Raw genomic sequence first — 121,896 nt, 5'->3', positions numbered from 1 at the left:
TCTCCTTGGCGCTGGAACCTGCTGCTTGCAGCTGCAAACGAAGATGACAGTGTGGAAGGGCTTTTCCAACACTGCTTCCTCACCTCGGTTTTTTTTTTGTACTCTCTCCTTCCTTTCTTCACTCTGCCTCCCCATTTTTCTTTCTGCCTCTCTGTTTCTCCTCCTTATCCTCTTCCCCCCTCTGTCTCGTCTTGGTTCGTCTTTTTCTCCTGCTTTTATAGGCCAGAGACGACCTTGTGCTGGTAACGGCCAGCTTGATTTCAATGCCTTTAATGATAAAACGTCTCCAATATTTCTATTGCTTGAAACGGTTGACGAGGGAGAAGGTAATGAACAGTTGTCCATGAAACAGGTCTGTTTCAAATGGCTGTTTTGAGATGTGAAATGACCATTTTCAGTTTGGTCACTTACGTTCTGACATTTTGTAATCAAGTCCTTAGATAAATTGTAATTGGATCCCTTTCTTTTAGCTCCTATTCCGGTTTGGTCCTTGGTTTTGGATTGTTTCAATCAAGTCCTAATTGGCCATCAAACTTCAATAATTATGCAATTAAACCCCTGATTTGACCAAATCAACTCTTTAATATTATAATTGGACCCCAGAACTTTAATTTCTTCCAATAAAAACTTAAATTGACTTAAAAATCAATTTTTCTTGCAATGAAACTCTTCATAAATTCAATTAAACCTTAGATAAAATTTAATTGAGTCCATAAATATCTGATTTTGGTCTTTTTTTCCTCAAATTGAATTTTCTTTGTCAATAGGACTCTCACTAGTTAAAAATATATTGTCAAATTTTAATTTTTATATTTTTGAACCTCCTCAACCAATTCCTAGTCATTTTATGAGCGTTTCAACATCATTTTCTCACTGTTATTTTTTTAGATTCCTTCCTAATATTTTTTTTATATGTATTTTTTTTGTTGTGAGAACCCAGTACCAACAAAAAAAAAATATTCATAATATCCATCTTCACAAATCGGGAGTAATAATCACTGGCCAGGAAGAGTGCCTGGGGCTCTGAATTCTCACAACCACGGAGATAGCTTTCATAGACCGTTTACATGTATAGAATTATAAATCCATAACCATAGCATGATGGATGGTAAGCAACAAAACGTTGTCTAAATCTTGATCATTAACTGTATCATCATTAATTATATGATTACAAACGAAGCTCCAAGCACGTCTTTGGCTTTATTCAAATTAAAGACGAGGTTTCACCCTGCATAGGAAGTCAATCACGCATCTAAAAGCTATAGCATAATAAAATTGTGATAATACGAAAAATTCATTAGATGACAAACCTTGTATACGGATCCCAAACCACCCTCTCCAATCTTGTTTTCTGAATTGAAATTGTCAGGGGTCGCTTTTAGCTGCCTCAAGGTGAAGGAACCAGTTTTCAAATCTAGCCCTTTAAGCTCTGCACCTAGCAGTTGGTATGGGAGAATGACAGTCAGGAGACATATCGTGAAATAATAGAAATGCTTGAACATCATACATCGATGCACTACGCGCATTCTTTAGTGTGATTCGCCATTATCTAGAAAATTAAGAGAAGACTCAGTTTGCGGAAATGACTGATTTTACAATACCTCGTTCTCTTGTGTATTTGTCTCCATAGCAGAACTTCCAATAAATGACACCCATTACCAAGAGAATAAGGAACGCTGCTGAAGTGACAACTCCGATCACAATAGGTTTCTTACTTGCTTCCTCAGGTTCTGATATTAAATAAAATTGCAAACGCAAAGAAGGCTAAACATCCCATCAAATGGATAATGAACATTAACGCTGTAAAGACACCCGACCACTATAGCAGAATTCAATTCTCACCTTCACAATAAGTTCTGTAACCTGAAAACCACAGATCATGGAAAGATTCTTAGATGGGATAATGAAGTGAGTGGAAGAAGCTTACAGTTACAGTGACAGCAAAAATCAGGCTAATCACTTATGCAGATTGGTTTATGAGACACATTAAATGTGTTTAATCTCATCAGTTAGGGGACGGAAAAAAAACCCAGAAAGCTCATAAAATTGAAATAGAAATGAATTCAATGGTTTCCTTCTACTGTATAAATTAGACTCCTTGAAGTCTGTAAGTTTCAAATGAGAGGCAGAAAAAGAACATGTAACATACCTGAACATACGGATATAGCAGAAATTATAGGACCATAATTTCCTCTTCTTGGAATGCTAGTAGTGCCTTTTCCAGCCCAGTATAATCGGATCTCCAGGGTACGGTCTGTCACAGCGGTGTTGAATGCTATTGTGAAATTTCTGTTAGATCCTTTGGCTTCCTCTGTAAAGTTAAAATCCTTTTGCACTTGTATTCCCTGGAACAAAGTTTCCTACTCAAAAGGGTTGCTTTGAAAAAGAAACAAAAAAGGACATCCACAATCTCTTCGGAAGGAAAAGATAATTAATTACCTGAATGTAAATATCAAAAACTCGCCTTGCAACTTTGTTGTACAGTTTTTCATCTGTGAATTGTATCTCAGCAAAGTGGAGTCTGACAGTGTAATTCCCATTTTCTAGACAATATCCATAATACGTGATAGACAGGGGAGTTTTACGTGCGGTTGCATACAATCCAAAGTCAACCAGAGAAATATTAGAATTTGATTGAAGCGTATATTTGTTATCATTGAAGTTGTTATCATCCATGAAATCTCCTGTGCTGCTGAATCCCCAGTTTGATCCTAATCTATAATAACTCCTTGCAGCAGCATTACTTTCACTATCTTGATCACCTTCATACAAGATTCTCCCATTCTTTACATCTTGTCCACCACAGTTTATATAGAATGAACGATAATCTGCAGCACATAAAACTACTATACCATTAGACATATTTCAATTTTCCTTTTTGTCATACTTATAGAAGCATATCAAGGGGGAATGCGTTTACTTTACTACAAAGTTTCAAAACTATGATTAGTCACTGGTCAACACTTCATCAAGTGGCTTGCCACTGTCAGCACGTTTTGATGTATAAATTTTCCAACGCAATGAATGACCTTCTATCAGCACGTTTTGATGTATAAATTTTCCAACAAAGTGACCATGAATTGACCTTATTAGTTTTTCGAGATAGAATCTAATTAAAAAGCTAACAATCATCAATGTCATTCAAACATTGAAGTACACGCACACAAATAAATTTAATGGCACACTCGGATTTTATGAAGTGCACAAGTACTTATTATGATAAAAAAAACATACATTTTGGGCACCGAGATATCTCTGAGCATGGAAGAAGATCGCTTCTGTATATCATGGAAATTATAGTATGTTAGAATAATAAATGGTTTTGTAGATTGAATTCTAAGAATCTGGTATCAGAAAAAACCCTCGGAATCAGAATCAAAACATGCTTAAAAAAATTGTCTCTCAAGGAAAATATTCAAGATGTGTTTGCTCTTTGAAAAAATGATAAGCATTATACTTTGAGCATAAATTAATTCTGGATATCTATCTATTCTGCTTAGGTAGGATTTAAAGATGTAGTATAGTTTATTACTTAGTTACAGAGTATAAAAGAAGAGCCTTACAAGTTATTATAGCTGGACGAGCTTCGAAACCAGTTTATATTATTCCTGATTTATGAGCTCAAATCATTCAGTTTCAAAATCACCAAGAATATCCCATTTCAAAAATTTATGAACATCCTTACCCGTTACTGCTGCTGCATCTTGGTGACCGTGAAAAGTTATTGTACGAAACATCACTGGAAGAGATCAAGAAAATCATAAATCTAAATACAAACTTCCACGAGGTTAACAAATAAAGAGAATATATAAACTTCACGATGCAAGCGCTAGAAATGCACTAGCTTTCATATAATGTTTTTTCTTTTATTGATGGTGATGGCTTCGATGACTAAGATTTAATTGTTTTTAAGGGAAATGGTTTATTAACTTTATTTAGAATTGATATGCTAGTATTTAAAAAGCTGCTAGTACTATATATATATATATATATATATTTCTCTTTTTTTTTTTGGATTGTTTAGCCACCAACTGCTTTTGGTTGTGTTAGCTATCTTTTTTTTTTTTCCTTTTTCCTCCATGCATGTTGATGTTAAAGCTAAAAATCGAATTTTGGTTATTATTGTCAAACGATTGAAATTTCTTAGTTTATAATTATTGACGGAATATTTTTTGTTGGTAATGTCCGATGAAAAAAGTAATGAAAACTATCCATCAGACATCAACTTAATTAGCAACAAAATATATTTTACTAATAATTACCGATGGAACTTTTAATAGAATAAAATAATTAAAAAATCAAGAAATATGTTGTTAGTGACTCCCCTGATAATATGACACGTCATTATTTGCTAATGGATTTAGCGATGGAAATATTCCATTGCTAGTGTTTGTTAGTGATTTCATCGGAAAATTTAAAAGTGTTATAATTGACAGCAACCTCACATCTCTCTTTCCTCTCTTCTTCTTCTTCTTCCTCTTCCTCCTTTTTCTTTAACTGCATATCAAAACAATAGCCCCTTCCCTCCCCTATTTTTATTTTTACCCTAAACGTAGTAGTGTAAACATCACTATCTTGGTTTAATTGTTTTTCTAAATATTCCCTACATCAAATAAGAAAACGTACCCATTCATACTTTAGCTTAATTTATTTTTATTTTTATGTAGTATTTCTAGTTTGCTTGTATATTTAAGTATTTTACAACCTTTTTATTGAGAATTTTGTTATATTGAAGTATGATTTGTTTGAGATTTGAGAAAAATTGAATTTGTTTATAATTTGATGAAATTGAGTTTGATTTTGTAATTTAGACTATTATATTGGAAGAATTGATGGATTATTTAATGAATATCAATCATAGTTTGTCAATTTTATTGTTAAGTTGAAAATTTTGAGAAAATTAATTTTTTATGGAATTGATGATTATTAAATTTTATTAATTTGATTGAATAAGCTGGAGCAATTAGTGTACCGAATAAGAATCAGGTTTAGGGTATCCCTATGACTACAACCCAAGATATGAGGGCGTGTTGTAATGTCTTTATCATAGACATCCTACTATCTAGCTCGAGCCAACCATCAACAAATCAATTAGGAGTTGGTTTCAGAACAAATTATTGTTGTGACGGCAAATCTGAAGGCCCAACTAAAGGCGCAATATGAAGAATTAAGTAGGAAGCAATAGGAAAAGATGATGACATACATGTCGATTCATTGTCCTTCCCTTATGAGAGCATCTCCAAGGAAAGAAATTATTTAAAAGAGCCAAATTGATAATATGACGTTTTGAATAATGTAAATATGATATTTTTAATATATGCATTCCAATGAAAAAAAACCCATTTAGAAAAGTTAATTATATTTTAATATATTTAATATTGATTCAACTATTTATTAATTGTAACTAACTAATACAACTCCAAACAAAACCCCTCTTTTGCATAAAAATATATTAAATAAACTTTTGGCTCTTTTGATCAATACGTAAGAATAGCTCTCTAATATAAAAATGTTATTTTGTCTCTCAAAAATAGCTATCTCATTGGAGCTATAAAAATGAGGGATGAAAACCAATTTTTTTTTTTATTTTCCTTTTTGGCTTTCTTTTTTCTCTTCCTTTGGAGATGCCTTGAACCTTTAAGAGATTCCCCTCCCCTTCCCCTCCCCTCCTCCACTTGTAGCTTCAACTTATTTCTAATATATAAAGACATTTGTAATTGATTTTATAGTTAAATTAATAATATAAAGTGTGTTCTTCAATTAATTTTTTTTTTTAATGTTATTCAATGTCAAATTATTTGATCCAAATAAGCATGTATTAAAAAAACAAATTACTGAATCACCGACGGACATAAAATTTTGTTAGTGATTCTAATGGTAATGTAAATCATTTTCCTAAGAGAATTACATAGAATTGTGAATTGTATTGATATACACTGATGAATTCACCTATAGAATTTTAATGTTGGTGATACACAATCCATTACTGATAGTATTCCATTGTTGATCCATCAGTAATACTTACCAATGGATTCATTGATATAAAAATGGTTGCCAAATATTTTGTTTTGCCTAAATATTCTATTAGTGTTTTGTCGGTAAGTAACTTCACCAGCAAAATTATCGATGGACCTGATATCACTAACGAGAAGCTCATCAATGATAGGTTTTCATCAGTGAATCTATTAGTAATTTATATATCAACAAAAATATAGCTTAATTGCCAACAAAAAATTATGTTAGTAAAAATCAATTTTATGGTTATGATCAAAACCAAGATAAGTTGGGGTTGCAAAGGATGCTAAACCAACCCAATCAAAAGGTATTAATGATTTCCTCATTGACAAGCTAAAAGTAGAGTATAAAAGGAACATGGAAGTTTGTAAAAAAAACAAAATTATAAATTTATATGACAGTAATCCTTTTGATTACTAGTTTTCTAGTATCACAAAGATAAATTTATTCAAGGACTATATAGATACAACACGTATTGATAAAGCAAGCTTGAGGTTGAAATTCATTACTTTAGAAGTCAAATAAAGAGAAATAATTTAATAATTAATGTTTCTTATACAAAACATTAACATGAAGAGATTGAAAATGATATTTAGAATTGTTTCTTATACAATTGAAATGATTAAAGAAAAGAAGAGAGTCTTGATTGGACATCTACAAGATCAAGGTAATAATTGTTTTAGCTTAATACATATTTCTTCCAATACGAAGAGAATGATACAAGAACTAGAACTATAGTATCTCTCATATAATTAGTGTTTTTCTTTTAATGGTTTATTAGGTAATATTTATGATGGTATTTCAAAAGGGAAAATATTTATTTTAATTAGAATTTTTCTAGTATTTATAGAGTTGCGGCTACTATAAAAAGAAACTTTGAAATTTTTGATAATTTTATAAACAATTTGTTTACTTTTCTAGCTATTCAACCTAGACATCCAGTCATTAATTGTGTTAGCTATCTCTTTTTTTTTTCTCTCCATCTATGACTTCAACATAAACATTGCAATTTTATATGATTACCAATGATTGAAAATATCAAAATATCCACAGGAAGACAAACAATCCATGGAAAAAAATTAGAGAGTAAATAATTTTTTTATATAGATGCTACCCGGGATTAATAAAAAACCTATATGCATGAGTAAGTATTTGTTTATTAGTAACTTAGATTGTCAACATCCATAGAGAAGTATTCATATTGCTTGATGAGAATATCAAAATAGGTGACAAAAGGTGAGATTCAACTCAGATCAACTCACAATTAGTTCACTCAAAAAGCTCATAGGTGAGCATATACTACTAGAAAATTGACAAATACAAAAGGAAAAACTAATGAAAAAATTTTGTCAGTATATTACGATGACCTTTACCGACAGAGTTTCTCATCCCTGTATCTATTGGCAAACATCGATAGAAAAATTCTATCAATATATACCGAGGGAATTACAATGGGAAATAAGGAATGAAAAAAAAAGTCAAACTATATGATGATATGTAACTTTTATAAACAACATTACCAATGGAATTAACCCGACGGTACAGTACATCTATGAATATGTCGACGGGTAAATCTCCTCAGTATATGCTGAGAAAATGATGGAGGGTATTATAATGGGATTCAAAAAGGCAAATAATACGGTGATATGATAATTTTATCAACAGAATAACCAACAAAGTTACTAACAGAATAATTATGTTGATAATATCATCAATGATATTTAATTTATGACCTGACAATCGACCCTCCTCTCCTCCTCTCTCATTTCTCCTTCTTTCTTATGTATTTTTTACTAGACCAAACAACCACCCCTTCCCCCCAATCTTAACACAATTCAACCTCCCACAACAAATTCAGCCACCACAACACTCAGTTTGTCAACATCCGTCTTATGATTCAAATTTTACTGAGATTTCTTCATTTTAAGTAAGCAAATCCACTCTTTTTTATTTGAACTAAATTTTAAAATGTTGATATTTTTCCATTTTTGTTTTATAGTATATGTATTTTGTTTGAGTGTTTACTCGTATTATAGTTTTTTCTCATACAAATTTGTTGTATAGATTTTGTACGTGTTAGGGTTTGTTTTAGATTTTATAAAATTATATTTGTTTGTAAAATGATGAAACTTATACCAAATTTTTGACTTATGTGTTTTGTGATGAAATAAATAATGGCTTATTTAACGGATTTATTTTATATTTTATCAATTTTATTGCCGAGTTGAATTTTTTGGTAAATGTGTAGAAATTTGAATTTGTATAGATAATTGATAATGAATTAAGAATGCTATTAAAATAGATTGAATAAGCTTGCGCTAAATCAATATTTTTACAAATTATTTAGTTAACATAGTTCATTAATATCTATTGTCATCATTATTTTATATAGTTTTAATATAGGTAATGGATGATCGTTCATCAATGTATAGAGATTCACCCCAATAGCTATGGAGGATGAATTATTGTACTGGAGTTTAGGGTTTTATTAATCACGCACTGTTTAATCTGAGAAATATTAGTGGAAGGGGTATTAAATGTCCATGTAAAAAGTGTAAAAATAAAAAGTTTATTAATTAAGATATTGTAATAATGTATCTTCTACAAATGGGTTCATTGAGAAATACTTGTAATGATATGCACACGAGGAACCATATGTTCCTCACGATATCATGGTAGAAAGGATGGTTGAATCAACTTCTAGTTCTAGCAATTTGTACAGAGTTGTAGATGATAATAGTAATCCTTATAGGACTATGATTATGGATGCGATTGGAATGATTAAGGTTATGCCGATCAATGTCCAATCATAGATGAAGAACCTAATACAAACACAGCTAGCTTTTTTTAATCTTTTGAAAGATTCTGATGAACCATTATGAGATGGTTGCATAAATCATAGTAAATTATCTGTTGTTACGCAGGTGTTCAACATCAAGTCAAATCATGAGATGAGTGAGGTTGATTATGACAGAATTATCAAATGAGTGAGAAACATTTTACCTGAAAGGAATAGGCTGAAAGAGAATTTTTATACTTCTTAGTCTAGGATACTAGAAAATTGACATATGTCTAAACTTCTATATGTTGTATTACCTTGAAAATACAAAGTTAACCGAGTGTAGAACATGCGAGCATTCTCGTTATAAACTCATGTCTCACAAAAAAAAAATACTTTCCAATCATACCTAGACTGCAGATGTTATTCATGTCACCAAAAATTACCGAGCACATGACATGACACCAATCACATGATACGGTAGATGAAGTGATGATACACCCTTCCAATGGTGAAACCTGGAAATGCTTTAATAATGTGCATCCTTAATTTTTAATGGAGACAAAGAACGTGTATCTTGGGTTATGTATAAACATATTCAATCTATTCAGGTCATTTATTGCTCCTTATTCTTGTAAGCCGGTGATACTTATGGTTTACAAGTTGCCACCAGAGATGTATATGAGATCGTAATTCATATTTTTATCTATGATCATACCTGGTCCTAATAGTTTAGGTTGGAATATAGATGTTTTTCTTCAACTATTGATTGGTAAGTTGAAGCAATAGTGTTCATCTGGAGCTTTGACTTATTATGTATCAAGGAAACAAAATTTTCTAATGAAGGTAGCTTTAATGTCGATTATCAATGATTTTCCAGCTTATGAAATGGTTTCTGATTAGAGCATGCATGGAAAACTAGTATGTCCATACTATATGGAAAATAACAAACCATTCACGCTAACAAACCACGGTAAAACATCCTCTCCTTTTTTACTGTCATAACCGGTTCTTGCCAACAAATCACAAGTTCAGAAAGAACAAAAAGGACTTCTTGTTGGCATAATTGAAATGGATGTTGCACCGTCGCTTCTTTCAGATGAAGAATTGTATAATGCAGTGTCGGAGTACGATGGCATTGAGTTTGATTTTCAATCGAGTAAGCAGAAGTTTCTTGGTTTTGGTATAACCCATAATTGGATAAAGTGAAGTATTTTCTGGGAGCTTTCTTATTGAAGACCAATCTTTTTTGTCATAACCTTGATGTCATGCATATAAAAAATAACGTGTTTGAGAATATTTTCAACACAGTTATGGACATGAAGGGGAAGAAAAAAGACAACATCAAGGCTAAAAGAAATATAGCTTTGTTTTGTCACCATAAAAATTTGGAGTTGACTTATGTTGGGTCATAGGTCGCAAAACCCAAAGTCAGTTTCGCCTTAGATAAGAATGCATAGTTAGTTGTCTACCAATGGCTTAAAGTCTACGTTTTCCTAATGGATATACCTCTACATATCAAGCATGATGAATTTGAAGGATTGTAGATTTTATGAAATGAAGAGCCATAACTGTCACGTGTTTATACAAACACTCATTTCATTAGCTTACATGGATTTATTGTCAAATAAGCACATACAAAGACAAATCACTTCTTTAGAGATATATGCTCAAATAAGTTGCAGACATAACACATAGAGCAACTTGAAATGATTATCATCCAGATAATATGCAAACTTTAAATGATATTCCCTTCATTGTTTTTCGACTCAATGAAGCATTTACCTTTACATTTACGGTTTAAGTCAAAAGTTAAAGGCCTAGTCCAATATAGATGGATGTATCTATTTGAGAGGTATTGTTTTTCGACTCAATGAAGCATTTACCTTTACATTTACGGTTTAAGTCAAAAGTTAAAGGCCTAGTCCAATATAGATGGATGTATCTATTTGAGAGGTTAGCGTCTACACATACATCATAATTAAAATTTTATTGTCTTTCTTTGCATATTTCAAAAAATTCATTTAATATTATGCATGTACTTGTTCATCCTTAAGAGAAAATTAAAAAAACAAGACACATGTTGAGGCTTCGATATGTGAGGCTTATATTCTTGAAGAGATCTTAACATTTATCTCATACTATTTTTAGCCTCAATTAAGAACAAAAATCAATCTTATTCCAAGGAATGACGATGGTGAGTAAGTGCCTTCAAGTGAGAACTTGTTAATATATTCTTTTATCCTAGACAACCCATACCAAAAAAAATGTTGCGAGGGAAAAATATTCGTCAGAAATAGAATTTAGACAAGTACATAATTATGTGTTATTTAACTGCGATGAACTGAGACATTTTATTTAGTAAGCATACTACTTAACATGTCATTATTTTCAAACAATTTATCTCTTATAATATTATAAACTAATACATTATTGAATTCCTTACAGGTAACAACATCAATATTTACTATCGTAAAACTCATAGCTAACTAAATCCTAAATCTTTTGATTATGAGATGAACAATTTTTCACGTGGTTTAGAACACATGTAAGTACTGTTTAATTATTTTTATCTCTTGTGACGCTTAATTTCATTATATATTTCTTGTTAATTGTTCATAGTTGTACTTCATGTACTACGTTTACCAATTAAAAGGAAATGCTTGTATTACTTGGTCTTTACTAACTCTAGGTCTTGAAAAAAAGGTGAAGTGCTATAACGGGTATTCTATCAATGAACATGTGTTTAATACTGAAGAATATGGGTAGGGTAGAAAAATATATAACAATGGGGTTTGTGTTAAGGGATTGACTTTTAATGAGTTTGAAGTTGACTATTATGAGAAGTTAGAAAAAGTTATTGAATTATAATATCATAGCGAGCATAATAGAGTATTTTTATTCAAATATTATTACTATGACACCACTGACAGAGAAATCAAAGTAGATCTCCATCATGGTTTGGTCAAAATTAATTCAAATGCTAGACTTTAGAATGTTGACAATGCCTTTGTTTTTGCCAAGTAATTCCAACAAGTTTATCCGTAGTGAAAACTAAACATAGAGGTCATGTTAAGGTTATTCAAGATGGAAACGATGAATTAATTATGAGAGATGATGTCTTTCAACTTGGTGAATTAGTTGATCCATATCGAGTTACTTCGTCTAATGACTTAGAAGAAAATTCAAATTTTTGCTTTGCCGAGAATATTTTTATTGATGTTGACATTAAAGAGTTGAATGATATTTTGAACTCTAGCTGACATACAGAAGTTGATGAAGATGATAGTGATGAAATCAATATATAAGATTATGATGGAAATGAGGACGGGTAAATTGACGAAGAAGAAAATTATGATTAATTTGCACAACATGAATGTGTAATGCCATAAAATATAATGTAATATTTTTTGATGAAATTCACTTCACTTTAATGACAATGATGATAATTTATTATTAAATGAAAAAAAATATTTATTTTATTATTGTAATGTGAACTGATGTTATTGTGTTGCGTGTATAGTTGTGAATTTAACTATTTGGAGGATGTATGAATACAGAATATAGATATAATTTGGCATCAAACACTATTTTATACCGATAAAAGTACAAATAGACTGTACATTATATACAGATATACCGATAAAAAGTATTTGTCGATATATTCTAGAGACTATGGGAACTATTCTCATTCACCTTGACACTATTCACGATATTCATTACATATGAGTATACCAAAAAACTGTGTTTATCAGTATATTTCAAAGACCATGAGAACTGTACCACTTTACCCTGTCATTGTTCAGTGTTCATTACATACGAGTTTACCGATGAAATGTGTCCGTCGGTATATTCAGAGACTATGAGAAATGTTTACTTCTCAATGCAATGATAATTAATGTTCTTTTGACTATTCATTTTTTTTAATAGAATCACCCGTGGAATGAAAAGTTGTTGATAATATATGGAGGGCTTTTTGAAACTTTTCGTGAAAATTTCCATTTGACTTTACAAACAGAATCACTAACGAAAATATTAAAAATATTAATATTTAATTGCTTATCGGTAATCCCATCAATAAAAACTAAAATAAAAGACCGGAATCTTGACAACGAGACTTCATCTTTTTCTTTCTTCTTCTCTTTTCTTCTCTCACACACCTGTTTCTCTCTCTTTATCTTCTCTTCTCTCTCTCCTTCTCACATGAAATCAAGCATTATCTTCTCTTCTCATTCTAGGGTATGTTGTCTCTCTTCATTTTTCTTCTTATTTGGGGTTTATTAACAATGTCTTTTCTTTCTTTCTTTTTTAATTAAGAGCTAAAATAAAGCATGCTATTAAGGTAAGAATTTTTCATTCTTTTTTATCCTTTTTTTGTTTTGTTTTTTTTTTTTTGCATTATTTTTGTTTTTTTGTCATTATTTTTGTTCAATTTTGTGTTCTTAATAATTTTATGAATCAATAAATGACATGAATTTTAGTTGTTATTGAAATAATTTTTCCTTTATTTTGTTGAATTTTAGTTTTTTTTTTCAATTTTGTTGTTCAATTTCGATTAAATGTGTAAGATTAATTTTAATTATTATATTGAATTTTTGTAAATTTAGAATAATTTGTTTCTTAACGATAAATATGAATAACTCACTGTTGGTTATGAAAAACTCCATCTATTGGTAATGGAGATGAGATCACAAATGGGTGGTTCATGTGCACCCCCTAATTAGTCCTACGACCGGCTTCCTCCTCCTCCTTCAATGTTGTCTCTATTTTAAATTTATTGTATTTGAACATACAAATATTTAAATTTGTAATACATATTTGATTTTTATACTAATTTATTTTATTTTATTTTATTCTACTTCTGTTCAATATATATTTTAAAATATTACTAATGGCAGAACTCTATCGGTATATTCTAGATAGTTGAAAAGGAATTATTGTAAATGTCACTGTTATATTATTCTACTTCTGTTCAATATATTTTTTTTAAATATTACCGACAGGGTCACTGACGGAACAACTCCATCGTTATATTCGAGAGAGTTGGAAAAGAATTACTGCAAATGCCACGATGACTGATGGGGTAACCGACAGAACTAACCGTTAGTATATTCTAGAGAATTGGAAAAGAATTACTACAAATGCCACTAATATTGTTACCGCACTAATGAAATTACAGATGATATTCTGTTGGTGGTATATTATAATTATAGACGGAATAAAGCGGGTAATTGTTTTTTGCATGTTTTGTCTATTTATTAATCCATCTGTATATTTAGTATCAACGAACTCACCAACAGTCCATAAATTACCGACGAAAGTTTTTTCAACGGACCGTTTCCGTTTGTGAGTCAGTTGGTAACATATGTACTGATGGACTGCTAGTGTAAATATTGACAAAAATTTCCGTCGATAAAACTGTTAAATCTGGTAGTATTTTATGTTAAAAAATAATAATTTATATACCAGTTGTGGTTCTTAGTGTATCTACTCATTAACCTCCCGTGAGTATGAAATATTAGCATAAAATGAAGTATGGGGTGTTTAGGAGTATGATAGAGGTTGCATTTCAAAGTGATTTTCGCTTGTAAAATGTATTAAAATAATATTTTTTTTATTTTTTAAAAAATTATTTTTGATATTAGCACATCAAAACAATCTCAAAATATAAAAAAAAACAAAATTTTTTTAATTTTTCAGTAAACGTGATTTTAACTTCATTTCCAAACACTCTTAGAACCTGTTTGTCTACGTGGTGGCGTCCACGTTTCTTGCGGCTAAATGTTACAAGCTGTTTGGTTAATTAACAAACGCTTATTACTGTACATGGGTCCCATGTCAAGCTGCGTTTGAAACGCAAGGAAAAAGGAAGCAGCTAGGAGCTGCTTCCTGCGTGTTCCAAGAAAGGAACCGTGCTTCACTGTTCAGTGAACAGTGGATGCATGCCTCCACCGTTCACTGAATAGTTTTTTTTTTTTTAAAATCAGTGCATTTAATTGATTTCACTCGCACTAAACGTGAACAATAATTTTTTTTAAAAAAAAAATTAGTTTAAAGTGAATTAAATTTACTTGTACTATAATCTCAATTTTATTCCTGATAATATTTTACCTAATTTTGTAGTTCTTGTCGGATGAATTTTGTACGTAATGGAATTGTAGATAGTTTAATGGAACAATAATTTTTTTATATATATAAAATATGATTTATTTCATAATGTAATAGCAATAGTTAAATCCACAATATTTAAATTAAAACCATCAATATTAATATATATTTTTTAAAATTATTTTATAACCTCAATTTCAAAAGCACTTTTAACCAAACACATTAAACTACTTTTTCTACAACCTCAATTTCAACCACAGTTTTAACCAAACACCTATTTTTTCAAACCAAACTCAACTAAAAGTACTTTTTATAAAAACAACTTTTTTTAAACCACAACCACAACAGCTACCGCAATACCGAACACACTCTTAGTGTGAAGGCAATGGAAACACACAGGTCAAGGATAATAGGAAAGGGGGAAACTGGGAATGAACATGTTCATGATGCATAAGAGATAAGCATGACAAAATTGAATGCAGTGCTGTCAGCGGTGAGACTGCAGTGCAGAGAAGACGATAAAAGTAAGCGGTTTTTTTTAAAATCAAAATTAATTACTTGCAGCTTCACTCTCAGGTTATATTATTGTGTTTCAGCGCAGAGAGGTCAAATCTCATATTTGTATATTCAGTTAAGGTCATGCAGTTCATAAACTTACAGGCAATATTAGTCATGGATCTTCAAGGAAAAAAGGCAAAGCATATCAATATTCAAATAAGTACTGAATCCAATGATGGGTGTAATTTAGGAACCTACAGATTTTGGCTGTTTTGGAGGAATGAGTCTTGCACTGTTCCAGTCAGCTTGTTGCCACTCAAAAACCTGGTAAGAACCACACTCATACTTTCAGCATAATTTATTGCGCCATCCTCGATAAGATTTCAATAACCAAATTTCAAATTATCAGACTTTAACATTGCTCACGTAAACTGTCGTCGTATTGTAGTAGGAGGAATCTCCCCAACCAACTTGTTAAAAGTTAAGTCGCTGCAAGAAATTTCAGCAAACAAAATTTTAGGCTTCAGTATCTCTGAAGAAAAGTTTACATCTTAGTAAATATAATTGCAATAAACAGAAATTCTATGTTGCTTTGCGGCAGATGTACATGGAGATCATAATGAAAAATGTGGCAGAATTGAAATGTATAAAAAGAAATTCTATGTTGCTTAGCAGCAGATGTAAGGCGATGAGTGAAGTTCACACTTAACAGTGTTTTTTCCACTTTCCATGCGTCTTCTGGGATTGTTCCAGCTAAATTGATATTCCTCAGAACCCTGACAACAAGTTACAGGTTGGTTAAACAGTTCTGAACAGAACATATCCTCAACTTTACTGTGAAAAGTGATGAAGCAGTTCACATACAAGTATTTCCTTTCAATCGGCTTTTTAGGTAACTGAAACTCTGGTCCAGGCATATCAGCAATCCTCCTGCAGAACAGTAAGAGACCTTAAATACAAGTTAAATGTTCAATTCCCTTCATTTATCTCTCTCTCTCTCTCTCTCTCACACACACACACAGAGAGAATTCTTCAATAATTAATACAGCAGGAGGTATGCAGCACAAGAAAGTGGTTTTACTCACAAATCAGACAACTTTTCCAAATGAAAAATCGCAAGAGGTATAGGTCCTTGCAATCCAGTCGCGTACAATTCACTACATTAGTCACGAAAAGAACAAAAAATCTCAATAAAGTGTATCATGTTGCATTAGAATGAATTAAGATCTTGTGAAGATAAACATCTCACAGCTTTTGAAGTTGAGTCCAGTTCCCAATGAACTCGGGTACGGTGCCATTAAGATTATTATCACTTACGCGACTGCACATTGAATATGTTAAATTATCAACAAAAAAAAAGGTGTTCAAGGAAAATAAGTGAGGGCTTACAAATCCTTCAAGTCTTTTATCTGCGCAAGTGCCTCTGGCAAGGTCCCCACTAACTTATTGCCGGAGAGTATCCTGCGATTGTTAATTTACGGCATCAAAGCAAAGATTTCAACTAATGAAAACGAAATCTGTATCAGGTCTTCAAATGAAGAATTTAGTTAAATGTCTTACAGATTTTTTAAGTTGACAAGCTTGCCAAGCTCAGGTGGGACAACACCAGAAAACTGATTTGATTCAAGGCTCCTATATTTTATAATTGCATTTGATAAAGTGAAATAAACATTGGAGAACAAAGTAAACTAGCATTGCTTGCAATATTCGAATAACTCAAACTAGAGGTAGAGCAATATAACAGATTCAAGCCATACAAGTAGGCGAGAGCAGTAAAACTTCCCAAATGGGCAGGAATATTTCCTGACAAGCGATTTGCAGTAAGCGAGCTGCATAAGAGGTTAGTTAGTTGTGTTAAGTGTTGGGTTGTTGCCATTGCATGTGCAGCAAATGGACAGCACCAACCATTGACTATTGGCAGCCACCTTTGTTGAAGAAGAGCTGGAGTTGGCAGCCACCTTTGTTGACAAAAGAACAAGTGGAGCAGCACCATTGTTGCCTATAAAAGGGCACCGTGAGAGAGCAAAATGTAAGAGAGGTGTGAGAATGTGAAGAGTATAGAGAGAAAGTGGAGAGCTGCAATGGCAGCAGCCTTGCTGCCATTGCAGCAGCTGCAAATGCAGCAATGAGAGTTGGGAGTAGAGTTTGAGTGAAGTGATCCTCCTCCTCCATGTATATCCTTTCTCTAATCTCTAATAAAATGGACTCTCTCCCGTGGATGTAGGCGGTTTTGCCGAACCACGTAAAATATTGTGTCAGTGTGCTTTACCCTCCTATGAGCAAATATCAGTACACCCCCGGTCGGATTTTCCCAACATTAAGCTCACTCTTACATAGAAAATAAGATAAACCAAGAAGAGGGGTGAATTTATTAATGAGCTTACATGAAAGACAGATATTTCATCGAAGCCCATTCCACCGGAATTGTGCCGTATAGATAGTTGCGAGTGAAATCTCTGTCATAGACAATGTTTTTGTATAAAATTATTTTCCATCTTGAAAATTGCTCCAAAAATTAATATAAACGCTTGAAATTTTAATATAAACTGTGACAGACAATGGCAAACTCATAATCACATAACATCTGATGAGTATTAATTATCATCGAGGCATCTCAAGATTCATAATCATTTAATGGATTCAGAATTGAGGCCTCGAAGCAGAAACATGAGCCAAATATATATGTCCTTAATTAAGGGTTCTTACATTTTTTGGACATAAGTAAGGTTGGCCAATTCCGGAGGAAGCCTGCCTGGAAGACTGTAATCTTTGAGCTGGCTTTATTGCAAGCAGGAGAGAGAGACATCATTGGTCACAGTTTAGGAAAGCTAAGATATATATATAAGAAAGAAAAACATAAAAATGTGAAGTAATTAAGAGGCTTACAATGAAGTAATGTGACAGTAATTATCATCAGTGATGCTGCAGTTACATTCGATGGTGCTGTTCCCTTCTAAGTTTGGTGGAGCAGAAGTCAGTACTGTCTCAACGACTCCACTCTGTTGACAACGATCGACGAACTTCAAGGATAGTTGGCCATCCTCGTTTACTGTCTTACCGATTTGTCTTAACGCTTCAACTGGTGGGTTTTTTTTTTTAAAAAAAAAAAAAAATTAATTCATGAGGAATGTGCACTATTCAAAACATTCTCAAATAGGTAATGGCCATACACATTACACACAGTCCTTCGACCATTTGAATCAAGTTAACTGGAGGCATGTTTATCGTATCCGGTTTGTCTGGAGCTTATTCCGTCAAATACCTTGAGACACGCAGTCATATATCAATCTATCGTCATAGTTATCACTCCGTTCAGGATAATTTGGTTTAATATTTGGATGAAAGTTTCGCAGGTAAAGATAAAATAATATTATTTTAAATAAAAAATAAAAAAGAAAATATTATTTGTTGGCTCAATTAAGTTAACTAGATTTAACTATGTTAACTTTTAAATTAGTTTAAAATAAAACGTAATCTAAATTAAACTCTAGATTGATTGCTAGGTTAACTCCTAAATAAGATGGAGTTTAAAAACTATACTGAGGGGATTGGTGGATTATTACTATAAGTATTTATTATGATAAAAACTATACTAGGGGGATTGGTGAATGATGATAAAAATTTATTATGTATAAATATTATTTTATTGTTATTTGAACCGGTAGATGTATCAAACGGAAAAAACAAATCATGGACTATGTCATTTCTTGAGAAAGAATTAGATACAAAACAAAATCACAACTTTTTAGGTGCTAGAAAATTCAGATGCTTGTAAATGAAATTATGTAAAACAAAACACCACATAGAAGTTATTTTATCTTATCCATAATAAAAATATATTTTATTGATTTTTAAGTCTGTACAAAGTTAAAAACACTCTTGGATAGTGGATTTAAATTTTATTAACTTTAGAGATAGAAGAATATTTAGGCTTTACAAAATAATCTGCAAAGATAATATATAATATCCATGTTTAATCTTTTAATGACCAATAGATCAGCATACAAAGACCAAAATACTCATATTTTCTAACCTTTCAACTTTTCCATTGAAGGGTATAAAAATAAATTCATTATAACAATTCATAATAAACAAAATCTATAATTACAATAAATTCACCATACAATCTAGAGTTTTGGTTAATTGTTTAATTTTGCAACAGACTAATCTCTTCAAGTTTAATGCAAGAAATACACAATTAGTAAACTTTATTTGTAAAAGTTATATATTCATTTATTTTATATAATAATAATTAACGAGAACTAAAAAAAAAAAAGGGTACTTCACTAACCCCTCCTCACAAATCATTGTTAATTGGAATAATGATTTGTTTTTTTATTTAATCTTAATTTTATCTTTCAACATTAGAGTTATTAGAGATTGAATTTTTTATTTATATTTTTTATTTTTTATTTTTTATTTTTTATGAGATTATTATATTCTCATGACCTTAATCATGAGTTTTGTAAATTAATTTGATTAACTTAATTGTTATGTTATTTTTATATTTGACTTGTAATGAAACTATTGAGTCAAGGTGTATATATATTGCCTGAACTAAATTGAGTTGAATCTCATTCAATTTAGCTTGACAATTTAAATTATTGTCCTTACCTATTAAAAATATTAGAAGATTCATACAAATAAACAATCACCTCAAAAGACAAAAAGAAAACATAATCTTTTTTTAAAATAAATAATAACAAATAGAAGAAACACATAATTTTTTTAAAAAAATAAATAATAAATAAATAATTTGAGCTTCTCTAACAATAAAAAGTAGTTAGAAAAGGGTCACAAAAATTAGGTATGACTAAGCCCAACGAGGGCCCAAATATTATTAACCTAGTTATCCAAATTCAAACAAAGATGATACTAGGAAGTCAAGTTCACCCTTTTGTTTATGTTATTCTCGTTCCATTTACTAAAGACTAAAATATAATAATTAAATATATGTCTTTATTACTCTTTAATTTTAACTTTTAAGAAATTCGTTCTAATAATACTCTTAAAATAATAATAAGAAGAAAAAAAATTACAAAATAGAAGAAGTAACAAAGAAAACCTATATTTTAAGGATTGTATTTTATCTTTAATATTTGTATGTTTTTTAATTTACTATATATATTTTCTTAAATATTACATTTTGAATAATCTAAATTATCAAACTAATATTAATATCTATACAGTACTCTTTAGTTCCTAACACATGTCTATAATAGTAAAGTCATTGCATCATAAAACAATAATAAATATCATTTAAAAAAATAAAATTGTTGATGATATTTGATACTAAAATTTAATCAATTGAGTTATTTGTTCATAAAATTCACAATATTTACCAACTCAATGTTGAGTTTGTAAGGATAAAAAATTTACGTTGACTTTTGTTTTGTATTTTTTAAAAATAAAGTCATGAATATTAAGGAATAATTTAATATATTATTTTTTTAATAATAAAATCAAGTTCATTTGAAAATTAATTACTTTTAAGATTTAAAAAAAAATAAAAAACACAATATAATAGGCTATTTTGTTTTTCTACAATAAATAGAATAACAAAAATGGAAGTGGAATAAAACCACCTTTTTTTTTGTCGTTTTTGTTTTAATTCTTTCATAATATTCAAATTCAATATCCTTCTTTGATTCCAAAACACAAGATAATTTATATCCATATAATATCTAAGATTTAATGGTTGCGATAAAAAGATATTTAGCCTTTAAAGGTTACAAGTGATGATGTTTATGGACAAAAAAAGAAGAAGAAAAAAAGAAAAAACGAAAACTTTATGAGTTGAAAAGTTTGAAAGACTTGCTGTATACTTATAAGACCTCACTGATCTGATCTGAAGATATATTACTGTGAAATCAAAGAACAGTGCTTGGGCAATTAATTAATTAAGTAGCTAGGTAGGTTGTTCTTACCTTCCCCTGGATGCAGCTGATCAGAAGCAAGCAAAGTAATAGAGCTCCAGAAACTGATCATCACCATAACCTGGCAAAGCTGAAAAATCGTTAACATCTTGTGCCCAAAATTGGCTGCAAAAGCTCGAATAAGTTTTGTATTTGTCGTCAGGAGACAGGCAGGGAAGGAGAGGTTAATTTGATTTATAGTTGCCAAATCTTAAAACGTCACATCCAGGTGCCAGAGTACTTGTATCAATTTTAACTTCTTACAATCATTATAAAAATAATTAAATATTTTTTTTAATTTCTCATTCAATTATATAATTTTTTTTAAATCATATTGATAATCCATGTTAAAGAATTTATATTAAAAATTAAATTTCAATAAACATTTTACTCCAAAAATAATTAAACTTCATTTTTAATCTAGTTTAAAATATACCTATATTATAAATAAAATTCCAACAATCCCCTACATTAATATAAATTGTCTGAAAAAATTAAAAACTACTCTAAAATTTGTAGAGAGATATTGATTTGATAAAGTTTTTTAGTTTGAATTTTTTAAGTGAAATACAATGAGATTTCCTGGGTTAATTGATAAACATAATATTTTAAAATATTTAATATTTTTTTGTATGTAAATTAAAATGATGATAATAATAGTGGTATGAATCTTAACCTCGTATTTTATATGGTTCTCCTAGTCGCAGGTTGCAAGATGTTGAAATTTAAAAGATAAGGAGGTATAGAGGTATTTGAGCCACAAATTTATTGACGACAAGCTATTAGGCTGCTAAAAAGCATTTTCATGGAAAAACTCTCAGATATTTAAAACCAACTTGTCAGTTTATTGACTTGAAACTTGCTACGAACATACTGAAAACGAGAGAGATTCCAATCAGAAAAGAGAGAAAGAAAAAGGATTTATATCTTTTTAAATTATTTTATAATTTTAATTTTTAAAATATTCTTAACCAAATACATTAAACTACTTTTTATTCGATCTCAATTTCAATCACAGTTTTAACCAAACATATATAAATATCAAATCAACCTTAATTAAAAATTAATTTCCTCTAAAAAATAAAAAATATTTTGTTTGCATGCATACGGCCGAATCCTAAGTTTTCCAAGCATATTTTCATAAAAAATAAGGATTTAGTTGTAGACTTTAATATTTGGAGGTATAAAACTACATTGTAAAGTATATACCCTCAGGTATTAAAGATACAAAGTGCAAAATAAATGTGATACTAAAATTTAAACTTTAGAACGATTAGGATTTAACTCGATAAGATAGAGACTTCCTTACAAAGAAAAATCTACTGTGAACCTTAGACAAGACCAATAAATAGAAACACAAAATAGAAAAACAATCAATTATTACAATTATAAGTTTATATACAAATATTCCTAATTTATTAAATTTATAAGTTTAATAAAAGGAAACCAAAAGCATATTAAAAGGAAGATAACAGTTTGAATACATAATATGATGTCTTTGATTTCCCTTCCTAGAATATTCTTAAAGGTATCTGATATGTAGATCTTCACTCGAATGACCAACTCATAAACACCCGACCCATAACCCCTACTCATGTGATCGGCTTATCAATTAATTTTAAATTTCTTAGATATTTCTCTTTTTTTTTAGATGCAAACACAATAACAAGAAATTTAAAAGTAATATTGTTTTAAATAAAAGTAAGGTGGAGAACATCTACTTGCTCCTTTCGATGATCTAGTTTCTTATGTCGAGAATACAACTACTAGTGCCTCTCTTTATAAAAAGGAAGATGCAAACATCACTTTACAAATTTTGAAATTCATGAATTCACATTCATGTTATCATTGTTCAATTCATACCAAGACATTTCATTATACCTTAATTTATACGCCTTTTAAATACACTACAACATTTAACAGTTTTATTGACGGACCTAATCCACATTATGTCGGTAAAAAAAAATACCGATGGTTTTACAGACAAAAAATACGCGCCAAAAAAAATTCCCGCTGGAAATATTCCGTTGGTGATCGTGGCATATGAAGTAAATATTTTTCAACTCTCGGTGAAATTCTAACGGACGGTATTTGTCTGTATAGGTGTCAGTAATTATGGTGTATGCAGTAAATATTTTTCAACTCTCGATAAAATACCAACGGAATGTTTCCGTTTGTAGAGACGTCGATGATTGTGGCATTTTCAGTAAATATTTTTCAATTCTCTGTAAAATACCGACGGAGAAGGTATGTTTGTAAATCCATCGGTGGTGTTTTAAAAACAAAATTTTTAAGAAATTATTTAGAATAAATAATATAAAATTATATAAATTAATAGTAAAAAAACCAATTATGAAAATAAAATTGTATTAAACATCAAAAATATAAAAATAAAGTTAAATAATATTTATCTAAATATTCATTACAAAAAAAATTAAACTAGAACAATGGCGGAGCTGGAGGAGGAGGAGGAGGTTGGTCGTTCCCGGGACTAAACGATCAAAAAGGAGGTGCACATGTATCACTCATATGTGATCTAATGTCCATGACCATTTGGCGGAATTGTTCATAATTCGCCGAGAGTCACTAGTATTTTTCGGTGAGATGAGCCGTGTGTTGCTGCAAGGCCACAAACTCCTTAGATTGGGTGCTCGATACTGATTGGAAGCTCCCAACAATTTAGACACTACAGGCCGCCCGCAAGTTCTCGGTCGTAGTGTTGGAGAGACCGTACACCCAATTTGTATTAGGTTCACTAGACAATCCTACCTCCATCCATAAATCAGGAATGAAATCCGGATGGGTCGAAGGATTGTCCCCATATCTCTCCCTCAACCAGTTATTATTGGTCTCCTGAAAATAAAATAAAAAATCATCATATTCAATTCAAGAAAAATAATAACTTACGAAAAATTCAACAAACATAATTCAAATTCAAGATAAATTAATTATAAATTATGCAATACAAATACAATGTCAAACAAATATAATTTTAAAATTTAAAATATTCCAAAATAGTCAAGATTAAATAGAATTTTAACTTAAAATAATTCAAATTAAACAAAATACCAAAATATTATGAAAGTAAAATATTTTAACAAAAAAAAAAATCAAACCTGAACTTTTCACTTCTAAAAGATAAAGGAAAGCCACACAAGCCATTCACGTCAAAACGCTACGATAATTAATTATTGAACGAAGGTAGAGGGAGTTGGAATCTGAGTGTCACATTTAGGTTAATACACGAACACCATCCAATTAATATTTTTTAACCCTTAATTAAACTATAAGTTTTGTTTGTCACCCCTTTAAATTCCCTTGAGTTTACTCATTCAATATAATGAGGAGGTCATGCTTTTCTTAAGGATAATAAGAAATATTCCAGTGCTTTTTATATTATAATCGTATTGCACAATATATTTTTATTGTGATATTAATGGAGAATGATTTTTTGATCTCTTAACATTTTATAAAAAAAATGTGCAACTCATGTTTTATTCAACCAAAGAAATGGAACGAATGTAATAGACATTGGTGTCAATGAAGGTTTGTTAGGAGATGGGAGTTCAATGAAGATGAATTTGCCCTTTTATACCATGCCAAAAAAATAGATTAGGGTCCATAAATTTATTATTATTATTGTTTTTTTTGTTTTTTTATTTTTAGATTGATTAAAGATTGTTTTGTAGTTGAAAATGGAGTTATTAATATTTATATGATATTTTGACAATTTGTTTTGGTTAAAATAAGTTGAAGTTTGAGTTTGATTCAATGGCTTTTCAAGCCCGAAACAAAATAGTGAAATAAAATTACAACATTCCGGCCAAAATTTATCTGGAAAATCCGGAACAGACCGAGATTTAAAATGAGATGAAAATTGTTTTGTTTTGCTCCGTTTTTTGAATTGGTACGAAATGTTTCGGTTATTCCAGACGAAACGGAACGGAATTGACAACTTTCGGTTGAACGAACATACCATGAAGTGTTGAGCGCGGTTGTCAACGAACTGTTGCACCTTGTTTTGGCGGTCTTCACTCCGCACGTGCATCTCTACAAACGGCTCCATTGGACTCGGCTTACATCCAAGAGACATAGCCCGTAAGAAAAAAAAATTAATTAGGTAACAACAATTTAAAAAACAATATATTTCATTTAAATTAATCTTACCATCCGTTTCGCATGTGCAACAAACATAACGGAGTCGCCAGTTTGCGTGGTCACCAAACCATGAATTTGCCACTATATAGTCCATTTCTTATTCCCATTACCTTATATATTAATTTCCTTGTTTTACAATAATACACAATACCATATTAGATTTCTTTACATCAAAGTTTACCGTCAACTTGACTCATAACCCTTACATTGACATTATTACACAACAACATTTACTAGCATCATTTTTCTTTTAGTTAAAATATTATTTATTTTATTTGACTCATTCCCAATCTTATAACTTAGTCAAATCTTTAATTTTATTTAATATGCTAATATTTTCCACATTGCATTGCATATACAACTTTTCATAATTCATAACTTGCCACTTGTTTTTCATAACTACCTTGAAATTTCTAAACACACAAAGTCAACACAATATATTATAATGAGTATTCATGCACTCAATAATTTTTATCAATATCAATTTTAATTCTTGTTATTTTAATTTTGTTTTTACAATAATTAGAAATTAAATTATACAAAATTGTTCTACCATTTAGTATGCGAACAACATCCAGTACTATGAACAGTAATAATATAAAAAATGAAAAGTATAAAAAATTTAAGGGCAATGAAATTATAACTTTTAAGCTCTAAATTATAACATCCAAGCTGTGTAAAATCTCAAAAATCAAATAAAGAAAAATTATAACACAACATAAACAAGGGATAATTGCATTAACAGTACACCAATTTTACACCTTTTTATCAATCAAATGCATGAATTTTATTTTATTTTTGTTTAAATACACCAACTCAATTAAGAATTCTAATCAAGCACTTTCATCCAAACTCTGTTAGTTACTCCTTTTTTTGTTTACCAACTTTCAGTTTTCATCAGTCAAGTAAATAAACCTTTTTTTTTTCAAAAATCTCATTAAAAAACAAGCTGATTCCTTCTTTAAATCTAAATTTTATTAAAAATATTCAAATATCCATCCCCATAAATCGGGAGTAATAACCACTGGCCAGGAAAGGTGCCTTGGGCTCTGAATTCTCACAACCACGGAGATAGCTTTCAGACACCGTTTACATATATAGAATTATAAATCCATAATCATACCAAGATGGATGGTAAGCAGTAAAACGTTGTGTAGACGTCTAAATCTTGATTACAAATGAAGCTCCAAGCATTTCTTTGGCTTTATTCAAATTAAAGACGAGGTTTCACTGAGGTTTAAACTTATGGACTCGGGATTGATGGGGTAGAGATCATGGGCAGATGTAGAGGAATTTCCAATCCACGATTTATCAGATCGAGGAAAGAGGTCTTGTGTGCTGTTTAAACTCTGGTCCATGACCTGCTGATAGTGGCCTTTGAGATGTTTGGAGTGTAAATCATCACCATAAATGCTAGGATCTGAGATCATCTCCTGGATGCTGGTCTGTCCTTCAAGCATGCTCACCACTTCTGACATTGCAGGCCTTAGAGATGGAGATGCATTGGTGCATAAGAGAGCCAACTTGATCATCCTCTCAGCCTCTTCCTTGTTGAATTCAGACTGCAGCTTTGGGTCCACTATCTCCATTAAATTTTCCTTTTTTTGCAATACATGAGCCTGTGACGACAATTTCAAAGACAAATAAGAAGGAAGCTATGATATTTTACCAAATGTACCATGTTTGAATTGAGAACTGATGCCTCACGCGTCATTAATTCAGGATAGCAACAGAAACAGACTGACGATGATTTACCCAGTCAAGAAGACAAACATTTTCGTTCTCTGGCCTGTAACTTGAGTTGCTCTTTCCACTGACAATTTCTAAGGCGACAACCCCAAAACTATAAACATCTGCTTTATCTGTTAGATAGCCCCACAGTGCATATTCTGGAGCCATATATCCTCTGATATATATATATTTAAATGCAGAATTAGTGCCCTTCAGAGACATGAGGAGTATTACTATCAATAAACTTCAGGAATGAAATTAGTCTCAATACAACTTACATAGTTCCAGCAACTCGAGTGCTAATATGAGTGTTCTCCTCTTCATTGAGCTTAGCTAGACCGAAGTCTGATATCTTGGCATTTAGATCTTTGTCCAGTAATACATTTGTACCTTTGATGTCCCTGTGAACGATCCTGATTGCAGATCCTTCATGGAGAAATGCTAAACCTCTGGCTATTCCAACACATATCTTATACCTTGTAGGCCAATCCAACGTCAGAAAACTTGTTTCGGAACCTGCTCCTAATAGGATTGTTAATAAGATCATTTCATGTTTGCTAGTTGATGCAGTGTTATAAACAAATATTTTACTGGAAATTTATCAACAAATGCTACTATGGTTACCGAAAAGTGCACGAGAGAGGGAGTTGTTTTCCATGTACTCGTACACCAGAAGCAACTGGTCTCCTTCAATACAGCATCCATAAAGCCTTACAAGATTGGGATGCTGTAAACAAGATATCATGCCTATTTCGTTCACAAATTCACGGTTTCCTTGCCTGGATTTTGGAGATAGCTGCTTAACAGCAATAATAGTACCGTCTGCCAATTCACCCTGCATTGGAAGTCAATCACGCATCTAAATGCTATAGTGTTTTTGGGGAGGATTCACCCATGCATGATTCCAATAATAAAATTGTGATAATATAAAAAATTCATTAGATGACAAACCTTGTATACGGATCCAAAACCACCCTCTCCAATCTTGTTTGCTGAATTGAAATTGTCAGAGGCCGCTTTTAGCTGCTTCAAGGTGAAGGAACCAGTTTTCAAATCTAGCCCTTTAAGCTCTGCACGCAGCAGTTGGTATGGGAGGATGACAGTCAGGAGACATATCGTGAAATAATAGAAATGCTTGAACATCATATATCCATGCACTACGCGCATTCTCTAGTGTGATTCGCCATTATTTAGAAAATTAAGAGAAGACTCAGTTTGCGGTACAATACCTCGTTCTCTTGTGTTTTTGTCTCCATAGCAGAGCTTCCAATAAATTGTAGCAAATTGTCAACATTTGCAATTGTCAACATTTTTCTCAACCACTCTCAACCACCCTCTCCACCATCAACCACCCTATCCTTTGCAGCCATTATATTTATGTTTTCCTTTCTCCTGTAAACATGTGTAAAAGACAGAAGAGAAAAACGAGAGAGAAGAGAGAGTGCAGTGTGTGTGTGTTGGTGGGAGAAACCACTTGTGGTGGCTTTGAAACACTCGGAGGGGATAAAACACACTGTTTTATTTCAATAACAAAAGCTTACAATTAATTAACACAAAAGCTTAACACAATACACGCCCTCTCTCTTTCTCTCTAGTGTTTCTCTCTACTCTCTCCACACATAATAGCATAAGCTCAGCTTGCTATTTATACACAAATTCAAAACAAGATAATTCAACCTTCAAGTGTGAAGGCGGCTGGCGGCCAATGGTGTGAAGGCGGCTGGCGGCTGCGGCTGGTGGCTGGCGGCTGGGCGGTTGGTGGCTGGGCGGTGACAGCTGGTGGCTGCCTTCCTTGACCTTCTGGATGGATTGAGTTTAATACAACAAATCTCCCCTTTAAACTCAATCGAGGGATGTCATGCCAAGCATGAACTTCATTCTGATAAATGTTTCCCTCTTCAATGGCTTTGTATTTTTGCACTTTTTCTTTTGCATTCTTCTTTGTCTTATAGACCCATTTGACACCTATTGCTTTCTTGCTTTCTGGTGGATAAGTCAGCTTCCAGGTATCATTCTTCTCAATGGCATGCATTTCTTCATCCATTGCTTCTATCTTCTCTTCTGTGATAGCTTTGTTGAAGCTAAATGGGTCACTATCTGCAAAGAAACAAAACAAATTTGTATCTTCCATTACTTGAGTGGCATCGTACAGCTCTTCAAGATTTCTCATCCTTCTTGGTTCTTCTGATGAGGATGCTGATGGTGGTGTTGATGATGATGCTCCTGGTGTGTTCCTCCTGTTGAATACAGGGAATCTGTGTACCGGACTTTGTGGTTCAGCTGCTGGTACAATCGGTTCTTCGACAAGTACTGTTGGTACTTCTTCACCTTCAAGGATCAAATCCATATTGATCCATTTGACTGCTTCTTGATCATCATTCCATTCCCAAGATTTATCTTCTTCAAAGATAACATCTCTACTCATAATCACCTTCTTCGTGATGGGATTATACAGCTTGTATCCCATCCTTCTCTCACCATATCCCACAAAGATGCATCTCTCGCTTTTATCATCGAGCTTTCTCCTTCTTGCATCTGGGATCTTTGCATATGCCACACAACCAAAGACTCGTAGATGAGTAACACTTGGTTTGTGACCACTCCATGCTTCTTCTGGAATGACTCCTTGCAAACTTCTGGTTGGGCAGCGATTCAGTAGATACACTGCACATGATACAGCTTCAGCCCAGTATTGCTTGGGCAACTTCTTTGCTTTGAGCAGACTTCTTGCCATGTCAAGAATCGTGCGATTCTTTCTTTCAGCTACACCATTCAGCTGTGGTGTATAAGCTGGTGTTGTCTGATGTCTGATGCCTTGTTGTGTACAATAGGCTTCAAAGTCGTTTGCTGTATATTCTCCACCTTGATCAGATCTCACTGTTCTGATCATGTAGCCACTTTGCTTCTCCACAATTGCTTTAAAATCTTTAAAACAATTGAATACTTCTGACTTCCTCTTCAGAAAGTATATCCACGTCTTTCTACTAAAATCATCAATAAAAGTGAGGAAGTACCTATTCTGTCCAGTCGACATAGGCGTAATTGGGCCACACACATCTGTGTGTACTAACTCCAGTGGCCTCTTTGCTTTCCAGTTGACTTCTTTGGCAAAACTGGATCTGTGATGTTTGCTGAGGACACAACTTTCACAGACTTCATCTGGATGGTCAATGTGAGGCAAACCTCTGACCATCTTCTTGCTTGCTAGCATCTTCAAGCTCGTGAAATTCAGATGTCCAAGCCTCAGGTGCCAGAGCCATTCTTCACTGTTGGTGATGGCACTCAAACACCTTGCTGCATCATACTGGATGTTCAAAGGAAACATCCTATTCTTGGACATTTTCACATAGGCCATTAATCTCCAATTGTTGTCTCTAATTGTCAGATGACAATTCTTCGAGTAAAAAGTATATCCTCTCTCCAAAAGTTGACCTAAGCTGATCAGGTTCTGCTTTATGGCTGGGACATAATAAACATTGGCGATGTAGCTGGCATCGCCGTTCTTCAACTTGATTGGGATGCTGCCTTTACCTTTGAACGGAACCTTTGTGGTATCTCCAAAAGTAACTAGACCTTGCTTGGTCTCATCTAGATCACTAAATAACTCTCGGTAGCCACACATGTGATTGCTGGCTCCAGTATCTAGATACCATATATTTTCCTGTTTCTCGCCAAGTTCTTGTTGGACAAGAAATGCAGCTTCTATGTCATCCTTCTCTGCATAGTTGGCTTGCTCACGTATCTCCAACGGAGCTTTCCTTCTGCATTCAGTGCTATAGTGCCCAAATTGATTGCAACTATAACATTGGATATTCCTCTTGTCACGGTTATTGTAACCGCCTCCTCTTCCTCTAGGAGTGAATGCTTGCTGTCCTCTACCTCCTCTGGTGGTGTTTCTACCACCTCTTCCTCTAAAGCTTGTATTCCAAGAACCTCTTCCTTGGAATTTCTGAAATCCTCCTCTGGATTGTTGACTTCCTGCTTGAGTGGTATATCCACTTGTTGAAGTCTCCCCTTGCTCATATCTCTCTTTGAGCGACAACTTTGCTTGTAAGGCATGCTCAATTGCCTTATCTCCATTTCGCTTTACAATCTTCTGCTCATGAGCTTGCAAAGAACTCATAAGCTCATCAACTGTCAACTTGTCCACTTCCTTGGACTCTTCAATAGCGACAACAACAAAATCAAATTTTGGATCTAGGGATCTCAAAATTTTCTCAGTAATTCGAGAATCGACGATGGCTTCTCCATTTCTCCTCATCTGATTGACTATCACCATAATCCTTGTGTGATAATCAGAAATAGATTCTGAGGACTTCATTTGCAATAACTCAAATTCACCTCGCAAAGATTGAAGACGAATCTTCTTGATTCTGTCAGCACCTTTGTATTTTTGTTGGAGAGCCTCCCATATATCATGTGATGTTTCAGCGGAAGCTATGATCTCGAATGTATCTTCATCAAGACCTTGGTAGATGATGGTCTTTGCTTTGTTGTCCTTCTTTCTGTTGACTTTCAGGGCTTGCTTCTGTGCCTCTTGTAAAGTATCTTCTTCTTCTTTGGACTCTGGTTCATCATAACCATAGTGTACAATCTCCAAACACTCTTGTGAACCAAGAAATGCCTTTAATCTGATGCACCAACTATCATAGTTGTCTTTGGTCAGCTTCGGGATGAGTGTTTGTGTACTTTCTGTAGTCATTTTGCTCTTGGAATGACTATATCTCCTTCTGGGAGTTTAATTTGGCACAACGGACACTGTAGATCGATCCGGAATGGTCGAAATAGTCGGGAACCGGTCTGACTTTGTAGAAATCAGGTCAGAAACTGGGTGAACCGGTCACAAAACCAATTCTGGGCGTCGGGCGGTTCGCTGGGTTGAACCGGGAATATTCTGTGGAATATTCTATCGGCTCGGCTTAGGCTAATAGCGGCTCGGCTTAGCGGCTAGGCTTGAAAAGGGAATATTCTCGGGAATATGCTTCGGCTCGGCTGGAGGCTCGGCTTGAGGCTCGGCGCGGCGCGGCTTTACCGGCTCAAATATGGCGCGCGTGTGGCTCAGTCGTCGTCTACCTCTGGGCGCGTGGCTGCGCGTGGTCAAACAGTGCAGAATCTTCAGGCGGCGCGTGTGGGCTACCTCCGTCTCCGATCAAGCTGATTTTTGCGGCAGTGAGTTCGTCTGGATGAGCTCTACACTTTGGAATGATCAAAACGTGTTTATGACAACTTTGAAAATTCGGATATCTCCCAAAAACACTTCTGTTTTCTGACGAACGGGGCTCTGATACCAATTGTTGGTGGGAGAAACCACTTGTGGTGGCTTTGAAACACTCGGAGGGGATAAAACACACTGTTTTATTACACGAACAGAAGCTTACAATTAATTAACACAAAAGCTTAACACAATACACGCCCTCTCTCTTTCTCTCTAGTGTTTCTCTCTACTCTCTCCACACATAATAGCATAAGCTCAGCTTGCTATTTATACACAAATTCAAAACAAGATAATTCAACCTTCAAGTGTGAAGGCGGCTGGCGGCCAATGGTGTGAAGGCGGCTGGCGGCTGCGGCTGGTGGCTGGCGGCTGGGCGGTTGGTGGCTGGGCGGTGACAGCCGGTGGCTGCCTTCCTTGACCTTCTGGATGGATTGAGTTTAATACAACAGTGTGCAGAGGAAGAAGAGAGAGTGCAACTGTGAGAGTGAGAAAGTGCAGATTTGAGAGAAACACCGAGTGTAAGAGTGAAACACTGGGTTTTGTGGGATTGTACTGGGTTGAGTTGAGTGTTTGTATCATTCCTCCATTAATATACAATCTGCTGCCTCCGTGGACGTACCCGGTTTTGGGGAACCACGTAAATCTGTTTGTTTGTGTTTTATTTGTGTTTGCTTTCGGTCCAGTATGCACAACAAATTGGTATCAGAGCATTAGGGAAGCTAGAACACTGAAAAAACACGTTTTTCAGCTCTCTGTTCAAAGTTGCAGAATTTTCAAAGTTCTCAGATCTTGCTTTTGACCAGCTGCGGAGATTCCTCTCGTCCATACGAGTCCGGCGATATAAAGATCGTCGAAATCGGAGTTGAAACGAGCCCTGTAGAGCTCGCCGAAGTTTCGCCGGAAATCTGCCGGAAAAACCAGTCATTGCCGGAATTCTCGCCTGAGAAGACAGCCACGTCATCCGACACGAAGGCGCTGAGTCATCATCCACGTCATCACAGAGGGTCCACATCGCCCTGTCATCAGACACGTCATCAGCCACGTCATCTAACAGTGACAGAATATTCTCTTGACAGAATAAGAATATTCCGTTACCAGTAAGAGAATATTCCCGTGACAGAATATTCTTTATCAGAGACAGAATATTCCTTCCCTGAGTCAACTCGGTCATATTGGTTTTTTGGCCAACTCAGTGATTTTTTGACCCGTTTTTGGCCGAGTCAAGTTGGTTCCTAGCATTTTCAACCATTCCGGACGCAACCGTGGTGTCCGTTTTGTTAAACAGCATACCGAAGTTACTGTTTTGGCACTTTTGAGCATAAAAGTGTGTGTTTTAACAATTTTGGGATTCCATTTGTAATCCAAAGACGTCCTAATGGCTGATATTCCAGAAGAAAAATCAGCGGGGAATGCTAGTATACCTCCACAATACATCCCGGTATCGAATACCAAATTTGAGGTGGAGAAGTTTGATGGGAAAGGTAATTTTGGCATGTGGAAATGTGAAGTCATGGATATGCTTGTCCAAATGAATTTAGATTTCACTCTAGAAGATAAACCAGAGGATCTGGATGATAAAAGCTGGGAAAGGATAAATCGGTTGGCTTGCAGTTCTATCCGACTTTGTCTTGTAAAGGATCAGAAGTACGCCTTTTCAGAACAAAACTCTGCAAAGGAATTATGGCAAGCACTGGAGGACAAGTTTATGAAGAAGAGTATAGAGAATCGTCTCTACTTGAAGAAAAGGATCTTCCGGTTTCAGCACAAGAAAGGTACTTCTATGAATGAGCATCTGAATGATTTCAATAAAATGATAGCTGATTTGAAGAATTTAGATGTGGAAATTGATGATGAAGATAAAGCTCTACTGTTATTAAATTCACTGCCTGACACATATGAACATCTTGTCACCACTTTACTGTATGGTAAAGAAAAGATTAAATTCATTGATGTGTCCAATGCTTTGGTGAACAATGAGTATCGGAAGAAGGACCAAATTGTTCACAAGGAGTCAACGTCAGAAGCATTGACTGTTAGAGGCAGAACAAACCCTAGAAGATTTCGAGGGCGAGGGAGATCTCGCTCAAAATCCAGAGGAGAATCATCAAACAGACGATATCTTGCAAAAGATGAGTGTGCCTTTTGTCACAAAAAAGGGCACTGGAAGAAAGATTGTCCAATCAAGGGCAACAAGGAAAAAGATGAACCAACTGTGAACGTTGCACGAGATGAGGATGAACAAGACTCTGCATTCATGGTCTCATCACCAGAAAACCATTCTGGTGAATGGGTTCTTGATTCTGCATGTTCCTATCACATGTGCCCTAACAAGCACTTATTCTCGAGACTCGAGGAGTTCGATGGAGGAGGTGTGTTGATGGGTAATGATGATGTGAGTGAGATCAAAGGGATTGGGACTATCCATCTGAAGATGCATAATGGGGTAGTCAAGACACTAACAGATGTACGGTATGTACCTGACTTGAAGAAAAATCTCTTCTCACTTGGAGTCCTAGAATCCAGTGGTTATAAGATTATCATGCATGGTGGAGTCCTGAAAGCAATCCGTGGTGCATTAGTTGTCTTAAGAGGCACGAGGATAGGAAACTTATATTTCCTGGATGGATCTACAGTTACTGGTACAGCAGCTGTTTCCAAAAGTATAGAAGATGATGAAGCAGATAATTCCAGACTTTGGCACATGCGCTTAGGGCATGCTGGTGAAAAGGCTTTGCAAGGATTAGTCAAGCAAGGTCTATTAAAAGGCGCCAAGACTGGGAAGCATGGGTTCTGTGAGCATTGTATTCTTGGAAAACAGACAAGGGTCAAGTTTGGCACTGCAGTACACAACACAAAAGGGATCCTAGATTATGTTCACACAGACGTATGGGGACCTTCAAAGAATGAATCTCTTGGAGGTAATCGTTGGTTTGTTACTTTTATTGATGATTTCTCAAGACGAGTATGGGTTTACATGATGAAACACAAGGATGAGGTCCTTGATATCTTTCTGAAATGGAAGAAAATGGTGGAGACTCAAACTGGAAGGAGGGTTAAGACTCTTCGGTCAGATAATGGTGGTGAGTACACTTCAGATCCTTTCTTTGAAGTTTGTCAGGATGAAGGGATCAAGCGACATTTTACTGTTCGCAAAACACCACAACAGAATGGAGTAGCGGAACGCATGAACCGCACATTGGTGGAGAAAGTCCGATGTATGCTATCACATTCGGGACTAAGCAAAGTGTTTTGGGGCGAGGCATTAAGCTATGCTCGTCATATTGTTAATCGGTTACCTTCAGCAGCATTAGATGGTAGAACCCCCTTGGAGGTATGGTCAGGCTCTCCTGCAAATGATTATGACTCTATGCGTATATTTGGTTGCTCAGCATATTATCATGTTACTGAGTCCAAGCTAGATCCTAGAGCCAAGAAAGCTATATTTTTGGGCTTTAGTGGAGGAGTAAAAGGCTACAGACTCTGGTGTTCTGAATCAAAGAAAGTGATCTTGAGTAGAGATGTCACTTTTGATGAGTCTGGCATGTTACAGCAAGAGAAATCACAGGAGAAGGAAAAACAGTCTGGTGATGCACAACAGGTGGAGTTGGAGACTTCAGTCATCCCTATAAAGACTGTTCAGACAATCTCTACTGAAGGAGATTCAGATGAAAGTTCAGATGAAGAGGATGCAACAACTCCAGCAACCACACAACAAGAATCCATTGCAACGAGTAAACCGAAAAGAGTTATCAAGAAACCTGCTCGGTATTGTAACATGGTGGCTTATGCACTTCCGGTGATTGATGATGGAATCCCCTACACCTACAAAGAAGCAGTACAGAGTGTAGAAAGTGCAAAATGGAACGAGGCAATGGATGAAGAGATGAAATCTCTCCACAAGAATCAGACTTGGGATTTGGTACAACTCCCTAAAGGAAAGAAGACAATTGGTTGCAAGTGGGTATATGCCAAGAAGGAAGGTAATCCTGGAAAAGACAACATCCGATTCAAAGCGAGATTGGTAGCAAAAGGCTATGCTCAGAAGGAGGGGATAGATTATAATGAGGTATTCTCTCCAGTTGTTAAGCATTCATCAATCCGTATTCTGTTAGCCTTGGTTGCACAGTTTGATTTGGAGTTAGCCCAACTTGATGTGAAAACTGCCTTCCTACATGGAGATTTGGAAGAGGAAATTTACATGTCTCAGCCAGATGGTTTCAAAGTCACTGGGAAAGAGAATTGGGCTTGTAAACTGAAGAAGTCATTATACGGATTGAAACAATCTCCTCGCCAGTGGTATAAGCGATTTGATAAGTTCATGGCAGAACATGGATACACACGGAGTCAGTTTGATCACTGTGTATATTTTCGCAAACTTCTTGATGGTTCTTTCATCTATTTGCTCTTATATGTGGATGATATGTTGATCGCATCAAAGAGCAAGGTGGAGATTGATAGACTGAAAGCTCAACTGAGAACTGAGTTTGAAATGAAGGACCTTACTGAGTTTGAAATGAAGGACCTTGGAGAAGCTAAGAAGATTCTTGGCATGGAGATTCAGAGAGACAGAAGAAAAGGCACAGTCTGTTTGACACAGACCCAATACTTGAAGAAAATTCTACAGAGATTTGGGGTAGATGGTAAGACCAAGCCTGTAAGCACACCTTTAGCTCCTCATTTTAAGCTAAGTGCTTCAATGTCTCCACGCACAGAGGAAGAGCGCAAGCATATGGCTCAAATTCCTTATGCAAATGCAGTTGGTGCATTAATGTATGCAATGGTTTGTACAAGACCAGATATTTCACATGCTGTCAGTATGGTGAGCAGGTATATGCATGATCCGGGAAAGGGTCACTGGCAGGCAGTTAAGTGGATTCTACGGTACATTCATGGCACAACTGATATTGGTTTGAAGTTTGAGAGGGATGATAGACTCGGACAAAATTTAGTTGGTTATGTCGACTCGGACTATGCTGGTGACTTAGACAAGCGTCGTTCCACAACAGGCTACGTGTTTACACTTGCTAAAGGGCCTGTAAGTTGGAGGTCAACGTTACAATCAACAGTAGCTTTGTCAACAACTGAGGCAGAGTACATGGCAGTAACGGAAGCTTTCAAGGAAGCTATTTGGTTACATGGGTTGATTGAAGATTTGGGAATTGTTCAAGAGCACGTGGATGTCCATTGTGATAGTCAAAGTGCTATTTGTCTTGCAAAGAATCAGGTTCATCATTCCCGCACCAAGCACATCGATGTTCGATTTCATTTTGTTCGAGAAATTGTGGATGAAGGGGATATTCTGCTACAGAAGATTGGTACCGCAGATAATCCAGCTGACATGCTCACAAAATGTGTCTCAGGGATCAAGTTCCAACATTGTTTGGACTTGGTCAACATCTCTCGGTGTTGAGCACCTTCAGGGTGCAGCGCCATATGGTGCATCAGAGGTGTTGCTACCCAATTTTTGACCCATGTTTTGATAAATTTTCAGAAAAAATCTAAAAATAGCGAAAAACATTGAAAATCCAAAAAAAATACATTTTTAATACATTTGCATCGTTTTTAGCATTTTTAGCATCGTCTCAAAAGAATTTAAATTTTCAAAGACATTTGGAACGCGTTCAACCTTTAACGCGTTAATTTTAAAATCATTGATTTTCCTCATTGAGTCGACGTTGATATTGCTCGTTTTCAAAAATACAAAAAAATTAAAAAAAATCAAATTTACAAAAAAAGAAAGTTGAGGAATCAATTTTGAGGCCCAAACAATATTTTGCCTATGCATAAGGAATTTTGAATGTTGGAGGGAGAGACAACACAAAAAAAGAGGAAACCTAAAAAACTTTTTTCCTTCACCCGAAACCAGCCGCTCCCCCTGGCCCAAGACCATTTGATTCCTCTCTTTCGGCTGAAAATCAGGAACTCAGCCCCCCACTTTCTTTTCTTTTCTTTTCTTTCTTCTCCAGCCGATAATGGAGGCTAGGGGGGAACCCCTATTTCTTCTCATCCCCAGCTACACCAGGAAGAGGGGGGTTTTTTTTCATTTTGGCTTCTTCCCCACAGCAGTGGGCAGAGACCCACGAGCTCCTGTCTCTCATCCTTCCCCTGGCACACAAGCTTCACTTTTCCCCCTGCAGCCACCCAAAAGGTAAGAAACCCAAGCTTTCATCTTCTCTGCAGGGCCACCCTTTGAAACCAAGAGGCCGCCCCCTTTCTCCCCTTGGTCTTGGGAAAGAAAACGGGAGAAACCCTCCCTTTGAAAAAACGAGAGCAGCTGGCCACCCTTCCTCTCTCGGGGAACCAAAACTAGAGAGACCCCTGGCTGAAGGGGGTTTTGATTTTCGGTTTCTTCTCCCTTCAGCCGGGCAAGTCTTGCTCTCCCTCACAAAAAAAAAAAAAGCCATAACCCCTCCCTTCCCTTGGCCAAAAGAGAACCAGAGAACAAAAGTCCCCCTCTTCCTCTGTTTTTTTTTCTCCCCTGAGGCCGGCCATTTCAGAGCCTCTCCCCGTCATCCCCCTCTCGGCCATTTCCACCTCCACCAAACAGACTCAGCCAGAGAACCCCCTGGCCATCGGCCATTTTCCTCTCTCCAGGTCACTCCTCTTCCTCAGCCGCTCACCACAGACCCACGGTCTTCACCGTCAGCCGCAGCAGCGCCATCCCTCTCTCGGCTGCAGCCCCTTCGCCAGACCTACCCTCACTCCAGTCGCCCACCATTTGGGGAAACCAGCGGTGTCTCTACATCAGCGCCGCCCGAAGAAACAGATCCACCAGCCACCTGAAACAGGTCCAGCAGCGACGTCTCCTTCCCATCACAGCAACGCCGCCCGCTCACTCTCCTCTCGCCGGCCAGCATTCTACCGCAGTTGGGACACGGCAGCACCGCCCTATCTGCCAACCGAAGCAGAGGAGAAGCAGACGCCCTGACCTCAGAGCCGACCGCCACCTTAAGAAGGGAGAAAACAGAAGTGAAGCAGATTTGAAAAAGGAGAAGACCAAAACAAATCCGAAAAAGAAAGAAAAATTAAAATCAACAGCCTGTGGTGTGTTCGGTTGCTTTGCAGGTCACCGCCGGCGTAGGGAGACTGAGAAGAAGGAGACGATCCCGATCTACCAGCTTGCTGGTCTTCACCGGCGGTGGCGCGTGAGGCCCACGCGCCGCCACTGTTCCGGCGCCCAGAAGCCTCCGACATTGTTCACCCGTGGCTACACTGTTCCTGATTCTGTTTTAGGGGTTGTTTTGTAATTTTAAATTGTTTGATGTAATTTTAATTTTTAGTATTGAATTTTTATAATTTGTAATGTTGATGTAACAAAAAAAAGAAAGAGAAAAGAAAGAGAAAAGAAAAAATACAGTAAAGAAAAAGAAAAGAAAAAAATACAGTGAAGGTGTATGTGTTGTTTGTATTTTTTTTTTGTTATGGATGTTTTGTTATATTTTATTTAGGATAAAATTGCAAAGATTAAAGAAGAATTTAATATTTTGATTTGCTCAAGGATAAAGAATTATGAACTTACATGTAAGTCGTATTTCTAAATTCGATGAAAGAACAGAATTTTTAAAACTTCTTTAGCACATCAAGTCCACGAAGCAGCTTACCTCAGGTAGGGTGTGTTAGGGGTGCTAATACCTTCCCTAAACACAACCAGTCCCTTACCCGTGAATCTCTGATAAGACCAGTACCCGGGTTTCCTAGTAGCCTTCAATTAAATACTAGGTGGCGACTCCAACGAATCAAATCAAAGCAAAACGATAATGAAAAATCGCCAGCCGACGCCGCGCGGATTTTTGACGTGCGACAGAATGGCGACTCCACTGGGGAAGGTATTGTTTTCAACTTTATTGGACTAAGCTTTGTGTTTTTGATGTGTTTAATTTTTTTTTTGCTTTTTGTCTTTTTTTTTTTATTCATGCATTGTATAAAATTGTCTCATGCATCACATGTTTTATTTTTTGAAAGCACACACAAGCTTCAGGTTAGGTGGGGGACTAGCAGCTTGCCTTATGACTTGAGTCAAGGTTTAAGTTTGTGTAAACCCCAACTCTTTGCTGAGTGTTTAGACTGATAGTGATTGGTACATGTGCCATCCCACTATCTGCTGAACCCCCATATTGCCTTTACAAGGGCGATCACTGGGACAGCGAGAGACCCTTTTTAGAGACCAAGTAGTAAACCTACCTCTTGTCTCACTTAAAAAGATTAGAACCTGCCGTTAGGATGTATGCTTCGTAAATAGTTGTTTTGCATCTGAGCAAGCCCTTTTTGAAGCATCTTGAATTCAGGACTTGTGGGTGACCCAATGGCCGTCACTCAGAAAATTTTCATTGTAGAGTTTGAGCAAGAATAGAAATTCTTGTTTCATCATGCAAGAGTTACGACCATATGTCACCCCTCGAAGGGCGAGTTCTTCATATAGATTACATGTTCATACATTTATCATGCAAGTACCATGAGGAAAAATAGGTTCCCCTGTCCGAGGTTTGCTACACGTGATTGAAAAAGATTGGAAATGAAGAAAGTTGTCGGAGAGAGGCTCATTATCACAAAGAAAGTTGAGAGCATTAAAGGTGAAGTAGCTAGGCTCAGATCTGCCTGAACAAGTGTTGAGCATCAAAAGGAAAGGAAATGTCTGCACAGTTTTCTGTGGGAACACTGCTCGTCCACGTCCCATTGAAGCTGCACCTCTCCTTTTCAGTCATGAACCACGACAACAATGCCTTCAGTCATAACTAATGACAACTTTTGTTCTCGGTCAATTGCCCTGTTAATTGTTCATCGCCTCCACATCTTTCAATGGCACCAAATAATTGCTAGCCTTATGTGCATGGTGCATTAGCCTTCTTTGAGGTTACCCTCACTGTGAGCTTAATTCCAGTTCAGCAAAAAAAAAAAAAAAAAAAAAAAAAAAAAAAAAAACCATGATTAGACACTGAACTTCAATGTGGCAGAGCTCTCTCTACAAAAATCTGTTTGTGGCTCTGCAAGTTGGGAATGCAAGAGGGGATTTATAAGTTGCATATGCTATAAAAATCTCTCATTAGTTTCAGCACAAAGACACCGTGGTAGGTTGAAGAGTCAGACCTGGTCTGAAAAACATGAACAGACATCAAACTTCTACGTTGCAGAGCTCTCTCTGTAGAGATTTGTTTGGGGATCTGCCAGTGGGGCATGCAAGAGGGGATGCACTATTTTCATATGCTATAAAACTTTGTCTCATCAGTTTCGGCACCGAAACACTGGAGTAGGCCGAAGAGTCAGACCTAGTCCGAAAACATGAGTAGTCGTCGAACTTTGACGTGGCAGAGCTCTCTCTACAAAAACCCGTTTATGGCTCTGCAAGTGGGGAATTCAAGAGGGGATGTAGTAGTTCTAGACAATGTGAAAAGTTACCCCACCAGTTTCAGCATCGAAACACTGTAGTAGGCAGAAAAGCCAGACTTGAGCTAGAAAACAAGAGCAAATATAGAACTTCACCGTGGCAGAGCTCTCTCTGCAGAAATCTGTTTGTAGGTCTGCAAGTGGAGAATCCAAGAAGGGATGCAGTAGTTTCTGATCATCTATAATTTTCTCTCATCGGTGTTAGCTTGAAAATGCAAAAGAAGGGAAAAGAGACAGACCTCGGCTGAAAAATAGAAAGAAGATTGAAACTTCAACAGAGCAGAGCTCCCTCTACAGGTGTCTGTTTGTTGCACCGTCAGTGAGGAATCAAAGAGGAGACAAAGGAGTTTTAGATTCATCAGGTTCTCTTCCAGTTTTGACAATGTGTGATTCCACACGTCGGTAATGGCGATGCCACATGTTTCTGGGCACTGCCAAGATTACCAAGCTATTGAAAGGTTCCCGACAACCCTCAACCAACCACAACAACATTGAAATATTGACATGAAGTTGTGTGTATTTCCAAAAGAATTGAGCTAGCTATCAAGAGAGGAAAGATTGAATGATCTACCATGGATTCCATAACAGTGATGAGAGTTGAATCAGAAGATAACTCTCAATTGAGAAACCTCAGTCATTTTGCCTAGTCAGGTCTTGCCATAACATCAACTGCTCAAATGTCTTTGCCAATATTGACATCCCTCTGCCACTCAAGTTTGTCTACCAGTATCTGCCAGATTCTAGACTTGTCGCCTCGACTCCGTTAAATCACATGCAACCACTATTTCCTAAGGGGTATAAGCCAGGCGAGATGTGAAAATCATTACGGGTTCCTCGGCCATTTCAATTGAACAGTTGCAAGAATTTCAAGAATCGAGACCGGATGATAGTTTCAAGAATCGAGCTGAGTTTGTGAAAGATGATGTCATCGATCATTTTGTCACCAGAACATCATCAGAATAACAAGTGATCGAAGTTGCTCGGCAAAACACAGATATGGCCAGAAAAGCTGATCCAAGAATGGTGCTGAACTGTCAATCATTTTTGTTATGGATTTTGCCATCTTGCATTTTGTTTTGAGGTCACATCTCATCCTTGAACGAAACATATATTTTCTTTGTCTTTTTGTTGTTTTGAAATCAAGAGATGCTTCTTTCAAAGGGTATTTTGACAAAAATAATTTTGTTGATCAAACTCCAACATACAAAATTAAAGCTAGTCAATCCTGAAGATTAAAAGTGTTTTGATTGCGGAAATGACTTGATGCTTGAAAATGACATGAGGTGACCAAACAATTTTGAACTCATACCTCCTGAAACTGAACCACACATCATATAGCTAGTTTTAGCAATATGCATAATGACACGTAGGGGATTCAGTAGTTATGGACTCGTGAATCATGACTCTTACAAGTTCTAATCATTACACTAGATGATGTCAAAATTTATCGGTTCTAACCGACCTTGCTTGAAACGAGAAAAGGCCATCTTTGTTATCCTTTCACATTTCTTGAAATATTATCCCTTGCAGTCCCATTTTGAGCCTGGTAAAATATTTTCTTTCAAGAAGAAACCCTGACTAGGATCACACCCTACACCTGGGGCAATGAGAGATATGTTATTAGGAAGGATGAAGACACTAATAGAATCAATGATAAAAGAAAGGCTTAGAATAAAAGCCCAATGATTGAGAAAGAGAGAACAAGAAAAGCCATAGATTGAGGGCCATCCAAGAAATCTTTGAGGAAGGTTATGTAAAAGCAAAAAAAAGTGGAAATGAAGGAGAATGCCTATCAATTCTAAGAGGGGCAAAAGAGGTTTCAATGGAAGAAAGACACAACAAATGTCAAAAGTCAACACCAAAAATCAAGTTTCATGTCTTTTGGTGTGTCTAGGATAAAGCCTTTAGTGTTTTCAAAAAAATTTAGATTCATCATTCATCAGAGATAAAGTTGGATTAGCATTATGACCTATGTTAAGAGAATTCTGATATTTGAGATTAACAAGGTTATATATCACTTTCTCTACTATGACAACAAGAGAAAGAGAGTTGATGAATAGTTGATGTTGATCCTAGGTCTTTGAAACCCTCAAACACCTTTTGAGCTTGCGAAATCCTTTTCTTTCATAGCCATGAACCATAGCCTGCATTACGTGCTCTTAAAAGCCCTTTTTGATCAAGTAAGCAATCTGAACCGAGAAATGGCGCTCTCAAAACCTGAAGAGCCTTTACATAAGAGTCGTGGCTTCATGGATTAAGCTACTTGTTATTATGCATGCTAATAAAATTGGTGTTAAAAAAGAAAACAATCTTTCTTGATGAATCCTCAAGTTTTGACTTGAGCCTTTTTGTTTCTTGAAATTCACAGAAGGTCACCTCATCATAGACCATCAAAAGATATACCCAAGATCAAAGATTAAAACTGACACAAAGAACCATGAAAAAGTCATTTTAATCTCACAACGGGTCATTTCTGTGTTCAAAATACAAGGCAATCAAAGGACTACATTGAATAACGTGTGTTGGATCTTTGACCAAACAAGCTTGATTTCCAAAAATACTTTTCAAAATTGACATCTCTCTGATTTCATTTCAACAATTAGATTTGAATAGACATGAGCGTTGAAATATGAGATTTGATTCCAGAACAAGAAAGATTGTCGAACAATGAAGAACATCGAGTGAGTCTGCGAAATATTTGACATGAAATGACATCAACTCTTCTCAATACTCCTTGAAAAATTGAGACACCTGGAGGCAATACAGTGGATCATGGGTAAGAAAACAAACAGTATTCAGATCAATTGGGGGCAATGAAAGATGATCAAATGATGAATCAATGCACTGAGGACAACGGTGTTTAAAGAAATGCTAATCAGCAGAACAAGCATTCAGATCATTATTGGGGGCAATGTTGTTCAAAAACATTCCCTGATCTAGTGAACTCTAGCAGCAATTGAAAACAACACTGCAATTAAGGGACAACCTCGTATCTTCATCTTGGGGTTACCCTTTGAAACATGGCTATGACAAATGTTATCGCATCGTTGCATTGGAATGAATGTCAGAAAGATGCACACCACCAAGATTGACTGTGGGACCATCTATTCTGAAGCTCAAATGCGCACTTCACCGCATGAATATGGGTGATGAACATCATTGATGATGCCAACGCATTTCCTTTCATGATCTGATTTGACAAGCTAAGAGGAATCCATAAAGAAAGAACATTGAGCATACAACGATGAGTCTTTCACTGCAAGCTATGAGATGCATGTCTGGACGATTGGATAATTTCCATGAAGACTGGTGATAACATTACTTGAAGAGTATTGTTTCAGCTTGAGGCAAGTTTATGACTGATGGACAATCATGATGGGTGTTGGCATGATGCACACAACCAATCAGAGGATAATTCTTAGAAGAATCCAGGAGAGAAAATCCTTCACGATGAATCAAGCAACACCACACTTGGGGGCAGAGTCAAGCTTGATAAACAGCAAGAGCAGTAACCGTCGAAGACAGCCCAGGATGTGCACTGCACTTACAACTGAGGGGATGGCTAGCACATGAATGAGCCAATACATCGAAAGAACCAATAAAGCTTTGGAATGCAAACAAAGGCACCCTATGACGATGGATCATCAAAGGGGGGGGCCTATATTTCACATCAGGTAAGGATGCATGCATGTCATCTAACCTCAAAGCATTGCACATACTTATGATTTGTTACAGAAAGATCCTCAATGAAGTCCAGCAAGGTTGTGGACAAAGAAAGAATCATTGAGTTGATGATGAAAGAATCGGTTAAGATCCTGGAACGAGAAGAGAATGAGATGAACCCTGCCAGTAGGAGAATCTCAAAGAAACAAGGAGATTAACCTCGTCATCAAGGAGTCTTCAAGTCAACCTGCAACCAGAAGGTGCCAAGTTTCTCAGCCTTGTCCTGTTAGGACTGCTCCAACCAGGTCTTTTTGCCAGGTAAGTCACATTCTATCTTTGGGTAGGTCACCCGTAACAATGAGACCATTTTTTTGAAAAAAAAAAAAACATCATTTTTCTGGGTAGGTCACCCATCACAATGAGACCACCATCTTCCATTTGGGTAGGTCACCCATTATAACGCGACCACTTCACATTCTTTCCACCTGGGTAGGTCACCCATTATAACACGACCACTTCACATTTTTTCTATTTCCCACCTGGGTAGGTCACCCATTATAATGCGACCACTTCACATTTTTTCTATCTTCCATCTGGGTAGGTCACCCATTATAATGAGACCGCACTTCACATTTTTTCTATCTTCCACCTGGGTAGGTCACCCATTATAACGCGATCACTTCATATTTTTTCTATCTTCCACCTGGGTAGGTCACCCATTATAATGAGACCGCACTTCATATTTTTTCTATCCTCCACCTGGGTAGGTCACCCATTATAACACGACCACTTCACATTTTTTCTATCTTCCACCTGGGTAGGTCACCCATAACAATGAGACCACTTCATATTTTTTCCATCTTCCATCTGGGTAGGTCACCCATTATAATGAGACCGCACTTCACATTCTTTCCATTTGGGTAGGTCACCCATCATAATGAGACCGCACTTCACATTCTTTCCATTTGGGTAGGTCACCCATCATAATGAGACCGTTTTTCACATTCTTTCCACTTGGGTAGGTCACCCATCATAATGAGACCATCATTTTTTTTCTGGGTAGGTCACCCATTAGAATGAGACCATTCTCCATTTTTTTTTTACTTGGGTAGGTCACCCATGATAATGAGGCCATTCTTCCCCCTGGGTAGGTCACCCATAAGAATGAGACCACTCTTTCCTTTTCCACTTGGGTAGGTCACCCATCATAATGAGACCGTCATTTTTTTCTTGGGTAGGTCACCCATTAGAATGAGACCATTCTCCATCTTTTTTTACTTGGGTAGGTCACCCATTATAATGAGGCCATTCTTCCCCCTGGGTAGGTCACCCATAAGAATGAGACCACTCTTCCCCTTTTCCACTTGGGTAGGTCACCCATCACAATGAGACCATTTTTTCTGGGTAGGTCACCCATTAGAATGAGACCATTCTCCATTTTTTTTGTTACTTGGGTAGGTCACCCATTATAATGAGGCCATTCTTCCCCTGGGTAGGTCACCCATAAGAATGAGACCACTCTTCCCTTCTTTCCATTTGGGTAGGTCACCCATCATAATGAGACTGTTTTTCACATTCTTTCCACCTGGGTAGGTCACCCATTACAATGAGACCACTTTTTACACATTTTTTAGTCTTGATTTAATGAGGTCGCCAGATGGGATCTCATGTAGCTTTGGTTAAAGGGAATCGCCAGATGGGATTTCAGGTTGACCGAGCTACACACATTCTTTGGTTTTGAAAAAGGAGATCGCCAGATGGGATCTCAAGTTAACGGAAAAAAAAAACATTTAGAGTTTTTCTTTACAAAGCTTACTATGCGAAACATTGAGGAGTTTTGCTTCGTAAGCATTGTAAAGAGGGGGCATCTGTTGCTACCCAATTTTTGACCCATGTTTTGATAAATTTTCAGAAAAAATCTAAAAATAGCGAAAAACATTGAAAATCCAAAAAAAATACATTTTTAATACATTTGCATCGTTTTTAGCATTTTTAGCATCGTCTCAAAAGAATTTAAATTTTCAAAGACATTTGGAACGCGTTCAACCTTTAACGCGTTAATTTTAAAATCATTGATTTTCCTCATTGAGTCGACGTTGATATTGCTCGTTTTCAAAAATACAAAAAAATTAAAAAAAATCAAATTTACAAAAAAAGAAAGTTGAGGAATCAATTTTGAGGCCCAAACAATATTTTGCCTATGCATAAGGAATTTTGAATGTTGGAGGGAGAGACAACACAAAAAAAGAGGAAACCTAAAAAACTTTTTTCCTTCACCCGAAACCAGCCGCTCCCCCTGGCCCAAGACCATTTGATTCCTCTCTTTCGGCTGAAAATCAGGAACTCAGCCCCCCACTTTCTTTTCTTTTCTTTTCTTTCTTCTCCAGCCGATAATGGAGGCTAGGGGGGAACCCCTATTTCTTCTCATCCCCAGCTACACCAGGAAGAGGGGGGTTTTTTTTTCATTTTGGCTTCTTCCCCACAGCAGTGGGCAGAGACCCACGAGCTCCTGTCTCTCATCCTTCCCCTGGCACACAAGCTTCACTTTTCCCCCTGCAGCCACCCAAAAGGTAAGAAACCCAAGCTTTCATCTTCTCTGCAGGGCCACCCTTTGAAACCAAGAGGCCGCCCCCTTTCTCCCCTTGGTCTTGGGAAAGAAAACGGGAGAAACCCTCCCTTTGAAAAAACGAGAGCAGCTGGCCACCCTTCCTCTCTCGGGGAACCAAAACTAGAGAGACCCCTGGCTGAAGGGGGTTTTGATTTTCGGTTTCTTCTCCCTTCAGCCGGGCAAGTCTTGCTCTCCCTCACAAAAAAAAAAAGCCATAACCCCTCCCTTCCCTTGGCCAAAAGAGAACCAGAGAACAAAAGTCCCCCTCTTCCTCTGTTTTTTTTTTCTCCCCTGAGGCCGGCCATTTCAGAGCCTCTCCCCGTCATCCCCCTCTCGGCCATTTCCACCTCCACCAAACAGACTCAGCCAGAGAACCCCCTGGCCATCGGCCATTTTCCTCTCTCCAGGTCACTCCTCTTCCTCAGCCGCTCACCACAGACCCACGGTCTTCACCGTCAGCCGCAGCAGCGCCATCCCTCTCTCGGCTGCAGCCCCTTCGCCAGACCTACCCTCACTCCAGTCGCCCACCATTTGGGGAAACCAGCGGTGTCTCTACATCAGCGCCGCCCGAAGAAACAGATCCACCAGCCACCTGAAACAGGTCCAGCAGCGACGTCTCCTTCCCATCACAGCAACGCCGCCCGCTCACTCTCCTCTCGCCGGCCAGCATTCTACCGCAGTTGGGACACGGCAGCACCGCCCTATCTGCCAACCGAAGCAGAGGAGAAGCAGACGCCCTGACCTCAGAGCCGACCGCCACCTGAAGAAGGGAGAAAACAGAAGTGAAGCAGATTTGAAAAAGGAGAAGACCAAAACAAATCCGAAAAAGAAAGAAAAATTAAAATCAACAGCCTGTGGTGTGTTCGGTTGCTTTGCAGGTCACCGCCGGCGTAGGGAGACTGAGAAGAAGGAGACGATCCCGATCTACCAGCTTGCTGGTCTTCACCGGCGGTGGCGCGTGAGGCCCACGCGCCGCCACTGTTCCGGCGCCCAGAAGCCTCCGACATTGTTCACCCGTGGCTACACTGTTCCTGATTCTGTTTTAGGGGTTGTTTTGTAATTTTAAATTGTTTGATGTAATTTTAATTTTTAGTATTGAATTTTTATAATTTGTAATGTTGATGTAACAAAAAAAAGAAAGAGAAAAGAAAGAGAAAAGAAAAAATACAGTAAAGAAAAAGAAAAGAAAAAAATACAGTGAAGGTGTATGTGTTGTTTGTATTTTTTTTTTGTTATGGATGTTTTGTTATATTTTATTTAGGATAAAATTGCAAAGATTAAAGAAGAATTTAATATTTTGATTTGCTCAAGGATAAAGAATTATGAACTTACATGTAAGTCGTATTTCTAAATTCGATGAAAGAACAGAATTTTTAAAACTTCTTTAGCACATCAAGTCCACGAAGCAGCTTACCTCAGGTAGGGTGTGTTAGGGGTGCTAATACCTTCCCTAAACACAACCAGTCCCTTACCCGTGAATCTCTGATAAGACCAGTACCCGGGTTTCCTAGTAGCCTTCAATTAAATACTAGGTGGCGACTCCAACGAATCAAATCAAAGCAAAACGATAATGAAAAATCGCCAGCCGACGCCGCGCGGATTTTTGACGTGCGACAAGAGGCAGCATTGATTGATCACGAGGATTGAATGGAAAAATCTTGCCAAGGTGGAGATTTGTAGCAAATTGTCAACATTTGCAATTGTCAACATTTTTCTCAACCACTCTCAACCACCCTCTCCACCATCAACCACCCTATCCTTTGCAGCCATTATATTTATGTTTTCCTTTCTCCTGTAAACATGTGTAAAAGACAGAAGAGAAAAACGAGAGAGAAGAGAGAGTGCAGTGTGTGTGCAGAGGAAGAAGAGAGAGTGCAACTGTGAGAGTGAGAAAGTGCAGATTTGAGAGAAACACCGAGTGTAAGAGTGAAACACTGGGTTTTGTGGGATTGTACTGGGTTGAGTTGAGTGTTTGTATCATTCCTCCATTAATATACAATCTGCTGCCTCCGTGGACGTACCCGGTTTTGGGGAACCACGTAAATCTGTTTGTTTGTGTTTTATTTGTGTTTGCTTTCGGTCCAGTATGCACAACATAAATGACACCCATTACCAAGAGAATAAGGAATGCTGTTGCAGTGAGAACTCCGATCACAATAGGTTTCTTACTTGCTTCCTCAGGTTCTGATATTAAATAAAATTGCAAACGCAAAGAAGGCTAAACATCCCATCAAATGGATAATAAACATTAACGCTGTAAAGACACACGACGACTATAGCACAGTTCAATTCTCACCTTCACAATAAGTTCTGTAACCTGAAAAACCACAGATCACGGAAAGATTCTTAGATGGGATAATGAAGTGAGTGGAAGAAGCTTACAGTTACAGTGACAACAAAAATCAGGCTAATCACTTATGCAGATTGGTTTATGAGAAACATTAAATGTGTTTAATCTTATCAGTTAGGGGAGGGGGAAAAAAACCCAGAAAGCTCAGAAAATTGAAATAGAAATGAATTCAATGGTGTCCTTCTATTGTATAAATTAAACTCCTTGAAGTCTGTAAGTTTCAAATGAGAGGCAGAAAAAGAACATGTAACATACTGATATAGCAGAAATTATAGGACCATAATTTCCTCTTATTGGAATGACAGTAGTGCCTTTTCCAGCCCAGTATAATCGGATCTCCAGGGTACGGTCTGTCACGGTGGTGTTGAATGGTATTGTGAAATTTCTGTTAGATCCTTTGGCTTCCTCTGTAAAGTTAAAAACCTTTTGCACTTGTATTCCCTGGAACATAGTTTCCTACTCAAAAGGTTTCTTTTGAAAAAAAAAACAAGAAGACATCCACATTCTCTGCGGAAGGAAAAGATAATTAATTACCTGAATGTAAATATCAAAAACGCGCCTTGCAACTTTGTTGTACAGTTTTTCATATGTGAATTCTATCTCAGCAAAGTGGAGTCTGACAGTGTAATTCCCATTTTCTAGACAATATCCATAATAAGTGATAGACAGGGGAGTTTTACGTGCTGTTGCATACAATCCAGAGTCAATCAGATTAGAATTTGATTGAAGCGTATATTTGTCATTATAGAAATTGTCATCATCCATGAAATCTCCTGTGCTGCTGAATCCCCTATTTGATCTTAATCTATAATAACTCCTTGCAGCAGCATTACTTTCACTACCTTTATCACCTTCATACCAGATTCTCCTATTCTTTACATCTTGTCCACCACAGTTTATATGGAATGAACGATAATCTGCAGCACATAAAACTAGTATACCATTAGACATGTTTCAATTTTCCTTTTTGTCATACTTATAGAAGCATATCAATGGGGAATGACTTTACTGTTGGGGATTCCGACTCCCCCATGTGCGGACCAGTGGTGTACTGATAGTTGTCCATTGGAGACTAAGCACACTAAGACACAATATTTAACGTGGTTCGGCAAAACCGCCTACATCTACGGGAGAGTCCATATTATTAGAGACATATAGAGAAAGGATTACAATACACATGGAGGAGGAGGATCACTTCACTCAAACTCTACTCCCATTGCTCTCACACTGCAGCAGGGCTGCTGCCCTTGGCAGCCCCTCACTTTCTCTCTTGTTCTCTCACGTTCTCTTCTCTACTTTGCTCTCTTAAATCTTGCCTCTTTTATAGGCATCCATGGTGCTGCTCCACTTGTTCTTTTGTCAACAATGGTGGCCACCAACTGCAGCTCACCTTCAACAATGGTGGCTGCCAATAGTCAATGGTTGGTGCCGTCCATTTGCTATACATGCAATGGCAACAAACCCAACAATCACCCCCTTTTGCCATTCATGTGGGGCAACTGTCCTCTTGCTTCTTTAGCATAGGCTTGCATCCTACAGCTCTTCCAAGCTTACCATTCCGAGAGCATCTTCGGTTAAGTTTACATGGTACTTGCCACACCTTTCAATCACCAGAGTCACCAAAGCACACCTTTTCTCACATAAAAGGATCACTACAACCAGATGGTCTGCCACATCACATCTGAAGAGTGTTATCGCTTGTCTCTGGGACAACATTCCCCTTCGAGCGTATCAACCATGCTCGATCCGGAATGATTCATCAGGCCTCACACCAAGGCTTACAACACCCCCTCAAACGGAAATTTCTATTCCCAAGTGCGACAGTCATTATCTGAGTATCTCAATATGATCACGAGCTCACCACTCTTCTAAGAGTCTACTCATCCCGGAGTTGCGTCTGCCCTCTGTTTCACTCTAGGAATCACGCCTTACTTCTCCGTGAGTCTCTCGCTCTTAGTCTCAAGAGTCCAAGTAGCTCTCCACCTTTACCTATGGGGGCAACCCATTAAAGGTTGATCCATATATGTCTTCATACTAAGTATTACAATACCTTCACTGAGCTCACCACCTTGACAAGAGTCAACTTGTTCCCGGAACCTGCGCATGCCCTCTACTCCTTCATAGCAGCCGCGTCTTAATGCTCCACAAGTCACCCATTTATTGTCCAAGACAAATGTCTTCTAGCTCATTGATCTTTAGCATGGGGGCAATATCCATGAAAGTCAATCCTGCATTTGTCTCCATACTCATTCTAACCACTTCATTGGCTATACACCTGTCCACTTATGTCTAGTCATCACATTGGCTCTGGGGCGTTCTGAAATTGGGCTCCTATCGTGGCCCATACACCTTCTCTAAGGTGTCTTCGCCTGTTGTCATGAGGCGGTCTGATCTGGGGCTCTTCTTATGGCCCTCACACCTTCTCTAAGGTGTCTTCGCCCGTTGACATAGGGCGGTCTGAATTGGGGCTCCTATCACGGCCCTCACACCTTCTCTAAGGTGTCTTCGTCTTTCATAGGCGGTCGCATCCTCCTTCAGCTGAGATGCTTCAAAGTGGCTCCAAAAATTCTCTACCACCATGTGCACTATGGGAGAGATTGCTGCCACTGATTACATAGAAAGAGAAAGTTGCGGTATACTCCTCGCAATCCTCCACCTCGATTTCTATGTTTGGAGCTTCTATGCCTTTCTGCTTGATAGCTCCACCTACACCAGCTCTCTTTGGTGTCTTCGCCTTTCATCATAGGCGGTCGCCATTTATCATAGGCGTTTGCACCCCTTCAATTAGGTGCCTCTGCAACAGCTCTCTTTCCATCCTTGCATGCATAGGAAAGGTCTTCGCCTGTTGTCTTCATCAAGAGCACAAGAGACTTCATGTTGTACATCTTCTACATAGTCTCTGCTCTGAGCTTCATCTGGGAACTCTTCTTCTCTTTGCACCTGTTGTCTCATTACAGTACCTCATTGGATCCTACGGGTACTCCTGCACAATCTATGTGTGCCATCGTGCAATTTATGTTCTCCAGATTCTCCCTATTCCTTGCTTATGTTTGACAGCAGCTCATCTTGTGACAACACCTATCCAAGTCAAAATAGGGTGCCGATCTTTATCCCCTTGCTGTATTTCTCTTCCATTATCAGGGTCTTCATCAATTCTCCCCTCAAGAAATCACAGTCACCGAATCTAACTTCTTTGGAGAAATCACCACTCCATCAGATCCTTGAACATACGGAACCCAACTGTTCCTTTGTGCCGTCGAATTGCTAGTCTTCAAGCGTTTCATTACAAACTGCTATATATACGAAAATAGTACTGTATGGATAATCCTTCCACTAAGCAAGTTCCCAGGAAAGATTGGAGGGGTCACACTGGTCCCGCTTAAAACCCAATCTCCTAGCCAGAACTTCTTAGGCCATCTCTATCCATCGTACTGTCTTTCCATATATACAACCATTTGCTAGCTTCGTTGCGGCTTTCCTTTACAAGTGATCTGGAATATACTGGTTTAATACATGATTTCTCAACATCTGGCGAGACTTCCAGTGCTTAGATTCGTCAAGATTGGTCTTTGTCAATTTTCACTCTACACCTCTAATTGTCCATATAACCGGGTGTCCAGAGTGTCCCAATTTTGCCTTCCCTCAAGGCAACTGAAAAAATTCTCACTAATCAATTCAGCACATGTAATTGGGTAAACATGTGCACCTTCTTCTTCTTCATCTCCATCGACCACCACGATGACCTTCAGATGCCTCTTGATCGGGCAATCTCTCTTTAATAATTCATCACCACCACTTTTGGTCTCAAATCTCAATGATCGGACCATACCATTGCATCCGGAACGATCAAATTAGCTGGAAACAAGTCTGAAATCGTCCAAATCGCATTTCAGACGGCTAAGATTTGATCAAAACAATTCTGGCCTGATGAGCGGCCCAGATTCAATCTAAAATCCGGTTGCACGTAGGATCAGCTACACTGGATCCTGTCCCTCGGCTCGGCTCCAACTCGGCTCGGCTCAACTCAGCTCATCTCACTCGACTCGCGGTCGATGACATGGCACGCTGACTGTGCATGATGATGTCACACTTACATCATGTTGACGTCATCCTGGGCGTGCCTACTGTGCATGCTGATGCCACTATTACGTCATGCTGACGTCATCACTATCCGGGTCAGTCACATGGGTCGGGTCAACTGGTATTCGGGTCGGGTCAGTCCATCCGGGCGAAGAAGACGCGTGTGACGAGTGGCGCGCGTTTGTGCGCTTGGCCAGCAACCTCGCCGGCGCGTGACGGCGCGTGAGGACGTTTCCGACGTCCGATTTCGACGCCGTTTTCACCAGTGGCTTCGTCTCTTCCTCCTCTACATAGTGGTATGGTCAAAACACAATTTTGACAACTTTTATTTTTGAGCAAAAAATCAAACACCACTTTAAACCATATGCTCTAATACCAATTGTTGGTGATTCCGGGTCCCCCATGCACGGACCGGTGGTGTACTGATAGTTGCCCATTGGAGGCTAAGCACACTGAGACACAATATTTAACGTGGTTCGGCAAAACCGCCTACATCCACGAGAGAGTCCATATTATTAGAGACATATAGAGAAAGGATTACAACACACATGGAGAAGGAGGATCACTTCACTCAAACTCTACTATCATTGCTCTCACACTGCTGCACAAGGCAGCAGGGCTGTTGCCCTTGGCAGCCCCTCACTTTCTCTCTTGTTCTCTCACGTTCTCTTCTCTACTTTGCTCTCTAAAATCTTGCCTCTTTTATAGGCATCCATGGTGCTGCTCCACTTGTTTTTTGTCAACAATGGTGGCCACCAACTGCAACTCACCTTCAACAATGGTGGCTGCCAATAGTCAATGGTTGGTGTCGTCCATTTGCTGCACATGCAATGGCAACAAACCCAACATTTACTTTACTATAAAGCTTCAAAACTATGATTAGTCACTGGTCAACACTTCATCAAGTGCCTTGCCACTGTCAGATGAGTTCAACTCAATGAATGACCTTCTGTCAACTTTTGGTTTCTGATGGTGAAACCAGTGGTAAAGTTCTACTTCAGACCACGTTTTGATGTATAAATTTTCCAATAAAGTGACCATGAATTGACCTTATTAGTTTTTCGAGATAGAATCTAATTAAAAAGCTAACAATCATCAATGTCATTCAAACATTGAAGTACACAAATAAATATGGTACATCGATAAACTTTAATGGCACACTCGGATTTTATGAAGTGCGCAAGTTCTTATTATGAAAAAAATAAAATAAAAAACCATACATTTTGGGCACCGAGATATCTCTGAGCATGGAAGAAGATCGCTTCTGTATATCAAGAAAATTATAGTATGTTAGAATAATAAATGGTTTTGTAGATTGAATTCTAAGAATCTGGTATCAGAAAAAAGCCTCGGAATCAGAATCAAAACATGCTTAAAAAAATTGTATCTCTCAAGGAAAATATTCAAGATTATTGTATCTATTCTGCTTAGGTAGAAGATATCAAACAGCAGCTTTGTAGGCTTCCATATGTTGTTGTTGTTGAATCAAATATATAGGAATGCAAATAAGGCAGTTGATTGGATCATTTAATAGCTAAAGCTGTCAGAATAGCTTAGTGTCCTGTTGATTGGCCCTATAGGATTCCATCTGAATTGTATGCCCTTCCTGTGCTTGATTCCTCTAAGAATGTAAGTTAACATGTATGTTGTGTAGTTGTAAATCTTACTCGATCTAACCTGATCTAAAAATCTGAATTATTGTATTATTAGATTAATCTACGGATCTTTAAATTAATTCAGATGAATATTTTTTTACTAAAAATTGTTTTGCTCTTTAAAAAAATTCATGAAAAAACTCTCTTAATGTTGAACCAGCTGAATTTGGCTGGATCACATGATAACCTATCAGATCAATTACACCAGGTGAATTTAACTAGATTATATATCAACCTATCAAATTAACTAGGTTTAACTAGCTTAATATTCTTTTTAATTTAAATTTAAATCTAGCTCGAGTTAGACTTTATAATCGTTGAATTTGCAGAGTTGATTCCTAACAACATCACCTTTTTTTGTGTTTGCTCTTTGAAAAAATGATAAGCATTATACTTTGAGCAAAAATTAATTCTGGATATCTATCTATTCTGCTTAGGTAGGATTTAAAGATGTAGTATAGTTTATTATTTAGTTACAATATCAAAATATGTTTTGTCTGAATTCCACGTTCATCTGAAGTAATTGTATCTGTCTCTGCAACTCTGTACTCATGATAGCGTACGTTGTTATCGCAAATAGGTACAAGATCTTGCTAGTAATTCTTTTGACCCTGTGGGATTTTTTGAAATCACATACAGCAGAATCTCTATTGCTAAATTTCATCTACAGAAATATAAATACGAAAAACATTGCAGTCCACAGAGTATAAAAGAAGAGCCTTACAATTTATTATTGCTGGACGAGCTTCGAAACCAGTTTATATTATTCCTGGTTTATAAACTCAAATCATTCAGTTTCAAAATCACCAAGAATATCCCATTTCAAATATTTATGAACATCCTTACTCGTTACTGCTGTTGCATCTTGGTGCCCGTGAAAAGTTATTGTACGAAACATCGCTGGAAAAGATCAAGAAAACCATAAATCTAAATAAATAAAGAGAATAAATAAACTTCACGATGCAAGCGCTAGAAATGCACTAGGTTTCATATAATGGTTTTTCTTTTATTGATGGTGATGGCTTGGATGACTAAGATTTAATTGTTTTCAAGGGAAATTGTTTATTAATTTTTTTTAGAATTGATCTGCTAGAATTGATGGATTATTTAAGGGGTATCAATCATAGTTTTTCAATTTTATTGTTAGGTTGAAAAATTTAACAAAAATTGATTTTTTTATAGAATTGATGACAATTAAATTGTATTAATTGAATAAGTTGGAGCAACTGGTGTACCTGGTAGAATTAGGTATAGGGTATGAGATATGAGAGCAAACTATAGTGTCTCTATCATAAGCATACTACGATATAGCTCGAGCCAGCGAATCAACAGTCAATCAAGAGTTGGTTCGAGAAGAAATTATTGTTGTGACGGCCAATCTAAGGGCCCAAATAGAGGCGCAGTATGAAGAATGAAATAGGAAGCAATCACTACCAGAAAATCAGCGAAAACCAATGGAATTACTGACGGAATGTTTTTGTCGATAATTTTTACCGACGGAAATAATTCCGTCTCCAATTCTGTCGGTATATACCGACAGACAATACCCGTCAGTGATACGGTCGGTATATAATGACGGAATAATTCCATATCACTGACGGATTATATAGTTTTTTTGGAAAGCTGCAACGGTGTGATGACGTGGATTTTTTTTCAGATGATTTTACCGACTGAATGACCGAGGGATTCAAACCGAGATCTCCGTACAGTGACGTGGCACAGTCACCGGTGGACTCACCGACGGAACGTGTCCATCGGTGATTCCATCAGTAAAAGTCAATATATACCCGCTCTGCCAACACTCTATTTCTCCTTCTTCTTCCCCTTCTTCTTCCCCATCCCACCTCTCCCCTCCCAAACTACAGCCAACCACCCATCCCAACTCTCCCCCTCTTCTCAACACAAGCACTCAAGTTTCTTATACTTTTGTACGTGGTCACAATATCCGTTCTTGTAGATTTTATCATTTTTTATAAGTAAATCTAACCTTTTTAGTTTTAACATTTAAATGTGAATTTTGTTTTTTAGTATATGTTTTTTTGTTAACGTATGTACTTGTTTGATTGTTATTTGTCAAAGAAACTTGTAGTATGAATGTATAATTTTGTAGTTGTTATAGTTTGTTTTAGATTTTATCAAATTATATTTGTTTGTAAATTGTTGAAACTTTGTTTGAATTACACCGAATTAGATGTGTTGTGATGAAATAAATAATAGCTTGTTCAACGGGTCCGTTTTAATTTTTATCAATTCTATTGCGAAGTAGTGATTTCCGTAAATTTATATATGTATAAATTTATATGGACGTTGATAGTTAATAATTGATAATGAATATTTAACATGAGTGTTTTTTTAGCTTGCTGGATAATGTCAGGGCAAACCAATATTTTTGTTATGTTTATTTATGTAACATACTTATTAAATAAACATACTTAATTAATACATGTTGTCGTCATAATTTTATAGAGGTTCAATAGAAGTCATGGATGATCGTTCATGGATGTATTAGGACTCACCTCAAGGATTGTGAAAGATGGATTATTGTAACGGGGTTAAGGGTTTTATTAATTTCGCAACATCTATTACGAGAAATTTTACTGATGGCGGTATTAGGTGTCCATGCAAGAAGTGTAAAAATAAAAAGTTTCTGCATCAAGATGTTGTAACGATGCACTTCTAACCAAAGGGTTCATGGAGGATTACCTGTGTTGGTATGCACACAGAGAGACTCGAAAGCTAGACACCGCAACGTAAACGATGTCTTTCTTTTCGCAAAGCAATGCCAACAAGTTTATTACACATACACCCCTTCCTTTAGAAAGGACCGATCAAGAGTTGATTGGTTATCCGTTTTAAAAACCAAACCCAGGGGTCGTGTCGAGGTTGTTCAGGATGAGAAAAAAGACACAAGTGTGATAGATGAAGTCTTTCAAGCAAGTGAGTTGGTCGAACCATACCGAGCTGCTCCTTCGATTGACTTAGAAGAAAATTTGAATTTTCATGTTTTCGACGATAATCTTGTTGATGTTGACGCAGAGGAGTTGAATGCTGTTTTGAAGCTCTAGTGGACTACAGAATGTTGATGAAGAAGATGATAACCACATTGAAGAGTACGATGAAGCTGATAACAATTCAATTGAGGACGAAGATGAAAATTCTGACTAAATATGCTGTAAAGCCTTATTTTTATAATGTAATATTAAGGATGATATTTTGGAACATGAAATATTTATTTTATAATTGTCAGCTCTTGTTATTGTGTTGTGTGTGTTGTAAGTTTGCAATTCAAGCTTTTGTGCAGGAGGATAGACAGGCATACAAAATAGAACTTGCAAAAAGATTGACAGTTTTACCGATGGATAGACCGACTACTTGGAACCCGTCGGTATTTTACCGAGAGTTGCAAAAAAATTACAGAATTTTGCCACACTCACCGACGGCTATACTGACAGACTGGTACCCATCGGTATTTTACCGAGAGTTGCAAAAAAATTACAGAATTTTTCCACACTCACCGACGGTTATACCGATGGACTGGTACCCGTCGGTATTTTACCGAGAGTTGCAAAAAAATTACAGAATTTTTCCACACTCACTGACGGCTATACCGACGGACTGTTACCCGTTGGTTTTTTACCGAGAGTTGCAAAAACATTACAACCCCTGCCACAATCACCGATGGATATATCGATGCATTCACTGACAGATGACGCGCATTCCAAAGCGCACGACTGTCAGACTGCCTAGTCGGTCGGCATAGTTACCGACAGATTTTCCGATGGATGCGTCAAATCCAATGCGCCCGTGCTTTGACAAAGAATTACCGACGGATTTGCCAACAAATGTCGAAAAATCTGGAGGGATTTTTGAAATTTTGGTGCGAAAATCAATTAAATACCGACTAAAATTACCGATGGAATTTAATGCCACTGCCCAAAAAAATATTATTCTATTTTTATTGTTTTGTTTTTAGTTTTCAACATATTAAAAGGTATGTATTCTCCTTTCTTTATCTTTGTATTTTTTTTACTTTTTTATTTTAATTATGATTATTTTTGTGGTGTTCTTTGGTTTGTGTATTGTTTGTAGATAAAATCTTGAAATCAACACACTATAAAGGTAAACACACTATTCTTTATCTTTGTTTTACATTTTTCATTCCTAAATTTATTTTGAATTTATGTAGTGTTCTTGAGTTTTGTGTATTGTTTGTTTTGTGTAGTGTTCTTTAGTTTTTTCTTTTTATTTGTTAAATTTATTTTATTGTTTGTATTGCCATAATACCTTGAAAATTTTGTTAAATTTGAATTGTTATTGTTGAATTTACCTTTAAAATGTTAATTGAAATATAAAATTAAATTTAATTAGTTTATCTTAATTTTATTACATTATTGTTTGTTATGTTTTTTTATTATTTTGATTAATTTTAATTGTTATTTATGAATTTGTATTGATGTTAGTTGAAAATATATAGATGTTGAATTTCTATAGATGTTAGGTTGTATAGAGTTGATTTTGCAATATTTGTGTAATTATCAATATTTGTAGGTATGAAAATTGTGGGTAGTCTCTAATATAGGGGAGGTGCTGACGAATGTTTTTAAATAATTGAATTTAATTATTTAATTATTCGTATAAATTTATGTAGATGTGTTGAATGAAAATTTAATTATTTTATTGTTTGTATTGTAATAATTATTTGATAATTTAGTCTCTTTTAATTGTTATTGTTGAATTTTCCATTGAAATGGTAATTGGAAATGAAGAATTAAATTACATTGTTTTATCTCAATTTTATTCTATTATTGATTGTTATGTTTTTTATTATTTCCATTAATTTTAATTGTCATTTATGCATTTCTATAGATATTAGTTGAAAATATATAGATTTTGAATTTCCATAGATGAGGTTGTATATAAGATATTCCAATGGAGTCAATTGGGTTATGGTTATTATAAAGATTTGCAGGTTTGAAAACTGTGTAGTCTCCAGTATAGAGGAGGTGCTGCTGAATTTTTTTAAAATAATCAAAGTTAATTATGTAATTATTCGTATAAATTTGTGTAGATGCGTAGAATGAAATCTACAGCACATCGTCAGCAGACGGTTGCAGCTAGTTCTTCTAGCAGCGAGGAGGACCTATCCTTAGGTGCTGATCACGGCATCTGCGCTAACTTGTGATGCTGCCTCTTCTAGCACGGTTTCACAGCGCAAAGGTGGTGTGCCTTCACAGCGGGGTCCCTTCACCCGCAAGTACCAGGCACAATGGAAGGATGACCTCTCAATGTAAGTTTGTTTAGGTTTTAGTTTTTTTCTATATACTTATAACATAATTTATGAAAAACTAATTAATATTTTATTAATTTTATTTAATTTCAGGTTCGCAAACATTGAGGCTGTCAGGACAATAACATCGGCGTTTAAATCGTCGATGGAGATTCCATTGTTTTCATGGAGTCAGGTTTCCAGACATCCTGAGTGGAGACTTAATATCGATGCATGGTTTCGGCAATTTCAGGTAGGTGTTAACTTTTAATTTCTAGCTTATTTTTAATAAATTATTTTTATAATTTTATATCTTGTACTATTTTTATTTTAAATGAATTATTTATATACACAGAATAAATTTGAGTGGGATAGTGCGAACAACAATGTTGTGAGGAGGGTATGGGAGAATCACGCGGAACTAGGTAACATCAAAAATAATATTTATTTTTGTTTTATAATTTTATGTTCTAAATTCTAATTTGTTACTATGGAAGTAGGTTGCGTGATTTTTGGTATGACACCCAAAAAAAGCAAAAAGATATACGAGGGATAACGGTCTTGAAGGATGTAATGAGGTGACGGTTTGGCGGGAATTCAAACCGCCATTCATCTCGGGAGATATATGGACGACATATATTGAGCACGTGACGTCTGAGCAGTTCTCACAGCGCTCACAGTCCGGCGCCGATAACCTTAACCGGCAAATTCATGGTTCGGTGACCACGCACACCGGCGGCTCCGTCCCATTCAGAGCACATGCGAAGCGGATGGTAAGATTAATTTAAATGAAATATATCGTTAATTAATTTGTTGTTGCTTATAAATATATTTAACTTGCAACCCTTTTTTTCCTTACAGGCTACGTCTCTTGGACATGAGCCGAGTCCAATGGAGCTATTTGTAGAGACGCACATGCGGAGTCAAGACCGCCAAAAGGGGGTGCAGTAGTTCGTGGACAACCGTGCTCAGCACTTCATGGTATGTTCGTTCAATCATTTTATTTCATAAGTTGTTATTTTCTTGAATTGAATATGATGATTTAAAAAAAAAATCAAGAGATCTATAATAGCCGGTTGAGGGAGAGATATGGGGATGATCCTTCGACCCATCTGGATTTTGATCTGGATTTGTAGATGGAGGTAGGATCGTCTGGTGGACCCGATAATAATCGGGTCTACGGGCTCTCTAACACTACGGCCGAAAACTTGCGGTCAGCCCGTAGTGTCTCAACCGTTTGGAGCTTTCCATCAGTATCGAGCACCCAGTCTGAGGAGTTCATGGCCTTGAAACAACAATATGAACGACTCTCAATGGATTATGATCAGCTCCGTCAAATGGTCATGGAGATTAGATCAAGGATGGGTGATGATACATGTGCAGCCTCTTTTTGGTCGTACGGTCCCGAGAACAACCAGCCTCCTCCTCCTCCTCCAGCTCCGCCGCCATTCTAGATTAATTTTGATTTTTAAACACATTAAATTTGTAATGAATATTTGGATGAATATTATTTAACATTATTTTTATATTTTTAATGTTCAATACAATTTTATTTGATTATTAAGTTTTTTTAACTATTAATAAATAATTTTTTAAAAACATATTTTAAATAAATACCGACGGCTTTCCAAACAGAACCTTGTCGTCGGTATTGTACCGAGAGTTGCAAAAAATTACCACCCATGCCACAATTACCGACGGATATATTCGGTCGGTGTTTACAATTATTATTACCGACAGAATATATTTCTTCGGTATTTGACAGAGAGTTCTGAAATATTTGCTGTCCATGCCACAATCACCGACGGATATTCCTTCGGTGATTACTATTGAAAATATAGATGAAATGATTCCGTTGGTAAAGTTCTCGCGAGAATTTTTTTTTGGCGCGCTTCGCCGTCTGTAATACCGTCGGTGTTTGGTTTTTTTAATTCCCGACAGAATTAGCGACGGAATGGGAAATTACCGACGATCAATATTCCGACAGACGAATTCCATTGGTAAAAATGTTACCGACAGTTTACGTGCCTCACACCGACGGAATGAATCCGTCGGTAAAACTGTGTAATGGTGTAGTGAATAGGAGAAAATAATGACATACATGTCAACTCATTATCCTCCTTCCTAGAAGAGCATCTCAAAGGAAACTGTTTAGAAGAGCCAAATTGATAATGTAAATATGATATTTTTTTATATATGCACTCCAATGAAAAAAAAAGTCATTTAGAAAAGCTAATTGTATTTTAATATATTTGAAATTGATACAACTATTTATTAATTATAATTAACTAATACAACTCCAATCAAAACCTCTCTTTTTGCATAAAAATATATTAAATAAACTTTTGACTCTTTTGATCAATATGTAGGAATAGCTCCCCCAATATACAAATGCTATTTTATATCTCAAATATTGCTGTCCCCTTGGAGCTATAAACATGAGGGATGAAAACAATTATTTTTTTTTCCTTTTGGCTTTCTTTTTTTCTCTTCCCTTGGAGATGTCTTGAACCTTTAGGAGATTTTCCTCCCCCTCCCCTCTCCATCTCCACTTGGAACTCCAACTTCTTTCTAATATATAATGAGAGTAGCTGTTGCTGAGATTGTTTACTTTCTAGAGAACAATTGTATTGCAAACTCTACATAATACACTTACCAGTGTTCTATATATATACATAGACAATAACATCAGCCTTCAAATCATTTATGGAAATTCTATTATTTCAATGAAGTCAGGTTTCCAAATATCTTAAATGGAAACCGTAGGTCGATGCATGATTTTCAAGGTTTAAGGATAGTATTAACTAAAATATTTTTTAATGTTAATTTGGACCATTTATTGAAATTATTGAAAATTTTCTTTTATAAAGTTTTACTTCAAGGAAAATTTTGAATGGGAGAGAGCTTATAATAATTTTACGAGGAAGATTTAAGAGAATCACGCTCCAATTATGAAAGATCCAATCCAAAATTATTATTTTATTTCAAATATTAAAATTTTATTTTTCATTTACTAATAAATAATTAATTTGTACCATATAAGTTGCATGATTTTTTGTATGAAGCACAAAAAAAAAAACCAAAAATATATGAAAGAAAGAGAGCTTCTAGGCTAGAATGACGTGATAGTTTGGAAAGATTTTTTATCATCATACATCTCAGAGGTTGTATTCACAGAATACATTTAGTATGTGACGTCCACACATTTCACTTGATGATAGGATTTTTTTTACTACATCCATTTTTTTATTAGTTATTTTTTATAAATGTATTGAATTGACAACATTTTTTATTACATGCTATAGTTTTTGTATGCGAGCCAAGCTTGATGAAACTTTTTGTTGAAATGCATGTGCGGAGTGATGACCGTCAAAAAAGGGTGTAGTAGTTCGTTGATAGCCGAGCTCAATATTTTGTGGTATATTGGCGTTTAATTATTTTTTTTTCTTAAGTTATTATGTCCTTGAATTTGACGAATTTATTTTTTCTTTACAAGATACATATAATAGCCGGTTGAAGGAGAGATACGGGGATGAGCCTTCGACCCATTTGGATATCGGTCCAGATTTGTGGTTGGAGGGAGAATCATTTGGTGGACCTGATAGAAATCGAGTATATGGACTCTCTAACACTATGACTAAGAATTTATGAACGAATCGTAGTACTTCAACTATTGGATGCTCACAATCAATTCTAAGCAATCAAACTTTGGAGTTCACAGTGATGTTAGACCAACAAGTACAAGATCGGACAACCTATCTTAATGATATATATGATGACTCACTACTGATTATGGAGAATTTTGTCAATTGGTAATGGAGATGAGATCAGATATGGGTGGTTCATGTTAGGGGTGAGCAAACAAACCAACAAACCAATTAAACCAAGAAAACCAGAAAACAAACAACAAAAAAACCGAACCTTGAAAAAAAACTGATTACACCGATTAGAATATTTTTAAAAAAATTCGGTTCAGTTTCAGTTTCATAAGCTTGAAATTAAAAAACTGAATCGAACTAGTTTAGTTAATAAATAAACCAAATCAAACCAAATTGAACCGAAAAAACTCATTAGAAAGTCCAAAAAAACCCAAAAAACAATATAATGAACTGAAACCGGTTAGTTGAGTTTCAGTTTTTAACTTAAAATAACCAAAATGAACCGAAACCGGTTTCGGTTTGATTTTTGTTTTTTTTTCTTTTACAAAATTTCAGTTTGATTGTTTTTATAGGTAGAAACCGAACAAAACTGAAAATGATCACCCCTAGTTCATGTACACCCCTTAATTGCCCCTACGTTCCCGGTTACAATCTATCTCCTCCTCCTCATCCATTGCCGTCTTTATTTTAGATTTATTGTATTCGATCGTAAAAAAAAAAAAAAATTGATATGCTTTTTTCGTATGTAAATTCATCGATATATTTATTACCGATAGACTCACCGATAATCTATAAATTACCGATAATAGTTTTTTCGATAGACCATTTATATCCGTGAGTCTTTTGATAACATACGTATCGATGGATTGCTAGTGTAAACACCGACAAAATTTATCGGTAAAACTATTAAATCCGGTAGTGTTTCATGTTAAAAAATATAATTTATCTACAAGTCTTGGTTCGGGGTCTCTCTACTCATTAACCTCCTGTGAGTATGAAATATAAGCATAACATGAAGAATTATAAGGGATGTTTGAGAGTATGGTAACGGTTGCAATTCAAAGTGATTTTTGCTTGGAAATACATCAAAATAATATTATTTTTTATTTTTAAAAAATTATTTTTTTATATAAATACATAAAAACAATTTAAAAATAAATAAATAAATAAATAAAATTTTAAAAAACACGGTTTCTACTGCATTACTAAACACTAGCTTACTTTGAAGGGAGTGGAAACACACAGGTCAAAGATAACAGGAAAGGGGGAAACTGGGAATGAACTTGTTCATGATGCATACGAGATAAGCATGACGAAATTGAATGCAGTGCTGTCAGCGGTGAGACTGCAGTGCAGAGAAGACGATAAAAGTAAGCGGTTTTTTAAAAAATCAAAATTAATTACTTGCAGCTTCACTCTCAGGTTATATTATTGTGTTTCAGCGCAGAGAGGTCAAATCTCATATTTGTATATTCAGTTAAGGTCATGCAGTTCATAAACTTACAGGCATTAGTCATGGATCTTCAAGGAAAAAAGGCAAAGCATATCAATATTCAAATAAGTACTGAATCTAATGATGGGTGTAATTTAGGAACCTACAGATTTGGGCTATTTTGGAGGAATGAGTCTTGCACTGTTCCAGTCAGCTTGTTGCCACTCAAAAACCTGGTAAGAACCACACTCATACTTTCAGCATAATATATTGCGCCATCCTTGATAAGATTTCAATAACCAAATTTCAAATTATCAGACTTTAACATTGCTCACGTAAACTGTCGTCGTATTGTATTAGGAGGAATCTCCCCAACCAACTTGTTAAAAGTTAAGTCGCTGCAAGAAATTACAGCAAACAAAATTTTAGGCTTCAGTCTCTGAAGAAGATTTTACATCTTTGTAAATATAATGGCAATAAACAGGTGAATATATATATATATATATATATATATATATATATATATATATATGTCTCATAATTAAAGGTTATTAAATTCTTTGAAGTAATCCTCTATTTATATTCTTCCTTGGAGAGTTGCAGTTGCTTGAAATCACTACCTTCTCATAGGAGCTCATCGGTTGTGAAAATAAGTCAATGTTATGTTAGAAGCTAGTTGTGATTCTTCTACTCACTCTAGTAGACTTTAGTTATTATATACCCAGGATTATATATTAATGTAGGATCCTTAACTTATACTAACAACCTGATGATTCAGGCAGATCCCACGCACCAGCTGTACATGGAGATCATAATGGAAAAATGTGGCAGAATTGAAATGTATAAAAAGAAATTCCATGTTGCTTAGCAGCAGATGTAAGGCGATTAGTGAAGTTCACACTTACAGTGTTTTTTCCACTTTCCATGCGTTTTCTGGGATTGTTCCAGTTAAATTGATGTTCCTCAGAACCCTGACAACAAGTTACAGGTTGGTTAAACAGTTCTGAACAGAACATATCCTCAACTTTACTGTGAAAAGTTAGGAAGCAATTTACATACAAGTATTTCCTTTCAATCGGCTTTTTAGGTAACTGAAACTCTGGTCCAGGCATATCAGCAATCCTCCTGCATAACAGTAAGAGACCTTCATTTATCTCTCCCTATCTCTCACACACAAAAAGAATTCTTCAATAATTAATACAGCAGGAGCCAGGAGCTATGCAGCACAAGAAAGTGGTTTTACTCACAAATCAGACAACTTTTCCAAATGAAAAATTGCAGGAGGTATGGGTCCTTGCAATCCAGTCGCGTACAATTCACTTCATTAGTCACGAAAAGAACAAAAAATCTCAATAAAGTGTATCATGTTGCATTAGAATGAATTAAGATCTTGTGAAGATAAACATCTCACAGCTTTCGAAGTTGATTCCACTTCCCAATGAACTCGGGTACGGTGCCATTAAGATTATTATCACTTACGCGACTGCACATTGAATATGTTAAATTATCGAGAGAGAAAAAATGTGTTGAAGGAAAATAAGTGAGGGCTTACAAATCCGTCAAGTTTTTTATCTGCGCAAGTTCCTCTGGCAAGGTCCCCACTAACTTATTGCCGGAGAGTATCCTGCAATTGTTGATTCACGGCATCAAAGCAAAGATTTCAACTAATGAAAACGAAATCTCTGGCAAGTCTTCACAATGAAGAATTTAGTTAAATGTCTTACAGAGTTTCTAAGCTGACAAGCTCGCCAAGCTCAGGTGGGACAACACCAGAAAACTGATTTGATTCAAGGCTCCTATATTTTATAATTGTATTTGATAAAGTGAAATAACCATTAGAGAACAAAGTAAACTAGCATTGCTTGCAATATTCGAATAACTCAAACGAGAGGTAGAGCACTATAGATTCAAGCCATACAAGTAGGTGAGGGCAGTAAAACTTCCCAAATGTCCAGGAATATTTCCTGACAAGCGATTTGCAGTAAGCGAGCTGCATAAGAGGTTAGTTAGTTGTGTTAAGCTCACTCTTACATAGTAAATAAGATAAACCAAGATGAGGTTGAAATGAGCTTACATGGAAGACAGATTTTTCATCGAAGCCCATTCCACCGGAATTGTGCCGTATATATAGTTGCGAGTAAAATCGCTGTCATACACTATATTGTTGTATAAAAATTATTTTCCATCTTGAAAATTGCTCCAAAAATTAATATAAACGCTTGAAATTTTAATATAAATTTTAATATAAACTGTGACAGACAATGGCAAACTCATAATCACATAACATCTGATGAGTATTAATTATCATCGAGGCATCTCAAGATTCAGAATTGAGGCCTCGAAGCAGAAACATATATATGTCTTTAATTAAGGGTTCTTACATTTTTTTGACATAAGTAAGGTTGGCCAATTCCGGAGGAAGCCTGCCTGGAAGACTGTAATCTTTGAGCAGGCTTTATTGCAAGCAGGAGAGAGAGACATCATTGGTCACTGTTTAGGAAAGCTAAGATATATATATATATAACAAAGAAAAACATCAAAATGTAAAGTAATTAGGAGGCTTACAATGAAGTAATGTGACAGTAATTATCATCAGTGATGCTGCAGTTACATCCGATGGTGCTGTTCCCTTCTAAGTTTGGTGGAGCAGAATTCAGTTCTGTCTCAACAACTCCTTTCTGTTGACAACTATCGACGAACTTCAAGGATATTTGGCCATCCTCGTTTACTGTCTTACCGATTTGTCTTAACGCTTCATCTGGTGGGGTTTTTTTTTTCAAAAAAATAATAATGATTCATGAGGAATGTGCACTATTCAAAACATTCTCAAATAGTTGTTAGATTAATAATAATAATAATAAATAGATTACGATGGTGTTTTTGTTTGGGTAGTCATGGGTGTTTCATATAGGTAAAGACCATTCACATCAAGTACCTCGAGACACGCAGTCATATATTAACCTATCATCATAGATATTACTCAGTTCAGAATTTAATTTGGATTAAAATTTGATTGCATGGTTGGAGGTTAACCTTAAGATTATATTCTTTTCAGGTTTATTTTTAATGAAATTATTTGCAAATAAAAAAAAATCTAAAATGATATTATTTTAAATAAAAATTAAAAATAAAATATTATTTGTTAACTCAATTGGGTTAACTAGATTTAACTATATTAATTTTTAAATTAATTTAAAATATAATCTAAATCAAACTCTAGATTAATTGCAAGTTAACTCTAAAAAGATATTATTTTAAATAAAAATTAAAAACAAAATATTATTTGTTAACTCAATTGGTCGTTAACTAGATTTAACTATAAATTGATTGTTAAGGTTAAATACTAAATTGTGGGATTGGTGGATTATTACTATATGATGATAAGAATTTGTTATGTATAAATATTATTTTATTGTTATTTGTACCTGTAGATGTATCTTAATTGGTATGATCAAACGAAAGAAAAAAATCATGAGTTCAAATTATGTCATTTCTTGAAAAAGAATTAGATACAAAACAAAATCACAACTTTTTATATAATAATAAATTCTAGTAAACTTTATTTGTAAAAGTTAATATAAATTCATATTATTTTATATAATAATAATTTTTTTAATTGGAATAATGAACTAAAAAACAAAACGTGGGTACTTCACTAACCCCTCCTCACAAATCAATTTTAATTGGAATAATGATTTTTTTTATATATAATTTTAATTTTATCTTTCAACATTAGATTTATTAGAGATTGAGTTTTATAAAGTTTTTAAATTTTTTTTGGTGAAGTTATTTTATTCTCATGACCTAAACCATGAATTTTGCAGATTAATTTGATTAACTTGATTTTTTTTTTATTTTTTTAATTGAATATTTTTTTTTCAGTTTCTCCATCAATATTGAGTTAATTGAAATTAGATTTCATAATTTGTTTTATTTTTTATGAAGTTATCCTAACCTCGTGACACAAGTTTGAAAAGTTAACTTGAGTTGACTCAAGTTATTTGTTTCTTTTTTTTTTAATTTTATCCTCCAACATTGAATTTATTAGGTATTGAAATTCATAATTATTTTTCTATTTTTTTTTATACGGTTATCATAGCCTTATGACATGTGTCTTGGATTTTACTTTTCTTTTTTTAATTGAATTTCTTTTTTTAATTACATCCTTCAATATTGAGAATTGATCTTTATATTTTTTTTTCAAATTTCTTTCTATGAAGTTATCTGGTCTCATAATCTAAGTTTAACAAGTTAATCCAGGTTGACTCAAGTTGTTTTGTTTTTGTTATTAAATTTTATTTTCAATTTTATCTTTCAACATTTGGCTGATTAAGAATTGAGTTTTATTTTTTTTTCTTATTTGTTTTCTATGAAGTTATCACGGTCTCATGACCTAGAACATGAATTTGACAAGTTAACTCGAGTTGATCTAAGTCAATCCAATATGTTTTCTTATTAATATTTACAAAAAAAAAATAACATCTTGAGTTTTTTGAGTTAAACTATATTTATATTAGACCGGATCATATTGAGTCAATCCTTATACGATTAATTATTTTTCCTTAAAAAACATGTTAGTAATGTGTGGGTATTACATTCAAAAGCATCGCAGTATAACAAGACATGATAATCCAGTAATAAACTATAGGGTCAAGGTGCATATTGCCTGAACTAAATTGGGTTGGATCTCATTCAATCTAGCTTGACAATGACAGCCAGATACTAGCTACATTACTGTCCTTACCTATTAAAAAGTTTAGAAGAGGCGTGCAAATAAACAATCACTTCTACAGACAAAAATAAAACATAATCTTTTTTAAAAAAAGTTAATAATAAATAAATAAAATAAAACATAATTTTTTTAAAAAAATAAATAATAAATAAATAATTTGAGCTTTTCTAACAATAAAAAGCCTATATATTGTATAGTTAGAAAGGGTCACAAAAATTAGATATGACTAAGCCTAACGAGGGCCCAAATATTGTTAACATAGTTATCCAAATTCAAATAAAGATGATACTAGGAAGTGAAGGGGAACTTTCATCTGGCCCAAATGCCTCGTTTGAAAATTAATAACTTTTAAGATTTATAAAAAATAAAAAACACAATATAATAGGCTATTTTATTTTCTACAATAAATAGAATAACAAAAATGGAAGTGGAATAAAACCACCCTTTTCTTGTTGTTTTTGTTCTAAATCTTTTATAATATTCAAATTCAATATCGATGAAATTAGAATAATAAATCAGCTTTTTTATTTTTATATTTCTTTGAACTTTTTAAAAAAATCTTTTTCGATATTTCTGATTCAATCTTTTTGTTCCTAATTTTCTAGTTATTCTATATATATATATATATGTGTGTGTGTGAATGAGTTACCATTTCCTTCCTCCATTCCACTTAAAAGTTTATTCAAAGTCACATATTAAAATATCCTTCTTTGATTCCAAAACACAAGATAATTTATGTTGATATTTATATCCATATAATATATTATCCATATAATATATAAGATTTAATAGGTGCGATAAAAAGAAAAAAAAACTAAAATTTTATGAGAAGATACATGCTAAAATTTTATGAGAAGGTACACTTGGTTTTGATCAGATCAGATGAAAAGTTTGAAAGACTTGCTGTATGGACCTCACTGATCTGATCTCAATATATATTACTGTGAAAACAAAGTAATACAGTGCTTGGGCAATTAATTAATTAATTAGCTGGCTAGGTTGTTCTTACCTTCTCCTGGATGTAGCTGATCAGAAGCAAGCAAAGTAATAGAGCTCGAGAAACTGATCATCACCATAACCTGGCAAAGCTGAAACATCATTAACATCTTGTGCTGCAAAATTGGCTGCAAAAGCTCGAATAAGTTTTTGTATTTGTCGACACGAGACAGGCAGGGAAGGAGAGGCTAATTTGATTTATACTTGCCAAATCTTAAAACGTCACATCCATGTGCCTGCGTACTTGTATCCTATGTCATTTCTCTTCGATTATATTTGAATTCAATTTTAACTTCCTGGATCATTATAAAAGATTTATTTCTTTTTTCAAGAGTTATTGGTTTTTCCATAACATGTCAATATTTTTTAAAAATTTTTAATTGCACATAATTTATTTAAAATTATATCGTTATTCTATGTTAAAAAATTTATATTAAAAATAAATTTTAATAAAATTTTTATTCCAAAAATAATTATACTTCACTTTTAATCTAATTTAAAATATACCTATATTATAAATAAAATTCCAACAATCTACATGAATATAAATTATCTGATAAATTTAAAAACAACTCTAAAATTTATAGAGTGATATTAATTTGGTGGATCATTATTTTAGATGGATAGTTTTTGGCTTTAAATTTTTTTAAGTGAAATACTATTAGATTTATTTAGCTAATAAATATAATATTTTAATATATTTAATTTTTTATGTAAATTATGATAATAATAGTGGTATGAATCTTCACCTCGTATTTTCTATGGTTCTCCTAGTTAGTTGCAGGTTGCAAGATGTTGAAATTTAAAAGATAAGGAGGCAGGCACGTATAGAGGCATTTGAGCCACAAATTTAGTTAAATGTCTTACAGAGTTTTTAAGCTGACAAGCTTGCCAAGCTCAGGTGGGACAACACCAGAAAACTGATTTGATTCAAGGCTCCTATATTTTATAATTGCATTTGATAAAGTGAAATAACCATTAGAGAACAAAGTAAACTAGCATTGCTGGCAATATTCGAATAACTCAAACTAGAGGTAGTGCAATATAACAGATTCAAGCCATACAAGTAGGTGAGGGGAGTAAAATTTCCCAAATGTGCAGGAATATTTCCTGACAAGCGATTTGCAGTAAGCGAGCAGTATAAGAGGTTAGTTAGTTGTGTTAAAGCTCACTCTTACATAGAAAATAAGATAAACCAAGAAGAGGGGTGAATTTATAAATGAGCTTACATGAAAGACAGATTTTTCATCGAAGCCCATTCCACTGGAATTGTGCCGTATAGATAGTTGCGAGTGAAATCTCTGTCATAGACAATGTTGTTGTATAAAAATTATTTTCCATCTTGAAAATTGCTCCAAAAATTAATATAAACGCTTGAAATTTTAATATAAACTGTGACAGACAATGGCAAACTCATAATCACATAACATCTGATGAGTATTAATTATCATCGAGGCATCTCAAGATTCAGAATTGAGGCCTCGAAGCAGAAACATATATATGTCTTTAATTAAGGGTTCTTACATTTTTTGGACATAAGTAAGGTTGGCCAATTCCGGAGAAAGCCTGCCTGGAAGACTGTAATCTTTGAGCTGGCTTTATTGCAAGCAGGAGAGAGAGACATCATTGGTCACTGTTTAGGAAAGCTAAGATATATATATATAACAAATTTATTGACTACAAGCTATGTTGAATGATTCATATCACTATAGCGTCGGCTGCTAAAAAGCATTTTTATGGGAAAAGTCTCAGATATTTGAACAGAAGTGATTACTCAAAGAGACGCACATTGCTTGAAGTCCATTCCATACTGCTGTAAAGTGTACTGAGAAATATATTCGTGCCCATTAATATATTTTTTATTTTTTTTATTTTTTTAGATTGTTTTGATATTGTTAAATTAAAAATAATTTTTAAAAAATAAAAAAATATTAATTTAATATATTTTTAAATAAAAAATATTTTAAAAAACACTAAATACCCCTCAGTTTTAATGCTTCTGTTAGTCATCATTTGCTTTGAATATCACTGTGACACACTCTCCTTATAACAAAAAAATAGTCTAGTCTCGTGACACGTGGGTTGTGCATGTATTATAAAAATTAATAATTAATAATAATAATTATAGTTGTCTACCTACCTACCAGTGAGTTGAGTTGTGCATGTATTATAAATAATAGTCTCGTTATTTTTCCGAAAATACTTTGTGAATGTAAAATGTTTTAACTCGGTAAAATATCGCAACAGGTAATTAATTTCTCCACTTCTCTCTTCCTTGATCAGCCTAAATTATTGATAAAATCAACAACACTGTAATACTAAGTCCAATTAAGCCTATATGGTATCTTGTACATTATACATATTTTTATAAATATCTAGGATGTTTATAAAATATTTATATTAAATATCTTATAATTATAAGATATTAATCTTAATAAATAAATAAATATATCCAGAGCATAAAAAGAGAGCCTAGAAGGCCATAGCTCTTCTCTCTAGATAACACAAATCTATTATAAAACTTAAACAAGGTGTAAAGAATATTTAAGATTAGAAAATACTCATTCTCCCCGTCACTTGTTTAAATATTATACTGACTTAAGCATTAGAATGGTTTTCTTGCAAGTGTCATTGGCCCACCAAGTCTTTCGGATCCAATTTTATCAGCCCATAAAAACCGCCACAATCTTTCTCTTGTGGATTTTTTCAGTCCTTCGGATTCAATTTTATCAACCCATGAAAACCACTAGCAATCTTTCTCTTGATGATTTTTTCAGCCTTATCAATTGGCATTGTTTGTGGAAAATAAACAAAAAGTTAGTTCATTCATGTTTCTTAAAAATTAATTTCATGGTTGGCAATACATCTACGGCTACACCAACAACACATGATGTCAGCAGCTAAGCCAATGACATGTGATGCCAACATCTAAACCAGTGGTTAAGCTTGACTATGCCCCACATAAATACGCCAGCGATTACGCCTGATATGGCTACGCCAGACACCCAAGGCAACACCCACGACTATGTCTACGACTACACTTCATGGCTATGCCCTAAGGCTACACCCAGTGGCGGAATGAAAGGGGGGCAAGCAAGGGCCCGGGCCCCTGCAAAATATTCAATTTATTTTATTACCTAGACACTAAACGTGAGAAGTTCTGAAGGTGGAATGTGTTTTATTTTAAATAGGTGGGCCCTCCCCATAGTAAATATATTGGAAGAGTTTAATTATGTTTAGTTTTAACTCCTACATGGAAAGAAGAACATAAAGTTGTCGTCACTTTTTAAAACCCTAACATCAAATAAAAGATAGACACAAAATACAAACAGCAAGTGGAAAAGCTAAAACAGACGGCAAACCCATCGATTAATTAATCTTTCATCAAACAAAACAAGGTAATTGATTACTGATAACCCAAATTTCAAATTTATTTTTGTTTTGTTTTGGGATATTTGTTAAGAATTTGATTATGTTTTTTTTATATAATTATGCTATTTTTGCTTTTGCTTTTTTTCTCAAATCTGCTAGTTTTACCAAAAAAAATTTGAATTCTTGTTATAGTGATGTTTTTTTTTCTAATTAATTTGATATATTTTATAGGTTTGTTTTGATTATGCTTGAATTTTTTTTATGTTTTGTTTTTAGCAGAGCCACCAAAATTACCAATTTTTTCTCATGATATATGTTTTGATTTTAGGTTGAACCATGAACAAAATAAGAAGAATTGATTCTTTTTTTGAGAAAAAGAGAAAAAATATTGATAACTCACAGCCTAGTGAACCAACTCTAATGTGTAATGTTGAAGTTATGGTTGAGCAGCCTCAATGTGCTTCAGTTTACGAAGAACCTACATTGACTAGTGAACCAACTCCTACTAGAATCGATATTGCTCATTTAATTAGAGATCCAAGCAATCGTCCTCAAATTTGAGAATACCTGGTTAATCAACAAGATGAAATTCGAAGGGCATACATTAATTTGGGGCTCTATCAATGTTTGATGTCTGAATATCCCCTGACTGGTGAAAAACATCCTCGTCGATTTCAATCTCATTGGTTCAAAAGTTATCCATGGCTTGAATATTCAGAGAAAAATACTGCATTTTATTTTCCTTTCTATCTATTTTCAAGTAAGCCATCTAGAAAGCCAAGATCAGACACATTTACTGTTGAATGATTCAATTGTTAGAAGAAAGTTAATGATAGAGAGCGGTGTGCTTTTTTGACTCATATGGGAAAAGGTCCAAATTCAGCTCACAAATTTGCTACCAGGTGCTTGGAAATTTTGAAAAACCAGTCATGTCATATTGAGAAGGTAGTTAAGAGACAAACTACTCAAGAAATTCAAAATAATCGATTGCGTATTAAAGCTTTAATAGATATTGTTCGTTGGCTCACATTTCAAGCATGTGCTTTTAGAGCGCATGATGAACGTTCTGAATCAAAAAACCGAGGTAATTTTCTTGAAATGATGGAACTTTTAGCATCTTACAATGAGCAAGTAGGAGCTCTTGTTTTTGGTAATGCTCCATAAAATGCTAAATACACCTCACATCAAATTCAAAAAATTTTTTTGCATGTCTTTGCTAGAAATATTCAGTCTTAAATTCGTCATGAGATTGGTGATGCAAGATTTTGTTTAATTGTTGATGAAGCTCGAAATGAATCCAGGAGAGAGCAAATGGCCCTTGTTATTAGGTTTGTTGATAGAAGTGGCTTTATACGAGAACGATTTTTGGATATAGTTCATGTCAAAGATACAACTGCTTCAACTCTTAAGGAAGAGATTTTCTTTGTTTTATCTCATCACAATCTTGATGTTCAAAATATTAGGGGCCAAGGGTATGATGGTGCTAGTAATATGTGTGGAGAGTGGAATGGTTTGCAAGCTTTATTCATTAATGATTGCCCTTATGTATATTATGTACATTGCTTAGCTCATTAATTACAGTTGGCTCATATTGTTGCAGCTAGAGAAATATCTGATGTCCACACTTTCTTTCAGAATTTGATTTTTATTATTAACATTGTTAGTGCTTCTTGCAAGCGTAATGATGAATTACGGGCTTTTCAAGTAGCTGCAATTGAACATCTAGTTGATATTGGTGAGATTGAAACGAGCAAAGGAGTTAATCAAGTAGGTGGTTTGCAACGATTTGAAGATAGCAAATGGAGTTCGCACTTCAAATCAATTTGCAGTTTGATAAAAATGTATGGGGCAACTTGTTTGGTTCTTGAAAACATTGCTTTAGATGGATCTACTTATTCTCAACGTGGTGATGTGGCATTTTCATTTAAGTTGCTAATGTCATTTGATTTTGCATTCTTCTTAGATATAATGAAGAATGTTATGGGAATTACTGATGTACTTTGTCAAGCCTTGCAACAAGAATCTCAAAACATTTTAAATGCTATGCATTTGGTGACTAACACAAAGACTTTAATTCAGAAGTTAAGAGATGATGGTTGAGAAACTCTTTTAGAAGAAGTGACATCATTTTATAAGCATCAAGACAATGAAGTTCCTGATATGGATGCTTGTTTTTCTAGTGTGGGACGATCTCGTCGTAAAACAAAATCAGTAACAGTTGAGCATCACTGCTGAGTTGATATATTTACAGCCATCATTGATCAACAATTGCAAGAGCTAAATAATAGATTCAATGAGCAAGCGATCGAGCTTCTTAAATTGAGCACAACTTTAGATCCTAGAAATAGTTATAAATTATTCAATATTGAAGATATATGCTTACTTGTTGACAAGTTCTATCCTGAAGATTTTTCTAATCAAGAAAAAAATCATTTGAGATTTCAACTGCAACATTATGAACTTGATGTACCCAATCATACAAAATTAAAGAATATATCATTGATTGCTGATTTATGTCAAGGATTGGTTGAAACAGAAAAATCAATAATTTATCCACTCATTGACAGGTTGATTCGGCTTATCTTGACTCTTCCTGTTTCGACAGTAACTACTGAACAAGCTTTCTCAACGATGAAGATTGTTAAAATAAGACTTCATAATCGGATGAATGATGATTTTCTTGCAAATTATTTAGCTAATAAATATAATATCTTAATATATTTAATTTTTTTTGAAAATCAAAATAATAATAGTGGTATGAATCTTCACCTCGTATTTTCTTGGGTTCTCCTAGTTGCAGGTTGCAAGATGTTGAAATTTAAAAGATAAGGAGGCAGGCACATATAGAGGCATTTGAGCCACAAATTTAATGACTACAAGCTATTATGTTGAATGATTAATGAACCCGACTTGTCAATTTATTGTACAGAAGTGATTACTCAAAGAGACCCACATTGCTTGAAGTCCATTCCAAACTCCTCGAATAAGTTTGTATTTGTCGACATGAGACAGGCAGGGAAAAGCTCTCAGATATTTTGAAACATGCTAAGAACATGCTAAGAATTTTCTGCTCTTCTTTTTTCTTTTTCTTTTTGCGAATACTGATTGATGTACACTGTTCTTTTTGCTAAAGGACAACAAGCTATTCGGAGTTTATGATAGACTCAATTATATTGCAATTATTGGTGCAATATAGAAGATTGGTGCATGATTGACAGTTTCATACTTGCAATTATTTTTATGTTTGAAGAATGGTTTTAGAAAAAAAATTAAAATTTTATTTATTTATTTATTTTAAATTAATATTTTTTAATATTTTAAATATATTTATATCAAAAATAATTTTTTTTAAATACAAAAATATTATTTTAATATATGTTTAAACAAAAAAAACTTTAAAATACACCAATTATATATCTTATAAAGCCGCCCTCGATTTTAATGCTTCTGTTAGCCATCATTTGCTTTGAATATTGAGTTTTTTTCCTACACTATCATCGCGAGCAAATTTATTTCTCAAACGAACACTCTCGTTATATCACCAAAATAGTCATTACACGTGGGTTGTGCATTTATTATAAAAAATAAAAAATAATAATTGTAATTGTCTACGTACCTACCTGTGGGTTGTGCATGTATTATAAAAATAGTCTCGTTATTTTTCAGAAAATACTTTGTGAATGTAAATTTTTTATCAGATGAACACTCTCAATGAAGTGTAATTTTTTTTATTACTTATCCAATGGTCTCTTCTATGTTATTTTTTCAAATTCAATGTCGATTTCGCACCCCACATTACGAATGAAGTTTAGAATGTAAAAATGGATAAGAAATCACCATTTGTGGAGAAGATGAGTTTACAGTGTGGGTTGATGGCTGGCTACGGCGGCAGGTTTTGGTGAGAGGAAGTGACTGTGGGTGGCTGGGTTGTGGTAGAGGAATGGAGGCAAGATGATGGTGCCGGTGGAGAGGGCTGTGTTTGTGAGGAAGGGCTGATTCGGCAAGAAAGGGGCTGGAATTTTTGGGCATGAATATTCGGGTTAAATGCTGGACATAATTTATGCCTTGTGTCTTGTGTATTTCTTTCTGGCCCCCAAGCTTTATACACAGTTCTCTATTTATAATTCAAGAATCTCATACAAAAACAAGCTGATTCCTTCTTTAAATTTAAATTTTATTAAAAATATTCATAATATCCATCCCCATAAATCGGAAGTAATAATCATTGGCCAGGAAAAGTGTCTGGGGCTCTGAATTCTCACAACCACGGAGATAGATTCCATAGACAGTTTACATTATATAGAATTATAAATCCATAAGCATACCAAGATGGATGGTAAGCAACAAGACGTTGTGTAGACGTCTAAATATCGATCATCAGTATCATCATTATATGATTACAAACGAAGCTCCAAGCATGTCTTTGGCTTTATTCAATTAAAGACGAGGTTTCACTGATGTTTAAATTTATGGACTCGGGATTGATGGGGTAAAGATCATGGGCAGATGTAGAGGAATTTCCAATCCATGATTTATCAGATGGAGGAAAGAGGTCTTGTTTGCTGTTTAAACTCTGGTCCATGACCTGCTGATAGTGGCCTTTGAGATGTTTGGAGTGTAAATCATCACCATAAATGCTAGGATCTGAGATCATCTCCTGGATGCTGGTCTGTCCTTCAAGCATGCTCACCACTTCTGACATTGCAGGCCTTAGAGATGGAGATGCATTGGTGCATAAGAGAGCCAATTTGATCATCCTCTCAGCCTCTTCCTTGTTGAATTCAGACTGCAGCTTTGGGTCCACCATCTCCATTAAATTTCCCTTTTTTTGCACTACATGGGCCTGTGAAAGCAAAAGGTAAAGTATTTGGAGAGAGGAGTAGTGCCTAATGCATCATGAATTCAAGATAGGAACAAGAAAAGACTTGTAACTTACCCAGTCAAGAAGACATACGAATTCATTTGTTGTCCTGTAACTCGAATTGCTTCTTCCACTGACAATTTCTAAAGCAACAACTCCAAAACTATAAACATCTGCTTTGTCTGTTAAATAACCCCACAGCGCATATTCTGGAGCCATATATCCTCTGAAATCAGAACCATGCCAGATTAGTGACTCTAACGGAGTATATTGCGATCACTGAATAAAGGAAGCTGCAAATTAAGTCTGATTAAAACTTACATGGTTCCGGCAACACGAGTGCTAATGTGAGTGTTCTCCTCTTCATTGAGCTTAGCTAGTCCAAAGTCTGATATCTTGGCACTTAGATCTTTGTCCAGTAATACATTTGTACCTTTGATGTCTCTGTGAACAATCCTGATTGCAGATTCTTCATGGAGAAATGCTAAACCTCTGGCTATTCCAACACATATCTTATATCTTGTTGGCCAATCCAGCATCAGAAAACTTGTTTCTGAACCTGTAGCTAATCCAGTAAAGGAGGTTCACTAAATAAAATGACTTCAACTTTGCTAGTCGATGCTATTATTGAAAAAAGAAGAAGAAGATTTTACTGGAAATTAATCAGATGCCATTATGGTTACCAAAAAGTGCTTTGGCGAGGGAGTTGTTTTCCATGTATTCGTACACCAGAAGCAACTGATCTCCTTCAATACAGCATCCATAAAGCTTTACAAGATTGGGATGCTGTAAACCAGATATCATGCCTATTTCATTCACAAATTCTCGGTTTCCTTGCCTGGATTTAGGAGATAGCTGCTTAACAGCAATAAGAGTTCCATCTGACAATTTACCCTGCATTGAATTTATCGTAGACATTTTGCATGATCAAACCAAGGGTCCAATGATCAACTGGGATAGTATGCAAGAGAATATTAGAGTGACAGACCTTGTATACGGAGCCAAATCCACCTTCTCCAATTTTGTCAGCAGAATCAAAATTGTTAGTGGCAGCTCTCAGCTGCCTCAAAGTGAAGGAACCAGTTTTCAGATCTAGCCCCTTGAGATCTGCACATAATTGTTGGTGACACGAGAAATGCTTCAACATCATCAATGCACGGATGTGTTATATTCTAGATGTTTGCGTGTGTAATAGCTGTTAATTAACTAAATAAGGAAAAGGCTTTAGCACGCAGATGATTGATTTCAATGTACCTCGTTCTCTCATGAACTTGTCTCTAAAATAGAATTTCCAACAAATGACACCCATTACCAAGAAAACAAGGAGTAAGGCTGAAGTGACAACTCCAACCACGATAGGTATTTTACTTGCTTCTCCAGGTTCTGAAATTATACAAAGTTACACGTACAAACACAGAAAGCCAATGGGACAATAAATCACTGTAGGGCAGCAGTTCACTTCTCACCTGGACAATAAGTACTCTGGCCTGAAAACGACAAACCATAAAATGCTTCTTAGATGGTATAATGAACTGAGTAGAAGCTTACATAAAGTTAAGATGAAAATCAAAGCCAGGTTCATAAGGAAGAATTTGTTTGTTAATTATGCAACTGGTGGATCTAAGAGGATGATGAGATTTAAACTCATAATGCTTGTTAATTCTAATACCATTGCTCGGTTTTCATTTTAACTTAATTAATAAAGGTCATTGTATATGAATGAAATTCGCAAAGTCAGTGACTTTCAAATGAGATGCTGGGAATATATATATAAAACATGCCTGAGCATACAGTTATTGCAGAAATAATAGGACCGTAATTTCCTCTTTGTGGAATGCAAGTAGTCCCTTTTCCATTCCAGTATAAACGGATCTCCAAGGTATTGTCTGTCACATTGGCTTTGAATTCTATAGAATAAGTTTTGTTAGATCCTTTAGCAGCCTCCTTGATATTAAAATCTTTTATCTCTAGTTTCCCCTGGAAAACAAATCCCAAGTTAAAAGGATCTTTTTGAAAGAAAAAAAAATCATCTTTTTGGATAATTTAATCTCAATTACCTGAATATAAATGTCAAAAAAGCGTTTTCCAACTCTTTTGTACGATTCGTCATCTGTGAATTGTATCTCAGCAAAGTCGAGTTTAACAGTGTACATCCCATTTTCTAGACAATATCCATAATAAGTGAGAGAGATGGCAGCTCTGCGTGCTGTAGAATACACCGTATCCGTTGGGAAATAAGAGTAGTTTGAAGGAAGTGTATATCCGGGGCCTTGGCCATCATCATCCATAAAATCTCCTGTGTTGCTGAATCCCCAGTTTGATCCTTCTTTGGAATAAATCGTAGCAGCATTAGTGCTTTCAAAGCTTCTGTCACCTTCATACAAGATACTCTCACTGGTTAAATCCGGTCCACCGCAGTTTATATGGAATGAACGATAACCTGCAATACGTCAAATTAGTACACCAATCTACAATGCTCAAATCAGTACACCATTAGAACAGTTGCAAATATTCTTCTCATATCGTAGGGGCTATTACGTCAAGTGTTGAAATTTTTGGATCCCTTTGCTCTACAACAAGAGCTATTACTCTACTATATAGCTTCAAATCGATTAGTCATTGGCTAATACTTTTCCAAGTGGCTTGTCACAATCAGTGTTCCACTCGAGTCGATGGAGGCTGTTCTATCAACCTTTGGTTTCCGATTAGTGATATTGATGGTGAAAACGTGAGGAGGCCATGTTTTGGTTACAGATAAATCCTTACTTGTCCAACGAAACTGAGAATGAATACATCCTTAATAGATCTGTGTGCTGAATAGAATGTAGAATTAAGGCAAAAAAATCTACATTGAAATTAGTACTCGTGCTCAAATAAATACACAGACACTGATATTATCGTAGATTACTGATTTCGGTATGTTGATAAATTTGAAACAGAAGTGCTTTGATTTTAAAGAACTTCGTTACTTCTCATTTAAGGAGGGAAAAGAATATCATACTTTTGGGGCACTCATGTATGCTTGAGCATGGAAGAAGTCCGCTTCTGTAAGACATGGAAATTTTAGTAAGAATTTCAAATGGTTCTGCAAACTGCAATATAAGAATCAGATATCAAAACTTTATCATATTATTAGCATTATTTCACCACCATAAAAAATATCATACTATTCAAGTAAAATATTCATTTTATGTTTGCTCATTGAGAAAATCGGTGCATGGCTGTTCCCTCTTCATGAGTGTTTGTGCTTATATCTTGGGGTAAATGAATAATAAAGCATGTCACATTCTTATGTTCTTCATTCATTCATTCATTCAGCATTAATCAACAACGTATATAATTGATGATTTCTATTGGTATTTTTGCAAGCAGTTTACATAACATGATCTAAATTAAAAAGTTCAAAATGCACAAGTTAGCATATATATGTTTCACTCCTACCTGCTTTTAAAAACATATAAAATTTGCATAACTGATTTGAAATAGTAAAAATATTTTGAGCATAAAAGCTACAAGGACATGGCCTGGTATATCTGATCCTAGGATACCAAGTTTGTGCTGAGAAAGAAAATCTGGATAGGATTTAAAGATATAAATATAAATTGCAGATTTAACTCCAAAGATATTCTGTTATAATCCTGCTTAAATGTATAATGTATTTTTCCCCCTGAAAACTATATATGAACATGACATGGTTTATATGATTAGCAGCATATTCTGTTAACGCAGGTTCCACCATTAGCAAAGATGTTTTTAGTCTACGGGGGTGAGTTTTTATAAGGGATATTTACCTGCCTGTAAGCATTTAAGAAATCCCTTTAAAATATCCCAAAAGGGAATTTTGAAATTTTATCCTGCAAAAGCTCCATTTCCAAATTAAGGTTATCCATAGGGACCTCATTTCATCCTAGATTTCTGCTAAGCATAAATACACCTCTTTTAGGTTGTATCAGTTGTGGTTCTTTTTCCTTGGAACAAGATTATTGGACTTGGTATGACAACTACCAGATTGGATCTCCAACAACATGAAATACCAAAAATATCGCTCTCCAAAGTGTATAAGAGGAGCCTTACAAGTTATTCTTGATGAATGAACTCCTGTACGTGTTTATACCCCTGGTATGATCTTGACAGCTTGGCAGCCATGAAAAGTTATTGTAGGAAACATCACTGCAAGAAGCCAAGGGAATCATAAATATGAATATGAACCTCAACAAAATTAATAATAAGTGGAACAAATGAAATGCTAAGCAAGATTAAAAAAAAAAAACACATTTTCAGAAACTAGGCTTTCGTTGAGGCGCTACAAGGATAGATAAAAATGCCTATGGCATGAATATATATGTAGCCTTAGATTATCAAGATTCACTCAGAAGACCACTTTAAAAATATTAATGGTTGATCAATCATCAGCAGTTATATCTTTACAAGAGAGCAGAGAAGTTGAACAGAATATCCAAACTGAAAGAACTGAAACCAGTGATACATTCGAGAAACATACATATTTTTGTCTGTTTCGAGAAATGAGTCTGGGACACTTCCCTTCAGCTTGTTTCCACTCAAAAACCTGGTTTTCAGAAGCCAGATTGATTCTTTCAGCATAATTCACTCCTCCATCCATGCTCAGATTTCAAATATTCAAATTTAAATACTTACATATAGTCACGTGTTTTTGCATATGGAGGAATGTCTCCTTCCAACTTGTTGAAAGTTAAATCCCTGCAAAAGATTACAGTAAAAGATTTTCCAGCTTTAGTTTTCAGAATATCCCTTGCACCTTTGTAAGTAGTTTTGCAATAGACAAGCTGGAGCTTCAGCCGAATGCAAATACCTGCATTATTTTTACTTACGTTTCATTTGGTTCATGGTTAAGCACAAACCAAGTTAAATGTCAAGGATGTAAAAGTGTCTACAATGTTTGGAAGAAAGTTTAGAAATAAGGTTCTACATGTTGAAAGTAAACTCATCTATAAAAATTAGTTGAACCGGTCGACCGGTTGGAAACAGGTCAACCAGTTGAGACTGAGTAACCGATTTAGTCAATAGAATACAATTCCTGTTCAGATTAAGATTTTCTTATATTAGTTTAATTCCTTAATTGTTTAAGACTTTATGTCTATATAAAAGACTTGTAATTTAGCATTATTATAAGTACAAAAAAAGAGAGAATAAATAAGAGAGCTTAAAGAGAAACACTTAACAAAAGTATTCCTTCCTCTCAATCTTCTTTTTGTTATTGAGTTTTTGGCCTTGCATTATAATATGTTGATCTTATACAACACCTATTTTACTTATAACAAGTGGTATTAGAGCTTAATTAGGTTTGATTATTAGACATGATCAATTCAAACTTCTCACTTCAATGTCCTAGGTTGACAAGAGACAACTACGAAACTTGTGTATTCAAGTACAAGCTTGGCTATGTTCCCAAGATGTATGGGAGACGATTGAAAAAAGTTTTAAGAAGCCTATAGATGGAGCAATATTGACTTCATCCTAAAGAGAGGTCGTGCAAAAGACATAAAGCAAAAATTAACAAGAACTCATAATCACCCATCAATGTCTGGATGATGCCACTTTTAAGATACTGGCCAATACAACCACCACCAAACATGCATGAAAAGTTTTGCAAGAATCAAATCAAGGAGTTGGTAATATGAGAAAGGTACATGGAAACAGGTAACAACCCATTTTTACTCCCCAACTTTCGAGAATGGAATCCCAAAATTGCATGGTCATATTTCCTCATTTTGGAAAGACGTTTTGTCAATCTTGGATCCAAACAGTGTCATCGGCTTAGTATTGCGTGAAAACATTAAATTCATGATTGGAGATGGATCCTCCATTCTCTTCTGGTCTGACGTGTGGATAGGATCAAATGCTTTACGTAGCATTTTCCCTAGACTTTACCAAAATTCTACTTTTCAGAATGGTTTGGTTAATGAGATGGGTTAATGGGTGAATGATCATTGGCAATGGAATTTGGTTTGGCGTAGGAACATCTTATCTTATGAAGAGCAACAATATCATCATTTGCTCTCAATGCTGGAGCCAACGATAATTCGACAAGGAAAAGATGACAAACTTATATGGCCATGTAATTCTGATGGAGGCTTCTTAGTTAAATCCTGTTGCACCCTACTTGATAATACCTCCTCTACGAATGATAGAGTTTTTGAAGCAAATGTTTGGATTAAAGGGGCCCCTCCGAAAGTTCAGGTGTTTCTCTAGTTGGTAGTTTAGGACAAAGTTAGTACAGGAGCTTTTCTCCATCAACAGACTGTTTTGTCTGCCTCATAAGCTTCATATGTCCTTTGCAGCTCAGATTTGGAAACCTCAGATCATCTTTTTATACATTGTAACTTTTCTAAGAGTGTTTGGATGAAGGTTTTGGATTGGTGGGGTATTCAATGTTGTTTACCGAGAACACTTGACTCGCTGCTTCTACAGTGGCCCGAAATGGTACATGACAAATTTCAAAGATCAGCTTGGAGACTAATTTCAAGTAGTACTATTTGGGGTATTTGGTTGCTGAGGAACAAAATTGTTTTTTAGGAGGGAACTATAAACTTGTTTGATTGTTTCTCCACCATTCTTCATCGGGTTGCTATTTGGTTGCATACTCAGGATTCAAACTTCACTTATACAGGAAATGACCTCTTAAGATCTTCTGATGGCATCAAATTGTGGTGTAATAAGAAATCTTAGGTAGTTTTTTTTTTCTCTGCTGTAGTAGATTAATTTTTTTCTTTTCTCATATCCTTCTATTTCTCTTTGGCTATTAGCTTTATAGCCTTTTCAATATATCGATGATTATAAAAAAAAAAGGTACATTTACAAAAGCTGCATGGTAACTTTGAAAAGTTATATATGCTTGAATCGGAGAATATTTTGGAATACTTTGAAAGAGTATTAGTCATATACAATCAAATAAAGAGATATGGAGAGAAGATGGAAGACACACGTATGGTAGAGGAGATCATATGCTCGCTACAAAAGAAGTTTCATTATATGGTTATCGTGATAGAAGAATCACAAAATATAGATGTTCTCTCAATACAAGGTCTCATGGGAAAATTACAAGCCCATAAGGAAAGAGTCAATGAGATTCAAAAGGATATGGGTGCATAAACACTTTTTCCAAAGCAAGATTGTTCTTGGATATTTCCATGAGGGTAGAGGACATGGACAAAGCAAAGGAAGAGGAGTAAGAGGTGGATTTGGAAAAGAAGGCTGAGGCAGCCTTAACAGGTCAATCGATCGACTGCATGAAACAATCTGGTCGATCAGTTACACTACCAATGACAATACAAGATCCAGGTTTGACAAATCAAAAGTTAAATACTATAATTGTTAAAAGGCAAGGTTATTATGCTAGAGATCGCAAGAGTCCAACCAAGAGGGTTTAGTAGAATGCAAATCTTATAATAGAAGAAGAGACGGAAGCCACTCTACTATAAATGCATAATGAGAGATGCAAGACAAAAAGAACAGGTGGTATCTAGAAAATGGAGCTAGCAACCATATGTGTGAAGACAAAAACAAGTTCATAGAGCTTGATGAAGCAATTACAGACAATGTCACCCACTACAAGATTTAACAGTTTTACTAACGGAATTTTTCCGTTGGCATAAGACACATATTCCGTCGATAATTAATTTACCGACGGAAATTCTCCGTCGGTGAATCTTTCATCGGTAATTTTTTATCTGTCGGTAAATCCGTTGGTAATAAAAAAATAAATTTACCCGCTTCATTTCGTCGGTATATCCCTTGATAATAATATTTTTTTATTACCAACGGATTTACCGACGGAATTACCGATGGAATTTTCGTCGGTAATTCCGTCGGTAATTATTTAAAAACATTTAAAAAAATTCATTTTATAAAATTATAAAATAATTAAATTAACATAAATTAACACTATATAATATATACTCAAAATTCTTGGAAAAAAAAGAAGGAAAATCAACTCAAACAAATTTGCAACAAATAAATTCAACTAAAAAAATTCATATGAAAAAAAATGAAGTTGCAATTGCTAAAAATTAAAAAATCCTATAAATAAATCTACTAAAAATTGATCTCATATGAAAAACAAAATCTCACAACAACATTTATACAATTATTAAGAACAAAAACAATTAAAAATAAAATAAAAAAACAAATATAGTGAAAAAAATCATGAAAAAAGAAGAAAAAAGAAAAATCTTACCTTAATGTAGTTGCAAGTGAAGCTAAGAAGAGAAAAAAAAATTCGTTAAGCATATTAATTAAAAAAAAAACTAAGAGGATAAAAGAAGAAAGAAGAAGAAGACATACCCAAGCATGGAGGAAAAGAGAAGGAGATGAGGAGAGAAAAGAAGAGAAAGAAATATATAAGAAATGATGTTTTTTACATATAGTGAAGAAGAAGAAGAAGACATACCTTAATGATGTTTTTTACATATAGTGAAGAAGAAGAAGAAGAAGAATTAGAAATGGGTCTGTCTCTTGTGAAATAAAGGGATTCAGGCTTTTTATTGGGGCGCGTTACTGACGGATTTACCGACGGATAATTGAATATTAATATTTTTTAATTATTCTGTCGGTAATTCCATCGGTAATATTCAATTTAAATTTTCAATTTCGTAAAGTTTTCAAAAACCGCCAAAAAATTACCGATGACTTTTCAATCCGTCGGTGATTTTGACCGTAAAGAACAACAATTAACATTGCAATTGGAAAGTGAACAGTTCTGGAGCTCTCTGGAAAATACCAACGGAAAATTCCGTCGGTGATTCCCTTTGTAATTGATATGATGAATAGTGTTCACAGTTTACCAACAAATTTACCGATGGAATAAATTCCGTCGGTAATTCTGTTGGTAAAAATGACACGTCATTATTTTTTTTTGCTTTGTTTTAATTTTTTTTTCCACAGTAATTCCCTCGGTATTTCCGTTTGTATTTATCAATTTTCTGGTAGTGACCTTTGTGGATCATTCAAAAGTTGTCATAAAAGGAAAATGTATGATTTTAATTAAATTGAAAGATGGAAGTTATCAATTTATTAGTGATGTCTACTATATACCAATAATGAAAAGCAACATATTAAGCTTAGGATAATTGTTGGAGAAGGGGTATGAGATTAAGATGAAAGATCATATTTTGACATTACTTGACACTAAATCAACTATGATTGCAAAGGTAGCTTGAAAAAAAATATATAATTTTCTTGCTAAACATAGAGATAGATGTGCCTAAATGCCTAAATACACATGTGAAGGATGAAACTTAACTTTGGCATATGAGACTTGGCATGTAAACTTTGATATCTTAAAGTTGATGGCACAAAAAAAGATGTTGAAGGGTCTACCATCCATTATACATCTAAATTAGTTGTGTCAAGAATGTTTAGTGGGCAAACAATTTCGTAAGAGTTTTTTAAAAAAGTCTACATCAGGAGCAAGTCAACCCTTACAAGAAATACATGTCGATGTTTGTGGTCTTATCAAACCATTTTTGTTTGGCAAACATCTGTGTTTTCTACTTTTTATTGATGATTATAGTAGAAAAACTTGGGTATACTTCTTAAAAGAAAAGTTTAATGTGTTTAGTTGTTTTAAGAAGTTTAAAGCATTAGTTGAAAAAAAAATAGTTATTCTATAAAATCATTTAGGATGGATAAGGGGTGAATTTTGTTCTAATGACTTTAATGAGTTTTATGAAAATCATGGTATAAAAAGACTCCTAATGATACCTAGATCCCCACAATAAAATAGCATGGTGGAGAAAATAAATAAAAACATCTTCAATATGGCAAAAAGCATGCTCAAAACTAAAAAGATGCCCAAAGAGTTTTAGGCCGAAGTTGTAGATTATGCTATCTTATTTTCAAATAGTTGTCCCACTAAAGGCTAGAATTTCATAACTCTATAAGAAGCATGAAGTGGAGGAAAATCAAGGGTTTCTCACTTTGAAAGTTTTTGGGAGCATTGATTATGTGCATGTAGATGATCAAGTAAGAACCAAGCTAGATGAAAAGATAAAAAAGATGATGTTTGTAAGTTATGATCAAAAGTCCAAAGAATACAAGCTTTACAACCCTAATGAAGAAAATATGGTGATTAGTAGAGATGTTGAATTTAATAAAGAATTAGCATGAGATTGGAAGATAAATGATTGTGAGAAATATGACTTCCTATTGATTCTTGATGAATAGGAGGAAAGATATTAAGATCATTAAGAATCTATAGTCACACCTCCATAAACACTAATGAGCTCAACTTCTTATTCTTCTAATGGAAACTCAAATAGTAGCACTCCACAAGTCCACCAAAAAAGATGAGAAGCCTTGATGACTTACATGAGGTAACTAATCTTATTGATGATGTAAAAATATATTGTCACCATGCTACATTTAATCCTATAGTGTTTGAAGAAGCAATAAAGGATACAAAATGGAGAATTACTATGGATGAGGAGATTGCTTTAATTGAGAAGAATGACACATGTAGATTGGTTCCTAGACCAAATAGAAAAAAACCAATAGGTGTCAAGTGAATCTACAAGGAAAAGAAGAATGGTAAAGGAAAGGTAGAGAGTTACAAGGCAAGGTTAGTGGCAAAAGGTTATAGTTAAAAGCATGAGATTAACTATGACGAGGTATTTGCTCTCGTTGCGAGATTGGAGACCATTCACTTAATCATTGTCATCGATACCCAACATAAATGGAGAATCTATCAAATAGATGTCAAATTAGCCTTAATGGTTTTCTTGAGAAGAAGGCCTACATTAAGCAATCTATGAGTTATGAAGTAAAGAGACATGAAAACAAGGTTTTAAAGTTGAAAAAAGTCTTGTATGGATTGAACCAAACCTTGAGGGCTTGGTGTAGTCGCATTGATGGCTATTTCTTAGAAAATAGATTTGTTAAATGCCTCAATGAATATGCTATCTATATAAAGATCAAAGAAAGTGGTGATACTCTTATTGTATGTTTGTATGTGGATGACTTCAAGCAAGCAATGGTCAAGGAGTTTGAGATGACGGATATTGGTCTCATGTCTTACTACTTAGGGATTGAGTTCAAACAAGGAGAAGATGGAATCTTTGTAAATGAAGAAAAGTTTGTAGGAGAGGTTTTTAATAAGTTCAGGATGGAGGATTGTGCAAAAGTGAATACTCCAGTTGAGTGTGGAGTAAAGATGTCAAAGAATGATAAAAGAGGGACAATGATCTCTATAACATTCAAAAACCTAGTTGGGAGTTTAAGATATTGAACATGCATTCATCTAAATATTTTTTTTGGAGTAGGACTTGTAGGAAGGTTTATAAAGACACCTATTATAACACACTTCAAAACTTTAAAGCGAATTCATCGGTATATCAAAGGTACTGTTGATTTTGGCTTATTCAATGATTATTCTAATAGCTTTGAACTTGTGGGTTATAGTGATAGTGATTGAGCTGGAGATATAGAAAGAGCACAACGAGTTTTTTTTTTTTCTACATGGGAGATACAATATTGAAATAAAGTTCAAACAAGCAATCTACAGTTACTTTGTCAACATGTGAAGACGAATATGTAGCTATTACCTCATATGTTTGTCATTCCATATGTCTAAGGAAATTATTGAAGGAATTGTGAATGCCACAAAAGAAGCGTACTGAAACTTATGTGGGTAACTCATTAGTCATTGCATTAGCAAAGAACCCAATATTTCATGATAAAAGTAAGCATATTGACACAAGATTTCATTACCTACAAGATTGCATTGCAAACAAGGAAGTTGAAGTATGTGAAGATACAAGATCAAGTTGCAAATATATTCATAAAGCCACTCAAATATGATGTTTTTATCAAGATGAGAGATGTGTTGAGAGTTATGAAGAAATCAAGTTTAAAGAGGGATGTTGAAAGTAAACTGATTTCTGGAAATTAGTTGAACCGGTCGACCGGTTAGGAAAAGGTCGATCGGTTGCAATAAAGTGACTGGTTGGATTAAATGAATATGTCAATCGGTTCAGTCGGCAGAATACATTTCTTGTTCAGATTAGAATTTCCTTGTATTAGTTTAATTTCTTCATTATTTAGGATTTTATGCTTATAAAAAAAATTATAATTCAGCATTATTATAAGTACAAAAAAGAGAGAATAGCTAAAAGAGCTTAAAGAGAAACACTTAACAAAAGTATTTCTTTCTCTCAATTTTTTTTTAGAGTTTTTGACTTTGCATTACTGTGTTGATCTTATACCACACCTGTTTTACTTCCGACACTAAACCACCATTTTTTTTTTCAAAATCTATGTAATACAAGAAGATAAAATTGTTCAGCAATTTCTTTCAGTTTAATTCGATAGGAGTGACAGAGTGGCTGAACTTGAGGAGATGATAGTCGCAGATCCAAAAAAAAAAAGAGAAAAAGAAAAGAAAAGAATTTGAGGAAAGGGGAGGGCGATAATTAATTGAATTCCCTTTAGGCCACTTGTAGCACTTTAGCCGATGCATGCAACCAGGGTTGGATTGAAATAGGTCCTGATTCTAATTAATCTCCAGTAGGCTGAGTAACCTGATCAATGAAATGCAATAGACCACCTGTGAGAATTTTGATGGTGGTTTCTTAAAGAAACAGAATGGGATTTAAGAGGTGCAAAGGGAATCGGGATTGTGCTTTTACGAACTATATATTTATATACGAGTGTTGGTCTGAGAAACATGTTTCATGAATTAAGCCCTTTTCAGTGAAGTAAATATGATTCACAGGCAATTATCAAAAGGGGAAAAAAAATGATCACAGGACTGTTGGTCTTGGTGGCTGGCAGTAGTCCAGAAGAGCATTTGGTTAGGATTGAGAGTATAGTCATATGGAGCTCTCTCAAACTTCCTGCTATGAGAATTAATGCCATATGTCTCGTAGTAGATGGTTAGTGTACTAGAATTTAAAACCCATCAGCAACATATCCCGACGAGATTTCTGCTTGTTTCTTACCTTTGAGCAAGTTATGAGAGGATTTCCGTAGAAATTTTGCTTCCCATACAGTACATGGAGATCATAACCCGGTAGTGTGGCAAATTTTGCGGTGTTATTAAAATATATTCATGTTTTTAACTTCTATCACATTACAGCACATATAAGGTGATGAGCGAGGGTGTTAAGAGTACTTACAGAACTTTCAGAGAATCCGATGTCCACACATCTCCTGGGATCACTCCAGTTAAATTGATGTTTCGCAAAACCCTTCAAAGAAATTAAAGATAGGCTTAATTAGTTCTCAATAGAACATGTTCTCAAGTTTATTTTAGACATTTTACGGACAGTTGACGAACAAATTTTTCACTATGGGGGGGATGTTGGGTAAATTAGACTCTGGTCCAGACATATCAGTGATCCTCCTGCAGTACATTGAAAAGAAAAGAATGTGTTATAGTTCCCTTTATTCTTTCTGTCTTCTTCAAAGAGGAAACACCAAAATCATTGTATTTATTGCTGTGCATCTCAGGAATTAGTTTGACTCACAAGTCTCTCAACTTCTCTAAAGAAAGAATGGCACAAGGTATGGGTCCTTCTAGTCCACTTGCGTATAATTCACTTCGTTAGGAAAAACAAAATATCAGAATATTGTGCAACATGTAGCAGAGAAATGAATTAACGAAAATATCATGCAGATAGAGATCCTCACAGTCTAACAAGATTACTCCAGTTCCCAATGAAATCAGGTATTCTGCCACTAAGATTATTATCACTTGCACGACTGCACATTGCAAAACTGAATTAAGGAAACCAGATGCTATTGCATTATCAAAAACTGTGTTTAAAGAAGAAAGGAATTGATTACTTACAAATCAGTCAAGTTTAGCTTAGTGAGAGTATTTGGCAAGTTTCCCTCCAACTGATTGGAGGAAAGTATCCTGCAACCATTAATTCATAGCACAGCATCAAAGATTGCAACTAAAATGCCTAGCTTGCGTTGGTTTAATAATGATGAGCAGGTAAATGGCTTACAGGTCTGTTAAGTTGACAAGATCACCAAGCTGATAAGGAATAGTACCAGAAAACTGATTTGCTTCAAGGGACCTTCATGTATTTGTATTTGATTAATCGACAAAAATAAATTTCGTGAACCAAGTAAGCTAGCATTGTCAAAAACAGAAACAGAAAACAAAACAAATGATAAATCGGCAGAACATATATTTATGACTTCAATACATACAAGTAAGTCAGGCTGCGATAGTTTCCCAAGTACCCAGGAATATTTCCTGACAAGCGATTGGATGTAAGGGAGCTGCATGCATAAAATGTTATCTAGTTATGGTGAATTCTGCCTTGTGTATGAACTGGTAAGCAAAGATGAGGTGAATGAACTTACAGGTATGTCAAATGTTTCATTGAAGCCCATTCCTCAGGAATATTGCCAGAAATGTAGTTGCGAGTTAGGTCACTGTGACAGATAATTTAGCATCAATACTTGAGAATTTAACTTGTTCAACTTTATAAAACGTCAAGTAGACAATGCTTTGGAGTATAAACGTCCTTGCTTGTTGAAAATAAAGTTTCTCTTACAACATAATTTGAATTAGACGATACTTTAGTTTCTGTTAAGGTTGTGTCTATGATGCTCAAGCAGTTGAAGTAAGCAGAAAATATTCTCAAGACGCTCACCCTTAGCACATAAATGCTAACGGGTATAGTTTTTTTATTTAACTATTGGATTGAATTAAAATTTTATTAATAGATTTTTACAGTGTTAAATTTTCATAGTCAGCTAAGATTTTCATAGTCATCTAAGATTGGTATGCCTCCACATTAAACCTAAACATTATTGTTCAAGATTTATTATATTTTTCTAATTAATTTAAAATTGTTTAATCTATTTAATATTGTATAACTCTTTAATTATTTTTCTTGGTATCCAAATAGCTTTAAGAGTTGTAATATTGAGTTTTTGATTATTAAGATTACTAGAAAGAAATCATTCAATAATAATAAAATTATATATTTTTTATTCTCATTTGTTAGGTTTAGCTGCGACAAATATGCTTCTTTTTATTATTATTATTATTAAGGTATTTCCATTCCACAATATAAATTAGTCCATAAAAGTTACTTTGAGATTCTAAAATTAATACAAGTAGAAACACAAATAAAATATATCCTGAAAAGATTCTTACAGAAATTCAAGATATGCAAGGTTGACCATTTTAGACGGGAGCTTGCCTTGAAGATTGAGCGTTTTGAGTGATCTGTTATTGAAAAAAAACATCATGAGTACATAAACAAACGAATCCAATCTATTTAAAAAACATTTTAACATACTACAACTAATTAATTCAACTACAACTAATTAATTCAAGACCAAAACATTTTAACAAGAAGTATTCAAATAAATATAGAAGACAAAAAAAAATCTTACAATGACGTGATATGACAATAACTATCATTATTGAGGATGAGGGTGCAACTGCATATGATGGTGCTATTGGCTTTTGGATCTTGTTTCAACAGATTCATATCGTGCAGAGTTCCTGGTTGGTTGCAAGCATCGCCCACCTCGAAGGGTTGCCCACCCGGCGTCAGTGTCTTGCCAATTTGTCTTAACGCCGTCACTAGTTCAAGGATCCACGGAAATTTTTATCAAAATATCCATATCCATAACAAAACGTCGGTTAATATTAACTCATATCACCCAAAAAAAAAACACTAATAGTTTTCAAGAGGTATTCCAACACAATAAAATGGTCGGAATCTTGAGCACAAATCCAGTAAAAATAGATATAAATAATGAAAATATATAAATAAAGTAAACGGATTGTATATTAACTCCACAATTTAAGTATAAATAATTCAAAGTTCTCCTTTTCAATTTGTTGCATGTATTTTAGGAGAATTGAAAGTAAAACAAAAACTTTTTTTATTAACTCATTTATATGTTTTAATTTTTTAATCCCACTTATTATTTTAAATTAATTTTGTTTGTTTACTCTTAATATAAAATATAAAAAAAGGAGGCCAAACATATTCTTAATTTTTTTAAATGAATAATGCTTTGACATAGTGTTAGAACATAAAATAAGTTTCAAATCTTAATCAACAGCTTTCACATAAAAATAAATATATTTTTTATAACATTTTTAAGTGTTTTTCTTTTAATATTGGATCCAAAATTGTAAAATCCGGGTATTTAAAATTTTATAGGCCATATTATGTGTATTTACACATGCTATCAAATGATATACGAGAGACAACAATTAGCTTTCCTTCTTGTTAATGTATCGACCATGTGATAACATTTATAGAATTGAAGAAAATTACAATAATCATGAAATAACAAAAATCATCCAAAAGTGAAAAAAAAAACTCCTAATTATACCCAAGATCCACTTAATTACTATATAGTAATAAAAAAAACAATAGTTAAATAAGGGAATTTTAAAAATTAGAGGACAAAATACTAACAAGGAAACTCAAAAATTAAAAACTAACTTGAACTAAATAATAATATTCATATTATTCATATATTGAAAAATCATGCCCCGTTTTCTTATATTCTTTTTCTCTGAGTCTTTTTTTTTTAGTTCAATAATAATTAAGGGCATTTTTTTGGTATAAAAAGGGTTTTTGTAATATTTTCTTAAAAGTGAGACGTTTTATTAATTAGTTATTCAAACTTTTTTTCATACTCTTTGTAGTTTCCAAATACCTCGAGAATTATTGTAATTTGTAGAAAAAAGAAATCTGATACACATTAAATAATTTATTCATCTTTAATATCATCCCCACATGAGCTACTTCCTGTTGGATGCACAGTTGAGAGTGAATGTACGGATCTTACCCCTTTACTTATTTTTCTGTAGCTGCAGTGTGAAGTGAAGAAATGATTCTCCAATGAAGTAATTCATGAGCAATGAACTATAAATTTATATTAATGAATTTCTTAATCTTAAAGTATGAGGTTGTACGTAGTTGTAAGCAAATCTGTGGATATGTGACTTAGCACACCAATGGAATGGAAAGTCGTGGAAATTAATTAGCTCAGATTATTACAACACTCCATTATTGCAATAAAAACAAAGCTTACTCTCTTACCTTCGTCTGGATGTAACTGATATGGTATAACTGAACTGAAAGTAGCAGAACTGAAAAGAGTGATCACGACCACCATAACTCGGCATAACTGAAGAAGTCCATGCGGAGGCTGAAGCGTCGTGAACATGTTGGGTGCAGGAGTAGGAAAGAAGCTTTGAATAAGTTTTCATTTTATGAGGTACGTACTTGATTTATACTGGACGCGGGGACAAATTCTTAAAATGGTGAGAATGACCTCTAGCCACTAGATTTGATTCCTTTTCATTTCTATCTCTCCAAACCGATACGGGTTGATTACAAGTTACCAACTGGTAAATAACAGTTCTGAATTTTAATATTTCTTCAATTAAAACTATTGATTTCATTAATTAAATTAATTTTAAATTTAATTAAATCCTTTAATTTATCAATTCTTTTAATTTTTATCAAAAATGAATCTTAAATTTATAAATCCATATTATTTTATAATAATAATTAACAAGAACTAAACTTTACTAACACGTCCTCACAAATCACTGTTAATTGAAATAATAATTTTTTTTAATATATATTTTTTTATTTTTCAACATTAAATTTATTAGAGATTAAATTTTTTTAATTTTTTTTTCTATAGAGTTATTTTATTCTCATGACCGAAGTCATGAGTTTTGCAGATTAATTTAATTAACTTAATTTTTTTGTATCTTTTTTAATTGAATATTTTTTTTTAGTTTCTCCTTCAACATTGGGTAATTGTAATTAAATTTCATAATTTGTATGGAGTTATCCTAACCTTGTGACACAAGTTTGGAAGGTTAATTTGGGTTGATTCAGATCATTTTTTTTAATTGATATTTTCTTATTTTATTCTTCAGCATTGAATTCATTAGAAATTAGGATTCATAATTATTTTTCTATTTGCTTTTTATAGGGTTATCATGGTCTCATAACATGTGTCTTGGATTTTACTTCTTTTTTAATTGATTTTTTTTTTCAATTACATCCTTTTTTATTGGGAATTGATCTTTATAATATTTCTTGATTTACTTTTTATAGGATTATCCCGGTCTCATAATTCAAGTTCGACAGGTTAATCCAGGTTGATTCAAATTGTTCTTTTTTTATTGACTTTTGTTTTCAATTTCATCATTCAACATTGAGCGGATTAAAAATTAAGTTTTATTTTTTTCTTATTTATTTTTTATGAGGTTATCACGATCTCATGACCGGAGATAATAATTTAATAAATTAATTCAAGTTAATTCGATTCAATCTAATATGTTTTTTTCTCAATATTTACAACAAAAAAAATCATTTTAAATTTTTCTAGCTTGACGACAGCTAGATACTAGCTAAATTATTGTTCTTAGCAATTAAAAAGTTTAGAAGACATTTACAAATAAACAATCACATCAAAAGACAAATAAAAAACATAATTTATTTTTCAAAAAAATGATAATAAATAAATAAAAAGAAATAATAATATCACGCAATTACCCAGATTCAAATTTAAAATCGCAATCAATTGAGTCCCAGTAAGCAACTAATTTCATTCACTCTCTCTCTCTCACTAAACCTTTCTTAGTTATTTTATTCTGATTTTATTTTTATCCTCTTCTAATTTTGTTTATTTTTATACTTAATAATTGAACATATTAATGTTTTGACAAAAACCCAATATTTATTTATGAAATCTACACAGAATAGAAAACACGTCATCACTTTGTCAATGAATGTTAGCAAAAATACTCCATTAATAACATTTCAAAAAGGAGGAAAGAGAGAAAGAAATGAGAGAAGAAGGCAGGTTCAACCGAGGTCAAACAGAGGAAGAATGGGAGAAAGAGGAGAGGAAATGAGAAAAAAAGAAGAGGAGAAGAGAGGTCCAAACTCGAAGAGAGGATAAATGAGAGAAGGGGAAAAGGAAAGGGAGGAAGAAATGTGAGAAGAAAGCAGGCCCAACCAGTGTAATTAATCACTACATTAATATAAATTGTCTGACAAGTTTAAAAAATCACTCTAAAATTTGTAGAGAGGTATTGATTTGGTGGATGGTTATCTCATAAATATTTTTAACTTTGAACTTTTTTAAATAAAGTATTATTATATTTACTTGATTCATTAGTTGAAAGATGTTGAAATTTAAAAGATAAGGAGGCAGGCACATATAGAGAGGCATTTGAGCCACAAATTTATTGACTACAAGGCTTCAAGCTATAATGTTGAATGATTCGTATCACTAGCGCCGTCGACTGCTAAAACTCTCAGATATTGATTGAAACTTGCTAAGAACGTACTGAAAACGAGAGAGATTCCCATCAGAAAAGAGAGAAAGAAAAAGGATTGATCCACTTTGTTTCAGGTATTAATAAAAGAGACCCACTTTGCTTGAAGTTCATTCCATACTGCTGTAAAAGTGCACGAAGAATACGAGGGTTTTTTATTTAAATCAAAATAATAGTACTCTTATAAATCTTCACCTCGTATTTTCTTTGGCTCTCGTAGTTGCAGGTTGCAAGATGTTGAAATTTAAAAGATAAGGAGGCAGGCGCATATAGACTACAAGCTACAAATTTAATGACTACAAGCTATGTTGAATGATTCACATCCTATAGCGTCGGCTGCTAAAAAGCATTTTCATGGGAAAAGTCAATTTATTGTACAGAAGTGATTACTCAAAGAGACCCACATTGCTTGAAGTCCATTCCATATTGCTGTAAAGTGTACTGAGAACTTCATCATCAATTGTTGAGGCCAAGAACAATCTCTCTTCCACCTGGTCCTAAAGAACGACAAGCTATTTGAAGTTTATAATAGACTCAATTATATAGCTAGTTTATTTTTATGTTTTAGGAATGTTTTTAGAAAAATATTGAAATTTTTTATTTTTTTTGTTTTAAATTATTTTTTTTGTTTTTTTAGATTGTTTTGATATTGTTAAATTAAAAATAATTTTAAAAAAATAAAAAAATATTAATTTAATATATTTTTAAATAAAAAATATTTTAAAAAACACTAAATACCCCCTCAGTTTTAATGCTTCTGTTAGTCATCATTTGCTTTGAATATCACTGTGACACACTCTCCTTATAACAAAAAAAATAGTCTAGTCTCGTGACACGTGGGTTGTGCATGTATTATAAAAATTAATAATTAATAATAATAATTATAGTTGTCTACCTACCTACCAGTGAGTTGAGTTGTGCATGTATTATAAATAATAGTCTCGTTATTTTTCCGAAAATACTTTGTGAATGTAAAATGTTTTAACTCGGTAAAATATCGCAACAGGTAATTAATTTCTCCACTTCTCTCTTCCTTGATCAGCCTAAATTATTGATAAAATCAACAACACTGTAATACTAAGTCCAATTAAGCCTATATGGTATCTTGTACATTATACATATTTTTATAAATATCTAGGATGTTTATAAAATATTTATATTAAATATCTTATAATTATAAGATATTAATCTTAATAAATAAATAAATATATCCAGAGCATAAAAAGAGAGCCTAGAAGGCCATAGCTCTTCTCTCTAGATAACACAAATCTACTATAAAACTTAAACAAGGTGTAAAGAATATTTAAGATTAGAAAATAATCATTCTCCCCGTCACTTGTTTAAATATTATATTGACTTAAGCATTAGAATGGTTTTCTTGCAAGTGTCATTGGCCCACCAAGTCTTTCGGATCCAATTTTATCAGCCCATAAAAACCGCCACAATCTTTATCTTGTGGATTTTTTCAGTCCTTCGGATTCAATTTTATCAACCCATGAAAACCACTAGCAATCTTTCTCTTGATGATTTTTTCAGCCTTATCAATTGGCATTGTTTGTGGAAAATAAACAAAAAGTTAGTTCATTCATGTTTCTTAAAAATTAATTTCATGGTTGGCAATACATCTACGGCTACACCAACAACACATGATGTCAGCAGCTAAGCCAATGACATGTGATGCCAACATCTAAACCAGCGGTTAAGCGCTTGACTATGCCCCACATAAATACGCCAGCGATTACGCCTGATATGGCTACGCCAGACACCCAAGGCAATAGATCACTGGATTGGCCCCGTCACTTGTTTAAATATTATACTGACTTAAGCATTAGAATGTTTTTCTTGCAAGTATCACCGGCTCACCAAGTCCTTCGGATCCAATTTTATCAGCCCATAAAAATTGTCCATAATCTTTCTCTTGTGGATTTTTTCAGTCCTTCGGATCCAATTTTATCAGCCCATGAAAACCACTCACAATCTTTCTCTTCATGATTTTTTCAGCCTTATCAATTGGCATTGTCTATGGAAAATAAACAAAAAGTCAGTTCATTCATGTTTCTTAAAAATTATTTTCATGGTTGGCAATACATCTACGGCTACGCCAATGACATATGATGCCAGCAGCTAAGCCAATGACATGTGATGCCAATAGTTAAACCAACGGTTAAGCGCTCGACTATGCCCAACATGACTACGCCAGCGATTACACCTAATATGGCTACGCCAGACACCCAAGGCAACACTCACGACTATGTCTATGACTACACTCCATGGCTATGCCCTAAGGCTACACCCACAAACAACGTTTCTGGCGGCTTGTACATATAAAAGGTGTCATCAAGACTTGGGAGCTCTGTTGATACACTAAAGGTAACATTACCCCCTATAAGTATTTTCTCCCCCACTCTTGCTAGGTCAAGTCTTCCAAAAACATCTATTTGCAAGACCTGGTACATGTATGAAAAAAATACAAAGTAATATTAATTCTTGGGCCAAGTCCAATCGGGCCTACACGATGTTTTATACAATGTACACATCTTCGTAAATATATTTATAAATATCTTGGATATTTTAAGATATTAATATTAAATATCTTATAACTTAGATATTTATAAGATATTTATATAAAATATATTAAAACTTAGATATTTATCTTAAAAAGATCTATATAAATAAATATCTTTAGAAGCATAAAGAAAGAGGTCAAAAGGCCAGAGCTCTTCTCTCTAGACAACACAAATCTAATGTAAGACTTGAACAATACTTAAGGAACATTTAAGCTTAGAGAATGCAACCCGATTTCTATTGGGTCCACTAGATGATCCTGCCTTCATCCACAAATCCAGATCGAAATCCGGGTGGGTCGAAGGACGTCCCCGTATCTCTCCCTCAACCGGCTATTATATGTCTCCTTAAAATTAAAAAAGAAATCATCAAATTCAATTCAAGAAAACAATAACTTACAAAAAAAAAACTAGTTAAACGAACATACCACGAAGTGTTGAGCGCGATTGTCGACGAACTGTTGCACTCTATTTTGACAGTCTTCACTTCGCATGTGCGTCTCCATAAAAAGCTTCATTGGGCTCGGCTCACGTCCAAGAGTCGTAGCTTGTAAGAAAAAAAATATTGCAAGTTAAATATATTTATAAATAACAACAAATTCATTAAAGATAGATATCATTAAAATTAATCTTACCATCCGCTTCACATGTGCAATGAATGGAACGAAGTTGTTGGTGTGTGTGGTAACCGAACCGTGAATTTTTTAGTTCTGGTTCTCGGCACTAGACTGTAAACGTCGTGTGAACCGCTCGGACATCATGTGATGAATATACTACGCCCATATATCCTCTGAGATGTATGGCGGCCTAAAATCCCTCCAAACCGTCACATTATTCCAGTCTGGTAGAGCATTATCTCTAGCATATTTTTTAGCTTTTTTTACGTTTTATACCAAAAGTCACACAACCTACATTATAGTATTTTATATGAGTTAATGACAAATTAGATTTTAATATATAAATTGATTTTTAAAAAAATATCGTATTGTTTTTTATGTTACCTAGTTGCAGCGTGATTCTCCCACATTGTCCTCGCAACATTATCATTTATGCTATCCCACTTGAATTTGTTATGTGTATAAAAAATTTATATAAATTAAATCAATAATTTCAATATAACATAAAAAATAGTTAAATTTTTAAGTTAACACTAACCTCAAATCTTCTAAATCATGCATTGATATAAAGTTTCCAATCAGGATGTCTGCAAACCTGGCTCCATTGAAACAATGAAATTTCTATCAACAATTTAAACACCGATGTTATTACTCGGGCGGCCTCAATGTTTATGAACTTGAAAATCAATAAAATTAATGAAATAGTAATTGTTCTCAAATTGTTAAACACAAACCAAGTCAAATCAAATCAAACTTACATTAAAAGGTCATCTTTCAATGTGCTATATACTTGCGGGGGCATTGACCTTGCTATGAAGGGACACCACCTCTACGTTTTGGAACCGTGCTGGAAGAGACAGCGTCATGAGTCGATGCAGGTGCCTCTTCTTGGTTGGAACCTAATAACACGTCATCATCGCTGCTATAAAAACTAGCTATGATAATTTGTTTAGGATGTATAGTTGAATTTTTTCTATGCATCTACAACAAATTTGATGTATCACCATAAATGCTAGGATCTGAGATCATCTCCTGGATGTTGGTCGACGTCTGTCCTTCAAGCATGCTTACCACTTCTGACATTGCAGGCCTTAGAGAGCCAATTTGATCATCCTCTCAGCCTCTTCCTTGTTGAATTTAGACTGCAGCTTTGGATCCACTATCTCCATTAATTTTACTAACTTAATGTATAGTAGCAACCCTTGTGTTGTTTGATTAATTATATTTAATACTTTAAGTTATTGCAAAAAAGCTTTTATCATTGAAAATTAGAAAAAGCGAACATATTTGATAAGATGAGATGCTGATTAATTTATTTGTCCACGTTTTAAAAAAACTTTTGGGGAAAATTATTAAAAATCTCTTATAAATTATACCTTGTAATCATATTTTAGTAAACTGTGCTTTACAAAGATCAATTTTATATAATTGATTTTACTTTACATAATAAATCATTAATCTACCGATTTAGTGAATGAAATAAAAACTTAAATATTATATAATTTGTGCTTAAATGTTATTGTTTTTTTTTTTATATATCCTAAGTGTCGTTATAATTTGTGCTTCTTCTGCCACCATTTTTACAGGTCTCAATCTCAAGATTCTAAACAATAATGTTAAAAAAAAAAATCATAACCCATTTAACAGAATGAAAACCCAGAAAAGTATTTATTGGCCTTTTAACAAAACAGCAACCACCAACCCAGAAAAGTATTATTCTACATGCAACAATCCAAACAAAACCTAGTAAAGTGTAATTTATTAAAATATATATAATTGCTTTCAACAGGTACAAGTAATCTTTCCTTCTTTTTATTTTTGATATATCTAATTGTTCAAGCAGCAAAACGAAAGGGCATAGAATTTTCCGCAAAGACTTTTCACAACTTCAATTCATTCTTGGAAGTTGCAATGTGAACTCAAGTAATCTCATGGATGCATGGATCAATCAATATTGATGCTAGTTTTTCTCTCTGTAATAAAGACATAGGTCGAAAGAACTTGCTGCTTTTAAATGCTGATAGGTTGATCGATGCAGACATGACTTCTTTTTTCCACGTTGGGTCCTGTTAATCTCATGGACTTGATGAAAAAGATGCATGGATCGATCAATCAATATAGATAGTACATTGATAGGTTGAAGTGTTGATTAATTTTAGTAATTCCCATTCCCGTCTTTCTGATTTATTGCTTCCTTTCTTCTTCTTCTTCTTCTTTTCTGTACATTGGTACTTTAAATCTTGGTTAATTTGGCTCAAATATTAAAAATTATTTGGTTGACTCAAGTAGTTTTAACATGAAGAAGAAGAAGAAAAGAATTGGGCAACTGGCAAGTCCTAAAAGGATTAAGATTGCAACTCACGACTGCTAGCTTAAAAGGCAAAATATATATTTTACCACTGTGCTATATCTAAAAGCTAATTGTAGTAAATCTTAATTGTAGTAAATCAATCAATATTCCATTAGAGATCATAACTTTTGACCTAAATCAAAAGTTCATTATGAAACTTTTGTTTAAACCGAAGTTATATTCTCAACTTTAACGATTCTAACTTATATTATATTCTTTATTTAAAAAAGTTGTTTCGAGTCATTTTTACTTAAATATATTTTTCTAACTTCAATTTATTTTAGCTCATTTTTGTCATAAATTATTTATAAAAAAAAAAACACTAAAGCAACTGATACTAAGATTCCTTCTACTAAGAATCCATACAAATGGAAGTGACAAATGATAAATAGTGAAATATTGCTCGAATTCAAATTAATATACGTTTAATTATATCCAACCTATTCTTAAAAAGTTATTATGTCTTTAATCTATTCTTTTGTCATAGTTTCTTTGTCAAAGAACCATCTCAACCCAATAGATATGATTTATATTATTCTCTAACACACCCCCTCAAGTGAAAGCCCTTTGGGCTTGAAACTTGCACAGGCCCACATTACCTTGTGCTTAATTTTTATCAAATAAATGGGGATGGTGAGATTCGAACTCATGACCGCTTGGTCATCAAGGCTCTGATACCATGTCAAAGAACCATCTCAACCCAATAGCTTAAGCTGTTAGGTGAGGTCCCAGGATATGATTTATATTATTCTCTAACATTCTTCATGAAAACTAACAAAAATACGCCAAGTCAAGTAAGTAACACGCAACAAAAGTTGTAATTTGAAAACAGTATATAAGTATTAATGTCAAAGGATATGGCCGATCACACAAAGAAACAAGATATTAGTGAAGATAATTTCTATCATTAAAATGATCCGCGAGTACTCTCGTTATGGAGAGAAGTGATATGGCCGGCCGATCACACAACTTATTAGCACTGCATGCAGCAAAATTCCAGAAATCTTGTCTAGGAGCATCTTCAATGGTAAAAATTATTTAGAAGAGTTAAATTATTGATATGGTTTTTTTAAATAGTATAAATATAGTTTTTTTATATGCATTCCAATGAAAAAAAATCATTTTAACAACCCATTTGTATTTTAATATGTTTAATAGTAATATTTTTTTGTTTTTTTAGAAAAGTTATTGAAAAAAAAAAGAATTTTAGATAATCTATTTTAATGTTTTGACTCTTTTAATAGATAAATAGGAATGATTTTTCTTTGGAAAAAAAAAGTCATTTAGGCTCATGACTTGGTTTTCCCTGCAAAATCAATAAAGAAGAACTGAAAAAATAGTTTTTGTTTTTTGTTTTTCTCTTGGCTTTCTCGCTGAAGACACCTAAGAAAGAAAAGGAAAGAAAGTGTTGAACATTAATCGGAATCCATGTAAAAGACAGGGATAGCACCATCGATTGTGAAAGATTTATTATATATATTGTTCTTTATTTTAATGGGCCACTACAAAGAAAGTGAAATAGATATGAAATTGCTTGCAAAATTGTGTGAAGGAAATTCAGTGTAGTTTGGCAGTCCAAATAAAAGCCTCAAGAAGCATCTTCATGCTAATAATACAAACGAATCATAACTGTATATTATCTTCCTCTCAACCTCCAATTCCAATCTGAGAAGAACATTAAGTAGGACCCATGACTTTAATACTCACATTATCAAACATTAACCCATGACTAATGATTTTCTCACTACAACATTATCCAGTTTTACCGACGGATTAATTCCGTGGTGACAGCAATGAAATCCGTCGGTGAAAACCATACCGACAGAATCACCGACGGACGTGATCCGTCGGTATAACAGTCGTCGGTAAATCCCATTTCCGTCGCTAATTCTGTCGCAAATAAAAAAACCCACCCACCGACGGAAACACCGACGGTAATACAGACGGATACGCGCGCGCCAAAAAAAATTCCCCACGGGAAAATTACCGACGGATTTTCCGTCGGTAATGTTAAGGGTAATGACCGACGGATTTACCGACGGCTTGTCCGTCGGTAATTATGGCATGGCTTGTAATTTTGTTGCAACTCTCTGTGTAATACCGACGGATATTATCCGTCGGTAATGCCGTCGGAAGTTAATCACCGACGGATATTATCCGTCGGTGATGCCGTCGGTAAAGATGGCATGGATGGTAATTGTTCGGCAACTCTCTGTTAAATACCGACAGATAGTATCCGTCGGTATATCCGTCGGTAGGTATTTGAAATATATATAAAAAAATAATTTATTAATTGTAAAAAACCTTAATAAACAAATAAAAATGCATTAAACATTAAAAATGTAAAAGTAATAATATTCATTACAAATTTAATGTGTTTAAAAAACAAAATTAAACTAGAATAGCGGCGGAGCTGGAGGAGGAGGCGGAGGAGGAGGAGGAGGCTGGTTGTTCCCGGGACCAAACGGCCAAAAAGAAGCTGCACAAGTATCGTCACCCATCTTTGATCTCATCTCCATGACTATTTGACGGAGCTCATCATAATTCGTCGAAAGTTGTTGATATTGTTGTTTCAACGCAATGAACTCCTTAGACTGGGTGTTCGATACTGATGGAGAGCTTCCAACAGTTGAGACACTACGAGTCGAACGCAAGTTGTCAGCCGTAGTGTTGGAGAGCCCGTAGACCCTGTTTTTATCAGGTCCACCAGACGATCCCGCCTCCATCCACAAATCTAGATCGAAATCTGGATGGGTCGACGGATTGTCCCCATATCTCTCCCTCAACCGGCTATTATAGGTCTCCTGAAAATTCCATCGGTAAAAAAATCATCAAATGCAATTCAAGATGCAATTCAAGAAAATAATAACTTACAAAATAAAATGAATGAACGAACATACCATGAAGTGCTGAGCACGGTTGTCCACGAACTGCTGCACCCCTTTTTGGCGGTCTTGACTCCGCACATGCGTCTCTAGAAACAGCTCCATTGGACTCGGTTCACGTCCAAGAGACGCAGCCTGTAAGGAAAAAATAGGTTGAAAGTTAAATATATTATAAGGAACGACAAATTAATTAACGATATATTTCAATAAAATTAATCTTACAATCCGCTTTGCATGTGCGCTGAATGGGACGAATCCGCCAGTGTGCGTGGTCACCGAACCATAAATTTGCTAGTTCCGGTTGTCGGCGCCAGACTATGAGCGCCGTGAGAACCGCTCTGAGGTCACGTGCTCAATATATGCCATCCATATTTCCCCCGAGATGAATGGCGGTTTGAATTCCTGCCAAATCGCCACCTCATTCCATCCTTCAAGACCGTTATCCCTCGCATGTCTTTTTGATTTTTTTTGGGTGTCATACCAAAAATCACGCAACCTACTTCCATAGTAACAAATTAGAATTTAAAACATTAAATTATAAAACAAAAATAAATATTATTTTTGATGTTACCTAGTTGCCGCGTGATTCTCCCATACCCTCCTCACAACATTGTTGTCCGCCCTATCCCACACAAATTTGTTCTGTGTATATAAATAATTCATATAAAATAAAAATAGTACAAGATATAAAATTATAAAAATCATTTATTAAAAATAAGCTGGAAATTAAAAATTAACACCGACCTGAAATCGCTTAAACCATGCATCGATATTAGGTTTCCACTCAGGATGTTTGGAAACCTGGCTCCATTGAAACAATGGAATCTCCATCGACGATTTAAACGCCAATGTTATAGTCCTTGCAGCCTCAATGTTTGTAAACCTGAAATTAAATAAAAGTAGTAATTAATATTAATTAGTTGTTCATAAATTATGTTATAAGTATATAAAAAAAAACTAAAATCTAAACAAACTTACATTGAGAGGTCATCCTTCCATTGTGCCTGGTACTTGCAGGCTAATTGACCCCGCTGTGAAGGCACACCGCTTCTGCGCTGTGAAACCGCGCTAGAAGAGGCAGCATCACAAGTTGGTGTAGATTCCTCGCCGTGATCAGCACCTAAGGATACGTCCTCCTCGCTGCTAGAAGAACTAGCTGCAACCGTCTTCTGACGACGTGCTGTAGATTTCATTCTACGCATCTACACACATGTATACGAATAATTAACTTCGATTATTTAAAAAAAAATCGACAGAGTCTCCCCTGTACTGGGGGGTCCCAAGTTGTCGACAAAATCATATTACACTTCCAATTTTATTTCACATCCCGAACCAATCATCCTGGATCTCAACCCAACTCATCATCATCAACACAACATTTTATTCAATAACATCATATAGCATTACAACTATGAACATTCATTTAATTATTTTATCCTAAATTAAGATAAACTAATAATTAAATGCAATTCTATATATATAAATTAACATTTTTAAAATAAATCAACAATAACAATTATATTTATAAACTAACATTTTTAACATAAATTCAACAATAACAATTATAGCAATACAAACAATAATATCCTAAATTAAGATAAACTAATAATTAAATGCAATTCTATATATATAAATTAACATTTTTAAAATAAATCAACAATAACAATTATATTTATAAACTAACATTTTTAACATAAATTCAACAATAACAATTATAGCAATACAAACAATAATATCCTAAATTAAGATAAACTAATAATTAAATGCAATTCTATATATATAAATTAACATTTTTAAAATAAATCAACAATAACAATTATATTTATAAATTAACATTTTTAACATAAATTCAACAATAACAATTATAGCAATACAAACAATAATATCAAAACTAAAAAACTAAAATTAATAAATAAAATTAAAAAACTAAAAAACACTACACAACACACAAAATTAAAAAACATTATATCAATTCAAAATAAATTTGGGAATAAAAAATGCTTACCTTAATAATGTGTTGAATTTAAGATTTTATCTACAAACAATATACAAAACAAAGAACACCAAAAAAATAATCATAATTAAAATAAAAAAATACAAAGATAAAGAAAAAAAATACATACCTTTTAAAACTAAATGAGAGAAGAAGAGAAAGGGAGAGGAGAAAGGGAGAAGAGGAGAAGAGAAAGGGAGAAGAGGAAGGGAGAAGTGAAATGGAGAAGAGGGGGAGAAGAGGAGAAGAGAAAAGGAGAAGAGGAAGGGAGAAGAGGGGGAGAAGAGGAGAAGAGGAGAAGAGGGAGGAGAAGAGGGGGAGAAGAGGAGAAGAGGAGAAGAGGGAGGAGAAGAGGAGAGAAGAGGAGGGGAGAAGAGGGGGAGACGAGGGGGAGAGGGAGGAGACGGTGCGGGGGGGGGGGTGGGGGTGGCGGTATATATAGGTAAATTCCGACGGAATTACCGACGGCACTTAATTGTTGTCGGTGCAATTAATTTCCGTCGGTAATTCCGTCTGTAATTCCGTCGGAAATTAATTGAAATGCGCACCAAAAAAGTTCGAAAATCCCGCCAAACTTTTCGATCCGTCGGAAATTCCATCGGTGATGGTGCAGACGGACACATGTCAGACATGCGTGCGGAAAACCCGTCGGTGATGCCGTCGGTATTAGCGTCGAAAAATCCGTCGGAAAGACGTCGGTGAATGTGGCAAAATCCCGTAATTTTTTTGAAACTCTCTGTGAAATACCGACGGGTTATAGTCCGTCGGTGAAAAGGTAAATTTTTCTTATGTTTTATATGTAACCCTCTCAAAAAATCTTGAATTGCAAACTAAAAAACACACACAACACAATAACAACGGCTGACCCTTAAAGAAGAATAAATATTTCATGTTTCAAATTATTACATTATAAAAATAAGGATTTATAACATGTTTAGTTAGTCGGAATTTTCATCTTCGTCCTCCATTGAATTGTTATCATCAGCTTCATCGCACTCTTCAATTTCGTTATCATCTTCTTCAACAACATTCTTTTTTCCACTAGTGGAGCTCAGAACAACATTCAACTCCTCTGCGTCAACATCAACAAGACTATCATTGAAAACGCGAAAATTCGAATTTTCTTCTAAGTCAATCGACGGAGCAACTCGGTATGGTTCAACCAACTCACTAGCTTGAAAGACTTCATCTATCACACTTGTGTCTTCGTTCTCATCCTGAACAACCTCGACACGACCCTTGGGTTTTGTTTTTAAAACGGATAACCAATCAACTCTTGATCGGTCCTTTCTAAAGGAAGGGGTGTATGTGTAATAAACTTGTTGGCATTGCTTTGCGAAAACAAAGACGTCGTTTACGTTGCGGTGTCTAGCTTTTGAATTGATTTCAACGAGACCATAGTGAGGATCTACTCTGATTCCTCTGTCAGTTGTGTCATACCAATAACATTTGAATAAAAACACTCTATTTTGCTCGCTATGATATTGCAGTTCGATGACCTCTTCCAATCTACCGTAGTAGTCAACTTCAAACTCACTAGAAGTCGATCCCTTAATACAAACACCGTTGTTGTATGTCTTTCTTCCATGCCCGTATTCTTCAGTATGAAAGACATAATCATTGACAAAATATCCATTATAGCACTTGACTTTTCTTTCAGGGCCCAGACATAGTAAAGACAGTGAAATAGCAGCACTACCTCCCATTTGATAAACCTAGCTTGTAAATTAAATACAACAATAATCAATAAACGGATATTATGTAACATTGACTACAATTAATTACATTGCAAGAGATAATGAGTTTGTGCTAGGACTTACATGTGTTCTAAACCATGTGGCAAATTGTTCATCTTGTAATTGAAAGATCTGGGATTCGGTCAGCTGTGAGTTATTGGACAGTAAGTATCGTCGATGTTGCCTGCAAGGTTGTTCCAAAGTATATGAGTGTATGGTATCACAAAACATAAATAGTACACTCTTGACAAAGTTTAAGTCGAACATCTACTTACTTAATAAAAGGTCTCAGCTCATCACAGTTAAATAGGACATAATTGTGTGTTTGTCTGAACTCTATTTCAGACAAATATCTTCCCCTCACAGCATGTTTAGGTGTGGGTCGTCCAGGATTGGAGAATATTGACAAGTTCCCACTTGAATGCACTTCACCACCATCATCATGTCGTGGAACACGGTTTATCCTCGTTCTCAAATGAGGTTCGAAATAGTATGAGATAAATGTTGAGATCTCCTCAACAATATACGCCTCACATATTGACGCCTCAACATGCGCCTTGTTCTTAACCTTTTTTTTAAGATTGAACAAGTACCTGCATATATATATATATATATATTAATAAAAAAATTATCAATTAAAAACATTAAAATAAAAATAAAAACATTTAATTATAAATGTCATAGCAACTGTAATATCTAACCTCTCGAATGGATACATCCATCTGTACTGGACCGGTCCTCCAACTTTTACCTCAAACGGTAAATGTACGGGTAGATGCTCCATTGAGTCAAAAAATGATGGAGGGAATATCATCTCAAGTTTGCATATTGTCTCGATGATATTCTTTTCAAGCCTCTCAATGTGATCAACATTCAACTTGCTGGAGCATATATCTCTGAAGAAATGACTAATCTCCGTTAGTGCATCCCATATCCCCTTTGGCAACAAATCACGAAAAGCTAATGGGATGAGTGTTTGCATAAACACATGGCAGTCATGACTCTTCATTCCATATAATCTGCATTCCTCCTTATTAACCAGCCTTGATATGTTCGAGGCATGTCCATCGGGGAAACGCAGACTCTTAAGCCATTTGTAGACTAGTAGTTGTGCGTTTTTCTCTAGCACGAAGCTTGCTCTTGGTTTTGCGACCCGTGACCCATCACAAACCAACTCCATATTTTTACGGTTACAGAACAACGCTACATCCAATCTAGCCTTGATGTTGTCCTTTGTCTTCCCCTTCACATCCATGACGGTGTTGAAAATGTTCTCAAACACGTTCTTTTCAATGTGCATGACGTCAAGGTTATGGCGGAGAAGATTGGTCTTCCAATAAGGAAGCTCCCAAAATATACTTCGCTTCACCCAATTATGGGTCAAACCAAAACCAGGAAACTTCTGCTTACCTGATTGGAGACCAAACACAATTTCACCGTACTCTGACACAACATCAAACAATTCTTCATTTTCAACCCTGCCAACAAAGAAATCATTTCTGTTCTTTCTGTACCTGTGGTTATGTGGCAAGAAACGACGGTGACAGTCAAAAAAAGAAGCTTTACCCCCGTTTGTTAGCGTGAATGCCTTGTTGTTCTCCATACAATATGGACATGCTAGCTTTCCATGCGTGCTCCAACTAGAAACCATTCCATAAGCTGGGAAATCATTGATAGTCCACATCAAAGCCGCTCTCATAACAAAATTTTGTTTCCTCGAGATGTCATAAGTCAAAGCTCCAGAGGACCACAACTGCGTCAACTCATCAATCAACGGATGAAGACAAACATCTATATTCCGCCCCGGACTGCTCGGACCTGGTATGACCATAGATAAAAACATGAACTCCGGCCTCATACACATTGTTGTAACCCATTTTTGGGTCCCCACAAAATATATATATAAAAATATATATATATATATATATAGCCAAAGGAGGTTAGAAAAATAACAGGAGGCAGAAGCGCTCAGAAAATGGTCGGAAAATTGGTCAATGAGGTTAAAAATACAAAGATTGGATTTTTGACAGTATATTCGAGGAGAGCCCTGTGGAGAGAAAATTTAATTTGAAGAGAAAAGGCCAAAATTGGATATTTATGGACTCAATTGGATTTTATTGAAGGTTTAGTTGAATTTATAGAGGTTTTGATTGCAAGGAAAATTGATTTTTAAGTCAATTTAGGCCTTAATTGGAAGAAATTTAAGTTCTGGGGCCAAAATATATTTTTTAGGAATTTATTAGGTCAAATCAGGGGCTTAATTGCATAAATATTGAAGTTTAAGGGCCAATTGGGGACTTAATTGAGAAAATCTGAAACCAGGGACCAAATTGGAAGAGACGCGTAAATGGAGGGGCTGGAATTAATTGATTTAGGGGCCTAATTGAAGAAATTGTAAGTTTTTTGATCAATTAAGGGCTCAATTGCATAAATCAGAGGCCAAGGACTAAAGTGAAAAACGCGGCCAACAAGAGGGGCGAAGACCGAAATTGGCAGGGACACAATTGAAATAAACAAAAGATAATTGAGGGCTGCCTTGCAAATTGACGCGTTTTGGCGTCTTGCAGGACTTAAATGAAACGGCGCGTTTTGCCTAAAACGACGCCGTTTCATGTAAAAAAAAAAAAAAGGGATCAGAACGGTGTCGTTTTGAACGACATTGTTCCTCTTTCTTCCTCCCCTGGACGTGCAGCAGGGGAAGAAAGAAAAATGGTTGGTTTTTCTTCTGCAAGTGTGCTACCTCCCTCTGGACCGCATGCCTTGCCAGAAAACCGAGGGAGCCGCTCCTCGCCAGCCACGGCCACTGGCCGACCACCCGCCGCGCGCCTACCAGAAAAAACGGGGAAGTCGTACCTCGACAGCTGCACCCAAATGGCCGACCAACCGCCGTAGCCCTTGCTCCCCATGTGCAACCATAAAAAGCCCCACCCCTCGGCTCTATAAATAGAGCCAATAAAACTGAAACAGGGAGGAAAAAGGAGGAGGCAGACCCGAAAGAAGAGAGAACCGAGAGGAGAGAAAACAAAAAAAAAATAGAGGAAAAAAAAACAGACCGAGAGAAGAGAGGGAAGGGAAGAAAAAAGAAAAGAAGACCAAAACATAGGAAGAGGAAGGAAGAGTTGAAAACTTGAGGAAAACCAAACCGGGAGGGTCACGGGAAAACACTGAAAAAACAGAGCACCGCCGCTGCTGCTTGGAGCCGCCGTCCGTGAGCCAAGACGCCGCTACCAGCCTCCGCCACAGCACCGCCAGAAACGCAGCAAGCCACCGCCTCCGCGCCAGGTAACTCTTCTTCCCCCTCATTCTCGCGTTTATTTTTTTCTTTTCCTTCTCTGCATGCAGAACGAATAGCGTTCTGCATGCAGGGGTGGGGGGAAAATAATTCCCCCCACCCGTTTTGGCTTGGGCCAGGCGGATCCTGGCCCAGAAGAGGATAATAGTATTTGGGCCGAAATCAGCCCAATCCATTTTTGGGCCGAAATCGGCCCAACACTTTTGGGCTGAGTCTAGCCCAGTTGGTTGGGCCGGACCAGCCCAACCCATTTAATATTATATATTATATATTATATTGTTTTGTATTATTTATATATGTATGCATGTTTTAAAACCAAAAAATCAAAAAAGTTCTTCAAAAATCATTTCAAAAATATGCGATTTTGTTGTAATTTTATTACTGTATTTTGATCAATATCGGTTTGTATTTTTATATTGTAAATCCGGTATTAAAATACCCGGTTTTCGTCAAAACATCAAAAAATATATAATTACAAAAAAAATGTTTTGTTTTCATGCATACGACCTAGTCTCTCCAATATATATATATAAATATTATAACATCATATTTTTTACACAACAAAAGAAATTTCAAAACAATATAAGTATTAGCATGCATTTTGGCTTTAATAACCAGTTTATTCAAGCCATGAGAACTAGGCCAATATTTCAAAAATTCTAAAAAAATCTTTTTGTCTTCTTTTAGTATTTGGGATTACGAATTTATACATAAAACGTATTCCTGATATTAAAAATATGGTTTTTTTTATAGATATTAGAACGGTTAGGTTTTACCCGATAAGATAAGGACCTCCTTATTGAGGAGGACTTTTCTTGAACCATAGAAGGACCAACATATATAGACATTAGAATGGTTAGGTTTTACCCGATAAGATAAGGACCTCCTTATTGAGGAGGACTTTTCTTGAACCATAGACGGACCAACAACTAGGAAACACAACGAGACCTTGAATTTTATCAGACAAATAAACAATGCAGCTTACCTTAGGTAGGGCGTATTTGGGGTGCTAATACCTTCCCTTTACGCAACCAGTCCCCGTGCTCGATCTCTGAGACCAGTTAGGGTTCCTAGTGACCAAAATACTAGGTGGCGACTCCCACACCATCTCTCACTGCTAAGAGACAAAGAATTCCTTGTCTCCCCATATTTACCAGATATATATATCCCCCCCATTTACTTTTTTTAGGGTGGACGATCGCCGCGACGTCGCTCACGTGCGACAGAATGGCGACTCCACTGGGGACCTTGTGGACTAAGCTTTGTTTTTGTCTGATTTGTTTTTGTTTTCGTGTGTTTATTGTTAATATGCCTTTCCTTTTGTTATCTGCTTATATGCTTTAAATATTTTTACACATATTGTTCATGTATTTGTATAGAACTGTCTCATACATCTTATAGAACTGTCTCATGCATCACATACTTTGATTATTGAGAGCACACACAAACTTTAAGTTAAGTGGGGGACTAGCAGCTTACCTTACGACTGTTAGTCAAGGTTTAAGTTTGTGTAAACCCCAACTCTTCGCTGAGTGCTTAGACTGGCAATAGTTGGTACCTGTGCCATCTTATTGCCTACAAGCCCCCATATTGCCTCCACGAGGGCAATCACTGGGACAGCAAGAGACCCTTTTTAGAGACTGAATAGCCAACCTACCCTCGTCAAGCACAAAAGATTTAGAACCGGCTATAGGGTGTATGTTCCATAAAGTACATTTTGCATAAAACAACCTAAACCATAAAGCATTTGGTTTTCAGGTCTTTTGAAACGATAAGATGGCCATCATTACCAAATTTACTACTGTGGAATATGGGCAGGATTCTGAATTGTCACAACTATCAGAGGGAGACTGCTCTAGATATGATGCAAGGAAGCTTCCAGTAGTCAAAGACCTGAATTGCACAGTATATGAGATGAAGAAAATATTGGGCCATAATCAGAACATTGATGAAGCGGCATTTTGCGGGAAGTATGGGCGATTGTTGGAAATTGCAAAGATAGAAGTATTGAACCCGGCAATCAAAGCTTTGATTAACTTTTGGGATCCCGATTACAGATGTTTTTCCTTTGGAAATGTGGATTTGTGTCCCACTATAGAGGAGTATGGAATGTTGACGGAATTTCCCAAACTCCTACACAGTGTTTATTTTCCTTTGGGAAATGACAAGGTGATTCCCGAGTTGTCAAAATTGCTGAAGATTCCACATCTGAGCAGATTTTTAGAGAAGAATGGCAGCGGTTTAAAGTGGAAATTTCTGGAGGTTGAACTAGAAAAGAAAAAGGAGCAATACGGATCAATACTAGAAAGAGACAGGTTAATCGCTCTGGGGATCTATGGTCTCGTGTTATTTCCAAGCTTAATAGGGGTTATAAGCCTAGAAGCTGCTGCTGCATTGGTGGAATATGAAAATACTCATGTCAACCCCACAACTGCCATATTAGCTGAGACCTTTCTGACCCTCAACCATTTTAGAAAGACGGGGAAAGGCGCAGTGCGATGTTGTACTCAGATGTTATACATCTGGATGGTAAGCCATGTTGAAACCAAGAAGCCGATCTTTAATAATTTTTGGTGGTTTAACCAAAAACCCTTGAAGATAATGGAGGAAGAAGAATGGGGAATCCTAGGTGATCAAGGTTGGATGAAAAAACTGCAAGAGTTACCTAGTAGCAACTTTAGTTGGAAGGCCCTTTGGGTTAAATCAGTTGATGTCATAGTAAGTTGTGGACAAAAATGTTGGGTACCTTTAATTGGGATCACAGGTTATGTTAGCTATGCTCCGGCTCTGGTGATAAGACAATTAGGTGGCATACAACACATCCCAAGAACTGTGGGACTTGCTGAATTTTCCGGATTTTTCAAGGATCAATCCGCGCGAGAAGTTCTTGAAACCATCAAACAAGATTGGAGCCAGTTGACTCTGATTCAGAAGGAGTCGGAAAGATTGAGAGACCCTAGCTGAAGTGAAGGATATGAAAAGTGGAGGAATTTGACCCCGATGGCAGCTTCGAAAAAGCCATGTTCTGGAGATGGGCTTTCACGAATTGGAGAAGGGTCATTGAAAAGAAAAAAGGTCAGTAATGAGGAAGACCTTATGAAGCAATTAGAAAGGCTCCAAATAGAATTGGGAAAGAGTAAGGGAGATAAAGCAGCATTAGAAAGGATGATGATGGAAGGGGATAAAAGCAGAGTGTTTCTAAACGAACAGCTCGAATCTAGAGATGCGAAAATAGTGATGTTAGAGCTGCAATTGAGCAAGGGAAAGGCTGTAATAGAAGAGTCCGAGAAAGAAAGAGGAAGATTGATTTTTGATTGTATGCAAAGCAGTTCTGAGTTGGAAGTGTTGAAAGCCGACTTCGATGGCTATCGAGAGAATGTTGAGTACAATCAGGACAAATTCTTGCATGTTCGAGCAGAGTTGTTGGACCGAATTGAGAAGTATGAAGAGTTAAACAAGAAATATATGATGATAGAAAGTCGGCTAGCTGAATTGCAAGAGTTCGAAAGAAAGGGGAAGGAAAAGGAGGTTTTTAAAGCAGATTTGGCAGCTAAGAAAATTGAAATTAGGACGCTGAAGTTGAAGTTTGACAAAGAATGAGAAAAGATGAAACAGTTGACCAAAAGGTTGGAAGTTTCAGAAAAACATAAAGAACAGATCGACACCAACAACAATACCTTGAATCGGAACAACATGTTGCTTATAGAGAAGATGGCCAAAGTAGATGAGCAAATGGATGAAGCTGCCATTCACGCACGAATTATTAGAGCCAATGCTCAAAGGGTGGGAAGGGATATCTTTCGTTATCGACAAAGCTTGGCTGAGACAGATGCCTTCTTAGAGAAGATTGAGAATCGCGGCCTCACTTTCCTACCAGGGGCTAGAGATATGGATGAAGAGGAAGATTGATGTATTTTTCTTTTTATTATTTTGTACCCTCTTTTCAAGAGATGTATTAGCCAATATTAATGAAAAGGGGCTTTGACCCATCTTTTGTAAAAAAATATATATATAAGCCTACCAAAGCAGCAGCTTGAGCAAAACTACTTCAGATAAGGAACGTGACAAAAGGAGTCCATGCCCATTACACAAGAGGAATGTTGGCCATCGATCTTTTTTTTGAAAAAAACAAGCTCATGCATTCATGCATTGTTTCTTTATCATACATTCATTTACATTTTTCCATGCATCCCAGACCGTGAAACATAGGTCCCACATCCAAAGTCCACAACACCCGGTCTAGAGCGAGAATGGAGAACGAAGAGAGAGCTCACTTAGAGTCACATTATCAGACCGAGTTGGAGTCCGTAAAAAATGAAGTTTCTCGGCTAACCGACTTACTTGAGCAGCTTCTAAGAGCTAAGAATGGGGAGGGAACATCAGCACAACAGCCTGAAGGAGCGCCAGCAGCTCACATCCCTCAAGCATCTCAAAACCAGGGGGCAAACTCGGCCAATGAACAACATTTTGTGCCTATCACCCCTATTCAGCCAACTCACGCTCCAATCACTGTGGATTTAACAACGGAGGGAGGCCCGGATAATAGGTCTCCCAGTGTGATAGACCAAGACAAGCTATTTGCTCTGGAAGAAAGATTAAGGGCAGTTGAGGGTAATGATTGGTTTGACCCTATGCGAGCAGCCGAAGTATGTTTGGTACCAAACATTGTGGTGCCAAAAGATTTTCGAATACCAGAGTTCATTAAGTATACCGGTTTGGAATGCCCAAACACTCACCTTCGATCCTACTGCAACAAAATAGCGGAAGTAATCCGTGATGATAAATTGCTAATCTATTTCTTTCAAGATAGCCTAGCAGGATCCGCTTTAAGCTGGTACATGAGGTTAGACAGCATCAGGATCAAGAGCTGGAGAGACTTGGTGGAGGCTTTCCTCAAACAGTACAAGTTTAACATGGAAATCGCTCCTGATCGAACAAGTCTAATGGCAATGGAGAAAAGGAGCCAGGAGTCAGTAAGGGCTTATGCGCAAAGATGGAGGGATGAGGCAATGCATGTCCAACCCCCTTTGATAGAAACGGAGATGGTGAGCTTGTTTGCCAATACCTTCAAAGCACCTTATTATGAGCACCTAATGGGTAGCTCCTCTCAACATTTCTATGATGCGGTACGCATAGCTGAAAGGATAGAACAAGGGATTAAAGCTGGGCGAATAGCGATGCCAGTGGAAAAGAAGGGTTTTATTGGAAGAAAGAGAGAAGGCGATGTTAACAATCTGGAAGGTGGGTACAAGGGCAAGAGAGTAGATTTCCATAATCCTCAAGTACCTACCTCTCAATTCTCATGCATAAACTTTAACCAACCTTTTTCCCCTAATCGAACAAATAACCAGTCAAACTACCAAAATCACTACCAAAGACCCCATACAAGATACACTTCAGAACAGCTGCCACCGTTACCCATGCCTTTGAAGGACATGTACGCCAAACTGTTGAGCATTGGACAAATAGCTCTTATCCCTACATTACCACTACAACCACCATTCCCAATTTGGTACAAGCCCGAGTTGGCTTGCGAGTACCATGGGGGTAATCCCGGGCATGGGATTGAAACCTGTTACGCTTTCAAGAAAAGATTGTTGGAGCTTATTAAGATGGGATGGGTATCCTTTGAAGACAAGCCCAATGTTAATTCAAACCCATTGCCTAAACATGCCTCAAGTAGTAGTGGAATAGGCATGATAGAAGTTGGAAATCAATGCAAGGTGTTGAAGGTGTCTATGGAAAATATGTACTACATGTTAGTACAATCAGGATTTCTAAAGACAAAGGGGGAGAGCCATTTGGAGGGATATGATTACTGCGAATACCATGGAAGAGATGGACATCATATTGAGGATTGCGTCGAGTTTTGCGAAAAGATTGCGAAAATGCTAAAAATAGGGGAGTTGAGGATTGAACCCATGAAGAGCAGCGGTGAGGTGAGTATGATGGAAGGTCAAGATGAGATGACAGGAGTATGTAGGATCCAACAAACAGCTAATGGTCCCCCAAGGCTAATCTTGGTTAAACCGTCCTACACAAAAGGGAATCACAATGCCATGCCTTATAATTATGGTTATGCCTCCAACGTTCGAGCTCCTCTTCCTTTGTTCCAGACTGAGATAAGTGGTTTGACCAGGAGTGGTCGTTGCTTTACGCCTGAGGAATTGAGGAAGGAAAAGGGTAAAGAAATGGTAGATCTGGACAAAGCACTAGAAGTTAATAAGCCGGTAACGGAAGAGGAGTCGAATGAATTCGTGAAGTTGATCAAGCATAGCGAATATTGCATAGTAGATCAACTAAAGAAGACTCCAGCTAGGATCTCCCTTATGTCCTTGATACTCAGCTTTGAGCCGCATCGAAACGCCTTGCAAAAGGTATTGAATGAGGCATATGTACCCCAAGACATTGAACATAAAACCATGGAGCATCTAGTGGGGAGGATCCATGCAACTAATTACCTGTACTTCACAGCTGATGAGCTCGATGCTGAAGGTACCGGACATAACAAGCCTTTATACATTACGGTTAGGTGCAAGGACTGCCTCATAGGAAAAGTACTCATTGATAATGGCTCGGCCCTTAACGTGTTGCCAAAGCACATGCTGGAAGAAATGCCGATCGATGAATCCCATATAAAGCCAAGTACTAT

General features: G+C 35.2%; 3 protein-coding genes, 1 long non-coding RNA gene and 1 other non-coding gene across 9 annotated transcripts; all 5 read right to left on the bottom strand.

The window, feature by feature from the left end:
• Window positions 1-949: 949 nt before the first annotated feature.
• LOC18103165 (probable LRR receptor-like serine/threonine-protein kinase At1g29720) lies at window positions 950-72,455 on the bottom strand. Of its 5 annotated transcripts, none has more exons than XM_024591988.2 (23): window positions 72,325-72,455; window positions 21,328-21,397; window positions 18,287-18,479; window positions 18,107-18,178; window positions 17,785-17,856; window positions 17,158-17,229; window positions 16,961-17,032; window positions 16,790-16,861; window positions 16,650-16,721; window positions 16,486-16,557; window positions 16,265-16,330; window positions 16,111-16,176; window positions 15,827-15,889; window positions 15,659-15,724; window positions 3,686-3,739; window positions 3,564-3,608; window positions 3,235-3,278; window positions 2,440-2,828; window positions 2,150-2,345; window positions 1,843-1,863; window positions 1,602-1,730; window positions 1,311-1,435; window positions 950-1,228 (listed from the first exon to the last, which is right to left on the bottom strand). In XM_024591988.2, exons 1-23 carry the CDS (start codon window positions 72,349-72,351, stop codon window positions 1,205-1,207), a joined length of 2,082 nt encoding a protein of 693 aa, XP_024447756.2. In that variant the 5' UTR covers window positions 72,352-72,455; the 3' UTR covers window positions 950-1,204. The 5 variants fall into 5 exon arrangements, with proteins under 5 accessions (XP_024447756.2, XP_052301161.1, XP_052301162.1 ...); XM_052445201.1 differs by having other exon boundaries at window positions 1,311-1,429; XM_052445202.1 differs by lacking the exon at window positions 3,564-3,608.
• Window positions 26,517-28,291, bottom strand: LOC18103166 (probable LRR receptor-like serine/threonine-protein kinase At1g29720). Its single transcript, XM_006377452.3, has 5 exons — window positions 28,156-28,291; window positions 27,829-28,039; window positions 27,483-27,726; window positions 27,229-27,379; window positions 26,517-27,092 (listed from the first exon to the last, which is right to left on the bottom strand). Exons 2-5 carry the CDS (start codon window positions 27,947-27,949, stop codon window positions 26,682-26,684), a joined length of 927 nt encoding a protein of 308 aa, XP_006377514.3. The 5' UTR covers window positions 27,950-28,039; window positions 28,156-28,291; the 3' UTR covers window positions 26,517-26,681.
• On the bottom strand, window positions 67,659-68,156 carry LOC18103167 (uncharacterized). Its single transcript, XR_008056772.1, has 3 exons — window positions 68,066-68,156; window positions 67,925-67,996; window positions 67,659-67,832 (listed from the first exon to the last, which is right to left on the bottom strand). It is a non-coding gene; the product is annotated as an uncharacterized LOC18103167 (transcript).
• LOC127903974 (uncharacterized) lies at window positions 68,197-68,645 on the bottom strand. Its single transcript, XR_008056773.1, has 3 exons — window positions 68,588-68,645; window positions 68,432-68,503; window positions 68,197-68,309 (listed from the first exon to the last, which is right to left on the bottom strand). It is a non-coding gene; the product is annotated as an uncharacterized LOC127903974 (long non-coding RNA).
• A 7,311-nt stretch (window positions 72,456-79,766) lies between the features above and the next one.
• Window positions 79,767-97,692, bottom strand: LOC18103170 (probable LRR receptor-like serine/threonine-protein kinase At1g29720). The gene is made up of 24 exons (XM_052445195.1): window positions 97,544-97,692; window positions 95,871-96,063; window positions 95,629-95,700; window positions 94,827-94,898; window positions 94,671-94,742; window positions 94,463-94,534; window positions 94,300-94,368; window positions 94,140-94,211; window positions 93,977-94,048; window positions 93,787-93,852; window positions 93,626-93,697; window positions 85,131-85,193; window positions 84,976-85,041; window positions 84,549-84,644; window positions 83,476-83,519; window positions 82,532-82,914; window positions 82,256-82,451; window positions 81,941-81,961; window positions 81,729-81,857; window positions 81,463-81,581; window positions 81,158-81,368; window positions 80,796-81,039; window positions 80,550-80,700; window positions 79,767-80,456 (listed from the first exon to the last, which is right to left on the bottom strand). The coding sequence occupies exons 1-24, from the start codon at window positions 97,668-97,670 to the stop codon at window positions 80,043-80,045; spliced, it is 3,096 nt and encodes a 1,031-aa protein (XP_052301155.1). The 5' UTR covers window positions 97,671-97,692; the 3' UTR covers window positions 79,767-80,042.
• Window positions 97,693-121,896: the final 24,204 nt, after the last annotated feature.

Source organism: Populus trichocarpa, chromosome 11 (genome assembly GCF_000002775.5).
Source record: "Populus trichocarpa isolate Nisqually-1 chromosome 11, P.trichocarpa_v4.1, whole genome shotgun sequence".
Taxonomy (NCBI): domain Eukaryota; kingdom Viridiplantae; phylum Streptophyta; class Magnoliopsida; order Malpighiales; family Salicaceae; genus Populus; species Populus trichocarpa.
Note: the sequence above shows the minus strand (reverse complement) of the source record. Positions and strands in the feature narration are given on the sequence as shown.

Bases quoted from the DNA above. Each gene is read 5' to 3' on its own strand.
- LOC18103166 (XM_006377452.3), bottom strand. From the start codon at position 27,949: ATGATATCTTGTTTACAGCATCCCAATCTTGTAAGGCTTTATGGATGC. The intron at 27,380-27,482 runs GTAAGTTGTATT...TATATATATCAG, and splicing joins ACTCGAGTTGCTGGAACTAT to AGGATATATGGCTCCAGAAT. The intron at 27,093-27,228 runs GTAAATCATCGT...TTGTCGTCACAG, and splicing joins ATGTTTGTCTTCTTGACTGG to GCTCATGTATTGCAAAAAAA.
- LOC18103165 (XM_024591988.2), bottom strand. From the start codon at position 72,351: ATGTTAATGATGTTTCAGCTTTGCCAG. The intron at 15,725-15,826 runs GTGAGCAATGTT...GGTTCTTACCAG, and splicing joins ACAATACGACGACAGTTTAC to GTTTTTGAGTGGCAACAAGC. The intron at 1,731-1,842 runs GTGAGAATTGAA...ATTTAATATCAG, and splicing joins TTACAGAACTTATTGTGAAG to AACCTGAGGAAGCAAGTAAG.
- LOC18103170 (XM_052445195.1), bottom strand. From the start codon at position 97,670: ATGTTCACGACGCTTCAGCCTCCGCATGGACTTCTTCAGTTATGCCGA. The intron at 96,064-97,543 runs GTAAGAGAGTAA...TCCTTGAACTAG, and splicing joins TCAGTTACATCCAGACGAAG to TGACGGCGTTAAGACAAATT. The intron at 93,698-93,786 runs GTTCGTCAACTG...ATTTCTTTGAAG, and splicing joins CCCCCCATAGTGAAAAATTT to GGTTTTGCGAAACATCAATT.